Genomic DNA, 144,179 nt, shown 5'->3' on the forward strand with positions numbered 1-144,179 from the left:
GAGAAAAAGAAACTAAAGTGACAATTACCCTGCTATTTAATGGACTATTGTCCATTAAATGTTATTGAAATGTTTTCTTTAAAACTGTCATTTTTGGTCACTATTTAACTCAGAGACAAAACGTCTCCTTCTTACCCTCAATTTTATTGTTTCTTGCAATATGAGTCATTGACAAAACATTTTGGTGCTGTCCAAATAAATGCAGTATCAGTATTTTGACTATATAATCTAAGGATATATTTTCATATCATCAGTATAACTCTTCTTGCCACAAAACAATTGAGATTTAATGTATCTTCTCCTACCCACTTTGCACACATTTGCTCACATACAGAGCTTTGGGAAAATCCTTTAAAGCTGACTGCCTCAGCGGGAAGTAGTCCTTCTGTCTTTGCCCTCTGCTCCCAGCTAAAATGTGGACAAGACGGCTGGAACTTTAGCAGCCATCTGATAAATGAGACTAGAGTAAGGATAAAAACCATGATGATGAAAAGTGAAAACAGAAATTGATTAGGCCCTAGTTTTGTTAAGGTACTTCCTTACTAATATTGGATTGTCTAAGTGAACCTCTTACAAGAGAAACAATCTTATATAAACAAGTTACTGGAATTGTCAATTACCCACAGCCATACAGTTCTGTGATACATTAAAATTAACCATTAGCTTTCTAGATCATATATTTGTTTCCACCCTTTTTTTTCTCTCATTTAAATCATATCCAGTGGGATATTCTTATGTCTAAGTACTATATAGTGTCTTTCTTTTTCATTAAATGTTGGATTATAAACATCATTCTATGTTATTATATATTATTCTCCACAACATTTTTTCAGTTTCACACATTTACTGTAATTTATTAAACAACCACTGTAGAATAATTATTTTCCTTTTTTTTTTTTTTAACTGTTGTAAAAAACAATACATAAATGTATCAGGTTTTCAAATCCTACTCAGCATTATGTACTATTTAAAAAAAAAAAATAATGAATTTATCAAAAGCAATTCAACCAAATAGAGATTTATGCTAGGCAACTTTGTCTAAACAAGAATGCCATATTTGGAGGTGGGGTCTCTAAAACCAAGACCAACACAACTAGGGACAGTAATAGTATTAGGCACTAGTAACTGACAATCATAACTTGTGATATGAAGGCTCAGTCATGATTATAACAGTACAGAGGCTCATTTTGCTCTTGTGGGACTCCACCAAACATTGAAGAAACAGAAATGCATATTTAGGTGAGACTGTTGAGATAAAGAAATTTGTTATTTTGTGTGTCGTTACTTATCATATTAAGTGTGTTTTGAAACTAAAATAGCCTTATTTTGCATAGGACATATAATATCTTTTGTCTGTTTTGATAGTTTGAATGTGATGAATAAATAACTTTGCCTGTTGTTTTGCTTTCAGATTTTTCCATCACCACATTTGTTGTCTCATACACATAATGTGATGCTGCAAAATGAGGAAACTGACAAGCAAGCAGAACAGATATAATTGTTTGAAAATTTAACTTTGGAAAGTGGGAAAAATCCCCAAATTTTCCAAAAATGTCAGTTTCTTTTACTACATTATTTATTTGTTATTTTTATATTTGGTTTTGTCTTTTAAAAGCAATGCAACTTGTAAGTGTCAAGATCTCTCTCTAAAAAGATAGAAATTGCTCTAAAAAGATAAAAGAAACAGTAACTCTTTATAACAAATGGATATCTGGAAACATCTATAGCTTCCAACATTTTCTCTCAAAGTTGATGACTTCCTATTCATATGTACTTGGTAGTATGTTTTAGTCACAAGTACTAGGTTGTATTACATTATTTATAACTGCCATCTAGGTATCCTTCAGCTCCATGTTATATAATAATGGGAACATGCAAACTCACAAAACTCTGAGTTTCTCTTCAATAAATACTTGGGTGGTCTTTGGAAACCAAATCTGTGTGTGATCTTGAACTAACAAGCAGGAGATCGTAATCCAAAAGAGTAAAGGATCCGACCATCACTTTACATTATTACTTCAGTTTTTCCAATGCATTACAGTAGATAGACCTTGTTAACTGGCAGCAATGAACTTCCTATGGAAATAATTGGCTATTAGAAAAGGAAACACTGACTTATATTCTTAGGAAGCTATTTGTGATCTTCTCTTGAAGTTTGGCAAATCCTCAAAATAATAAAAGTAAATAATTTGTTGTCAAGTCTCTATGTATTGATATGCTAATGGAGTAAAATACACTAGCAGAAATAAAAGTTATTACTTATAGTTTTGTGATTCAACTTTGCCATATGAACCAAAAATAATAATGGTAATGAAATGCATAAAGACCTCACTACTAGAGAAACAATGAAAAAAGGAGCTGACATAAAATCACTCTAACTCTTAAGATCTGTAGCAACAGTTTAAAACAGTATTATTTTACACATGATAAAATAAGAGCATACATTCATCAAATTTCACATACCAAATTTTGAGCAAAATATGTATCCAAATGTCTCAAAAATGAAGATGGAATTTAGGACTTATGGGTGAATTGGAGTAGAGGAGCAAAATCGCTCAGATGGGTACAAAATTTTGGTTTTGAGAAAATTTTACTTGAAGTTGACCCTATTCTATAAAAAAACAAAAACAAACACTAAATAACCTTCCTGAAGTACGAAAATAAAGAGACGTATACATTTCTTAGAAATGTAACGGAAATATGAGCCACAAATTGTGGCTCAGAGGCAACCTTCACTTGAACTGGCATTAGTGGTTTCAAATCAGTATGGAGCTTAGCAGTCTGGACACTGGATTCAACTAACTGTTTCTGTTGCAAATGGCAGAATCGTCTCCAACTATTTTAAGTCTCAGTTTCTTTTTCTGTAATGGGGGAAATGATTTTAAAATAAACAATAACAAAAGAAACTACCTTTCGATTTTCTAGTCATTAAACAAACATTTATTAAGCACCCATATAGTGTCAGATACTGTTTAATTTACTGAGTTGCAAACAAGATGCCCACCTACTTGTAACTTACATGGACTGTGTGATTACTAAGAGTTGATGGAAGTAATGTACTTAACCCTGCATCAATAATCTACTAACTGTAAAAGGGATGTCCTATAATAAATAGTGTGATGATTACTATTGTTATTACTTCAGTGACTTGTAAGCTAACATGAAATCCTTTGTCATCTGATTAGTATAATATGATGTAATGTGGTAGAAGTAGAAGTGATCACCACTTAATGGCTTATAATAAGCACATTTATCATACCTCCTTAAATGATATATATGACTTTCATGGTGAATGAAATGTGCTCTTAGTTTGTACCTGTTGATAATTGCCCACAATCTGGAAATCTACATAAACATATTTAATCATTTTATTTATACAGGTTTGCAAGTAAGTATATTTTCTGGGAGTGAGCTTTTTTAATTATCAAAAGCTTTCAGAATCATAAAGTTTAATTAATTTTTTAAATTGGGTGAACATAGAGTATTTTTGTAGCTCTTTACATATTTATTACTCTAATAGATAATGCACTTTTATAGTAAACAACAATATATTTTATTCATTGAATCTCTGGGAAGTTAACTCCATTTTAAATAAAGAGTGATTTACACATTCTTGGAAGTATATTTGGGGGACAAAATTTAAATGCAGTGAAAAACTAAACAACTCTATCTCAGTGACAAAGAGAACTAAAAATAGCAGTTATTTATTAGTAGAACTAAATTCTCGCTCAGTTGATTCTATTAACCTTCATTTCTCTTTTAGTTCATTTATCATTTATTCTTCTCAATTTTTAAGTTCCTGTATAAATAAATATGACATTGCATATGAGTATATTACTTCTCTATGGCTGCTGTAACAAATTACTGCATGCTTGGAGAACTCAAACCATAATTTATTATCCTACAATTCTGTAGGTTAGAAATCTGACTTGGGCCACACTGAGCTAGAATCAAGGTGTTGGCAGGCCTGCATACCTTCTGGAGCGTCCCAGGAAAAGTCAGCTCCTTGCCTTTTCCTATTTGTGGAAACCGCACTCATTTCCTGGTTTTGGCTTCTTACTCCATCTTCAAAGCCAAAAACAGTGGGTAGAGTCCTTCTTATGATGCCATCTCTCTGGTTCTTTGCAGCCAGGATGGGTATCTGCTTTTTAGAACACGTGGGATTAGATTGGAGTCACTTGTCTAATCCAGGGCATTTTCTCCATCTCAAGGTTCTTAATCATATCAACAAAGTCCCTTTTGCCACGTGAAATAACATGTTCACTGATTCTGAAGATTAGAATGGGGATATCTTAGGGAATCATTCAGTATACTCCCTGCCATGGTCTGTGACATAAATATGCACAATAATAAATCATAAAATAAATAGGTGAGATGTATGTAAAAATTACTTAGATGGAAATATTTTGTATTAATTGTTCATAAAGCATACCAAAGAATTCCAAAAAGAATATATTACTTGCTAAAAATGTAATGCAATGTGCTTAGAATTTTTAAGTATCTTTATCTTTTTCTTAATAAAGGTCACATTTTCCCTTATCATTATTATTTACATTTATTCCTTTTTTTAATTGAGGGATAATTGACATACAACATTGTATTAGTTTCAGGTATATGACATAAGTATTTGATATTTGTATATATTACAAAATGATCACTGCATAAGTCTGGTTAACATCCATCACCATATATGGGTTACAAAATTTGTGTGCGCTGACCTTTAAGATTTACTCCCTTGGCAACTTTCAAACATGCAATACAGTATTATCAACTATAGTTACCATATTGTATATTACATACCCATGATTTATTTTACAACTGTAAGTTTGTACTATTTGATCCCCTTCACTCATTTCATACCCCCCCACCCACCACTCCACTGCCTCTGATAACCACCAATCTGTTAATCTGTTCTCTGTATCTATAAGCATATTTTTGTTTTGTTTTGTTTTATTTAGGTTCACCATTTAAGTGAGATCATATAGTGTTTGTCTTTCTCTGTCTGACTTATTTCATTTAAATGGTCCATCCATGTTGTTGCAAATGGCAACAGTTCATAATTTTTTATGGCTGAATAATATTCTGTGTGTGTGTGCGTGTGTGTGTATGCACATGTGCACATAATTTTCTTATTTGTATAATCTCCATCTCTCCTGTTTATGGCCAGGGTTATTTGGAATAAGAAAATTTTAGTTTTAGTGTGTCATCCATGGAGATATTAAAACGGAGACCATATCACAATCTTACACATGCATTTTTACACTACCGACATAAAATCATTGTAATATATTTAATGGATAGAACACCTTCAAGAATGCACATTAACCTAGGGACTGCTGTAAGAAGTAGGTAAACAAGTTCTCTCTTTTTTCTCCCCATGCCTTGAGCATCTCTGTCCTCGAAAGTGTCTCCAATTTTGGTGTCTGTCTTAATAAGGAGTTAATTCTACTCAGGTTTATTTAACCACCTTAGCACCACTCTGGGCTGATTGATGGTCCAAAGCCTGGTTGTTAACTGGATTTAAAGAATATTTTCATATTCCCTATAAGAAAAATAATTTACTTTTACTTATTTTTTCCCCCTGAATTATGTTTTTAGTTTTTCCACCAAACCCTAATTTATCTTTAGTTCTCTTATATCTCCTCCCCATAGTGTTCTGACACCTGTTTTCATTATGCACCCTGCTAGTACAGACACAGAGCAATCATTGCACACTTTATATTAATTGAAATGTCTTCACATTAAGAATAAATTCTTATTCATGTAAAAATATCCATGGCTTCTTACCTTTTATTTTATTTATTTATTTATTTTTTGGGTAGCAGTACGGTTTATTAAGCTGTGCCTTAGTACAGGCACTGGGGCTTTCCCATGGTGCTCTTGATATATGAAACCCGGATAGTCTGCCAGTTCTTTTTGAGCAATGACACTAGGAAATTGACAGCTAAATGGATATTATACACAAGCTCATTGTCTGTCATTTTCACATGTCCAACAGCGACTGCCAGACACAGCACCTTCTTCACCTGGAACTTGATGGTGGATTTCACTTCATCGACTTTGGCTGTCATGTTCTCATTGTGAATCAGCAAAGAAGGGAACACCCTGGCCTTATTCAGGCCTGGGCCCAGGATTCCTGGATCTGCTTGATCAGAGACTCTGAACCCAAAAAGGTATACTTTTGGCTAGCTTTTTGACCAGTTTCTGACTCTTGTTGAGTTTTCTCAGTGCCTCAGCCTTGGCCTGGTCATAGTGCTGCTGGCCCCCCGGAACACACAACGAGAACTTGGAGCAGGGAGTGGATTTAAGCCCAGAATGTCCACACTCACTAACAGCTAGTCTGGCTCCTCAAACTAGCCGGTGGGCTTGGCCAAGGCCTCCCTACGTGTCCCCTCTTATTTTAAGACCCAGGGTGACGTTTTATTTTACCATCCGCTACTCTATGGATTTACCTTTGTCTTCAGTAAGATCAACTTTTTAGGCTTCAGGTATTCTTCTTTTCCTTAATTAGGTTGATCTTTAGTAAATCCTAGTTGAATAGGTCATGTGATTCCTCATACATTCCACTTTGCTGCTGGTCTATTTATAGAAATTATTAATTCCCCTCTTTTCTCTAATGCCATCTTTTCACTGAGTCCAGTTCCAGTTATGGGGTCTCCATCTGATTCCTACCTAAATCCATAGCTTTGTCTCTGCTACTCTTTCCTAAATCTCTCAAACATGGACAGACTGCTGCTTTCTAACATCTTTCCTCTTTAACTTGCTCCCTCCTTTTGGAATTTTGCAGTGTCTGGGATGACCATTACTGCATGTTACTGTCCTCATGCTTGTGTTTCTCCTATCACCTGCCCTCTAGCCTGACTCAGGGATAGGTCCATTTTTAAAATTTATCATCTGGAAACAAGCAAATTGTCAATTTGTATCAGCTAATAAAATAGTATCACATATATTTAGGATAATTTCATAGAAATATAAAGTTATTGACCCCCACCTGTAATGTATCAGATATTTTGCAGATTCACAATAAGCAGAAAATAGAATCTTGTCCTCGAGGAGTTTACAGTCTGATAATGGAGACAGATGTTAGTGGAATAACCACTATAATGGCTATATAATGACAAATCAAGATAAATGTTCTGGAGTAAAAAATCACCAGACTCAATGAATGCATTATAAAAAAAGCCCAAGCTAGACAAGAGGGTCAGAGAAAGATTTCTGAGGAAGTAACACCTCAGCAAAAGTGTAAGGCTGAATAGTAGCTGAATATTAAAATGGAAGCATTGCTGGGGTATGAAGGTCTTTCTGGGAAAGGAGGTGGAAGAGAACATGGTTAAGTCTGAGGTACCAAAATGCCACTGTGCTAGAGTTTATAAAATCAGGGAGTGATACATTATGAAGCTCAAGACGATAGCAGGGACCAGATTACACAGAGCTTTACTGGTCATGCCAAGCAGTATCAGAATTTAAGCAGGATAAGTGCCATCATGATATTTGTAAAGATTACTTTGGCTGCAATGTTAGGAATGGGTTGGAAAAGGCTCAGAGTGGATGATGCAGATAATTTAGTTGGTTATGACATAATTCAACTGAGGGATCATGGAAGATTGGAGCATTCTATACAGAGTCTTAGAAAAGATGTGCTAATTACATGCAAATATGCCAGAATCAAATGTACAAAACAAAACAAAACAAAACAAAACAAAACAAAAAAAACCAGAGTTCCCATTTGAAATCTCTTGCAAATATTACTCTTGCATCTATGTGTTCTTATTTTAACTATCAGAACTATCTTGTGAGGAAAGCAGGTAGCTATTTTCCCATTTTACCATCAATGTAGCTTTAGAAAAGGCAAATGTCTTGTCCGAAGTAAACAGTAAATAGCAGGCAGAACCAAGCCCTTTTGAACCCTCAATTTCACTTATTTCTCCTTTTACTGCCTTGCATTCACCAAATTAAATACTTTCACTTTCTGTATCAAAAAACTATACTTACTCTAGGTATAACATTTTTCTACATAGTTTCATGCTAAACTGCAATTGCCAATTCTTCTGTTTCCTTAGGATCCAACTCTGCTGAGTACTTAACAGCAATGATGATGACAAACCCAGAATGCTATGTTGGGCCATCCCAGTGGTTCCATTTATCCTCTTTGACAAATGATATGTTCACTAATAATTTGAATTCTACATAACCAACAACTCACAAACATGCTTGTAGCTCAAGAAATTTTGAAGTGGATTTCAGAATTCATAAACACATTTTGGACAGACACCATCTTGCGCTCATCCCAGGGAAAGGACAAGAGGCAAACAGCACTCAGCAACAAATAAAAGTTGTTTTCTTCACTATTTTTTTTTTTTTTCAAAAAATGGTCAGTAATCCTAATTCATTAAATGTTGCAGAAAGGCTCAAGGCTCCTAACAGTTACAGCATTATACAATCTGAAAATTAAAATTGTGAAATAGTTACGTGGAGAAGAGAACAAGTTCTGTGCAATAAGCTAAAATTGCAGACACAGCACTTATATTAGGTTCTTTCCCAGAGATTTTACTGTTGTTATGTAAGAAATCATTTACTTATGAACTTCAAAGAAACTTTCTGAATAGATGTTACATTTTGAGAGACAGCACGCAAGTATGAAATACGTCTTACAATAATTTAATCAATGAACATTTGGGCAAATACAAACTCTGAAATAACTGGCATTTTCTTATTCACTCAAAATTCAAAACCTTTAAAGCTTCATATGATAAAAATCATTTAAAATTTTGTGGGGGGAAAAATTCTATCACTGCTGGAAACAGAAGCCTAAGCCCTATTTCTTATCATTGCAGTTACACTTTTCTTTTCTTTTTTGACTTTTTAATGGAAGTATACAGAAAATATTCTTCAATGTAATTGCTTTGTAATGCTTGGGATTTGGGGGAAAATTAAATTTTACAGGTTTCTTTATGCTTCTATCATATTCATCTACCTTCTTTATAATTAATTCAGACTTGCCAGTAAACGCTGTTATTTTGCCTCTCTTGAGAGGTTTCTGTAATGAAAAAATGGAAATTTTCTCCAGGTAAGCATATATAATTCAAAAGAAAATCTCTTGTAAAATTTGCATTATATCATGTATTATTTTAAGAGTTTTCTTAGGAATGACCTTTATTCTACAAAAAAGAAAACACATTTTAAAGAATTATTATAAAAAATTTAGTTTTGGCAGAGAGAGAGGAAAGTGAAAAAAAAAATCTAAATATAGACATAGAGCCTGGATTTACTGAGTGTGGCAAATCCAGTTACTTCAATGTTAGCTATTTATATTTTACACAATTTATGAGTGTATATACTTTACAGAAACAAATCTGCTTTATGAAATAAAACAAAATAATTGAAATGAAAAAAATAGAAAATAATTTCACTAAAGAAATAATTTTAAATTAAATAATTAAATGTGATATTACAGGGAAAGTGTCATTTAATATCTAATTGTGAATCACAAAATGTTCACTTATCCAAAATTATCATATCTAAAAACAAACAAGCAAAAAAAACTACAAAATATTTGATTATTTTCTGTCCTTTAAAAAAAAATGGTAGTTTAATTTCTGAAACCTCCTTTTGTCCCCAAAGGAGAGGAGTTCTCGTGATTTTAAATGTTTTAGGTTTCACTCATATGGCACAGAATAAGACTTGATTTTGTTGTTGTTGTTGTTTCAAGGAGCTATATACAAAGTTTGGCCAAGAGATAAGGGAAAAGATTGTGCCGAATTGTCATATTTCAAAATAAAACTTTAGAAGGTCTTTCATTCTAATTTAGGTGAAAGTTTTTGTGCTTTGATATATCCACGGAAAATTCTACACATGATTTATAAGACTAAGTTGTATTAAACATTTGTCCTGCATAAATCCAGGTCACAATTTGTAAGTTGCCTTATTGTATAATGGTGTCACCTGGGAACCAAGAAGTTTAAAATTGAAATCAATGGCATTGAAACCTGAAACTAGGTCTTGTATGAACATCATCATTTAGAAGTAAATTGCAACATCTCACCTTGTCATAACAAATGGAGAATATTGGAGAATATTGGTCCATCAAATTGTTTCTAGATTCCAATTATATTTTAAGTAATTCTACAATTCCACTGAAATGAATGTGCTTTATATTCTTTGTGTACAAAATTATATAAATCATCACCATGGCAACATGATTCTCGGGAAAAGGTATTTCAGAGCTTATAAAGTCTGAGGAGTAAATGTCAGAGACCAGTAATTCTGGGATTCTTGCTCTTTGAAAAGTTATATATATTTACATGAGTATTTAAATATATTAAATCATAGGTTACAAATATTAGTAAAAGTACATTTAGTTATGAGTAAAATTACTTGCCTCATTCCAACAGTACATGTAAAATAGTTCATCATTGTTGAGGGCTTCTGAAATAAAAATAAATATATCTTAAAATATCATCACATTTGTGTTTACAAATATATTCAATGTTCAATATCACCTTTTATTTGTATAGTGACTTTCAATTTTCAAATAACTTTTACATACATTGCAAATATTTTTTTAAGATGGTTTATTTTACATAAAGAACACTTGATACTATATAATTGTGCTACCTTTGATCATATAACTTTTATGTGCTAAGGAGACACAAAAGTAGTTTCAAAGTAGAATATTAGTCTTTGGACTTATACTAGCTGGTTTCATTTTAAAGCAAAACAGAAAGAGTTATCTCCTATTCAAATGCTAACCCCATGAAATTCTTGAGTTTTCAAAAAAGAATTATGGTTGTAGTCCCACATGCACAAACTGATAATGTGTAATAGTCTACTTCAATAAACTGACTGCCTGCAATAAAACTCAAAGTATCTCTGGAAGTACACATGCATATTCATAACCTCTCAGCAGACCTGTATTAATGCTTTTTTAAAACTGTATTTGTTTTGTGTTAGTGGAGAATTTTATATTAAAATATTCAGAGAACTGTATTAATACAAAAATCTAAAGCACAGATGAATTCATTTGAACACACCTAAAGTGTAGAATCACACAATATTTACATACCAGTGTAGGGAGGATATTTTCTAATATTGTTTGTAACAATCTAACAGAATGATTTGCCAAATTTCTTTTAAAGTGTTAATAAGAACATAAGCAAAGGACCTATATTTCGTAAAATGTATTTATTTAGAATTTTAGTACTTTTAGAAAGTGTTCAATAAAGTTCTACTAAAATGCTTGTTTGTAACATCAATACCATTGAACTGAGCATTATACTTTTTTGTTGATAACAGCAACATATAAAAACTATTATGCCAAGGGACATACTTGCAAACACATCAGTTAACATGTACAAAAAGTTTCTGAAAGTTCTTTAGGTTTTGATATATTATGCTTTCCTTGGGTATGCAAGGGGAACTCTCTTAAGATAAAATGAAAAAAAAATCTCTAATAGTCTTCTAAATACACAGGATTCTTAATTTACTTCATAGCTGTAAGACAGTCAGGAAAATAATCAAATTACATTTGTGGGAGGAGATAATCTTATAAATTATACTACTAGACAAGAGCCAGGAGTAATTATCAGCTATTTGAAGACATCAACCTCCTATAATTCTGTAGCTAAAACAACATAATTAATGATTGGCATATGCTATAAACTTATGTGCAATAGATTTGCCATAGAATTCTAATTATTTAATGTAGAAATTACTCTGTTAAGTATCTTTTTTTCTTATTGAAAATTAGCACAAGAGTAAGACAGTATAAATAATCAAAGCAAAAACAGTTATATGAGAAATGCTATTATTATATATTAGAACATTCAGTCTAGGATGACACAGAGAAGAACTGAAAATATAGTTACATGCAAAAATAACATAACAAGTAAAGCAACAGAATGAACTTGGATTTTGTGTATCAAATCTGTAACCTCAAGAACTAAAATAATACCTTAAATCAAAAAGATTTTACAAAAGAAAAAACGAAACAAACCTGACATTGTTTTGTATGTGGAAAAGTGATTTTTTTGAGGAACATGATTTTTATGCCTGGGAGAATAATTTGAAACACCATTTGTTTTGTAAAACTCAGGATACAAATTGTTTTTATTGAAACTGCTGATTTTTCAAAATATACTTAATTTGCTTTATTTTTTACTGCACAAATCTCCCACAAAACATTCATTAAAAAAAAAATGAAGTGAGATTAAAGCAAATGACCTTACGTATAACACACAAATTGCCGTGATTTACTGATTTAGAAAATTAAATACAAAACAATGAATACTTATTACATCCTTATCTGTTTCTTATTTATAAAAAAGAAGAGTACCATAAAAGAGTAAACAAAGACATGTAAAAGTCAAATAATATGAATACTTTATATAGTTATTCAAATCATCCACTTACTCAACATGTGTTTATTGAGAGCCTACTATGTTTTTCATACTGCAATTCACTAAGAAATAAATCATAAATCAGTCCCCTCAAGGAATTCTTAATGAGAAATTCTGTTTTCCTCAATTACTAAACATTTTTCTTCTGCTCAGAATGATTTGGAACAGTGCCTTAAGTCTTGACTTTACATTGCTTATGTAGATTCAGTTTCCATGGCCTTTATTTTTACAAGTGTCTAAATTCCTCCCTGGTATATGTAGGCTTCTAAGGCAGCAAACATCTTCAGTCCACAGGGGAACCACTTGGAGTGTTATTGCTGCAGTTCATTAAGTGGTGCCCTATTGGTTTAGAGTTAATAGGCTTTCTAAGCACCTAAGTCACTATCAGTGAGGAACTATGCCCATAGAAATGTTTACACATGGATAATGAGGTTGACTGCTAAAAGGTCAATTTGTTTTCTGCTTGCAGGTAAAGAAAGAACTACAAAGCATAGGTTCAAACTAACAAATTGTGGGTTTTATCTGTCATCCAAACAACGGAGTCCTCTTGACTCAATCATGACTCTCAGAATTCCTAAAAAGTATTGATATAAGTAGCACCTATTTGCAAATTTATTATTCACATTGGTGATCATAGTGTATTGTGTTAAAAATCCTTGTTATTTAAATAAAGTATATGTTAATTGCTTAAAAGTCCCACATTATTACAATCCCTCTTATGTTTATCTTAACAATATTGGATTATATACTAAAGAAAAGTTAAGCCAAAGGAGGAATTAACACTACGTGGACATGGTTCTCTAACGTAGATTTTGAGAGAGAGAGAGAGAGAGAGAGAGAGAGAGAGAGAGAGAGAGAGAATATTGCTTTGTGGAGAAAATAACACGCAGAGAAAATATTAGTTAAATTAAAGCTTATTTTATATCTTATACTTTTAATCTATAATTGATCTTTTATTTTTAATCAACTTTAAAGATATGAAAGAAGATATATATATATATATATATATATATATATATATATATATATATACACACACATATATCTTCTTTCACATAATTTTGGTATATAGATATGGAGCCTGTTTCTTTTTGACTTATTAAATATTTCATCAATTTTTTCAATCTACATTAATTTTTTAGTTGACAAACAAAATGCTCCATTTGGTTTTTTGCAGAATAATATTGCATATGATTTCTTATAGAATTTGCTTCAAAATATTCATTTTAGAGAATGGAGTTTAAAAAGTTTGCTTCTAAATAATTAAGACTTATAATTATTGTCATTCATCTACTCATTCATTTGCTCAACCAAAGTGTCCTTCAATAGATGATTGGATAAAGAAATTGCGGTATATATACACAATGGAATATTATTCTGCCATAAGAAAAGATGAAATAGGGCCATTTGCAAAAACATGGATGGATCTTGAGATTATAATGCTAAGGGAAATAAGACAGAAAAAGTATAAAACCATATGATTTCACTGATATGTGGCATACAAAACTGAAAACAACAAAAGAACAAGAAAAACAAATGAAGAAAAAAACTCATAGACACAGACAATAGTTTAGAGGTTACCAGAGGGTAAGGGGAAAGAGGGATGATAGATGAGGGTAAAGGAGGTCAAATATATGGTGATAGAAAGAGAACTGACTCTGAGCGGTGAGCACACAATGTGATATACAGATGATGTATCACAGAATTGTACACCTGAAATCTATGTAACATTGCTAACAATTGTCACCCCCAATAAACTTTAATTAAAAAAAAAAAAAAAAAAAAAAAAAATATATATATATATATATATATATATATATATATATATATATTTTTATTTATTTATTTATTAAGTACCTATTATGGACCAGAAAGTATTTTTGGCTTCAGTGGTGTAGTTGTGAACTTAAAAGACAGTTTCCCACTTTTTTGGCACCTATACCCTAATGGAGAACCTGATAAATAAAATTAATGACTGAGTGAGTGAATGTATTAAAGAACAAACAGGTAGGAAGACAATAAATAGAGTAACATGATGCAGAAGTTAATGTTGAGTGAGCAGAGAAGGGCTCTCTGAGAAGGTGACATTTAAATTGGAATTAATGACAGTAGAATTTTACTCTGCTAAGATTTAAGGCAAGGGCATGATAGCCTTGAGACGCAGTAAGTCCAAAGGCCTTAAATTTGAACAAGTTTGGGGTTTTACAAGAAAAAAATGAAGTGAAATATATAAGTATTGACCATAGGAAAGGATCAGGACCAGTGTTATAAGAATGGAAATTATTAATCAATGGGCATACATTTGCAGTTAAGCAAGGTGAATAAGCTCTAGATATCTGTTGTGCAACATTGTACGCATAGTCAAAATAATGTATTTTATATTTAAAATTGGGTCAAGAGGATGGATCATATACTAAGTGCTCTTACCACAATAAAATCAAATTTAGAAAAATAAAATAAACTATTGAGGTCCTTACCACCACCATCACCACCCCTCCCCAAAAGAAAATGGAGTTAGAAAGGGAGGGAAATTGGGTAGGGTCTTGAAAGTCAAGGTAAAGAGTTTGGCTGCTATTTAAATGCAACAAGAGTTACTTGAGAATTTTTACTTGGAAGTAACACAGTTGGGTTGGAGTTTTTAAAAGATCAGTCTAACTTCTAGAGAAGAGATAATAAGGGACAGAAAAATAGAAGCAAGACGATTAAAGATAGGAGTCAAGGAGAAAATTTAGGATTTTTAGCTCAAGCATCTGTGTACATTTCTTGAGAGGAGCAATATTTATATGGCTGCCTTGATTGAATTTGAATGTTAACATTATTAAATTTGAGTAATTATTTTGAAAAAGAGTATAAAACTATAAACACATTTTTTGAAAATTTCTATCTTTTAAAAAATTAATTTATTGTGGATATAAAATAAAAATTCAGAACATCCTTGTCTAATATATCTTTAACTTCTCAGATGGAAGTTATTCATGAATAAAGTTTTGGCTTCAAATAAAATTTGGCTTCCATAAAATATAATGGCTCCCAATATCTAATGATATATCATGCAACTTTCTAAGGATTTCACACTGCTAAATATTTTACAGGAAAATCACCACTGATAATGAATGTCCTTCAAAGGATATATGTATTCTGATCATTAAAGGGCATTCAAGTTTTGTAAAATATGCTGAACCAAGATTTTTAAAAATATTATCTTCCTAAGAAGATGTCCTAAGCAGATTTGGAAATAAAAAGCACAGAGTCAACTTATCTAGGTTAGCATTCAAAATACTCAACTTTAGAGAAGTATTGTTCTGTATGATGTTGAGTTTAAGAAAAAGGTTATTCAATTTTTTGAGCAAACTGTGAAGGCTCTTTTAACAATATTGTTCTTGTGATGCTCCATTTCACTTGAATTTTTATAATACAATATTTGCCAACCCCTTTTCTCTCTTAAAAAGAGTTTATTTTGCTTTAAAGTTAAAAGTTGAAAATTTGAATAAATTTGCATTTTGGCAATGGGAAATTTTTCTAATCTCCCTCTAATTTTAAAAGAACTAGTCCAGTAATTCTTAATGATATAACTCTTTGTGCCAAAGGGGAAGCTTTTATTCAACTGTGATTCAAAGTAAAAACAAGAGGTCCTCTGTTAATGAATTTTACTGAAGTTATTATTTTCAGATAGTTAATTGTGCTAAGTGATATAAGTCAGAAAAGGAAAGACAAATACCACATGGTTTCACTTACATGTTGAATCAAAAAAAGAAATGAACAAACAAACAAAAAACAAAAACAAATTCATAGACCAAAGGGATGGCTATCAGAGGGAAGGGGGTGGGAGTTAGGTGAAAAGGTGAAGGGGAATTTAGTCAGTAATATTTTGATAGGTTTGCACAATGACAGATAAGTAGAATAATTAGTGGGGTGATCACATTGTAGGGTATAAAAATGCTAAATCACTGTATTGTACACCCAAAACTAATATAATTAATATGATATTATATACCAACTATACTTTAAAAAAGTAAAAAAGATAGTTAATTAAGAATATTAGATGTTTAAAATAAGGCTATTTGTTTTAATTTGAAGTCATTAACATTTTGTTATTGTTATTTATTTTAGGGAAACACTATGATAATTAAGGCACAAACCAAGTATAGCACAGCTAGTCCACAATAATAAGACGAGTCTTAACCTAAAAGTAATGCTTGAGAGGCAGACTGTACACAACATCCTCTGCTTGAGGTGTTAGGGACCATGTCTGGGCTGACTTTCCTTCTGCTTATGGCTGAAGGATAACTAGACAGAGGTTGATAGAGAAGAGGGAGAGATGAAGGAAACATGATGCAAGAGATAACAATATGAACCCAAGTTGCAAGAAGTATTATCCCCAGGGGGGAAAGGATATCAAAGAAAAATCAAGTCCATTGCACTAGATTTAATCTTTACCTAACATGATGTTAAAGTTGGGATAATATTTGATATTTGGATAGTATTCCTACTGGCAAACTTCCTTTCAACTGCCTGGATTAATTTTCTATTCTTGGCCTTTTATTCTTTTAATTCAAGATCTTATGCATTGTTAAAATGAAAAGCCCACAGGAGAGGGTAATGTATTAGGCAGGGCTGTAAATATATATATATGTATGTATATATATATATGTATATATATATATGTGTATATATATATATATATATATATATATATATATAATTACATTATATATATATATATATATATATATGACTTACTTGTTAAATGGTTACTTTTGAACTGATGCTTGAGTAAGTAGTTCTATCTTAGAATGGTAAACAAGAAGACATAAATTTGAATCCTTGGTTTTCTTCTTACTAAATATAGCATCCTGCATAAGATCCATATTTATCTGAACTTAAATTTTGTGATATACACTAGAGACAGAACATTTCATTTTTGGAATGAATGAAACAATTAAATGCTATCACACAAAAGAAGTATAAGAACTTGTTAAAGACAATAGATTGTCATAATATATCAGTTGAATCTATTTGACAAATACCAGAGATAAAGCTTTGTATGTTGGTTGGATAAAGCTTTTCACGTTCAGAACTTGGAGCTCTGGAAAAAGCTGAAAGGGGCTTATGAAATGAGGATGATGGAGCAGGGTGGTTTGTGGGTCACATAATATAAATATAAAGTTGTTGACATATGAAATATTAGAATGGAGAAATAAAAAGTACTAAATAAACTCAATTCATATTTTGTCTTGGGGAAGTGTTGAAATAAATGTTACTTGATGAATTCAGAAGTGTGAAAGATAACATTTCTATATTTTATTTAAACTCAAGCCCAGCTCTTATTGAAGTCTTCTCTGATTCTTAAGGTTGCACAATAATTTTAGAGGCTTAAATTGTTCTCCAAAAATAGGAAATTAAATTCCAGGTGTCATTCTATTGTGATCACTGATGATGTACTCTTTAGTCCAAGATCCCTTGTACCTGAGAAGCAGTAACTTTACCTCTATGCCACCTTTGAAACACATTTGCTTTCTATTACAGTCGTAACAAGGGATTACATAATTAGGTCTAAACAACACATATGCGTTGTCTCATAATTCTGTAGGTCAATAGTCCAGATTGGTTTGGCTGGTTTTCCTGGTTCAGGCTTCACAAGACCAAAATCAAGGTGTCAGCTGGCTAGAATCTTTTGGGGATGCTCAATAATAGTATGCACATTCATATTATTGGCAGAATCTAGTATTTAGTGGTTATAATACTGAGGTCCAGTTTCCTTGCTGGCTGTTAGCTGATGGTTGTCCTTAACTCCTAGGTGTGCCTCTCAGGTACTTGAACTGCATAATGTACAGTGGCACTGAAATAACATATTAAGTCTAGCTTCACGTATATATAGTACAGACACTCACAAATCTTCAATGCTACCATAATCATTAGTGTTAATATTCATTTTAATGCAAATCACTGATTTAGCCATTAAAACTACTTGAATGATGTCATAACAAGAATGATGAATGGATGTGTTGGCCATGGCTTTAGTGTGATCACTGCAAATGTTGAACGTAAGCCCTGTATCTCAGAGCCAGCAAGGGTATGTCAATCCTTCTCACACATGGATTGCCTTTTTCACTTTTTCTTCTGCCTCTCTCTTCTGATACATTTCTACAACTCCAGCTAGATAAATTATTATTATTATTATTATTATTATTATTATTATTATTATTATTTTTATTCATTTGAAGGCCTCTTGTAATTCAATGGGACTTATCCAGTTAACCTAGGATAATCTCCCTATTTTAAGGTGGATACCTTAATTACACCTTCACAGCAGTACCTAGATTAATGTTTGTTGAAGTAACCAGGGAACAAGAATTTTCCTGGACACCTTTAGAATTCTGCCGACCATGCACGGACATCTTGAATGAGATTGAGAACCTCCATGTTTAGACTTTACTCAACCCACTCACCTGCACAACTGTTTCATAATGAGGTTTTGCCTGACTCAAGGACTCTTCAGGGAGATTAAAGTCCCTGGTTATCTGTAAACCATAGACTTCTTTATTATCCCCAGCCTGTGGGAAATCTATCCCCTCACTTTCTCTTCTCCTTACTCTTTGTTTTACTGAACATAATATTCTCAATGAGATGAGGCCACCACAAAATTATTAGATATATAGCTTTAGTTGGTTTATGTTTTTTAAGTACTAAAATCTAATACCATCTATTCCCTTGGGACAAAAAATACAAGATTTCTGGCTACCTTCCTATAATAGGAAGGTAGAAGTAGAACAAATACAAGTTAGCATCTCAAGAAATTATATTGTCATACTGGAAAACTAATTTTGTGGCATTATTAATTTTTATTGGAATTGATTTGAAACAATCAGTTAGTACATTGACAGCAGATTAATGATTAAAGAAATATATGGGATAACTAGAATCAGTGAAACAGGTACATTCAAAACAATTTACAATAAGATTAATGAAGAAGTAGGTGCTTGCTATAGCCACCATAACAAAGTGTCACAAACTGAGCACCTTAAACAACAAAAATTTATCCTCTCCCAGTTCAAGAGACCAGGCTGAGATCAATATGTCAACAGGTCCATGTTCTCTGAGTTTTTTTAAGACTTTCTCCTAACTTTGGTAGTTCCTTGTCTTGTGCCAGCATAATTCCAATCTTCAGATGGTGTTCTCCCTTTATCAATGTCAGTATCTGTGTCCAAATTGTCCCTTTTTATAATGACATCAGTCATATTAGATTAAGGCTCACCCTAATGATTTCATTTGAACTTGCTTGCTTCTGTAATAGTTTATAGTCTAAAGTACTGAATGGTTAGAATGTCATCATATTTTTTTTGGAGGATGAAGATACAATTCAACTCATAACAGTGGCTTTCTTTACATTTAAAACAATATGTCATACTTGCATATTGACTTTTATGCTACCCTAGGTATTTCACAGAAAGAGCAGGTGTGTGGAGTTGAAAAAATTAGTGCTTGATTTTAAGTTCTGCTACTTATCTGTGGTATTCAAGCTATTGTGTGATTGGTAGAAATGTGGAAATGGAGAGACAGATTGAACATAGAGTAGCTTCATTACAAACTCCTGGCTTACTCTCCATGACAACACTCTTCTGGGATGATAAGACAACTAAATAACATCGCCCTACTATTGGAGTCTGGAGGGAAGTCCAGAGATAGCCTGGAGCCAAAATAAAGTTGCAAACCCATGTTCCCTAGAATAAGATATAATAATGGTACCTCCTTGCCTGTGGGTGTTATAGGCTTAGAATAAGTAAAACCTTCATAACTTAGAATAATGATTTCCTGTTCAAAGCAAAGTGAAATATGTTTTTAAAATCTGTGTGAGAGACATTTTTGAGAGGCAGTGAATAGGACTTGTTTTCAAGAGATCCTCATAAATCCACTAAGAGTAGAAAAGTTGACTGCTCAGGGCTGCTTGCTGCATGCTAACTGGAAGATGTTAGTTGTCCCAGTTTTTTGAATCAAAATGTTTTGAATCCAACAACTCCACAAAACAGTGCTTCTGTTTTGTTTTCTCCATACGGCATATTACATGTGGCTATAAGTAGAAGAAAGTCAGTTTTGCATTGCAGGGTAGCACAAAGCTCCTTCAAGTGACCTTTATCCCTCATCAGCATGCTCTGGTGCTTACAATTTCCTGTACTGGATTTTCTTTGGTAAAAAATCCAAAAAAATCCTGCTGAAAAACATACACTTTATCTAAAAATTTCAACATCTTTAGTTTCTCTATCACCTTCCCTCCATTCTACCAGACACTATTGATGCTAAAGCTTTATTCATATCCTGTTGGTCTCCAGTATTTTCATCAACCTGATTAAATGCCCAAAATATCATCAGTTATTATTTAAAAACTCTTGTGAACATGTTAATCCTAAACTTGAGAAATCACAGGTCTCCCAGTTGCCTACTGAGTAAAACACAAATCCTGTTTTCAGACCTACACTGCAGCCATCGCAAGTAGTTACTTTTTTTAAGACTTGCTCTGTATTTCTCAAAGGATGGTTCAGAATTATCTGGAATGCATGATTATTAGTCAAATTACTAGTCTCCACTCCCAGAGTTTTTTATTCAATAGGTCTGGGATGACCAAAGAATTTTCATTTCTAACAAATTTCAATGTGACGCTGAAGCTTCTGATACTGGGAATACAATTTGAGAAGGTTTTTTTTTCTAAACATGCATGCCTCCATGCTTTTTCTTTGCTGTTTTCTTTGTGTGGCTTTACTTTTTTTTCCATTCTTTTTTTCTTTTCTTTTTTTTTGTCAAATGGAACTTTCCTAAAAAAAAAAAAAAAGATCCTATTGTTTCTAGACAGATTTTGTGTTTCTTCTCTGTGTTTCTGTAACGAATGTTTTTTTTTTCTAAAACATTTTGATGCATACCTTTATCATAATAATCGTTATTTCATATTCCAATTATTTCATTTATGTAAGTGTCACATCTTTCTAGATTTGAACTTCTGTTTTAGTCAATTGAATCACTAGAGGCCGTCCTGTGTCTAGCCCAAGCTGGTATTTTCATTAATGTACATTCATTAAATGTATGAATGAATGATTGGATGATAGAATAAATGAGAGAGAGAAAGAAAGAGATCACATCAACTCTGTACTATCCGTTAGGATGGTTTAATTTATCAAACCTGCTAATAGAGAATATAAAAATTGAAAAAAATACATTTGATTTTGGGACAAGATACAAGAATAATCCTGAAACAAACAAACAAACAAACAAACAAACAAAATAAGGTTTGTTGGGCAGAAATAGCCTGAGTATGACCTCTGAGACTATTGGAAGTCAGAAAGATAGTGGTAAGATCTGAGCCCACTAGGACAATTAAAAAGAGGGTAGGGGAAGGAATAAAGATACACCTTGAACCACTTCTAAATAATGCCTACTTGTAACAATTTAGGCAATCAGTCACAGCATGCAAATATTGTTAAAAGGAGAGTAAGATTCTTCCCAGACCTGTCTTATTCTGAGTTGAGATATTCCAAATGTAAAACATTAAGTATTTACCCCCACCATCTACTCCATTGCTCCAGAATCACTGGAGTCTTTAAATAAAGTATAACTGGAATGATTCAGACATGGAAGAGCTCCCCACTTTAAATATTTTTTAGTCTCATCATTTATGGTGAATGAGTAAATTTGCAGAACTTGAGAAATGATTATTTAGGGGAAAGTATCTTAGAAAATAAGAATAGATGCATATTTGTCTTAAAATTAAACTTGGAAAACTTGATTGCTTATACTTTATATTTAGAATGTTTATCAACAAATCATTGAGTAATGTTATCCTTGCAACATATCATTTTGTTAAATTCAAATGATGGGTTACAAAAATAATCATTGCATTTTCTTCAATCACTATTGTCAGTTATTCTAATGTTTCTCCTCAATTATTCTGTAATGTCTTTCTTAGGCTGGTGATACAACACAAATTAGGAGACTATATTCCCCCTCCAGCAGCATCTTCTACTGTGATCATTGGACTTAGATAATCTCTTAAAAATCAACCAAAGTATCCTTCCACAGATGATTGGATAAAGATCTGATATTTTTATATATATATATGGTCCTATTTCATCTTTTCTTACAGCAGAATAGTATTCCGTATTCCGTTTTATATATATATATATACGGAATACGGAATACTATTCTGCTGTAAGAAAAGATGAAATAGGACCATTTGTGACAACATGGATGGATTTTGAGATTATCATGCTAAGTGAAATAAGACAGACAGAAAAAGTTGAGAACCATATGATTTCACTGATATGTGGGATATAAACTGAAAGCAATGAAGGAACAAGACAAACAAATAAAGAAACAAAACTCATAGACATAGACAATAGTTTAGTGGTTACCAGAGGGTAAAGGCGGAGGGGGTGGTAGATGAGGGTAAACGGAATCAAATATATGGTGATGGAAGGAAAACTGATTCTGGGTAGTGAACACACAATGTGATGTATAGATGATCTATTACAGAATTGTATACCTGAAACTTATGTAACTTCACTAACCATTGTCACCCCAATAAACTTTAATTTAAAAACAATTTTAAAAAACATTGTTTAAATATAATTTTGGATCTATTTCACACTCATTGATTCTAAAATGGGTCTGCTCAGAAATAGGCAGTCACTTAAAATTACCTAGTAGATCACAACCAAAATCTAGGTCATTTTCTGAGCATAAATTTTAAAAATAGAGAAATGAAAAGACCAAAATCAGAAGAAAACTCTGTCCCAAAACATCTTTATATATATATATATATATATATATATATATATATATATATTATATTATATATATATATAAATATATATATAAAAGGTCTAAAAGGTCTACTCTGTCTTGTTTAAACAGAACTATTTCTTGATCGTTCTCTCTCTGTTATTATCTTTTTCTCTTTAACTATATATATGTATACACGTATATATATACATATATATGTATATATATGTATATATGTATAGATATACATATATATATATATATATATATATATATATATATATATATACACACACACACACACACACACACACATACCTTCTCATTCACCATAAATAATATATGTATTATTGCTAGGGTATAGAAATATAATTGGGTTTTTAATTGATCACGTATCCTGCAACATTGCTAAATCTGCTTATGAGTTTCAGTAACTTTGTAGATTCCCATGGATTATTCTATATTAATGATAAAGTCATGTATGAATGGGGAGTTTTATTTCTTTCTCTCCAACATAGATGCCTTGTATTTATGTTTCTTTCCTTGTTGCCCTGGATAGATTGTTGAGTATGATTGCTTTGTTCATGACCTTAGGGGGAAAGTATTCAATTTTTCACCAAGACATCTGATGTTTTGTAGTTTCTTTTTATCAGATTCAGTAAGCTCCCTTCTATTCTGAGTTTGCTGAGAGATTTTATTATAAATGAATTTTACTTTACTCACAGGCTTTTCCTGAATCTTTTGATATCCTCATCTGCTTTTTCTTGTTTTGTCTGGTAATGTGGGAAATTTCATTAATCAGTTTTCAATTGTGAGACTGCACTTAGTCACACTGCATTATTTGTATATATTGTGATAACTGAGAAGTGAGTTACCATGATGTAATAGACGAAACATCGAAAGGTATTAAATTGAATTAAAATCTTACACTTGTGCCAAATTCAAAATTAATTATATGTAACTTAGGAAATAAGTAAATCATGTTTAAAATACCATATTATTTATTATTCACAAGGTATTTGAAAGTGCTAGTATGAACTCTTCCACAAATAAAATATAGTGCTATAAGTAGAGGCTAGAGCACAAGTCAGTTGTGTCCTATAGGGTACAAAGGCACGTGATCCAGCATGACACCTTACTGTTACTACAGGTACGATAGATTCCATATTATTGTATAGCTATGTTTTTGGTGTGAAGTGGTATTTGGTGGCCAGATGCCCTGGTAAAATAATTATTTAAATTATTTCACATCCAAATATTTATATATAGTCCATTTCAAAGAAGCCTAATCGACATAATGTAACAGAATAGAAAAGAAATAAAAACAGTTTAGAAATAACTTACTAAAAATGTCTGAAGCAATAATTAAAGTGAAAAATAAAATATATTTGATCATCATACACATCTTCTAGTGATCTAGAGAGAGAGAAAAAAAATTTGTTTCTCTCTGTAATCAATTTCAATAATGAATGGATGGATTTTTTTGTCAGTAAAAGTGTTTTGTTTTGTTTTTAACTCCATCATGTTATTTGACTTCAGTTACACATCTCTAAACATTTTATTGAATACCCTGCCTCTAATCATCCCCTTTATATTTCTGAGTAACCGAGCACCTATATTTTGGAAACTTAAACTTTATTCTTACCACTTGATTAGCTTCTCCACTGGAGCCAACATGCATACAGTCTCCCCGCAGATCCTGTGGTTATTGTTATGTCATCTGCAGACAGCCTCTCCGCAGGAGCTGCCATATCCCTGCCAGTCCCCCGCCTCTACCGTTTACTTGTACTGATTTTACTGCCAAGTCAGTGCTCTGAAAAGAGAATAACCAGCTATGAGCAACATGTTCTTTTTCTGCAGACCGACAGGGCGCACTTTAATCTCCTCTTGTGTCTCATAACAGAAGCTTTTATAACAGTTTTTGTTGACTGTCAAGACTATTCTAGCCCACTGCTTATGATCCAGTGAGGAGGAGAAGAATTTCACATTATTTACATTTAGTTGACAAGAAGGATGATGAAAATGAAATGTACATATAAGATGCTAGGGTATTCTTTAGAGTTGGTATTCTAATGGATTTCTTGCCTTAAAACATTGGGCACATGTAGATGTCTGTTCAGTATTTAAAGAACATAAATATGATACAGTAGCCCACCCCCTTATCTGAGAGAAATACATTTCAAGACCACCAGTGCTTGCCCCAAACCACAAATAGTATCAAACCCTATGTATACGGTATTTTTTTTTCCTATACATACATACAACTATGATGAAGGATAATTTATAAATTAGGCATAGTAAGAAATTAACAATAATAACTAATAATAAAATAGGACAATCATAACAATATGCTGTAATAAAAGTTATGTGAATGGTTTGGGGGCCGTTATTAAGTAAAATAGGGTTTACTTGAACATAAGCACTGGGACACCATGGCAGTTGATCTGATAACACCTACTAAGTAACAAATAGGCGGGGAGCATATACATGGCAGATAAACTGGACAAAGAGATGATTCTCTCCCAGGCAGGACAGAGCAGGACAGTATGAGATTTCAACATGCTACATAGAATAGCAGATAATTTATATCTCACAAATTGTTTATTTATGGAATTTTGCATTTAACACTTTTGAACCATGGTTGACTGAAACCATGGTTAACTGAAATTACAGACACCAAAATTGTGGATAAGGGGAGATTACTGTATACCTCATGAAGTGGAAGAGATGGATTCTAACTTAAATAATTCATGAATATATTTTTGAAAAATCTATCAATTTAAATAAATCATATTTCTACTCTAGGCCTGACTCCAGCATTCTACCAGCCATCTCTCCACTCCTTATTGTATAGCAAGATGAGGAAACCATTTTCCTGAATATGTAGAACTGGATAGTGGGAAGGACACTAAAATATTTTTAGTATGGTATATAGTATTATAGTGTAAATAATTGTTTGTTTGCATAGTTTGAAACATCACCAGAGCTTTTTGGAAGACAAATCTGTAACTGACTTGTGAATCCATCTATTCTAAATATAGCATCTAACGTCTGCTAAGCATTCACATATTTGTTCAGATTAATATGTTAGCCTACCTCTAATTTTGAGATCTTACCACTTGACCTTCTGGACATCAGTTTCTTTGGTAAAATGGGAAATTTGAAATATATTAGAGGTTACAAATTCTATATTTATCCTGCTTATCATCCATATTATGAGAATAAAGTATTTTTTAATTAAAGTTTATCATGGTGACAATTATTAGTAAAGTTACATAAGTTTTGGTGTATAATTCTCTAATATATAATCTATATATCACATTGTGTCATCACCACCCAGAGTCAGTTCTTCTTCCATCACCATATGTTTTATCCCTTTAACCCTCATCTACTAAACCCCTCCGCTCTTTACCTTCTGGTAACCACTAAAGTATTGTCCATGTCTATGAGTATTTGTTTCTTCATTTGCTTTTCTTGTTCCTTTGTTGTTTTCAGTTTTATATCCCACATATCAGTGAAATCATATGGTTCTCAACGTTTTCTGTCTGACTTCTTTCACTTAGCATAATAATCTCAAGATCCATCCATGTTGTTGCAAATGGCATTATTTCATCTTTTCTTATGGCAGAATAGTATTGCATTGTGTATATACGCCACATCTTTTTTATCCAATCACTCAAAATGGATCAAAGACCTAAACATAAGACCTGAAACAATAAACTCCATAGAAGAAAATATAGGTACTAAACTTATTGTCCTTGGGTTCAAAGAGGATTTTACGAATTTGACTTCAAAGGCAAGGGAAGTAAAATCTAAAATAAATGAATGGGACTACTTATATCAAACTGAAAGGCTTCTGCACAGCAAAAGGACCATCGACAAAATGAAGAGGCAACCAACCAAGTGGGAAAAGACTTTAGCAAAGAATGCCTCTGTTAAGGGGCTAACATCCAAAATATATAAGGAACTCATACAACTCAACAACAAAAACACAAACAATCCAATTAAAAAAATGGGCAGAGGACCTGAAAAGACATTTCTCCAAAGAAGACATACAAATGGCCAGTAGACATAAGAAAAAATGTTCAACATCACTAATTATCAGAGAAATGCAAATAAAAACCACAATGAGATATCACTTCATACCAGTTTGAATGATTATCATCAATAAGACAAAAATAACAAGTGTTGGAGAGGCTGTGGAGAAAAGGGAACCTTCATACAGTGTTGGTGGGAATTCAGATTGGTGCAGCAACTATGGAAGGCAGTGTGGAGGGTCTTCAAACAATTAAGAATAGAACTACCATATGACCCAGCAATTCCTCTCCTGGGTATCTACCCAAAATATCCGAAAACATTTATCCGTAAAGATATATGTGCTCCTATAGTCATTGCAGCTTTATTTGCGATGGCCTAGACATGGAAACAACCAAAGTGTCCTTCGAGAACATAAAGTATTTTTTTAAATTAAGATACAGATAAAATCTATAGTGTCTCAATGATCTCTTTCTATGTAATAAAACACCCCAAACTTCAGTGAATTAGAACAATTTATTACATCTTATAACTTTGTAGTTGAATGGGTGGTTATTTTTGCACATGGTGTAAGGTAAGGCCAGACATAGCCTAGAGATAAGATTGAGAGCTCAGCTGGGGCTATTTACTGGGCGTATTGTTTTTCCTATGTGTGAGCCTCCCCACTGGCTGTTTGGGCCACTTCATATTATGATGGAAATATTGTAAGATAACTGTTCCTAAGTGCAAGCACTTAGCACTTATCAATGCTCTACCTACATCACACTTAGAAATATTCTATTGAACAAAGCTACTCATATGGTAAATTCCAGAGTTATTGCGGAAGGTTGATTTCACCATTGGAGGCCCTCAAAGCAACAGAAAGACTTTGGGAAAACTGGAATCTGTGCTTAACTTACATAGAAGTTGATCCTTTTAAATGAACTGTGCGTTCTCTAAAATCCCTTTGTCATCACTCAGCCAACTTCATTGGTATGTACATACTTACTCAATCCCATAGGCTTCTGAGTTGTCTGTCCCTCCATTAAATGATTTCAACATTTTTTTTTATATGGCCTGGAATATGTGCTGTTAAAATTACCTTTTAAAAATTTGACATGTAATTTATTCAGTCAGATACTTTATAGGCACTTAATGCGTATCTTTATCAAACATTTGTAATACTAATATGAGATAATTATAGCCTTAAAAAAATCTCAATTGCTTTGATATTTTGCCAGTGAATTACTTGTGCATGACCTAAAACAACCTATTTTTTTTTTTTTGCAGTCACAATATACAGTGATTTATTTCTTTAAATCTGATGTTTTCATATACCTATGCCAATAGGACAAAATCAAAATGTGAAGCTCCATTGAAAATGTATTTTTCCAATGTGTACAATTTGCAAGTATAATTTGATATTTAATTTAGTCACTCTTTACTTTTGGCATGTGGTCAACTACACAAACCTCCATACTTTGTGGGAAAGAATAAATAAAAATTAGAAAGATATTAATTTTATATGTGTAAGTGACTTCATTTTTAAGTAAGCAAAAACCACGAATCAAGAGGTTTAAAAATATAGTAATCTACAATATCACTTAAGTGCAGGGATATAGCTATGATCCAAAGCTAGCTCAATCGATGAACCAATGATGTCATCAAAGGTACAGACTCCATTTCTCAACTCTGCCATCTGGAATGTTTGGTTTTACTGTTAATTAAGTTTACTCTTCTTTCAACAGTTGATCAGGTATAAGCATCACATATGGTTTAATAATTTTCAAGTGGAAAAAGAGCATAGGCTCTCTCTTTCTTAAGTCTCCAATTTTGGGTCAAAGAATAATTTTCCAGAAGTCAAACTGTGTACTATGTCTTAATTTTGATTAACAAGAAATTACTCACATTGCTATTGCATAACCAGCCATTAGCAAAAATAAAGAGAAATAGTTTACCATGAATGATTCAGATTAATTATTTGGGATAGAATGAGTCCTGTAGAATCAAGTGCTATGGCTATTACAATAGAATAGCTACTTTTTTAAATTACCCATGTATAACTTTTAATTATATAATTGGATGCATTTTTGGCTACAATATAGCTTATTGCAACAGAAAAGATGGGGAACTAAAAATCAGAAATAACTGGATTCTAGTCATTCTACCTCAATAAACTCACAACTCTCTTTTTAAAACCTTTAGTGTGGGATGTGTTCTTAATTCATGTCTTTTTTTTTCTAATCTTAGATAATAATACATGCATATAGCCTAACATCCCCAAAGGAATGAAGCAACTCCCCATAATCAAACACATTAACATTTCAACAGCAAAACATATGAATAATCATATTATGTGAGATTAAAATAAATATTACAAATTGCCTCATATCAGTTCTAGACAAGAATTGTCACCTGAGAGGTTATAAAAAACACACTTTAGAGCTTTTTTTGATTGTTTGACTTTGGAATTGTAGATAATAAGTTCCTTCCAGATAAAATTATGTGTACAAATTAAATAATTTTTAAGATTCCAATGCATACTCTATGAAGCTGTCATCTAAATTAAAACATAGGTACATTTTTGGTTTTTTGTTTGTTTGTTTGTTTTTGTTGTTGTTGCTGTTTTTTCAATTTGCTTTCTAATAGATACAAAATACACCAGTGACATTTCCAGAAATAAGGTACCCAAATTTCTCATGCGGAAGACAATTCTTAGGGCCTGGTTTACATCTTCCTCTTAATGTCACCCTTTGATCTAGGCAGAATAAGTGTGAGTGAGGGGGGTTTCTGATTTACTTAAATTAGCTTTATTTTTGAGAAAAGATTAAAACAGCACAACTAGAAATTAGAAAATCTTAAGTAGGTAAAACTTGTATTTCATCCTTTTATATCTTCCTTTATCTACTGTCAATCTCCACGTGCCCTCTCCTCTGTGTTCCTTATAATCTTGATACTTCAAGTCCTTTACCAAAGAGCTTTATGCTCTAAAGGTAATATTTACTCCTTCCACTACTCTCTATGGAATGTACATTTTTTTCAGTATGTCATGTGAATATTGTGAAATTGTAGGCAATTGGGAGAAAAAGTTAACATAGCAGAACAGAAATATTTTTAGACTCCTTTGAAAACTCCTGAGTCCAGAATCCAATGTCCTGCAGGACAGCTCTGGATTGGTGAGAAGAAGAGTTTGTGATCCTTCTATTTCCCTTTATGGAAGGTTGTCACCTTTTCATGGTCATTCTCCATTATGAATTTTTGAAGTGAAAGACACAATACAGATTTACACATTATTCTTTGTTTTCCCTCAATGAACAAACATGAGAAGAATAGAAGATGTGCTTGGATGTAGAACTAAATTGTCAACACTAGAGCAAATGTGCTTCTCAATTTCCCAAAGCTTTCAATACTAAACCTTTGAAAACATCAAAAGCTAGAGGTGGCTCAGAAGAAACATTTCCGTTTGTATTCCCTGAATTAAGAGAACAGCTGGCTTTAGAAACAGGACACCACAAAATGGAATTTATTTTTTTGGACTCACCAAATTTTAATGTCTGGTCCTCACTCAGCCTTGCAAGCTCAGATTCTGACATTTTGAAACAAAGGAAATTAATATATCTGTCTACTACCCTCACCATCGCAATACTAAGTACACAGTGATACATGTTTATAAACCAGGACAACAGTTTATTCACTTTCTTTTAGTGTGAAATCAATTACAACCAGAATATCAATCTAAGCTACAATAATGAAGAAAAGCAATTCTTTGCATAGAGTTTGTCTCCAAGGTGCGGTGGTTTAAAACACTCCCAACAACCAAGGAAACAATAATATTCAGCTAAGGCTCCTCCTATTCTAGTTAGAGCTCAACGTTACCATCAAAATTGACCACTGAATCACTTTCTTTATGCTTCCATGATAAACAATCATTCTTTCATTTTAAAATAATACCACTGAATTTATATTATTTTGGTTACGAGAAGCAGTCTGTCTCTTAGGATACACGTCTTTTCTCTTATTCATGTGTTAATTTTAATGTCATGCAATAAGAATAATACTTATTAACTGAGATTGCCTAGATTCTCACCTCCCATTGTGCCTGATAATTTTATACAGAAACACAAATATTTTATACAGTTTTGAAAGTTGAGTGAAGTAAAATTCTGTCAGTTTTCATTTTCACATACGATTGAGAAATACTGATTGACACAGTTGCTGCTTGATTCCTCCTAGTTCTTTTTTAAAAAGCTTCAATCTCCTTTTTAAACCTTAGGTAAAGTCTAAAACACTTTCGAAATTCGCTGTGAATACCCAGGAGTTAAATTATCGAGGTAACTTTAGCCTTCTACATCCTGATTCTATTGATTTCTTGTTCTCCATTTTCCATCTACATTTTATACTAACCATAACATTAACCTAAATATGAATCCCAACATCATTATCTCACTGTCCTTCATAAATAAATGAAATAAAAACCGGATGGAAGAAAAGGACAAAAAGAAAGAAGGAAAAGAAAGAGAGGGAAGGAAGGAGGAAGAAACACCAACCATTTTTGACAACTAAATATGTTGTGAAAAGAATTGGTATTTTAACATTAACACTTCTAAACATCTTAAATATCTTATTAAAAACTTCTGTTTTTGTTCTGTTTCTGAGGGATTTTTATTAAAATACTAAATAATACATGCTTCTAGTTTTATAAGAATAATAATATTGGCTTATCAAGAAAAAACAAAACAAAACAAAACAAAAAAACAGCAATCCTTTGTAGCAAATTTCTCATTCCTGATTACTATTCTCCAAAACTACATACTTTAAATTCTTAGCCATTTGCTCTGGGATTTTTTTCCATACTTTAAAGTAATTTTCCATGCATCTCTTCCTTAATTTTCAGTTTTATAACTATCATTTGGATATGAAAGTTACTACAGAAGATAAAGATTTAATGTCTTATACCTACTCCACTTATCCCCAACATCACATATAGAAAACTCACAGGACTCCTCCTGTTTTCCTAGTCTATTCATATAATAATTGTGTTAAATTGACATTCAATGATGTTGTTGATTATTTTTATTTAAATAGAATCCACTATATACTATAATATTTATAATACTTATATAATAAACATTTATATTTATTCTTTAAATATTACTCATACCTAAGCTACCTGGTTTACTAAGATTATATTTTATTGGAAAACTTTTAGTTTTACCTGGAAAAAATTAATAATTATATCCCTTTTCTATTTTCTCACTTTTCTATATATCGCTCCCTAACTCATTCCCAGTGTTCCCAACAAAACTGAAAGTAGATATCAATGGTTTTAAATATATATGAGATATACCCTTAGAGTATTTCTCATTACCTTCCACAAAAACTTGGAAACATCTTTCCTGGATAATCAGTCTTCTTGTTTCTAATATGTATCAGTTGTTTTCATGGCCAGCTGTCCAACTCTTATTATAAAACTTCCTTCCTAAGAATTACCTCTGAATTCTTCCTTGTTTGAATCATGTGTTCCTTGTATCTATACCTTTCTCCTTTTGGTGTACTCCTGTGGATAATGAAGGGGCTCTATAATAAATCTGACAAGTCCAGTGACTGAAAGTAACTCACAGTGTGATCTGATGATAAATTCCTAAGTCACAGTGGGTTGCCATGCCAAGGTATATAACTTCTGTAGTAAAAGGTTTATCTTTGCCTTAAGCAAGCCCTGTCTATTGTTCTTGTGCATCTATGTTAACACACATTTGAAATGCCAGATTAATCCTCTTTTTCAGACACTTGTTCAGTGTGATCACTCTCCAGGTACCTCATAATCGTGTTAACGATCCTGTAATTCAATCTTCTCTATCTTGATTTCTCCCACCTTCATGTAATCTTCCTTATGTTCCCTCCTTAATTCAAAATGTATTAAAAACCAAAACAAAACAAACAAACAAACAAAAAAACTCCAAAACTTTTATTCTCCAGAGTATTTGAGACCTTGCTTTCCAGCAATGTTGTCAGTTTGGCTCAAACAAACTCTTAAACATTCTCTACAAGTTTTGATGTTTCTTATGTTGACAATCCCTTGACCACATCCTTTGGTAGTTTTTTTGAGAAAGCATAAATGGAGAATACATTATTTGAGAAAGCATCATACATGTCTGAAAATATCTTCAGTCTATTTTCACACTTTGTTAATTTTGATGGCTATACATAAGGAGGAAGATCCTTTTGTTGCAGAATTCAAATGCATTGCCAGTTTCCAGTTTTGCTACCTTAAAGCCCAGTGCCATCTTGACCCCTGATCTTATGTATGTAACTGGATTTCTCTCTTCAGAAGGCTTTTTTTCTTTGTCACCAATGTTCTGAAATTTCATAAACTTGCTTTAGTGTCTTTTGAAAAGCATTGTATTGAGTACTCAGTGAACCTAAATAATCTAGAAGCACATCCTTCAGTTTGGGGAAAATTTTATTATTTCTTTGATAATTTTTTCTTCTCATTTTTTCTTGTTTTCTTTTTTGTCTAGAACTTTCATTAGATGTATGTTGGATCTTATACATTAATTCTTAAAACAAACAAAAAAAACTTTTCATTTTCTCTTTCTCTTACATGTTTTATCTCTGTCTTTGATGTTGGAGGGTTTTCTCAAATGTCTGGTGATTCTGAGATGTCCATTAAATAATGAAACAGTAAAATGCTTATCAGAGTTCTCCAAATATAAGCTATCTTTAAAGTAAAACTTTCACACAAAATTAACTTTCCCTCAATCTTTTCTTCCTGGAGATATAATTCTAATGCTAGCATCTGGGATCCAAGGGGAAGGGGGAAAGGGATTCTCACTATTAACTATTCTGGTTTTCACATTATCTCCCTCTTTCCAGTATGCTACTTCATCCCTTCCTCTCAAGTTCTGCCTGATATCCCAAGATAAGAAGGTAAGGCTCCAGTTTTCCACCCATGTGGAAAAGTGCCTAGAAATATATATTAGGTAGGGTTCTCTAGAGGAACAGAATCAAGATGATATATGTAGCCATTTATCAGAGGAGATTCATTAATAAGAAGTGGTTCATGCAAGTATGGGAGCTGAAAAGTTTCATGATCTGCCATCTGCAAGCTGGAAAAACCAGGAAAGCTGTTGGTGTAATTCAGTTTGAGTCCGAAGGCTCAAGAATTGGGGGTCAATGGTGCAAGTCCAAGTCTGAAGACTTGAGAACTAAGAGTGCTGATGTTCCAGAGCTGGAGAACTTGTATGTTCCAGCTCAAAGAGAGAAAATTCACCCTTCCTCTGTCTTTTTATTCCATTCAGATTCCTAAAAAATTGGATGATGCCCATCTTATTGGTGAAGGTGGTCTTCTTTACTCAGTCTGCTGATTCAAATGCTAATCTCTTCCAAAAACACCCTCACAAACACACCCAGAAAAAAAAAAAAATTAGCAGCTATAACCCAGTCAAGTTGACACATGAAGTTAACCATCACAAGTGCACCCCTTGTCAGTCTGGCTCTCACTCTCATCTCCTTAAATCGTACTTAATTTCCAAATAAAGACAATAGCAAGGTCATAGTTCTGCCAAACATGATACAACTATTCTGTGTACAACTGAAATCTCACTACTAACTTTTGCAGAAAAGGTGGTAAAGTCCTTGAATAATGTTTATTCTTCTGATATCCTGTGACTTAAGTACTACGATGTAAAATTAACAATATTTTAATACTATGAAAAAAGTCAATATATCTCATGTTACATTTTAAGAAAATAAGAGAGGAAAGAAAACATATATATTTATTTAATATATCTACATAGACAAAGAAATGTATTCATAACTGTTAATCTAAAAATAAAGGCCAAAGTGACTAACAAAAAGTATTTATTTGAGATCCAAAGAATAGCTATTCAGGAAGCAATGATTCAGGCAGAAACTCAACTAGTGTTCCAATTAGAAGTGGGAGGAAGGGGGTATTTATGAGAAAGGAAAGGGGAACACTTACACTAATAAAAGGAAGGCATTTTTATAGGTACAGATAAGCTAACATAGTGATTTCATGCTAATGCTAAAAAATGCTCTTAATCTTCAGTCCAGTAGTCATTATTTATCTGTTTTTCTATTACTTTTGCAAATACCTGTTTGGGATACAATGCTGCTTTAGGCCCTGTCCAAAAGTTATTTTGTCCAGTTTTAACATTCCAAAGTTTTGAGGAGTAAGATCTGCAAGGCAGTTCCTCTTGTATACCAGCTCCAACTCCCTTTTAAAGTGTCTTTGTTTATAACATTTTTACAATAACAAAATAAGGAGGGAATACTCATGACAATTACAGAACAAAGTATTGTAACTGATCACGTGGTCACAGCTGGTATTTATCACTTCCTTCGTCTAATGCCCATTCTGTATTCCCTTTGCTTTCCACAGGCAACCCAGCTGGTTGTGGTTCTTTGTCTTGCATGGTGACTTAAACCTTCATTCTTGAGGGGTCTGGATCATTATTAACTCATCCTGGATTGGCTGTTGTAGTTTTCCATTGACTTTAATCATAGGTCATGGTAATACTAAGAGACAAACTCCTTAAGGTATCTCCTATATTCCAGACTCTTCCGTGCCTCCACTGTGGAGTAGTAGTCCAATTTCTCTTTGGAAGTCAGTATCAAGCATCATGGCCAAGACTGTAGCTACCTTTTTTGCATGTGGAGTCATAGGTGTGAGAAGCTCAAAGTGGCTGGTGTGGGGAATAATCTTAACTTCCAATTCAATGGAATCATTGTTGTGTCTCCTGGTGGAAGCATTCCTTCCTCTGGAACTAAGACCTTTAGGCCAACAGAGCATAAGGTTGTGGAAACAGGAAGCAAAACTTTTTTCTAGTGTGTTATTTGGAATAATATTGAGTAGTAGCACTCCAATTTCCACTCCTTGATTTTGACATCCATGAATCCTGGATATCAGAGAAACAGCACCACATATTAAGTAATGATTCATAACATATAGGCCTTTGGGTGAACTTGCCCCAGTCCTGCAAGACATTGCCACTTAGCTGGTGCTGTAACTGAGTCTTCAAAAGGCCATTTCAGTATTTTATCAAACCAGATGCTTCAGAATAGTGGGGAACTTGGTGAGATCATGTGAAGTCAGTGAATTCAGTTATGAAGGCTGATAGTCCTGTGATCTGCTATTTGCAAGCAAGAGAACAAAGAAAGTCAGTGGTGTAATTCAGTCCAAGTCTGAATGTCTGAGAACCCAAGGAGCTGATGCTATAACTCCTAGTCCAAGTCCAAAGACCAGACTAGTGGTATCCCAGAGCAGGAGAAAATGAATGTCCCAGCTCAAGCAAAGAGAATAAATTAGTCCTTCTTCTGCCTTTTTGTTCTATTCACGCTCTCAAGGTATTGGATGATGCCCATTCACACTGGTGAGAATGACTTTTACTCAGTCTGCTGATTCAAATGTTAAACTTTTGCAGGAACACACTCACAGACACACCCAGAAACAATGTTTTACCAGCTATCTGGGCATCCCTTAGCTCATTTAAGGTGACACATAAAATTCACTATTACAGAATCATATGCTTTTAAAGACGTTAAACCACCCCTCCTATTTTTAGCCCCTTGCTGCTGCCGTTGGAGAAGTAGGATGATGTGTGGTACAAACATGGCGTGCTTCTTGTTTGTTCTACAACTACAGACCCATCTATCATCTTTCATTTGTTTGTCAGTTACCACTTATCTCTCTGTTTCTATAGCTTCTAGATATTAACATCTCTACTATAATATAACTCTATTCTCATTATTTTTGTTGTTCACTGTTAATATCTTTTTTTTTCATTTGACTGTCATTTTAGTGAGGTGTTCTGGAGAAAACAAAGATAAATAACTGTTCATCATATTTAACCATGAATCTCTCACTGTTTTTCATACATTTTTCTAATCCTTAGAGTGATAATTTAGGATATATTTTTGCCTGTGCAGGTGAAGTTCACAAGATTTCATAATTTTCATTTCAGTGTCCTTTTCTTTCTTTTCCTTTTTTCTTTTTCTCCTTCTCCTTCTTCTTCTTATTTTTCTTCTGCATGGGCTGTTCCCAAAAACAAGCATGAGCAGGCATAGACCCTTCCCTCAGAATGATCACATCTCCCCTCACCTCCCAGTGCACTCTGTCTCTCCTTACACTGAGAAAGCAGAGCCAGGTGGGTGGACCTGACAGTGGGCTAGTCCTAGGACACAACCTTATGTTGGTGGGAAGGTTGGAAGGAGACACAGGTTGGGTGCTGGCATCCACTGGGCAACCTGAAGACTGCCATGTCACCTGGGCCACAGAAGCCAAGGTCCCCAGACTGCCTGTACCTGCACATGGCCCTGCTGGCCAGGCAAAGTCTCCAGAACCCTGGCACTGTTCAGCTCTTTTAGACAATCTTGTTCTTAAATGTTCTTTTGTTATACTGCCATGTTGCTTAAGCATTCTCTTTTGTTTTCTCTTATCTGATGAACCTATACCAAAACTCCTGTTTCATTTCATGCAGAGGAGTTTAGCTATATTATATATTGTCTTTTATTTCTCACTGGTTCATTAAGACACATTTTATATAATCTATATTTAATCTAAATTGCCATCAATTTTAGAAGAATTATTATATCATTCCCCACCAAGTAAAAAGGCCAACAATTGTAACTTCAAGGCACTTTAAATAATAAAACATCTCTTGATTTTAAAATAGTAAAAATACTAATATTAGCATTAATAAAATATTGTAAAGGGTTTATCCTGTTATTTTTTCAAATTAAATATTTTCACTTAGAGAGATTCTGATATCGACTAAAGAAAGTGTTCGGCATAACAATCTCACTGAGGAATAGCAATTTAAGTGTTCTTGTATTGAATTTGGTTCATACCTAGAGTTTATTGAAGCCTGTAAGTCAGGAAGAAAACCAAAGCATTAAAACTCCCACTTCACAGATGCAGAAAATTTGAAGCTATATAGTTTTCATGAAGGGTATTTTGCTTTCTTTTCAGAGTATTAACTGTGTGGTGTTTAATTAGTTGTACTTTTTAAAATCTACAATTAAAAAATAAACAAGTGCTAATTTAGCATTGTTATTAGTTACCAAATTTAATGTTGGTTATTTATTTAAAATAAAATGTGTGGAGTAGCAAATATTTTTCTTTCATATATCCATACAAATCAGATGTAGCCATATAGTCCCAAAAGTTGGTTACAGAGTGGCATTTCATTTTTGACATAATAATATTAGTTAAATAACATGACACATTCTATCCAAATAAATTTTCAAATAATGAATTATTAATGTTTATGGGACATTTAATTAAATATTCTATAAATCTAATATGCTTTTCATATAAAATGCTAAAGAACTACATAAGTTGCTAGCAACATTTTTTGCTAAAGTTTTTTATTATTTTTCTGTAAAATTATTTATTTGTCATTATGTTTTCACCTAGAAAATGGAAACACATAAAAAAGGAGTAAAATTTGGGGTTTCTTACACTGCTTAAGTGCCACTTCTTTGAGAATAGTTATAAGTGAGAAAATGTAATACTTAAGTCACTATGTCTTGTCATTTAGAAATACATCAACTTAATTTTTTCTTCTTATCATGTTGTCACCTACTCGTAGACATTTTTATGTTGGATATATATTCATATTATGCACTAGCCAAGAGTAAGTATTTATTTAAATGATATATTTTATATGAAGTTAACATAAATTTGTTAGAGACTGAGATTTGATAACTGTTGTAAATAAACAGCTCACATAATTAATGGATAACAGTGTTACTCCAAATAGATCATTTAAAGTGATATGGGATCTGAAACAATTTTCTGTAATGTGTTATTAATATTAAATTACACAATATAGTTTATATGAACTGTATAATTAAGTCCTATTGGATGTCCTTTATTTTTATATGCTTCAGAAAAGTTTTATTAGTTCTAGAAAATAATTTTCAGTGTTCAGCACAACACATTCTGAAGATAAAATATCTTTTTAATCCCTGAAGAGGAGTCACTTGAAAGAGCAGTGGTCCTCAGAACAGTGGTCTCCAATTCAAATATTGGAGAAGTGCCATTAAGACAGTGTGAAGAAGCTGGTTAGTCCTTCACACACACACACACACACACACACACACACGCACACACACACACACACACACACACAGTATAAAACTGGATAAGATTATCAAAAAACATCCTTTCAGGCTTTTAAAATTGCCAAAGGCAGATAGCCAATTGAAAAGAGTATATTCTTAGAAAACCATTAGAGCTTTGGGTAAGAACAACACTATGCTGCCAACTCGCCTGAAGTTCCTGCCATCAACACCTTCAGTTCAGATGACAAGTGAAGTAGCCTTACAAAGACGAAGACTTCAGGGGAGGGGAAAGAAAGGGGGAACAGGCCAGAAACTTTGCTTCCAGAGGAAGCAAAGTGTTATCAGTTAAAAGTGACAAACATTATAGAAAATGAGAATTAGAAAGAAACAACATCTTTGCTAGCCTAAGGCAGCAGTCCCAATTGAGGTAAGCAGGAGACTGACCGAAAAATTATGAAGAAGATCCTAGGAATGAGAGCCCCAGATGCTTGAGTAAAAGATGTACACAAATTATTGTCCAGTAATCTATGCAACCACTAGTAATCCAGGTAAAAGAAAATAATAATAATAATACAAAGAAAAAGAAGAAGGAGGAGGAGGAAGAGGAGAAACATTTGATCAGTGACATCAACAATTATATACCATGGGGGAAAGATTCTGCAGTTTGAGCCTAGATAAGTTATTATAAAAATAAGAAAAATTAAACAGAATACAGATATACTATATGTATTATGTTATCTCACATTTCTACTTTTCAATTAAAAATTATAAGACATGCAAGGAAAGAGGAAAATGTGACCCATAATCAGGAATAAATGCAACCAATAGAAACTGACTCTGTATAGGGATGGGCATTAGATTTAGGAGTCAAAGACTTCAAAGAAGTTGTAAATATTTTCAAAGACTTAGAGTAAATTATAATGATAACTCAACAAATAGGGGATTTCAACAGAGGGGTAGGGGGGAATACAAAAGAAAACCAAGTGGAAATTTTAGAGTTGAAAATAAAATGAACAGGAAAAATTCACTAGATTGAATCAACAGTAGATTTGCTGCTGCCGAAGAAAAAATAGTGTCCTTGCAGACTGATCAATAGAAATTAGTTCATAAAACAGAGAGAAATAAGATTGAAGGAAAATAATGATTAAGCTTCAGTGACTGTGAAACAATTTTAAGGATTACAGCATAGTGTAGTGGGAGTCCTATAAGACAAGAGAAAGGGCTGAAGAAACTTTGAATAAATAATGGCTAAAAATGTCCTGAATTTCTGATGAAAAGCACATTATTCCAAATAAGGTATGTAGACTTTCCAACCCTTAAGGAGGTGAAACGTAATTCCTCATTCTTTAAGTGTAGACTATCTATAGTGACCTTCTTCCAAAGAAAGTATGGGATGGGTAGGGGAAAAAAAGTAAGTTTATAGACAAGAAACTTTGCAAATGCTACGTACAGCCAAACATACAGCCAAGTGATCAAGGTTAACATTTATGCCGGATAATCATATTAACAGTTCACAACGTAAATATGATGTGATGATAATGGCAATTTATCTTTGTGATCTTTCTCCCCAAGACACATCATCCACTTTCATCATGGGAAAACATTGGAAACATCTCAACTGAGGCACATTTTATAAAATATCTGATCAGTAATCCTTGAAAATCTCAAAGTCATCAAAAACAAGAAAAGCTTAAGAAACTGACAACATCAAGAGATCCTAAGGAGATATGACTACTAAATGTAATGTGGTGTTCTGGATAGGATCTTGAGAAAGCTAAAGCACATTGGAGAAAAACTGAGGCAACTTGAATAAAGTCTGGACTTTAGTTAATAATGTCTCAATATTTGTTCATTAATTATGACAAATGTAGCATACTTATGCAAGATGTTAATAATAAGGCAAATTGTGGGTGATTTGAGAACTCTCTATAGTCCTTTCCCAATACTTAATTTCATTCTAAAGCTAGTCTAAAATTAAAAGTTCATTTAAAATGAGTGGAAAAAAATCATCTACAGATCAAAGCATCTCAAAACTTCCCAGGTAGTACAATAAAACACACAGTGAACCACATATAACAATCATATCAAACTGCTAAATGACAAAAATAAAATTTTGATAGCAGCAAAAGAAAAAATACCATTATGTATAAGGGAACAAGAAATGATTAACATCTGTTTAAGATATTGTATCCAATAAAACTATATATCTTCATAAATGGTTTTCTTAAATTTAGATTATACTAGTAAAATAGGTTAACTGAAAACACTCATGTTATTTGTACCAAAAAGGAAAGAACCATAGGTTCTTAACTATGAGTCTTAGCCCCAAAGAAGTTTACAAAGTTAAATTTTCTCTTCATAAGCCTTTCAAACCTTAGGTTTATTTTTTTTTCTTCACATGTTCTGCCCTCTTCACCATATGTCTTCAACTAGTTTGACATAAGTAAATGTATTTAAGGACAAATAATCATTCTCTTAAGATATTACTACACTAAATGACCTCAAGTTCAATATTGTGCAGTTTTTGGGGTTTTTTTGTTCAAATGTACATAAACGCAAAGAAAAAGCAGGAATTAATGAATCCTTCTTCTCTTATGCAGAGAATGAAGACTCATTAAGGATTTCTAGAGTAGAAAACGATAAGATAAAAGAAAGATATACTTTGGGAAGATTAATCTTGCAGTCTCTGTGTATGGAATAAATTAATGATTGAGGAAATGAAAATCAGTTAATAGAAATCTGTTAAGAAGAAATTTTCTGACAATACTGAATGATGCGATCTATACAAAGAGATTGAATCAGAAGGAATAATAGATGCTTTATAAAAAAAAAAATGAGGTAGGGAATGCTTAGACCAAAGTTAAAAAGAATGGGTCATTAAAAAATGAGAAGCTATGAACAGATATTACTATGCAAAATTCTCTATATGATGTGATACCATATAATCTCTTCTGCTATGTCCTTTTTCTCTTTTACTCAAACCTGATGCTCCTTCCAACAGAATTATGAACTGTTTTCTAGTTATATCATGAACTTATTATCTCTGAGGACATTTACTTGAGCGACACATTCCCTACACTTTGCAGTACAAAGAATTTCTACATTCAGCTGGATCATTCATTCTTTGAGTAACACTAAACAGGTATTTATGGACTCACTACTTAATGAGATAGAACTATATTCTGTAGCTTGCAGCTTACTGTGGAAGTGAACTAGTAAATGATTCTAGTAGAGCATGGCCAGTGATATAAAGGTATGTAAACACAGTGCAAAAGCACCATTGGTGTTAGGTGGGCAAGGACCAGAGGGGCTGAAAAGAAAGAACAGGGAGAACTTGCTTCAATGAAAACAATTTAAATTTTATCCTTCAAGGTCTATTTTTCTACATTAGTCTGAATACAAAAATGTAAGGCTACTTAAGAAGATTAGGCATATCTTGGTGATTCTGTGTTAATGAGACTTTAGAGAAGTTTAAACAAGGAAAACTACCATCAAGTTTTGGATGTTAGTAAATGATTTTGGCAGATATGTAGGAAGCATTTAGGAGGGTTGATTTTAGCAGCATATCGAACAGATGGAAGAGCGATTTAGGCATCTAGTGTTTCAGGGCTGAAGATAAAGGGGACAATATTAGGTAGGTGCAAAAGTAATTGCAGTTTAAAATTTTAAAAATTTGCAAAAACTGCAATTACTTTTGCACCAACCTAGCATTTATAATACTATATACTTGAGAGGTAGTATAAATTGTACCTGCTCATTGAGACTTTCGTTGATCATTTTTAGGTAGAAGGGATCTCTCTCTTGAATCACAGCATCTTGCCCATGTAGCTTAAAACATATTGCTATCAATTATCATTATTGGTATATTTTGCATTTCTGTCATCATTCAGACACACACACACACAAACACACATTTCCGTTGTGTGTACAGATGTGTGTGTGTATTAGTTTATAATTTACTTGTGCATGTAAGATCAAATTTATCCAGAAATTAATTGTTGTAGCGAGTTGTTACTCAACTGAACTAACTAAATATTTGAATTAGGTAAACCTACATGATTATACGGGTGGCTATTAAAGAGAAATTTGGTTAACATAGGTCTGTGTAATAAGCTAGAATTCACCTTCAGGGTTCTGGCTGAGTCATTAACTTTTTTTTTTTTTAACCATTTTCCCCTTTTGCCAAGTGTAAAGTGAGAATAATAATGGTTACCTGCCTCAAAGGGGTGTTGTGAAGACTAGTTAGTTGACAATTTTAAACTATTTCGAAGATGGAATGTACTATAAGTGCTCCAAGGAAAGTTTTTAAAAGCACAATGGAATAAAACCCTTGAAACTTAGCATTAGGAAATTTAGTATGTCTTTTAGGCTGGCAATCTTCAACTGTTACAGAATTCTATGGGAAATTAACTCCACAACATTCTTTATTTTTTTGCCTGTTTTCTACTTTTTTCTTCTGTAGCTAATATCTGCCTAGTGACACAATTCAACAGGAAAGATCCAGTTATGCCATCTTTTGAAATAGATGTTACTCATAAAGAAATAAATGCAAAAAAGATTATGAAATGGTCATTAATCACACTGAAAAATTTACTCTCTTCAATACAGCACCCTATTCAGAATTTACCAGAACTATTTAAAATTCACTTCATCATTGAAAATTTAAGTATATAGTTGTAGTTGCCTAGGAGCAAATGCTCATTTCTGTGAAGAAATGAACTTTAATATTTTTTTCTAAATATCAGAACTAAGTCAGAACTTCATTTTTTCAAAATAATTGCTTGTGTTTTCTTCCAAATGCCAAATGAAATATTCAAAACTCTGAAAAAGATATCATTCCCTCTAGTCATTTTGATTGAGAATATTTATACATTTTACATATTTACATACTTTATTTTTAAAATAGAATCCATATGTATAAAGGATAAAACAGAAGAACTGCATGCTTGGCAATTTTTGTGAGAAGCACCTGCTTATAAATGGAACATAATAATCAACTGTGTATGTGCTTTAACAAAGAAATACATCTTCACTAACCCATGTTTGGTAATTTAGAATATGGGGACATGAATCAAATTTTTCAATATTTCCTAGAAACAAGCAAAAACATTGAGAATAGAAAGAAAAAAAATACCTGGGTAGAAACAAGCATTTAATGCTACAATTAATCAGTTCTTGTCACTAAGAGCATGTCAGACAAAAACTATTAGATTTTCCACCCCAGTACAATAAAAAAGGGCATATGATATTTATTTATTAAACATATTATAGTACATGATTAAAACAGCAAAGCAGAAAGCCCCAAAATCTAAAATATATTTACTTATTTTTAACAAGTAAATTTATTTACATTTAGAAAGGTGTTTTAATTTCAAATCTGTATTAACATTGTTCATAGAACATATCTTCTGTTTTTAAAGATCAATTAGATGTTTATTAGAAACTTTAAAATACCTAGAAATTAGGTAGGCACCACAGTGAGTACATCACAATGATATGATCATATCTCTGGCAGCCAATAATTTAGTTAGAAAGAGAATATTAACAGATGTGGACATATTAAGAAATAATTAACTGATTAACTAAGCACTGGTGATTTTAGCACAAGTGTAGGGTGTGGGAAAACTAGAAATGAGTTTTGTGGAGAAAATGGACTTTAGAACAATGACAATAAGTTTGATGCATGGAAGAAAAAATCATACATTTCAGGTAACAGTTAAGAGCAAGCTGACTTCCTTGGTTGATTTATTCCTATTTTACACTCTTGTTGATGCAATTGTAAAAGGGGTTGATTTCTTAATTTCACTTTCTCATGGTTCATGTTACTGTATAGGAATGAAACTGATTGCTGCATATTGATTTTGTAACCTGCACCTTTCCTGAACACACTAATTACTTTTAACAGTTTTTGGTGGAGTCTGAGAGAAAAATATTTGCAAATAATATATCTTATAAGGGTTGAATATTCAAAATAAAGAACTCACACAACTCAATAGCAAAAAAAAAAAAAATCAGACAAACAATGCAATTTTAAAATAGAGGAATTGAGTAGATTTTTTTTCCAAAGAAGACACACAAATGATCAACAGGTACACGCAGAGGCAATCAACGTCACTAATCATGAGAAAAACGCAAATAAAACCACAATGAGATGTTGCCACATACCTGTTAAGATGGCTAGCATCAAAAAGACAAGCGATACGTTTTGGAAAGAATGTGGAGAAAAGGGAATTCTTGTGCACTGTGAGCAATGATATAAATTGGTGTAGCCACTACGCAAACCAGTATGGGGAGTCCTCACAAAATTAAAAATATAACTACCATAAAACCCAGAAATGAAAACAGGATATCAAAGAGATATCTGCACTCCTATGTACCTTGCAGCATTATGTATATAGTCAAGATATCGAAACAACCCAAGTTTCTATGAAAGGATAAATGGATAAAGAAAATAAAATATATGTCAATATATAATGGAATATTATTCAGTCTTGTGGAAAACAAAAAAACAAAAAAAACTTTCTGCTGTTTGTAATAACATAGACGGAACTTGAGGGCATTGAACTAAGTGAAAGAAGCCAAACAGAGAAAGATAAATACTTCATGGCAACTTTTATATGTGAAATATATGTGTGTGTGTGTGTGTGTGTGTGTGTGTGTGTGTGTGTGTGTGTGTGTATATATATATATATATATATATATATATATATATATATATATATGAAACTCATAACAGAGAGTAGAAAAGTGGTTGCCAGGGTCTGGAGGGAGGGGAAATTAAGGAGAGGTTGGTAAAAGTGCAAAGTTTCAGCTTTAAGATGACAAAGGTCTGAGGATTTAATGTAAACATGGTGACCATAGTTGACAACACTGTACTGTAGAATTAAAATTTGCTAAGAGTACAACTTAAATGAGCTTAAATAAATAAACTGAGGTGATGGATGTGTTAGTAACTAAATGGGGTAATCTTTTCATAATGAATATGTATATAAAATACTCTTGATGTATACCTTAAATGTCTTACAATTTTGTCAGTTATACCTCAATAAAGCGGAAAAAAAGAATAAGTCGTAAATTAGAGATATAAAAGAAATCTACATTTTATAGCTGGAGAGAAGACAGGATAGACACAGTATCAAATGGAAGAACTATAATAGACTTGAGTTAGGTATGCTAAATATAGATTCTTAAGAATTAGGTAAATAGAACACAAGGCTGTTAAACATTTCTGTGTTAACACCACTGTATTTTCAGCCCCTACAATGGTTTTACCCTATGGTAAGAGCTTAATAAATATGTGTTGACTCAGTAAATAAATGAAAGATGGATTTGTAACTTGAAGTGGTAAGCAGTATGGATCAACTGTAGCTCTGCGAGCAGCAGAGTGGCAGGATGAAATGTGTTTAGAAAGCTTATTTTGGAAGTGGTTATGTGAGATGACACTAGAGAAATAATTATATGGCACTGTTGATGGAACCATTTCTATTGGAGGTTGCTGCTTGATGCAGCCGTATTTTGAATATCTCATCACTTATGCTTTCAGATGCAAAAAAAAATCCAACATTACAAATACTATCAATTGAATCAATCTGACATTTATGCCTTATGATACCTTGCTGAGCTATGACAGCATTTGCATTATACATAAGCAGCGAACCAAGAAGGAAAGGCTTTGCATCCACTACATTTGGCAACAAAACCATACAAAACAAATCCATTCTCCATTTATATTAAAGTTGACATCAGTGTTCCTGTGCCTGTAGAAAATGGAGGACAAAAGAGGAAAAAAATCTCTGCTCTTGAGTTTTATGCTTAAAATAAAATGAACAAAAATAAACCTAAGACACAGTGACAAACATAATAAACAATAAATAATCTGCCCTTTCATTAAAAATATGCTTGTCAACTTAGACCCTAATTTTGAAAGCATCAAGAAGCAAGAGACTTGCCCAGTCAAAACGGTGGAGTAGGTAAATGCTGTGCTTACCTCCTCTCACAATCACATCTAAATTACAACTAAACTACAGAATCACCATCATTGAGACCTGCCTGAAGTCTAGCTGAACCAAAGCCATACAACTAAGAACATACAGAAGAAACCATCTCACGACTGGTAGGAAGGGCAGAAACATGAAATGGGCTGGCCCCACACCTGCATGTGACCATTAAAAATCTGGAGGGATATCTCAGCTATGGATCTCCCTTCCCCTTCCCTGGAAGACAGAGGGGTCCCACCCCTATACCAGGCTCCACAGCCCAGGGTTCCACTGCCAGGGAGACAAGTCCCCATAACTTCTGGATGTGAAAACCAGCAGAGATTATGGTTGAGTATGACAGAAGGCAGCTGAAGTCCCAAGTGTTCCTCTTAAAGGATCCATGCACAGACTCACTGACAGACTCACTCGTTCTGAATCCCAGCACTAGGGCAGGACCCTCAAAGGCACCAGGGACATACAGGGAGGAGCCGAGTTGTCTGGCTACAGGGCAAGGGCTGGAGGGACAACTTACTCCCAGATTGAGGAACAGGCAGAAGTCATTGTTTCTTTGTTGAGCCTTCTACCTTCCCTCCCCCCACCCCCAGCGTGCAGACACAGGTGGCCACCATATCTGAGTCTCCATCAATCTGGCTATCACCTTTCATTTACCTCACATTGGTGATTATCTGAGAAACTGCCCCACCAAAATTGCAGGCATCCCAAACTGCTTCCAGTGGTTATTTCGTATAAAGGGCCTGTTGTGGCTCATGATGCAGTCTTTCTTAAAATCTCTCAAAGGTTCACAAAATCCAAACAAGCAGAATCTGGCTTTCGCAAGTCCCATACCTTTGGCTGAGCAGCCCTAAGTCTGGAACTAGTGGCAGATAGCCTTGGTTACACCTTGGCCTTTCGAAGCACATTCAAGCACAGCCTGGACAGTGGCCATCTATGGATTGCTTTGTGGCTCATGCCAGGTGTCCCTAGGCAGGGCACAAGTTGTGGATGAACTTGGCCAGCAGTAGGCCTCCTTCCAGGAAGCTCTGAGGCTGGAATTCCTACTAGCCAGCTTCAGACTGAGTTGGAGTTTCATCCCATGCTTCCAAGGATGACACACCAAAAGGGTTGACTGGGCAGACACCAGAGCCCTGTTAAAGCAAATCCTAATATGTAGGGTCAGCCCCTGCACCAAAGCTTCTCCACTGTAGTCATAGCCAGTCCTCACAACAAATCAGCCTGAGGGGTCAATCCCTCCCAATGATGTGATTTGCAAACAGCAACCAAGCCTCAACTACAACAGAAGGGCACACACAATCCACCTTGAGCACCCAGCTCTGGTGCTCATGGAGACTATACCCCTGGGCCCTATAGGTCACCTACTACATAAAGCCAGCCTATTAAGACAGGAAGGCATAACAGCCCTATGAACACATAGAAATAAACACAGGGAGGGAGCCAAAATGAGGAGATAAAGAAACATGTTCCAAATAAAAGAACACCACAAAGCTCCAGAAAAAAGAACTAAACAAAATGGAGACAAGCAATCTACCATACACAAAGTTCAAAACATTGGTTATAAGCATGCTCAATGATATCAGGGAGAACATCAACAGAGATGGAAAACATAAAAATGGAGATAGAAAACATTAAAAAAAAGAAAGAACCAGTCAGAAATAAAGAACATAATATCTAAATGAAGAATACACTAGAGGGGATCAACAGTAGATTAAATGAAGCAGAAGATTGAAGCAGCAATTTGGGAGATAACATAGCAGAAAACACCCAAGCAGAACAGCAAAAAGAAAAAAAAAAAAAAAAAAGAATCCAGAAAGATGAGGATAATTTAAGAGGCCCCTGGGAAAACATCAAGCATAACAACACTCACATCATAGGGGTACTAAAAGGAGAAGAGAGAGAGCAAGGAAATGAAAACCTATTTGAAGAAATAATGACTGAAAGCTTCCCTAATCTGGTAAAGGAATAGATATATAAGTACAGGAAGCACAGAGAGTCCCAAACAGGATGAACCCAAAGAAGCCCACACCAAGACACACCATAACTAAACTGCTAAAGGTTAAAGACGAAGAGAGACTCTTAAAAAGAACAAGAGAAAAGCAGTTAGTTACCTACAAGGGAGCTCCCTTAATACATCAGCTGATTTTTCAACAGAAACATTGCTGGCCAGAGGGATTGGCAGGAAATATTCAAAGTAATGAAAAGCTAAGATCTACAACCAAGTTTACTCTACCCAGCCGGGCTATCATTTAGACTTGAAAGACAGATAATGAACTTCACAGACAAGAAAAAGCTAAAGAAGTTCATCGCCACCAAACCACCAGTATTACAAGGAATCTTAGAGAGACTTCTTTAATATATATATATATGTATATATATACATATATACACACACATACACACAGAGGGTACCAAAAAAAGTATACACATTTTAAGAAAGGAAAATACTGTATTAAAATTGTAATATTCAATGTATACTGATAACAAAAGATGAATACAAGTCACGTTTGACTTCTGCAATTACAAGAGGTGCTCAAAGTGGTTACCATCAATATAATTTTAATACAGTTTTTTTTTTTTTTTCCTTTCTTAAAGTGTGTATACATCTTTTTGGCACCCTCTATGCATGCGTGTGTGTGTGTGTGTGTGTGTAATATAAATACAATATATTTATATATAATATATGTTATATATATATATATATATTAAATACATATGCAATAGAATGGCAGTGACTACATATCTATCAATAATTACTTGAAACTTAAATGCATTAAGTTCTCCAATCAAAGACAGAGTGGCTAAATAGACAAGAAACCAAGACCCTTACATACGCTGCCTACAAGAGACTCACTTGAGACTGAAGGACACACATAGACTAGAAGTAAAGGGATGGGAAAAATCTATTTCATGAAAATGGAAATAAAAAACAGACAAGCAAACAAACAAAAAACCCAACCACTAGGGTAGCAATACTTATACCAGACAAAACAGACTTTAAAACAAAAACTATAACAAGAGACAAAAAGGACCCAGTAATACCATTTCTGGGTATTTATCTGAAGAAATCCAAACACTACTTTGAAGGGATGTGTGCACCCATATATTCATTGCAGCACTGTTTACAATGGCAAAGATGTGGAGGCAGCCTGGGTGTTTGTCAATGGATGGATAGATAAAGAGGGGGTGGTACATATATACAATAGCATACTGTACAGCCAGGGAAGGGAATAGGTTCTTTCCATCTGAGGTGACATGGATGGATCTGGAGGGTATTGTGTTGAGTAGAGTGTCAGACAGGGAAAGACAGGTGCAATGTGGTTTCACTTATATGTGGAATCTAAAGACAAAGTTAAAGAATCAGAACAGAAACAAACTCATAGATACAGAGTACATTTTGATGGTGGCCATATGGGAGGGAGATTGAGGGAGTGGGTGAAAAAAGTGAAGGGATTAAGAAGTACAAATTGGTACTAACAAGATTGTCATGGGGATATAAAGTAAAGCATAGGGAATATAGTCAATAATATAGTAATAATTATGTATAGTTCCTGGTGGATACTAGACTAGTCAGGGAGATCAATTCTTAAATTATATAAAAGTCTAACTACTATGCTGTACACCTAAAACTAATATAAAATAATACAGAATGTCAACTGTAATTGAAAAATTTAAAAAGTAGGGGAAAAGGTGAATGGGGAAAAGAGGTTCAAATTTCCAGGTATAAAACATATAAGCCATGGGTATATAATGTACAGCATAGGAAATATAGTAAATAATATTGTGATAGAATGGTACAGTGTCAGATGGTTGCTGGACTTATCATGTTGATCACTTCTTTAGGACTATAAATGTTGAATAACTATGGTGTACACCTGAAACTAATATAATACTGTATGTTTGCTGTATTTTAATAAAAAAATCTTAAAAAAAAGAATCAAGATGCTTAACATTCAAATATTTGTTTTGATGATTTTTAAAAAAGTGATAAAGAATTAATTTCCGTTCCTCAGTTTCATCTTATTTTCCTTGCACTAGAAATATTCAGAGCTATGATAACCTAGATGTCTTGATTTTATCAGTAGTAAAATTTTTGAATGCTAATATTAGTAATTATTTTTGTTAATAATAAAAGTACTTTACATTAACATTTGTATACAGTTTTATTTTTACATATATTATTTTTCAATTAGCCTTAATAAGCAAAGCTTCGATGGGGCACTTTTTACTATCTTTATTTTACAAATGGGGAATGTACTAATCAGAGATACTAGATAATTCTATGTCACCCAATCATTATAGAACCAGAACCTTCTAAGTCCTCATTTATGTCTCCCCACCACACTGCTATTCTCCCTAGAGTCTTCTTTTCCTCCTTTAATTTCTGGCTAAAATTAAAACTTATTACTGGAATATTGAACTTGTCGAAATTCATTATTGACCTAATTGAGAATAAAACATTTTGTCTAAGCTTACATGGATGAAATTCTACTGTATTTTCAACTTGGGAACAGAAGAATTGTATTAGATAATTTAATACCTTGCATAAACATATGCACTGTGATATAGACTGATCATTTTTTCTCACTCTTATGATATAGGAAATTTAAAACAAAGAAGATCAACTGGGCAATTACCAAAAGTTTTTCTGGAAGCCATATTTTTAACTTATATCTCTAAGCCCTGGCATAGGTAGTTCTGTGCTTTCTTAATTAGTAACAAATTCAGATTAAAATTTAATAAATATTGTGCTACTCTATAGAGAAGTTCTTTTCTTTACTCTTCATCTATTTGAGTACTTAATATTGTTACTCAATATTAGCTCCTAATTTAAGAATATAAAAGGTATTGTTTGCTATACAATCAGAATGTCACTCTAAAGTGTTAGAGTTTAATTATTACAAAGGTGGTAAATACTGGCAAAAATTCACTTCTATGGAAATAATAAGCTCCTCTTCCGTCACATACCAGAAGCAACATAAATATCTTGAAATTAATTATAAAATTATTATAAATAGTCATGTTAGAGTTTAGGAGAAAAATAATTCTAAAGGCATAAAATTACTGCAGTAAGAACTGACTAGAACCTCATTAAAATAATTAACATAATTAAGGAAGGCTCTGCTTGGCTCTGAAAACATCAGGAAAGCATATTTTGCACATGTACATTCAAGCACCAAAATATTTGTTGTCTGCTCTTAAAAGCAAAAATAAATTTAAAAAAATCCATGTATGGATATGAATGAATCAGGTTGTCTTAGTAGAATTATACTTTTACACATTCAGATCACAGTGACTTTCTTTATTTTGATTCTGTGCTTATCAAACACATTTCTGATTGTAAATTGACTTTCAGTCTAGCATCTGTACAGATAACATCTTAGTCATTATTCGGGTCTTTATGGTAGCTTGCTAAAGTATAGAAAATGTGCTGATCCACCTTGAGTTCAGGCATTAAACATCTATCTCTGGGGACCTGGTTAATGGGAGCCTACTCCTGTGAGACAAATCTATTCTTAGTGTGTGGGTACATCCAGTGTTTGAGCTTACCAAGGCTAAAGAACCGGCTGAAGGCAGCTGCCTTGAACACTGAAGAATAATGAGGTCATCATGGAGTGAGCCAACACCTTTCTTGCAAGCCATGTGCTCAAGGCTACTTTTATTTCAACTTCAATATTGAGCATTTACTATGTTTTCAGATTCTTGGTAATAGTTACTGAAGAATTCAGATTTAGAAGATTTTATGTTCTTTTTCCAAGGAACATAAAATCTTAAAACCGTGCAATAATTTTATTCTTATTCTAAGAAAGGCAATAATTGAGAATTTTAAATATGAAAGTCAAAATAGTGTTAAGATTAGAATATCATCGTAAGAAGAAAAGCATGCCAATTTCTTTATTTTTACATCAATATGTAGGAAGAAAGCTTTCCCATTCAGTTTCCATATGGTGACCAGAGTGATCATTTTAAATCATACTTGGTAACTCCTCTGTTAAAAACCCTTCAAAATAAACCTCTATTGCGATTAGAACCAAATGCATTATCTTTAACATGAACCTGCGTCTATTTTGTGCCTAACTGTCCATGCTCATCTCACACTACTGTACCCCTTTCTAATCACCTTTCAGCCACAATGACCTTTTTACTGTCTTGGTTCAGGTTCCCTAGACACAGATTCTGAAAAAGAGACATGTGCTTAGGCAGTTTACTGTGGAGTTCTATTGGAGCTGAAAGGAAGTTAAAGAACCAGCTGTTTAGGTAAAACAAGATAAACAGGAATGAGGTGAAAACCAAAACCTTAGTTGGTTCCACAGAGAACTCTAGAGCTTGAATGACCTTTCAGATTTGTCCCAAGTTGAGGCAAGCGGCCCAGGCAATGTCTCCATTCTGAAGGGAAAATCTAGACAGTGCCTTATACCATCCACTATTGTCTGGTTTCTCTGAATGGATGAATACCTCCGTAACTCAGGGCCTTTTCACATGTTTTTCTGCTCCTTTTTCAGGAAGGCTTCCTTTCTCCACCTCCCTATCACCACTGCATGAAAGATTTATTTAATTTTTCGGATTATTATTATTATTTTTTAATTTTATTAAATTTATTGGGGTGACAATTGTTAGACACAGACAATAGTTTAGTGGTTGCCAGAGGGTAACGGGGGGTGGGGGATTATTTTAAAAGTTATAAATAACTCAGAATGTGTTTCTCTGATCCCTGAGTCTAAATTACATTTACCTTTCACACTCATTCATGGCAAACTGTACTTCATTTTTATATCAAATTAATAAAATGTGTAATTATATGTTTTGTGTGTGGATTTATGTTTAGTATTGTTCTTCTCTGTTTGTATTATATTGTAATTTTGAAAAGTGTAGGTTTTTCACATCTATATAGTTAGCACATAGCCCCAGTGACTTAAACATCACAAATGCTTAATAAATATCTTTAAATAAATGAACAAGTCATAATTTTTCTTTCCTTCAGGCTCTAGTCATTGCTGACATTTCCCATTCACTATAATGATTAAATTTAACTCTGTTGAATTTTTTTATGAATTGTATGCTTTTTGTATTAGAAGTGTCTCCTGAAATTCTAACACAGAAGGTCTCAAATTTGGCCTACATTAGAATCACCTAGATGGTGATATTACATATAGATGTAATTACATATATATGTGTAATTACATATATATATATATATATATATATATATATATATATATATATATATATATATATATATATGTATGTCACCATCCAGGTGATTCTAATGTCCACCATCCGGGTGATTCAATTCCTCATAAGAAAATTTAAGATAACCCTCTGTAGTTATCTTAAATTTTCTTATGAGGAATTGACTCACATAATTATGGATGCTGAGAAAGTACCACAATCTGTGGTTTGAAATCTGGAGACATAAGAAAGCTGATACTGTACTTCAGTTTGAGTCTAAATGCCTAAGAATTAGTGGAGCTGACAGTGTAAATTCTACTCTTCAGGTAAGAGAAAATGAGATGAGATGTCTCCATTCAAGCAACGAACCAGGAAAAACAAAGGAACAAATTACTCCTTCCTCTACCTTTTGTTTTATTTACACCCTCCATGGATTGGATGCCCACCTGCATTAGAGAAGGCGATCTACTTTACTGAGTCCACCCTCACAGATACACTCAGAAATAATGTTTTATCTGCACACTCCATGGCCTGTCAAGTTGACACATGAAATTAACCATCACATCTATGTAGCAATAAAATTTATTTATTGAGTATAGAAAGATCCTAGCTTTACCTGATATACATATCTTCATTTAGTTATTCGGAAATGTAAGCTAAATCTAAGTTATGTCTTTCCTTATAAATGTTTGCAAGCCTCATATAATTCTGAACATTAGTCTTTTTGACACTATCCTTACACAGATTTATCATTCCTATTTAGATTAGGTACTGGCAATGTGCTTAATCCAGAGGTTATTTTTGTTTGTTTGTTTTTAATTCATCACAGAATACCCTGACTGCCACACTTGACTCTAAGGTTATTTTAAACATTTTCTTCATCCTGATGATATGTGATTAGTCAAAAGCTACCTATCTTAGATCCAAGATGGCAGAGTAGATAAACACTGTGCCTGCTTCCTTCTGTAAACACATTAAAATTACAACTAAATTATAGAACAATCAACCTGGAGAATTATCTGAAGTCTAGCTGAACAGAAGCTTTATAACTAAAGATATAGAGAAGAAGCCATGTTGAGACTGGTAGAAGGGGAAGATATGTGAAAATGGGCTGCCAGGCCACAAACCTCCATGTGGTAGTAGAGAATCATGAGGTATATGTTGGCTGCAAAGGTTCCCCCCAGAGGAGCCAGGGACCCCGGCCCAGAGTACTGGTGCCAGGAATTGAACCCCCCCACAACATCTTGATGTGAAAATCAGTGGAGAGTCTGACGAACCAGGTGTGATGGAAAGTTATGAAAAACCCAGACATCTTTTTAAGGGGCCCTCACACAGACTCACTCACTCACTCTCAGGCACTCACTCTGGGCTCTGGCAAAGGGTCAGTGAATTGGGGGTATTTAGAGACATATAGGGGTCAGACTGAGATATGTGGCTTCGGGGAAAAATTAGAGAACAGTGGGCATTTTCTCTGTGTGAGTCATGCTCCCGCTCAGCCAGCAGGCAAGAGCCATGTTTTCTATGTTGAGCTCTTCCCCACCAAGGCTAAATCTTAACCTAATTGATCTGGTGAGCTCCATCGCTACACCCTGAGGACTCACTGGGAACCCACCCTACCCAACTCCCCCAACGAGGGAGCTACATTCTCCACAAGCAGCCAGCCCTGCCCACACTTCACTGTTTCTTGAAAAACTGTCAGTGTCCACAGGTACTAGGTGTGTGGCAACTGGCTTCAATGTGCTCTGAGACTTTTGCTGAGTAGCTCCAGGTTCAGCACTGGCACAAAAACAGAATCTACATTAACCTGATGACCACAACTCTTTCCACTCTAGTAACTCTCTGAGACCATGCCTCACCCAACATGAGTACCACACAAAGCTTTATCGATAAGTGAACTTTAAGGGAGATGGCAGGTGGGAGCAGGTCTCAGAGTGTCCTGGCTTTTTGTGGAGCTACCCCAAGTCTGGTACTGGTGGCAGACATCCTCAGTTCATAGTGTGGCCTTTCCCACACACCTCCAGGTTTAGCACAGATAGCAAACAACCACAGATCACTTTGTAGATCCTAACATGTATGCTCTAGCCATTCACAGGCAGTGGGTGACCTAGGCCTGCACCAGAACCCCTACAAAGAGGCCCCGGGACCAACATATTCGGAGTTTGGCTTCAGACCACAGCAGAGCATTACCAAATTAGCCCCACTCGTGGCACCCACAAAGGGCAGTCTCAACAGTCACCAGAGCCTGCTGGGGTGAATCCCACTCAGTGGGGTAAGGTCCCTGCACAGCAGCCTGTAAGCTGTGGATGTTGCCAGATCCCACAGCCAATCAGCCTGAGGGTCACTCCCACCCATTGATGTCCCAAAAGCACTCAAGTCTCAACTAAAACAGGAGGGCAGGCACACACAATCCATACAAGTGAAACTCCTAGAGCATCTTGAGCAGGTGACAAGGGAGATATGCCAGGGCCCACAGGGCACCTACTATATAAGGCCACCTGGCCAAGGCTGGGAGACATAGCAGACTTACCTAATACATAGAAACAAACACAGAGAGGCAGCCCACATGAGGAAAGAATTGTGTCCCAAATGAAAGAACCGGAGAAAAATCCAGTAAAAGAACTAAATGAAATGGAAGCAAAAAAGTTACCAGATACAGAATTCAAACCAATGGTTATACAGATGCTCAAGGAACTTAGTGAGAATTTCAACACAGAGACAACAAGCATAAAAAAGGACATAGAAACCATAAAAAAGAGCCAGTCAGAAGTGAAGAATAAAATAACTGAAATGAGGAATGCACTAGAAAGTATCAACAAAAGACTAGATGAAGCAGAGGATTGAATCAGTGATTTGGAAGACAACATAGTAGAAAACACCCAATTGGAACAGCAAAAAGAAACAAAGAATCAAATAAAATGAGAATTGTTTAAGATCTCTAGGACAACCTCAAGCATAACAATATTCACATCATAGGGGTATAGGAAGGAGATGAGAGAAAGCAAGGGATTGAGAACCTATTTGAATATATAATGACTGAAAACTTTCCTAACCTGATGAGGGAAATAGACATACAAGTCCAGAAAGTGCAGAAAGTCCCAAACAAGATGAACCCAAACAGGCCCACACCAAGACATATTATAATTAAAATGGCAAAGTGTAAAAACAAAGAGAGGGGTGGCCGGTTAGCTCAGTTGGTTAGAGCATGGTGCTAACAACATCAAGGTTGCCGATTTGATCCCCGCATGGGCCACTGTGAGCTGCGCCCTCCTTAAAAATAATAAAATAAAATAAAAGTAAAGAAGTAAAGGAAAGTAAATAAAAACAAAGAGAACATCCTAAAAGCAGCAAGAGAAAGGTAGCTGGTAACTTGTAAGGATCTCCCATAAGATTGTCAGCGAATTTCTCAACAAAAACTTTTCAAGCAAGAATGAATTGGTACAAAATATTCAATATGATGAAGAGCAAGGACCTACAACCAAGGGTACTCTACCCAGCAAGACTGGCATTTAAAATCAAAGGACAGATAAAGAGTTTTCCAGACAAGAAAGTTTTTGTCAACTCATCTCTACCTTGTTTGTCTTAACCTTGTATTTCTTCTAAGATATCTATATATTCCATTTAACCAAGTCCTTCCTTATAAAGAAAGAAATAGCCCTTCCTCTTATTATTCCCTCTCTTTTCTAACAGGGCAGTAAATCCCTCTTTTATGTGCAGAATGAAGGTTTTAACTATGTGGGAAGATACTTGATAAAGTTAGGGATGAAATCAAATGACTCTAACTGTACAGATAAAGTAAGTAGTAGAGCAGTTATACATTTATTATTTGAATAAATAATTTCAATAAATCATCATTAAATTAATAATGTGTTAGTATAATATATCAATACAAAATATTAATATCATTTAATTGATAGAAAAAATAATTTTTATTACATTCTATGTTCGGGACAATTTCTATTTGTTTTCATTTTTATTTGTTTTATTTAAAATATCTTAATGTCAATTTGAGATACTTATGAACTGTTATTCTAATTGTATAATCCATTTTAATAAAATTTCAGTGGTAGGTATTTTGGAAGAAAGGAATTTTTATGTTTGCAAAGTAAACATATGTTTAGAGAGACATAATATGGTAATAGAAAAAATATCTAACTTAGTTCAAATGGCTTGTATGTTCTATAATAATTTTGAAATACTGATTTGTAAAATTATAACAAGCAGAAACATATTCTTTACTAAAGTGCTAACAACTAAACTTAACCTATGTTTAACTTATTTAACTTAAGTAAGTGCTGCAATTAGAAAGCATGTATTTGATGGTAGCACATTATTTTAAAATTGTGAGAAACTAGAAAAATAACATGATAGTCTTATATTTTGGTATATGCTGAACATGGTTAAGAGTGGCATATTAAAATTACAGCTATATTTTTAAACTCCATTTTTATGCATTATTTGGCAATATATGAAATGTTAACTAGAGATAAATATTTCATCCTTCTATATTTCCATTTATATACTGTAATATTATCTACTACACACAGCTAAATGTTTCTCCTAAATATCAATGATGCATTGCTATTAATACAAATTAATACAAATCTCATGATGTGTTGAAGATTATAGTGTGGTGAAATGTGATAGAACATAAATAAATGAATGAATGGATGAATAAATGAATGAATAAACAAGAATATGCATTTAAATTAATTAATGTGTGAAAATTAAAAAAGTAAGGTTCAGGCCAACTTAGATTATGTTTTCATTAAAACACCTTTCTAAGTTGCTAATATTTCTTTTCTTTTTCTCTAACTTGCTAATATTTAAACTGAGAATTAAATGATGGAAAAGACACAGAGTTGGAGGAGATTATAGAAGGCAGAAGGAATTACAACATTGGACTGATGTAGGGAAACAAGCATTGTGTGCCCATACCCCATAAGCAAGGTGAGCAAGGGATTGACCATTGTAACTGCAGGTTGCTCAGGGAAGATGGCACTGTCATTAGAGGCAGTGGTGAGGTTTTTTTTGTTTGTTTGTTTGTTTTGTTTTGTTTTGTTTTATTCTAAGAGTAATGGGAAGCCATTGAAGTGTAAGAAGCAGAAACATGAAAATGTTCAACTCATATTTTATTGGTTACAGAAGAAGAGATCACTCACTTCAAGGGAACTATAGTTGAAAGATTCCCAGACAAAAGGAGGTATAAGACAAAACTCTCAAAGGCACCTCAGGAAATAAATAATAAACATTTAGAACTTTTGAGTATATTTTATCCACAGGGTACCAAAAGCAGATGACAGCTGTTTCAGTTAACTAGAAATTTTCTCTTGCCCCTCTCCTCCCTACTACCTGTTCAAACTCTAGAGCTGCCATATACAGCCTGTGAATGGAGGGAAAGAAGTAAAAGAACAAGGTCGGGAAGCAAGCCTCAATTATAGGAGAAAAGCTTTGAATTAGAATAGTTTTTAAAACTAATGCATTGTACACTTGAAATCTATGTAACTTTTACTAACAATTGTCACCCCAATAAATTTTAAATAAAAAATAAAAACTACTAGAGTGGACATGATTTTTCTCACCTATAAGTGACAATAAAGCTTTGTGACCTACAATGGACTTTATCCTGTGAAGTGCAAAGCTAGATACCAGAGATACAAGTAAAGTCATTCTTACATACACTTTATTGAGCCTATCTCTTTAAATACTACACTTGCATGCTGAAAGTGCAGGAGTTGGTCATTTCATGAATTGGAATTTAAATTATGTTTTATATCATTTAAGCACAAGCCAATTTTCTTTGAACCCTAGGCTTGAAATGTTTGTAGAATGAGTTCCACATGAACATTAGGACAGAAACTTCCTGAAGACAATAGGCTTTGCCATTCTTGCAATCTTGCTGCACCCCCAGTGCTTTGAAGAGAACCTTGAACATAGTATGTTACTTAATACCGAATCACCTTGAAGGGACTAGGTAGGACTGCCTGACTCCTATCATCCTCAGAGATTTTTGAAGTAAAATCCTCTTATTGTGTCTGTACTTGATTCTGATGACTGAAAATATAGCCTAAATCCTTTAAAGAAGAAATCTATACAAATCCCCTTCTAAAATATTTTAAAACAACACAATTGTAATAGAAAAACAGAGCAAAACTCTTTTATCAGGAATTTATCCAGAACTCCTCTGCAAAAAGTGCTATTTACGATTCTATAGACAACATAAACCTACAAAGCCACAGTCCTCACTTTAATGATCTAAGAATTCAATTGTTTAATGGGAGCATTATGACTGTCTTTAACTCATTTCTTAGGAATTCACGTTAGCCCAGTTGGGAAAAATACTTTGTATGATACCATGAAACATGTACAAGTAAGTCATACCCTTAGAAGTCTAAAGTTTTAACAGTAAAATTGGAGAATTTTGAGCATCTCTGACAAATTGGTAAGGCAAGTCTATTTGATTGAGGGTCCTAGGTGAGAATTCGTCTTTAAGGCAGAGACAGACACCCAAGCAGACAAGGGATTAAATAACATTGCCTAATATTAAAGGCTGTAACTGTCATTCAAAATTATGTCACAACCTAGGCCAAGATTTGGGGAGAGTGGAGTTAGACAACTAAAATGGAAAAAGGCTTTTCACTAAACCTCTGTAAGTCATTGGTGCTTAATCAATATTCCTTTGGTGCTCACATAGAAAAATAAAGTTCTCATGGAAAAAAACTCTTCCTTTCAACTTCTGCACCAAATAGAACATAACTTGTGTACAAAAATACTGCTTCTATCAATACCAAAGAAGTCCAGAACATTGGCAGTAACTGCAGTGCTCAGTAGAATTTGTCAATAGCTGAAAGATTCAGCACAGTGCAGAGGAAATGAGAGGGATAATTGGAGAAAAAGTTACTTATGCCAGGAAACAATAGTATCTGTATCTGGTGAGATATCATTGTATCCCAAAATGGAAACTAAATTTGACATTTATGGAATATTCAATGGAAGTCAAAGGGGAAGATTTGAGGGGGAAAGTGGCTGAAAACATGTGCTATCTAATGGGAAAATGTTTGAGAAATGACAAATACTTTTAGATGGGGACTTCACAGGGACTGCTATGCTGGTGGTTAAAAGAATCATTGCAACACAAGTTTCAGTTAAGTTGATAGGTTCATCACTGGGAATATGCAATTTATTAATTCTTTATGTTTCCTTTCTTTCTGGTACTCTTATCTCAATAAATGATACCATCAGCCCTGTATTATCCAAGTCAGAAAACTGGTAATTGTGTTAAAACAAGCTCTTCTCACTCCACACATGGTATTGGCACCAAATACTGTACATTTCTACCTGCTACTAACATGTCTTGGCAAATGCTCTAATTTAAACTTTTGTTATTTATCACGTGAATTGCAACAAAACCCTGAGTAGCTCTTCTGCCTCCAATAATTTTCCCTATTATGCACCAGCGAAATCATTGTAAAAATCCAATTTTTATCATTTCAGTCCCCTCTTTAAACCCTTTAAAATCTTTCCAATAATTTCAATATAAATTCTAAATCCTCAACATATTATCAAATTATTTCAAAAACTAGACCTTGCTTACCACTCTTTTCTGGAACGTCTCAGCATTCGTAATTTATTGAATATAGCTTATTCTTTCTTATTTAATAATTTGTACATTTGTGTTCAGTTATAAAGCATATCCATGCTCACTGAACCACCAAATAGTCATTCTTCAATTTTTAGCTTACATATCTTCGCCTCTAGGAAGGTTCCATAGTTTTATCCCCATTCATAGTAGTAACAAGACATTTTCAATTACAAGTAGAAACATAAACTAGCTTTAAACAACAGATTGGGGGTGAAATCAGAGGCTCAAATTTTAAGAAACATGCCTCTCTAGCTTTTTGGCAAAGTTTGCTTCTGTTTGGTTTCATTCATGACTTAGTTTAGGGGCTTAAAAATGTCATCAGAAGGCTGTTGGTCTGGACCTCTTACCTTTGCTGATCTTTGTTTGGTTTCCTTCTTCTGCAAGTGTGGTCAATATGACTGAGGGCAAACACACATTCATGCGATCTCAGCTTTCCCAATGTCTGTGTCTCGATAACAAGGCCAGAGAAGACTTGAATCGGCCTGACAATCCCAGATCCGAACACAATGTCTTTGGATTTGAAGAATGCACTCTTGGGTCACAGGCTCGCTCATACGTGGTAGAGGATACAACAACTGACAGTCTTATAAGAACAATGTGGAGTGGAGATGGAGATATCTAAATAAACCAGAAGATTAGACTTAAAACACACACACACACTCACATACACATACACACACACACACACACAAAGTTACGATAGTACAATAACCCCTTTTTCTCCCAAACATGGGCTAGTCATATCCCCTGTATTCTCTGTGGTAATTTACATACACCTTTATCATGAGGCATATCTCACTGTAACATGTTTTAAAATTTCTCAGACTCTCTAATAGTAAATTCCCCGATGATAGAATATTTGTTTATTTTTTTAATTTATGTTTCATTAATACTTTGTATGGCCTGGCAAAAAAGAAAATAGGCATTGCCCAAATGTTTGATAAATATAATAAATATGTCAGAAACTCATAGACACAGACAATGGTTTGGTGGTTGCCAGAGGGTAAGGGGGGTGGGGGGTGGGGGGTGGGAGATGAGGGTAAGGGGGATCGAATATATGGTGATGGAAGGAGAACTGACTCTGGGTGATGAACACACAATGGGATTTATAGATGATGTAATACAGAATTGTACACCTGAAATCTATGTCATTTTACTAACAATTGTCACCCCAATAAATTTAATAATAAAAAAAAATTGGAAAAAAAAAAGAAAATCATAACATCTGCACTGTTTTTTTTCTTCAATTACACTTAAGGTCTGACTCTGCATTTGCCTTTTGTATTTACTTAACAATGAAAAAGACTAATTTTGTGCTTGTTAAAGTCCTAATTGTATGAATTATATATTACATTAAATATAATAAGTTTCATCACATTTAACAGTGGCTTTCCCAGAGACAAACATCCTTAGAGACCCAAATATTAAACATTTTCTTTTTATAAATCTCAGGATATCAGGTTTGGAAAATGTGAGTATTGCCATTTAACTTACATGATGCATTGTATATTAGAATAGCTGTTTTTCTATTTGTGTCTTTGTCAGTATCTATGTTGAATAACTTTTAAAAAGAGCATGAATCTAGCCAAAACCACATCATTTTTTTTCTGATTATATGGCAGAGGAAAATGCTAGTGAATTAACAATTAGTAAGAGTACATTTAAATCATTATTCATTTATGGAATTGCATTAATTTCCAAATAATGTGGTATCAAAGGTGGATGATTCAAGGCAAACCAGCATATCTTGGAGTCATTCAGTCCCTCATACCAATCTCTCATTCATTGTCACCACGCAGAGACATTTCTCAATCTGAAGAAAACTCATTATCAATCAGATAACTGGATGACACATATAAAACAAATAAAACAATACTATTAGTTTAAAGTATTAAATTATCAGAAGACCAAAAATATCGACTTATAACTATTTTTGAGTCTATTCGCTATGGAAATTCCAAAACGCCTTTATATTAATTTTGTTTAAGCAATAGATAATTTTCAGTTATTTGTCTCATTCAGAACAAATTTTATTTTTCACTTTTTGATGGCTCATTTACTTTAATGCAGACAAGCTTAACAACAACAAAAAGCTTTTTCTCAAAATATCAAGTTTATTATCTAGTAAATGAAAAATGTAAAATTGTTTAATATATTTGCTGCCTTATATTGTAATCACTGATTCATCTATTCATGTAATGTACAGTTTTTAGATACAAGCAAGAACTAAACTGTACTGTTACACATCGGGCTATTTAGTTGGTAAGAAATATAATATCTTTGGTGTATATGTAATAGTTACTTGTACATTGTTCATCTAATTTCTTCATGTTTATAAAAAAATATGTATTCATTAATATATATGAGTCAGTACAATATAATTGGTTAACAAAACAAAGATTCTGCAGTCAAAACCTAAAGTTCTCTTACTGTTATCTATGTATTAAAACATTCTGAACCTCAGTTTATTCATCTGTCAAAATGAAATGGTAATAATGATATGTAACTCTAGGATTATTGTGAAAGTTAAGTTTTAATTTATACTGTTTTTTTTTTTTTTTTTCTATCAGTGGACATGATGAAAATAGATGAGGTATACATTCTCTACTAGTATCAAAAGAGAAAAATGTGGACATTCTTTTCTTCTAAATAACTATACATTTACAGTCTAATACAAGAAGCAATTAACTTAATCAATATGTAATTATTTTGCAAAGTAGATAGTTGCCATGCTCTCATTTTAGTAAATAACTAGGATACAGAGTAAAAGAATTTGAAACTAAAAATCTGTCACATTAGGTTTTAAAATCGTCCAGTCAAAATAAAAACCTTAATTTTAAAATGAAATTAAAATATTTCCAACATTAATTTTAAGTGTTCAGGATCAAAGTGCATACTTTTTATTTAATCTGAATTGTTTTTGTCTTTATTGTATCTACAGACTTAAATATTCCCTTAAGAGTCACTGATATAGAACCCACTGGTACGTTAGTCTCCTCGGGAATGCTGCTTTGGGATAAAGATGATATTAAGCCATATCACTGACTACCTAGTGTTCATGTACTCTGAGGAAAAAATATGACTGAGGAAAAAACAAGGCAAGCTATACACATAATTGTAGATTTAGGTAAGATTATATGGAAAACTGCTTTTACCTCGCCTGGGAAACCAAGGTATTATGTAAAAGCTATGAGTAGATTGTGTATGTGAGCTACTCAGTTGAAAAAGTGGCTAAAAATAAACATATATGGCTTTGGTTGCATGGCTTTGTATTGGATGGTGAAGAAATCGTTACTGGAGGCTGGAGTGGCAGTGATTTATTTTATTTGGTGGTAAAATATTTTGTAAAAAAAATCACTTGTCATAACTTGGAAGCCAGGCCACATTCCTTAAATAAGCTTTTAACTTTATTCAAAAAAATTGGAAAACAAGATGTAAGGAGTGTTTCTAAATTGCTATGGGCAGCTTTTAACAAGCTACTACAATAAAAAAAAAAAAAAAACCTCAGAAAATAATGCAAAAAAGAATAAAAGGAAATAGGGGTAAAAGGAAATTAGAATTCTAGAAATCACAGAATTTTGGAAAGTTGGAATACAGAACTGATTTTTCTTTCCATCTAGTAATAGATAAATCTGAGATATTTGAGCAAGAAAGGCCAATTTCATTCACTCATGTTTGAATCAATTAAGATTGTGCCCAACAGATCTTTTCAATTGTACAAAATGGTTCAAGGAAAAAACAAACAAACAAAAAAACTAAAGACATGGCTCTTTCATACTGGGTCACAGGTTGTTTCCCTATCCACAGCTGAGACCAAGGTCAGCAGGCATGTTACTCAAAACATGATTCTTTCTGGGGTTCTTGGTGGATAGTGCTGGTAATAGGACCAAGATCAAATGGGACTGTAGACAAGTTTATAGGGGGAAAGGATTGTTTCCAGGTCTGTAGCTAGAACGATTGGTGAGCTTGTCACCTGAGCATGGGCCTGCCTTCTCAAAATAGCACTCTTCAATCATGGGCTCCATCAGGGTTTCATAGTCTCCTACCTGAATCTCAAAGTTCCCACAAGGCATTTTTATCTGTGAATAGCTGTCAATTTATTGTTGCTGTGGGGGCATAAGAGCATCAGACCTCCCATTTTGGCATCTTGCTGCTGTCCTGACTATATTAATGTTTAAAATTATTTTCTTATCTATCTATCTATCTATCTATCTATCTATCTATCTATCTATCTATCATCTATCTATCTATATCTATCTCCACACTTTAATATCAGGCTAGGCATGTAATTTGTTTTAGTTAAGAAAGGTGAGTAAGAATGACCTACATTACTTCAATGCAGAAATGTTAAAGGTGAACACACAGTTTGCCATGCTTTCCTTTCTTTTTCCAAGATTGGCATTGTCTAAGAGACAGTTCCTATTTTAGCCTGGGTACTAGAGTACACATAAATGACAAAAGCCAGGGCAGATATATTTTTTTTTTTCCAAGATAACAAAATGTAGCCTTAGTTAACAGATACTCAAGGGAAAAAGCCTACATTGCCCATTTCTATTACAAGCCTGAATCTTACATAGTTTCACTCTCATATTAAGAGACAAATCCATATCACACTAACCAAAGAGAAGAACCAAAAGAAAATAACTTAAACTAAACTTTTGCACAATGCAGGCATGTGAAATATATGCTTAAGAAAATGTGGCCAAATCTGTGAAATTTTACTTGATCAGTCAATACAACCCCTTAAAGTAAAATATGCGTTCACTTGTGTAACAGCAATGCCATAGAGGCCATTATGAATCAATAATAACCTAGAGTACAGCCTCCCCATTTGGTTACCAACACAATGTCTTCAAACAAATTCAATTTGAAATGTTTTCTACATTTTAAATAATTTTCAAAAGTACTTATAATCATGCTTTGTAATTTCAGTGCAATTTTAATTATGAAAAGCATTTTCTCTTGGTTATTTGATCAAAGTCAATGCATGTTCTCAACAATAAAAACAAAACAAAACAAAAAAAAAACCTTAGTGCTAGCTAACAGCAGCATTTTATTAAATGCCTTATAAATACATAGATGCTCCTTACCAAGGCCCCATGAGCTCTGTTTTCTTCATCTGTTCTACATTTCATTTTGCAGACATTTCTTATGCCTGCATACATTGCCACCATCACTCAAGATCTTCATATTTTTACACTGAGACTTAACACGCTATGAAGTCTGAATGGATTTTTTTTTTTTTTTTGACTTGTTAGCTCTGACAGGCTGACCTGCCACAGACAAATCCGAAATATATTTCCTCTACTCTACCAGTAATAGTGGAAGATATGGGTAGCACAATTCATAAATATTGATTTTTACTGTTACCCAGTTAAGCTAAGCAATCCAGAAGAATATGCAAAGTTGATCTTATTTTCAGATTGGATTTAAACATTTAAGCTCTTCTATAGTCCACAGCTGGTAAAAGTTGGGCATGGGGCTCTACCACATTCAAATGAATGGACATAGGACATTGGTTCTAACAGGAAAAATAATAGTTTACATTTATAAACCACAGATAATGTGTGTGGCAAAGCCTGAAACTGAGCATCAATATTGTGGTCTCTTTTTTCTTCAGGACTCACAGCAAGATGTGGTATTTCTGCCTCCCTATAAGTTAATAGTGGCCATTCTCCTGGGTTCTGGCAAATGGAATCTCGCTGGAATTCAAGAGGCCAGCTCCAGATAACCTGTAAAAAATGTCCCATGTGATGCTCTGTCTCTTTCCTCATCTGTTTGTGGATTTTTATGACATAGATATGGACAGAGCAATGCAATGGAAGAACTCTGAGTCAGTTCTTGTGTTGTAAGGATATTGTAAGGTACAGTGTATTTTTTGGAAATCAGTGATCAACCCCTGTAAGTCCCTTAAGCGGGACTGAAAAATAAATTTCAATTACTAAGTCACCGATGGCTACTGGAATTTTGCATTTGTTATAGAAGTTAACCTTCTCTGACTAATAGAATATGTTAGGATCTGTTTCTAAAGTATTTTATATTTTATCATAATTATTACTCATAACAACCACATGAAGTTGAAATCCCCATTAGCAGATAAAGAAACTGAAGCAAAAATAAGTTAAGTTGTCCTATATGTCAGAGATGACAAACTGGCAAAATTGGAACTTGAACCCAAAAGATATGTTTCAAAAGCCAGCTTTCTTAAACATTTTGCCGTCTCTTGGGACATCCCCAAAAGGCCAACTCTGTCTTGCTTGGCAAGGGAATTTCCATTTAGACCTTTTTCTCCCTTTACTCTCCCTTGTAGTTTCTCATCACTTTACCCACTCAGTTTCCTCTGCTGTACACCACCTAATTTTCTGCTTGGTCATAGTCATTCTGCTCTATCAGGTTCTAATGTCAGATGAAACTGGGGCAAGACAGAGAGGACTCAAAATGTTTTAGATTCAGAAAAGTGGTCTCAACATCACATTTCCTCTCCAGGTCAAGAATTTATAACACCTATTTGGCATTATCAGAATTAGTCTCATCTTCTAATGTCTCCTATGAGTGGTGATACTCAGAATCTATTTTGAGTTACTTTCCCATTAGCCTTCTTCATCCTTCCAGCTTCCAGCAAGATAAATTGAGCAGAGAGGAAGGAAAAAGAAATTCAGGCAAAACACTTAAGGTCATCAAAATAACATTACCCCAAAACAGATGTTTTGTTTGTTTGTTTGTTTGTTTGTTTCTTTTCTCAATTTTCCTGACACAGTTTTGGAAGAATCATCATTTTAAAATATCTAGTCATACCACTCAGTAAGTATTTGTCATTTCATACATTTACTAATATATCATGAGATTTGCTCTATGTAAAAGAAGTAGGTGATTTGGGAGATGAAAAGATGGATAAACAGCATTATCCCAATCTCAGGGATGTGAAGGGGTAAAAAACACAGGTACAACAATAATTATAGCATAAGATAGTGTGCTGAGCTCTATGGACAGGATATTTTGGTATCTTATAGACCCAATCTAAGTAAATATATGTAAACAATATGCTTGCAATTACTATCAAACTCCAGAATTTTTTTCTCTGTATCTTTCTCCATGTAAAGATGAGATTGACCAAACGATCTCACCTTCATTAAGAGAATATATACAAACATGTTTAATAAATGTTCAGTTGAGAATCCTTCCCTCAGTATCATTGCAGACCAAAATGCAATCAGTTGCCCCTGTCTGGTTAATTATTACTCTGACTCTCAGCCGTAATAATTGGTTCACTGATGGACACATGAAATAGGATGAAGCAATCAGTATTTCCTGAAACTTTTACCAAACTACTATTTTTCAGAAAAAAACTACTATTTTTCAGAAAAGGAGCTGTAACGGCACTCAAAGCATACTCTTATAATTTAACTATCAGCAGCAGTCTTGCTGGGCCACATGGAGAGAGGTTTCCTGAAAACAACACTAACAAGAGGAATCGAGAAACAGAGATTGATGACCTTGGATAAAGTTATGTCTGAAGCTGATCACACTTCCTTAGAACTCTAATAGATTAATATCTGCTTGGAAATTTGTAGTAGGTATTGACTAATATCCATAGCTTGATAGTGAAGTAGAGGCCTTGATTCCTTGAACCTGCTGCTGGGAGAATGTAATCTTAGACATTGATCATAGTTTTCTCTCTTTGTAGGAACTTCCAATTCCATTTTTCTCTCCACCTTTCAAACTTTATTCATGATGGTTTATTCCCAAAAGTTCTGATTCAAAAATACATGTAAAAAGGATATTTCCTACATAATAACAACAATGAAGCTAGAGAACTATTGATCCTTTGTGTTTGAATCTTGCAGGAATTAGGAAATCTACCCACGTTTTGAAAATATTAGATAGACAACTCCTGGGTTTAGAATGACAAGACAGATATGTTTTTCTTGGGCTAATGACAGAAAAATATGGAAAGACATTTTTTTTTTTGCTTTTGCTTTATAATTTTCTTTTAGTTTGTTTGTGTTTTTCTTGCTTTTAACCCCAGCTACGTCTCACTCCCTTACTCTTTGCTCTAGGTTGTAAACAAGAACCCATCTCTTGCACTTTTTTTCCCTTGTAAATCAAACATCTTCAAAAAAAAATAATTAAAATGAAGCAATGCAGAAAGTTGAAATGATTTTTTTCAAGTGGATTTTGTTTTTAAAGTGATGGAAACATATATGTTAAACCAGGTGTTATAAATTCTCAGCTGGTTTGCAAACCCAAATTAATAATCATGATAAATTATCAATTATCATCAATAGTATATACAGACTTTACTTTCAAGGACTCAATTGCCCAGTCCAAGTGATTGTCAGCGCCCCTTCTCATTCCTGGTTTTTACATTTTCATTGGAGACAGTCCTTATCAATTTTCTTCTCATTGCAAGGAGAAGGGCTTGAGATCACAATAAGCTAGCAATGAATGGGGGCATCACAGTGCAAGTAGGCCAGTGGATGTCCCTTTGCCCACAGTCTGCCATCTTTATAGAAGTGGGCACTGTAAAGCAGTGGCACCATAAAGGATGGATTTCTTCCACTCCTCCTCAGGCCAAGCACACTCAGGATGCTACATTGTCCTCTGCATACGTTTTTCTAGTGTTCCGTGATTTAACAATTCTCACCACTGATTGAAGACCTCTTTGGATCAGTGTGGTGAACTCAAGGAAAGACTGAATGACAATGGGCGCTACGGACGTTGACTTGCATGCTTCAGTGCCTGCTGATTCCTCAGGGACCTCCTTATCTCTGGCTTACTTGTCATTTGGCCTCACTTATTTTTCTATCACACTGAACATTTTATTATATATTATCTTGTATTTTTTGCTTTTTTATATAAAATATTTAACTTTTTAAATTAAAATTCTAGAGTTTTGAGTGTACAAATCATGTCTGATTTCTCCAATGTATTCCTTGCAGTGCCTAAAACAGTTAAAATTAAGAATGCTATTAACTTGAAGTTGACTCAAATATGGGGAGGAAGGAGTAATGGGCACTTGTATTAGTTACATTATATTACTGATGGACTCTTAAAAAAGGAAGGTAATATTTAGTTGCATTTTGTTGGGTTTTTTTAGTTCATTTAATTTCCATTCTCGAGGCAATTATATATCATTTCTTGAGCACAGAAAGACACAAAGTTGATATGAATATTTCTAAACCAAGTTAAAAAAAAAACTGTATTGCATAATTCAAAATCCAAAATGTCTCCAAAATTGAAACTAGGAATTTTCTATAGCAACAGCGTTTTGTTTTGTTTTGTTTTGTTTCAATCTGTTTTATAAAAGGAAAGAGGGATGAAAAACTATTAGCACAATGGTGTATTAACAAAGTCAATTCTTATGTTTAGCATCAACAACTATAGTGAAATAAGATTTGGTAAAGGGATAATTGGGACTAAAGGGGACCATCTGGACCCATCTTTTCTAGCACTGCTCTCATTCTCTTCTGCAGTATTTTTGGAATCAGCTTGAGATATTTCAGAGAACAGAAGTGTTCCAAAAACTAATTTCCTTTGCAAGGGTGGAAAAATAATTCTGTTCTCACCTTCTAAATTCTTCTAGCTGGGCCAATAATCAAATTAATATAAGACAGATTAACAGGAGAAAATGTCCAAAAGTTATTATGAATGTACATTTGGGGATGTCATAAGATCTGAGACCTAAAGATGCATTGGGAAATTAAAGTTTATATGCCATTCTGGAGCTAAAGGGAAGAGGGGAGGAGGTGGGGTACAGTATGGGACTTCAAAGGGCAGGCAGTCAATTCTCATGGTAATGAAAAAACAAATGCTTGATAAATAAATGTTTGCTGACCCATCTTTAACAATGGAACACAGACAGGACTTTGAACAAATGGGCCTTGCTAAGTTACTCTCTATTGCACATTAGTTTATATTAAACTATAGTTATCTGTGATGACCTTCTTGGAGCTGGTTCTTTATCTAAATTCCTTTAGGCAGGTAAAGGGGGAGGGTCAAAAGTTATTTCTGTATCTTTTGTTCCTTAATAACTAGCTTAAAATAATTAATATCCCCAAAAGCATATTTTGGGATCAAAAACTGCTTCCCTTCAACTTTCTACCAGCTCTTTCCTCCAACCAGTTTCATCAGCTTGATTAGACATTTGGAGTACTATATCTGTGCTGCAATTAATGGAGTGAGCGTTATTGAAATTTCTGATTTTGATGTACTCATCTAATAGTAAAAATTTTAAAGTCATTCTACTTGAAGGTTATTTTATAATTGCTAACTAGCCCTAAAAGGGTTTTTGAAGAATAATATACTTTTTGTGGTATAATCGATAACTTCTATGATGATTGTCAAGGAACACTCAGATTTATACAAATTGTTTTGATTAGATAATCACTACATAAATGAAAACAAGTAGAGGAAGTAAATTTGTGCAAATATAGTTATACTGAAACAAATGGATCCTTTATCTGATGAGCACATCATCAAGATTGCTCAACTGCAGGCCAGGGGTGGGAATAAGGGAAGTACAATATCCATATTATGTTTATTTTGAGAGTAAATTTCTTTCTTCCTCCCATTTTTATTTTAAGCTGTACTAAGGATTTGAATATTAATTTATTTGATTCTTTTATATAATAATACCCTGCTGTTGAAGTATGTCCTTCATTATTGTTCAAGATTATGATTTTTTTATCTTCAACTTCTAGTTTGCAACACAACCAAAGATAACCATAAAATTAAAGATTAAAAAATTAAATATCCTCTTAAAATTTCCTTTATACCAACAATACCAATTTATTTTGAATGTCTTGATTTTCTGTTGAAATGTATTAACCATATTCTAAGTATCCTGAAAAATTTAGTCAGCAAAGAATAATTATTGTCTATGATAAGTCCTAACAATGATCTGCTTTTTCTTTTAATTGATAGAAGAGTGCATTTGTCTCTTTGTGTAATATTTTAGCATAGATTCCCCTAATACTAATGAAATTGTATTTCTTCAATTCTAAGTCACTCATACCCATAATTTGAAATAATCAATGACCTTTTACTATTATAATTGGCATACTGTTTTTCTATCTCAGTAAAACATAAAATAACATTGACCTGTCGTTGACAACATCATAATTTCAATAAAATAAGGTAATACAAATATTCAAACAAAACATAAAAAATTTACTTTGAGGTATCTCATCTTCCCCAGATTTAGCTACATAAACTCTGAATTCTAAGACTCAAATTATTTATTTATGAAATGATCATTTCAGTGCTTCTGTTTTTCTCTCAGTAAAATAACTTTGATTAAGAAAAAAAGGATAAAACTAAAACTTACTTTTTAGATCACTATTTTTAAGAGCAATGGGTTATATTCTCCCAAATAAATCTCTTATTAATTTGGTTCTTAAAGGAATCCATTATTTAGGAAAAGTAGAATTGTTTGTGAAAGATTTAATTTGTGAGCCTATTAGTGTAACCAAGCAAAACCTTTACTTCATTAAAATGACTTTTTTCTTTCTTTTTTATTTGAACTGTTTTTGTCTAGTCTAATAGCACCATGACTCACTTGCTTCTTTTCTTTCCTTATCTTCCACCTTTGCACAAGTCACATCATCACTCATTCCCTCAATCACTAAGCCCTTAGAACCCTTTCAAAAAGTCTTAGAAACAAAGGCATAGGTCTGTTGACCACAGAAACAGTTTCAGTCAAACTAAGGAAAACATCTTAATCTCAGTTGTGTTTTAGCTCCAGACACATGAAGGTGGAAGGACTCTACAAGCATTCCCTCCAAACCAGACAGAACTCAACAAGACTGATATCAGGAACTGATGCAATAAACAACTGCCCCCTACCCTAGCCCTGACCAATCAGTAGAGCCCACAACCCCAACTTCCTTAGCTATCATGACTAACGAGTTTTCCTCCACACAACCTACCATGTTTTCCCCAAAATAAGACATAACTAGAAAATAAGCCCTAGCATGATTTTTCAGGATGACATCCCCTGAACATAAGCCCTAATGCATCTTTTGGAGCAAACCTTAATATAAGACCTGGTCTTATTTTCAGGGAAACATGGTATCTCCTATAAGCCATCAGTGAAGCCAGCTCTTGGAACACTGGCTGGGTCTCTGGGCTTCATGTCATTCCCTTAAATAAACCTTTACTTTCTTTGCTGCAAACCCCCTGTTCATATTTCCTTTGGCTTTGATGTACGCGGGCAAAATAAACCTCCTTTACTTTGGTTACATTAGGAAGACGTCAAACTTAGTTTTCTGGTCTGAGCAATATATATCATTGTTTTGTATACTTTTTTTATTTTTCTACATATATTTTAAGTAAGAATATTTGATGCATACACATACATAAAGATAAATGTGTTATGAATATAAAAGTGAAGGGCTCCTTGTATAAAGAAAATATATGTTTTCTGTCATATTAATCTCTGGACTAGGTTTGCTATTCTTGCCAAGTGCTTTGGGAAAACGTACCCCCAAATGCTCTGCAAAAGCTGATGTTAATCACTCTCTTAGTTAAAGTATATTTCCTCAGACTGGTGACAGTTATTGGTTCTGACCTAAGATAGTGCAGTCTCAGTGGAATCATGAACATTTAATTTATTAATCATTGATAAATAGTTGGAGAAAGGAAGAATCCCTTCCCAATGAAACTCACCGTAAAGGAATATAGAATCCAGAGTTTCTAGCAACCCTCATGTGACCAGGATAGAAGACCCTATTACTTTGGTAGAATATATTTACTTTTATGGAAAAATTTCCTCATTAAAAATTTTAATTTTGCAAAATGAAAGCAAAAAACCTGTTTGGAGACAAAATAATGCACAACGCACTCATCTGCTCTGTAAAGTAATAGACATGGTTTTCCTAATTGTAGATAATGATGCCTGTTTTATTTCAGACATTCTTGTATCTTTAGTATTATATTATCCTTGAAAAATAAAGCTATTTTTCTTGATGTGCATATGCATTGATAAAATTCTTTACCAATAGCAGAATGATCCTAAATAGCAAAGCCCATCCTTATTTTAACTCTGAAGACTCATTGTATATCGTTCATTTTTCTTGATTTTTATTACTACTATGATGGGGGAAGGGCCTTCCATGGTTCTATATACTAAATGCACAGACATATACAAACATATAAATTTACATGGTAAACTTTTGGTATACATTTTTTTTTTGAATCTTTCAATATTTGTGCAAAGGCCTAACTACTATAAATTACTGTAATTTCATATAGTGATATATTTGTATGTATTAATTAAACAGAATTATCACCAATCTTCAAAATCTCAGCATAACAATCCGTTCAGCCAAAGGGAAATATTAAGTTTTATGACTAATAGGATTTAGATATCTGTTACTTCTGAAATTATATTTATCTATCTAATATATTTATATTACATATATAATCTAAAATCATTCATATATGTATATAATTAACACTAAATTTTAAAATATTTTTTAAAAAGATACAACAAAACAAACATAATACCTATTTTTTTATGATTTTTAAACAAAAAAGTCTTAGGTTTTAATACACACGTTGTGATAATAACTACACTAAAACAATTTCCCAGATTGTTGTATGCTTATTTAAATAAGTCTAAAATATATTCATTATCCTTAGGCAACATATTCCTTAAGGCTAAATCTTTCACAATTTAAATATAATTAGAATAGGTTACACTAAGAAAGCCCTAGGCAGAAAAGTAATCCATAAGTATACAAGTGTGATCAAACAATACTGTGGATGTTTAAATAATAATAATAATAAGACATTATTACAGTGAAAGACACATTGCTATTAGTCTCCTTCAAAATACTCCCCTGCGTTTCAAACACAAATATCCCCTCGCTCTTCCCACTTTCTAAACCAGTTCTAGAAGTCCTCTCTCACAAGTGTCTTTAGTTGCACTGTCATGGCTGCCTTGATGTCCTGAATTGATTCAAACGTTTACCTTTCATGGTCATTTGACTTTGGGGAAGAGCCAGAAGTCGCACGGTGCCAGTCAGATGAATAAGGTGGATGAGGACACACCATAATGTTTTATATTTGAAAGAAATCGCCATGCCAGAAGCAATGTGTGACATGGAGCCTTTCCATTGTGATCACAAAATATGGTGAATGCTGCTGCTGAGTGCCATCCAATTGAAAGTCAGGGATCTTTAATATAGGAAGTGGTGCATCGTACCTTACTAACAGTGTGTGACAAGTTTCAACTTGATGCAGTCAGTGGGGTATGAGCTACAGTTGAGAGAAGGTGTGTTCTAAAGTATGTCATAAATCATCCTCCATCATGACAACACTCCGTGTCACACAGTGTTTCTGGTATATGGCAATTTCTGTCAAATATAAAACATTACAGTGTTCTCATCTACTTTATTCACTGGATCTGGAACCGTGTGAATTCTGGCTCTTCCCCAAACTCAAAATGACCATGAAAGGTAAACATTTTGAATTGATTCAGGACATTGAGGCAGCCATGACAGCAAACTAAAGATACTCACGATAGGAATTCCAGAACTGCTTCAGAAAATGGCAAGAACAATGGGTAAGAGAGGTTGAACTGAGGGGAAGTATTTTGAGGGGGATTAATGGCAATATGTCTTCTACTACAATATTTTGTTTTTTAAATTTAAACATACATTGTATTGTTCACACCTCATAGTTCACTGATGGAACTAATGTTGAGATAAGCAGAGATAAAATTGAAATATAAATTGTCATCTCCATTCCAATGTCTCTTCAATTCTAATTTTCAATATGCCCTTATCATTCATTATCTGTCTAACACTCAAAGGTACAATTCATTTATTTAAATTATATTTTCTGAGTGCTAACTGTGTGCAAGGCACAATTCTAGGCACTGGTAAAACCTGAGTGAGTAAAATGGATGCATCTCCTGCCCTCATGAACTTTCCACTCTATTAGGGGGGAAAATCAGATAGGTATTTGTTTGTGATAAGTATTATTGCAAGACATAAAACAGAGTTCGAACATTGCACTATTTTAGTGAGGGTGGTGAGAAAAGACCCCTTTGAGAAAATGACACTGAACAAAGACCTGAATAAAGTGTGAAGAAGTACCATGCTACTATCTAGGTAAAAAGAATTATTTGTATAGGGAAAACCAAAAAAATGTTAGGCATGTTTGATTTTTAGCAAGTCCTAATGACTCATAGCACTAAAACATATTGCCTTTTGAATCTTTACACACCTAATCATCATTATCTGAATTTTGTCTGACATAGATACCACTCTTTCAGATCATATTTAGCTGTCACATAATGTTGTCACACAGCTTCCTGCCCTTCTGTTCCCTCACGCCTACCCCTAAAAAGAAAGTAGAGTCTGTGAGACTAATTCTTTCAGGGACTTTGCTTCACCTTTGTGCTTACACCTTATGTCTCCTTGTTTGGCCCCAAAGAATGGCTGGCTAGCCAATGACAGGTAAGATTCCTCAAGAGAGGAACAACCTAAGATGGATACAGTCATGTGGGGACAACCAGGAGAACTCACAGGGTTGATAGAGGTGGGCATAGACCCCACACCTTCCCCAGTCTAAGGAGAGCTTCTGCCTCTGTAGCAGTATTCCTTCCCACAACCTGCTTAGGAAGTGATTCTAGGTGTGATAACAACAGTTCTCCATCTCAACAAGTTTCAGCATAAAGGGTTGTCCCCTGGGGAGGTACAAACGACAATTACTAATACACCATGGAACTTTCAGCAGGCACGGGTGATTGGTTTGAACCAGTTTTCTGGTATGGTGTATGAGACTCACAGACCGTAGAAAAAACCATGCTACTTCCTTGTGTGTACATCAATAAAAGCCACAATGTGGCCCAATTCGGGGCTCTCAGTCCTTTGAGGCTGTGAAATCCTTTGTCCCTGTTTCAAAACTTCCTTGACTTCTGTTTCTTTCTTAACCCTTCACCCCCCCCTTCTCGTTCTCTCACTGCCCGTGTTGCGCTAAAAAGAAAGACGCAAAAACACAATATAGTTGTTTTTTTATCATGGGAAATTAAACAAAATGTTTAACTTTTTAAAGTATTTTAGACTTTAAAAAAAAAATCTTGATGGTAATTTTGAATGATATTTGTGTATACACACACAGACACACACACAGACACACACAAAGTCTGACAGTTAAGTTCTAGAACTTGTTGCAACAATGTTGCTAAACTTTTTTGATATCAGAGAGATTATTCATTATAAATTTGTACCAACTGGACAAACAGTTAATCAAGTTTACTATTTGGAAGTGCTGAAAAGGCTGCGTGAAAAATTAGATGACCTGACATTTTCATCAACAATGCATGGCTCTTGCATCACGACAATGTACCAGCTCACACAGCCCTCTCTGTGAGGGAGTTTTTAGCCAGAAAACAAAGAACTGTGTTGGAACACCCTCCCTACTCACCTGATCTGGACCCCAATGACTCCTTTCTTTACCCGAGGATAAAGGAAACATTGAAAGGAAGCCATCTTGATGACATTCAGGACATTAAAGGTAATATGACAACAGCTCTGATCGCCATTCCAGAAAAAGAGTTTGAAAATTGCTTTCAAGAGTGCACTGGGCTCTGGCATCGGTGCATAGCTTCCCAAAGGGAGTACTTCAAAGGTGACCATAGCGATATTCAGCAATGAAGTATGTAGCACCTTTTCTAGGATGAGTTCGCAAAATTAATTGGCTGACCTCGTGTGTGAGTGTATGTGTGTGTGTGTGTGTGTGTGTGTGTGTGTGTCAATACGTTTAAAAATACATTTTCAGCTTTTAAGAAACTATACAACACTCTCAGATACCTTTTTCTACAATTTATACATTCTGGAACATCAGCTTTTAGGCACACTAATTATTACATATGCTGTGCATTTCAGCTTGACTCTTTGGGCTCCTTCCATCCATTTGAGAAGAACATGGCCCAGGTAGCCAGTGAGACTTCAGGTTGGAACCTGGCACCAGAAACAAATTTGAAGTTTACTTGTAGCCTGTAGCTAAAATGGCCTGAACCAGTACACCAAGAATGAGAGGTAATTGATCATTGATTTAAGGTTTTTCTATTACAGCAAAAGGAAATAGTGTGTGTGTGTGTGTGTCTGTGTGTGTGTATCTGTGTGTGTGTGTGTACACATATGTAATATACAAAGGCATTTCAACACACCACAGTTGAGCCTTGTGGAAACCAGAAACAAGTAGATATAGGAGAAATCCTAGTGATCCAATAGCATCTGGTGACTTGGTTTTTTGTTTTCCTCTAACAAATGGGAATCTTACTTGCTACTCCTTTGATATCCCCATTTCCATGGCTTTGTTTGTCTCTATTCTGAGTTTCTCTTACTTTGTCCTTATTTGTATCACTCCCGTTCTGAGTATCTCACATTCAATTTTCCCAAGAGACTAAGATTTGATTGAGCTAATCAGTTATTATGGAATATTAAGCATTTATCTCTCTTATGTTGAGCACATAGATGGTTATCTTTGCCTGAGATGTTGATTCCTAATTTAATTCATTGTGCTCCATAATAAGAATGTCATATCAAACAAAAGAGGGCATGCTACACAGAAATAATGGCCTATATTTTATCCCTTTTACCCTCAAATATAGGCAGTTATTTATATGTAGCATGCCCTGTTTTTTGTTTTGTTTTGTTTTGTTTTTTTGATATTACACTCTTATTATGCAGCACAATGAATCAGATAAGGATTCAACATTCTAGGCAAAAATAACCAGCTAAAGGTCAGCATATGGTGATGGAAGGAGAACTGGCTCGGTGGTGAACACACAATGTGATATATAGATGATCTATTACAGAACTGTACACCTGAAACCCGTGTAACTTTACTAACAATTGTCACCCCAATAAACTTTAATTTAAAAAATAAAATAACTGCCTATAATACAATTTGAAAGTATCGATGGAAAGAGAAAGTATAGGCTCCATGTAAGACAGACATCTGACCCAGACGAAGAGAAAGGGAGGGCTCCACAGAAAATAACCAAGTGGTATCCTGCAGTTCCTTGAATATAAGTCACTCTTTCATACTTAGATCTGTAGAGATCATTCTCTTTAAGGGAAATGCCTTTCTTTTCTTCTCTAGCTATTGTCTGGGATTCCACAACCACTGATTCTTGTAAGAATCACAAGAATGTGATTTAAAAAACAAAACAAAACAAAACAAAAAAACTGTCTCTGCAAACTCCAAATTAGTGAATACTGAACTACTGCTCCCAGGGGAAATGCAGGGTTAGTTTCCTGTGAGTCTCTGATCACATTTTTCAACTGATAAATACATAACTTTGTTCTATGTTTGTTTATGTTTAAAGATACATTAATATACTTAGAGCCATATAACTCAAGCCTCAGTGTTGCTTATTTAATTTGCATATTTCCCCAAAAAAGTACATCAAGACTTCTCATGCTTAGGTACACTAGAAAGTACTTCAGCACTGTGTTTGGGGGCCACTTTAAACAATGAAATAACGACAACTACAGCATCAACAACAACAAAAAGGTTGAAAATATGGCTCTAAATAGACTGGGGAAGGGAAACTTGTTACAGTATGAGAGCTGAAATAAGAAGGTAGAGTATCACCTTGTTTGACATTAGCTTGGATGTATGCTATGCATCTCAAATTTTGTTATCTGCGCATGTTTTTAAATGACCAAGAAATCATCACTGAGTATTAATTTGGGGAATAAATTTTAGTGAGTAGGTAAATTTGCAAATGTGGAATCAGCAAATAATGAGAATCAACTTACCATCTATTCATGACATCTATTCACTCTTCTATTCTCTGCTTCTTGCTCTTCTTTCAAGTCCTTGTAGAGTTAGTCAGTCCTTCCTAAATGCTTCCCCAGCACTTCATTTATACCTTCTAGTATAACACTTGATTTACTTGAATATAAATCATTCTTTTTCCAAAACTACACTGTGATCACTTTGAAAGTGTAGATCATGGGTTAACGCTTTGATGTTCCCAGAGCCTAAGTGTCTGACACATAGTAGGCATTCATCTAACATCTGTGGATGGAAGGGAGGAAAAAAGAGACAAGGAAGGAGGCAGGATTGAAAAATTAGCAATCCATTCTTAATAAACCATTAACACATAACTCTCTTAACAAATCTCTATTTTTATTCTAATTCTATGTTTCCAGGAATTTATTCTAATTCTATGTTTCCTTTTTCCATCATTGAAATAAGAATAACCATAATAATTTTTACTTATTTTTCAGGAATATCTGAAAATATTCAAGGGAAACAATGTATTATTTTGAGTTCATGGAATGTCTCATCAAAATTTGAGCCCAGTGATATTATTAGGGTGTTATAATTATTTTTACCAGGGGACAAAAAGACCATAAACCTTCTGAATTTGTTCATTTGCTTGAGGTGGAATAAATGTAATGACTTTTTTTAAAAATTGTATATTCTTGGATTGGAAAGGAAAAAATAACATACCTTTGATATTATACCATGACCCATAAGTAGCCCCATCCCATCACCATCACCATGCTGTACCCTCTTCTGAGAGCAGAAGCAAGTTTTCTATTAGTTCTCTTGCTTGAGTTGGATTGTGCCCTTTTGACGCTCCCTGCCTGAGAAATATTAACTTTGCACCAGATTTAATACACATATGCAAGGTACCAGACTGATTGTCTCTCTTCATTCCTCATTTCAAAAGGCTAGAATAAGATTAGTAAAAGCCCCTGCTGTTCAACTGTATCCAATTAAGATCATACAAAAAAGGAAATGAACCAAAAAGTGGTGACAAAAAAAGTGATCACTTATGGATAAATGGGTAAAGGGAGAAGGTTTATCTCCATTTATTTAGGACACACTTTCTACACCATCTATAGATATTTCTCTCAATTTTATGTTAAGGGATTCATCATGATTATATAAAACAATCAAGGTTATCTTCTTTAATAAAATACATGATTCTTTTTATTTGACTATAAATGTTTTTTTTTTTTTTAAATTTGAAGAAAAGTTGTCATATTCTATATATAACATAACTTTAGGGATCACATGATTCATGTAAAATAGATGAGACATTAAACTGTTTGAAATTATTTCTGCCATAGGGCTACTTTGTAATTTAGAATAATCCTATGATTATTATGAAGAATAGAAAACAATGCATTTTACATTCTCAAGAACACAAAGAAATTAGGTGTTTTACATCTTTCAAAACAAGTTATTAAAATAAAGCAGCCTTCAAGTTAACACAAAGGAATAAAGACTTGTTACACCATTTTAGGTATTTATAGATATTATGATTATGCTAAATTTGTTTTAAAATACTGGTTACCTAATAATTATCAATATGTGACTATCTTCAATTACTTGTGTATAAGTTGTTTGTTTACATGGGGCTTTGTAGACTTAATACTGGTTATGCTCAAATGTGCAAAAAGGTCATGACCAGAAGTCAGCAAACACAATCATAATTTGTAGTATTTCCATCCTGGCTACATTTTCTTTACTACTTGAACAACGCACAAGACTAGTCGTGTCTGAAAACATTTTTATCTCAAATTTAGTGTCCCTAATATCTGTTACTAGCTTTTTAATAATCCAAAATTTAGTTACTTAAAACAATGGTAACATTTATTTTGCTCAAGGATGTGCAGTTTGGACAGGCTTCAGTGGGGAAAACTCATTTCTGTTCTCTCAGAGGCACACAAACCGAGGGCTGGAATCATCAGAGGCTTACTCACTCACATGCTTGGTACTTGAAGCTATTAATCAGATGGAGCTGCCACCAGAAAGCCCAATATGGCTTCTTCACATTATGACAACAAAGATACAAAAGTATCTCAGAAAAGAAAGATAACAATGTGGAAGTTGTATTGTCTTTTATGGCCTATCCTCACCTGTCATAAAGTGATATTTCTGCAGTATTCTATTTAACTTAAGCAAGTTACTAAGGCAGGTCCATAGTCAATAGGACGGGAATTAGACTTTACATTACAACAGCAAGATAGGAGAAATATATGTGTGCATCCATGTTTGAAAAATATAATTTGCCACAATCTCTTTACCTTAAGTAATACGCATCTATCCAGTTCTACTCCTCTATCTCATGTTGTTGTGGGTATTGTTCACCTTATTGTTTGAATACTCAGCAGGTAGGACAATTGATCGTGTTCCAATTATTTTGAGTGAGAAAAAAGTATTTCCTACAAAAGTGACAAAACTATGTCTTGTCTATCAAGTGCTAAAGCTACAATTTTTAAGTGGTTATACTCAGCTGGATAAACCTATTATTACATTTTTGGAAATTCCGATACTTCTTTCCTTCATTTCTGATGTCTGAATTATATAACATTTACTGCAAAAAATAAATAAATAAGAGGATTGTAAGAATTAAATTCAATAATAATAAAACAACATTCCCAAAATTGCAAGTAAATAAGCCATTGTTCTCTGTAAATCGATCTTCAGTTTATACTTTTTAACTGCCTTTTGTGGTTGATGATGAAATTATTTTGATGCTAAAGTTATTTTCTAAGGAATATTTCAAACTAGTAATCGCTGTTGTTTCTTGTCACCTGTAGCTGTGGCAAAAGACTGCTTCCATATAAATGAATGAGAGAATGCATCATAAAAGATTTATTTCTGCTGCCCCGTTTTTCTTATTTATTTCTAACATTCTGCCCATTTACCATGAGCTTCCTCACATTTCAGAAACAGCTAGTCGTCTTTGAGAACAAATTGTGCTATTTACTTCTGTCCTCGGAGAAAACGAATGGTTTAGTGGGTGAGATGTCCAGAACAATAAGAAAAACTTGTGCTGTGTATTCCCAACAGAAGAAATAGATCTTCTGTAAATAACTCCCAGCACAATCATGGCAGGTTTCAGCACTGCACAGCCACATATATATTTTTTTTTCTTTACATAACTTCAAAGCTTTTCAAAAGAAAAATCAACTGACTGTTATTATGCAGATACATAGACTCACCACAAAGTCATGGAAATAAAATATCTTAACCAAACTGTTTTAGTTATATTTCTGTATAATTTAGTACATACACACATACTAACTTTCAACTTCAACGACAGAAAACAATTTAGGTGAAATGAATACAACTAAATCATATTAAAAAAACAAAAATAATTTTATTTTCTGTACAAATTACAGTAAATTGATTATGTTCAATAAATTATTGTGATATATATTATTTCAATCAAAAAGAAGAGCTAGATTCTAGCATTCACTGTGTCTATACCACATGCCAGACTTATTTGATAGGACATTTACATATTTATAAAATCTTAATTGTCACAGATATTTTATGTGATAGACCTTTTTATTTTCATTACACAGATGAGAAAATGGAGATTCATAGAAGTTAAGCTTACTCCTTCCCCCATCCAGTCTCCCCTAAAAGAGGTAAAAAAATAACTCTTCCCAGGAAATGCATTTAATTCATGATATTGTGTGGTTAAGAAGTAATGTGACCTCTGATGATACAAAGTTTGGGAATCTCAAGACCACCCTCATTTCTGACATCGATTGCAAGTTTCCCCAAGGGTCCCCAAGACCATTCTTAGGTTCAATAATTTGTTTGAAAAACTGACAGAACTCAGAAAATCTGTTTTATTCATTGTTAGGGCTTATTATAGTGAAAGAATACAGATTAAAATGAACCAAGGAAAGAGTCTACAGGGCAGAGTCCAGGAGAGATCAAGTTGCAGAGTTTCCACTCTTCTTTCCCAGTGAAGTAATGCAGACACTTATTTCTCCCAGCACTGATGAGTGATGATATACGGGGAGTCACACCAATCAGGAAAACTCATCTGAGCCTTGGTGTACAGCATTTTCATTATGGCTCAATCATATAGACATGGTTGGCCACCCACATGGCTGACTTTAGTCTCTAACCCTTGCAGATGTTGAGCTGACACTGAGGGGCACAAGGTCGCCTCCCATAAACCACATTGTTAGCATAGATTACTAGGCATGGCCAAAGACTACCAGGTAAACAGACATTCTTATCAAGGAAGACAATCCAAGGGCTTAGAAATTACCTCCTATAAACCAAGGGCAAAGGCTTAACTTCTTTGGTCAAGGTTGATCTTTTTTGCTACAGAGTATTCCTCACTCAGTAAATAATGAGTGGCAGCATACTCAGTGATACGTACCTTAATGATTAACCAATAACAGCAACATGCTTTTATAAAATCTCCTAATGGGCAGTTGGGTTGTATTTTCATTTTGAATAATAAGGTGATTTATTGCACAATACCCTTTCTAAATTTACCAAGGATTGTTTCTTAAATTATTTTTTCTTCTAAATTGTATAGCAGGGGAAAGGATTTACGTAAGTCCCACAATGAAACTCTTTGACAGACTAATACAGTTTCCAACTTTACCAAAAAGTATAGAACCACATAATTTGAGTTAGAAAAGACCTTATTATCATGGACGCCTCCTGTTTTCTACATGCTCTGAAACACCAGTTTGTCATTGTGGTTTTTTCCAACCATGATTATCCTGTATGGGAGACTCTACTCCGGAGATCTGTGCAAAGAGGAATGAAAAGATTAGGAGGCTTACCTTCAGGAAGCGATCTGAATGGAGACTCTTGTATTCTTACATGTCTATAAGATAGACTTTCCCAAGGAAATATGCTCTTTTATTTGATTCGAGTTTATATTTTAGTTGAGTTCATTATTATTGAAGAACAATTTCTAGTAGAACAGATCACTATAAAAACCTCTCTGTGACATTCTAAAATGAGGTTTTCAGATGCATTTTTAGTTACAAGATAAAATTTAGAATACAGTCCTGACCGACTCATTTGTTTTATCCTACAAAAATATCATGTCAGCAAAAATTTCATCTTCATCATTATATACTGACCTATTACTGTGAATGCACATGTGTATTTCAAATAAAGTGAACACTTGGGTATAATGGATCTGATTATATAGAGCAGGTTTTGGTTTAAGAATAATACTATCCCACAGAAATAGAGACTTCAAAGAGAATAAAGTTTTCATAGGTAAGCAGCACCTAAAAAATTCTACTCTCAAGTGTCTTGGTAAAAAAATCAAAGCCCAATGACATTAAAGATGTTCTTTTACTTATTTTTTAAATGCTGTTATCTCTTCTTATTAAGTGACTATGGTTAAATCACTGTTCAATAAAAAAATATGAAATGAAGTTATAAAACTATGACTATACATAGGAAGTATACTCTGACTACCTGTACGATTATTTCTGACACAAGATTTATTTCATGATGGAGTTATTAGTTTTAAAATTCAAGACTCATTTCTTTCATGCCTATGTCCTATTTAATTACTCAGTAATAGAAACTATTGTATTCCTATTTGGTTGAATTGCAAAGAAAGCAATTATTTGGGGAATAGAAGTTTTAGGTATATTTCTGGACAGAATGGAGGTAAAGCTTGCTGTCTCCAGTGTCAGATTACATCAAATTATTTGGAATCATACAGTTTAAAAGAATAATGAATTGTGATTCATTTTGACATATATGTCTGGTCTGAATATAATCTGTGATGTGTAACATGCTACGTTTCAAATTTAAGAGAACAACTTGCTTCCATGGGCGTGGTACAGTATGCTGCATGAGTTTCCCAGATACGTTATATTTTTCATTGTGAAATTAGAGCAGAGACACTGGGTTTACCATAATAAGTGAAAATTGATTAGGCAATATTTAGAATATTATGGTTTTATATTATTATAATATTTTCAATAACCTTAATGTAATGGATAGTTATTGCTCCATCATAATTATTTAAAACCCTTTCTATTATTGGTCAAAATCATTTTATATTTATATTTTCTAAGAAATATAGTAATATTTCTCAGATGGTCTTTTAAATCATAAATCAAAGCTGAAAACCATTACTTAAAGGAGTAGTGAGTATAACTATTCCAGACATTTAGGTTTAAAAAAATATATAAAACCATCAAGTGTAGTGAAATATTTAACAATGTTGCCCTCAGATTAACATTAGATTATTTCACATGTTTCTTGGCTCCAGTATTATATTTTTGTTTGCTGTTGGCAATAGTATTATATTTTCTTATTATGTGCCTAGTGTTTTGATTTACTAAGTCTTGGAATTACTTAAAAAGGTGATACCAATTGGAATTCAGCAGTGTTGTAAATGATATAATTGGTAAGGGACTTAGATGACTTAAAATTTATAATTATTATTATTATTAATATTTGAACAAAGTTTCAGAAGCTATAGTCACTATATCAATAATGTTAGAATATATCAGGAAGTGAATATTTCCAAAATCAGCAGAGTATACTTGTTTTTATTATCAGAGTATTACCTTCAGAATCATTAGGTAGGTATAGGGATAATAAATCCTCTAAGACAATGGTATTTTCTAAAAATGGACTGTTAACATGGCTTCCGGTATATCCAAATAAGTGTCTGCCATATTGAACCTCAGATAATAACTACAAAATCTGATTTAAAAAATTTATATATATACATGTAAATATAAAATGATTTTGATCAATATATGTAAATATAATTAAACAGAAAGAAGCATGTTCTATTGGAATTCCAACCTTTGGAAGAATGACATAACTGGATGAGTTATACATTTGAAGGGAAAGTCACAATTGGTACAGCCGAGAGTAGCTAAACTTCCCATCAAAAAAAAAAAGAGGGACGAATTCAATACGAGAGAGAGACAGAAAGAGAACTTCAGGTTTTCTGAATTTCTGGTCAAGTCTCTGGTTGACAAGTAGAATAAACGAATCTGGACAACTCAAAACAGCCTAGCTAAAACTGAACTGTAATTTGAACTGCTGCCCAAAATACAAGCAAGATTTTCAATTTGAATCCAACCATGCTAATTGCTTGCTAAAGCAAACAAAAACAAAACAAACAAACAAACAAAAAACACATCAACATTTTTTGAAGGAATATAATAGAATCCTGAATCTCTGTAACATTATATTTACAATGTCCAGAATTCAATTAAAAAATTTTCTCAACATTATGAAGAGCCAGGAAGATATATCCTTCAGAGAAAAGACACTCAACAGAGACGAATACCAAGATATCACAGATATCAAACTTAGCAGACATGAATTTTAAAGCCTGTATTATAACTGTGCTCAAAAATAAAAGGAATGTATGGTAACAATAAATATAAGGACTGAATCATAGCAGATAATTGGAAAATATAAAAACAACAAAATATGTTTTTTAGAACAGAAAATTACATTATCTAAAATAAAAAATATATTATCTATGGGCTAAAAAGCAGGATGGAGATGGCAGGTAAAGAGTAAACTTCAAAAGATTATTAAGAGAAATTAAGCAATCTGGAGTATAGTGAACAAAAATATTGTATTGATATTTAAAAAGAATTAAACTCATACATACTGTTCAAGACAAAAAAAAGTGTTTCAGTGAAATTTTCCTAATTGATACTAAACTTTAAAACATATGTGCTATTTAAAAAATAATAATAAACAAGCAGTTAGACAATGTTTGTTTTCTATGACCCATTTCTTTAATCATTATTCAGCAAAACTAGAGTTACTTTTACTTTATCTGTCCTCATATGTAAATGTTATAAAAAAAAAGTAGGAAAATATTGTTAAAATACTCCAAATAGTTCTACTATTGTAACATTATACTGAAGTTAAAATAGTTCTGACTGGATCCCAAGAATATACATGGAAAGTACCTCTGAGTGACAACTACGTTTTTTCAGATGTTTGGAAAATTATAATGAACTCTAAATTTAACACAAAATTGTCATTTAATTAAATGCTTATTTAATATGACATGCCTCTTTTATTTTCTTGTAGCTAATTCTTTCCTTCATTTTAACTATTTATTTCAATTGGTACATTATTGTTTTATAATGTTATTATTTAATATCTACTATGATCTAATATATAATTGACATGTAACAGATTTGTAGGGAAAGCTTTAATATTCTCGAAATCTTCTTGTTGCCCTTCGCTATGAAGAAATGATTAGTTGTGCTTTTACTTTTGGCTCAAGCCTTCAAAGATGCTCTAATGTGGCACTTATGTAAACAGATTTATATCTTGGAGCTTTGGCTTTATGTTTGTGAAATTTAAAGGATTTCTGGGCAACAGTCTAATGATAAAGAGAAGCTGTTGAATGAGAGACTGCCAATGTTCCCAAGGTATTTTTTTTTTTTTTGGGGGGGGGAGGGTTCAGGGTAATGGGAGAAAAGGGAAGAAAGGAAATATTTTTTCCTGTGGATCACATGAAGAGTACTCAGGAACTCAAGACAGAGCTGGCAGGAGTTACAAGGAGCTCTCAGTAAAGAAAAGCTGGATGCCAGAAGAAGCAATTGTGAGTGATCAGGTAGAGAAATTGTGTCTTTCACATTAAAAACCAAAATTTCAGGTGAAAAATGACCAGTGATAGGTGTTTTCAAAAACAAATATACGGTGATGAAAGGAGAACTGACTCTGGGTGGTGATCACACAGTGCAATATACAGAAGATGTTTTATAGAATTATACTCTTGAAACCTATATAATTTTACTTACCAATGTCACCCCAATAAATTTAATATATTTTTTAAAGCAGTAGACATGAGAGAAAAGATTTAGCTTTTAAACATTAGCCAAGCCAAAGAAGCACAGAAAACAGCTTGATAGTGGCACTCAATAAATACATTTTCTACCCCTTACTTTTACACTGCCTCATTGCTCCAAACTTAAAGCAGACAAAAGTAGCATATTGAGTGAGGGAGTGGGAGCAAAAACTCTTAATTTTATTGTCTATGTTTTTGAAAATGCTATTGGATCAGAATTATGAGTATGTGATAAAAAACCACCAACAACAAAAACACTCCCATAAATACTCTAGTTATGTGCTTTCTCAGTATTTTTAAACCCTCTGAACAAAATAGTCCATTGGCTAACTGTCTGTCCAAGAATGATGAAGCAAATTACGGATTCTGTGGCTGCTGTTTTCTGAGTATGTGGATCACACACTCTGTGATTGTTTATTCACCACTGCTAAATCTTCCCTTTTATAAGATCTTAGCTTTTACTGTACATTACTGCAAATCCCATTAACCCGCCATGCTTTCCTGCTTAGATCACACTCCCATTTTATAGGCACTTTTAAGTTTCATTTTAATACATTAGAGTTGCTGCGCTACAATGCCCCCTTAAAAAGATTTCTGTACTTTACAAAGTCAGTTTTCTTGACTTTTTTTTTACCTTTTGCTTAACACTACAGTAATGTAGCATTCAGCCGTATAAGAAATGTTCTGAGGTGATTTCTTTTCATTAAGAAAGTTGTAGGTCTTTTGTACCATTCTTCAAAAATTGATCTAGGGTGACCTTGGCCTTATCTTATTAAATTACTACATCAAGCTCTCACCTATACTATTAAAATCATGAGACTTTAAGTATTGCTCTATCACCATCTCTGATACACTAAAGATTGAACAGAGATAGTGTACGATATTTCTAACCTGGCATTCAGTATTCAGGTCTGTATATATTTCAAAGTATAGTTGTGACTGTCTTGAGGTAATCTAGTGAATGTAAGTTGAATATGTTGATATTAATACTGATTCTGATCAATGTTCATGAACTTGTAAACTGGATATAGATTGCAGTTGAGAGTCAAGGACGAACTAAAAAACATTAATACTAAAATGTGTTGAAATAAAACAAAAATCACCAATGCTTAATGTACAGCTCAGTCAATTCTGCCTTGATGTCAGGTGGATTATCTATTATGTTTTCCAGAACTTATTAAACTCATTTTCCACTTTTCCAAAAGCCTAACACTTTGCTCTATGCAGATGACAACCCTCTTATTATATTGAGAGAATAAGGGAATTAATGTGAGTTCTCTAAATTTTACCCTGTCCACTTCAAAATTTCTTTGCATTTTTCTTCTCACAGGAAGGATTTTCCCTCACTCTGAAAAAGTGTACATTTTATTTATTCTGATTTTATTAATAATTTTCTTCTTCTTTTGCATGTTTTTCTATACAGCTACCAAAATAGTTTTCAACTTATAGGTTGTTTTTTGTTTTGTTCTGTTATTTTTAGTTTTGCTATCAAAAATGGGTCATTGAGGTTTGTCAGCTGGACTTATCCTTTATGCATCTACTTTGAAACTATTGCTTCTTGGCTTTGGACTTCACCACTTCATTAAATTACTCTTTTAAAGGTGACCAATGTCTCTTATTCTCTGTCCACATTCCTTTTGACTACCAGGAACCATTGACACTACTGGTCATTTCCTTACAGTTAAGTTGAGCTCTGCAAATAGCAATTATCTACCAATTATGTCCCCGGAACTGATTTATCCATATAACCACTGATTTTTATTTTCCTTACATACATCCTCAGGCTGCTTTGGTAACTTAGAGTTTCAGGGCAATTGAGTATCAAATGAGACCTTAACTACCCATGTTTAATTGTCAGAGAGAAGGCTTCATCTTGTACCTTCAAGGCTACTATCTATAAGAATACTCTCTATACAATGATAGAAAGGAAATTCACTTCTGGTGGGCAACTATAATTCACACATCAGCTTTTCAATGAGGAGAGATTAAGAGAGGAAATATTTCTGTTTACACTTGTATTATAATATTTATGAATTCCCTGAGAATATAAAAAAAAAATTATGATGCTGTTTTTCAATATCCTGATTTATATACTTTTAATTTGACTATTACTTCTAGCCTAATCCCCAACTCTTTGCAGTTTCCTGTTTTTCTGAAATACCTCAAAGAAAAAAAAATCTTTAAACCAATTTACTCACCTGCCTCTTGAAGAGATAATGCATTTTAGAAATTCTGTTTATCGTGAAATTTATATAATATCACTTAACATGAACTTAAGATTTCTAAAGGTTATTTACAGCAGTCTCCAGATACATGAATCAGATGATGTTAGCACATATTATCTAAAAGATCAATACTTAACAATCAGACCCCTTCTTTCTTTTTATGCTCCGAAGATCTATAAGATAACATACCCAAGAGTAGAATTTTGCAAGTACTATCTATTAATTGTATAAACTTAATGAGCTCTATATCCATTTTAAGTATGATATTTCAAATTTCACAATTATGAACCACCAAGGGCATTTGCTATCAAAAGACAATTTGTGTATAGTCTATTCTGTGCCTATCTTCTTTCCTTTTGCAGATTTAAATAAATGAGGTTATTCAGAACTCCAGTACACCACAGTATTTATCTAAACTTATGCTGACTATGCAGGTGTCATGTAGAATTTTTTAAATGCTCATGTTAAAACCAGAAACCTACATAATCAATTTACAAATCATCCTTCATTATTCCAAGTTTAAATTAAGAAAATGATGCCTAAAGGAAATTCAGACTAACAATCTGCTTCTTGGTCACACTGTTTCCACAGGGAATTTATATTTTATCAATTTCTTTAGGGCATCATTGCCTTACTTTAAACTTGAAGAAATAAAGAATGAATTCTTAAAACTATACTGTGTATTTGCATAATTGGGCATTTATAATTTTTTCTTCGTGGAATATAAGTAAAGCTTCCCCAAAACTGATTTTTTTAAATCATATTTTTTTCCTGTAACTTAAGGATGAGAAACCAAACAAAGCTAACAAAAATAACTTTCTTTTGACCCATTTTAACATCATTTTATCCATTTGTGAGACTTCTTCAATAAGTTTGTTATTAGGCATATGCTACCCCTTGTGACATGAGATGACAAACATCAATGACATTGGTCAGGTTAGACGTCTCTGGAATGCCACATCTCCTGTGGATAATATGTTGAGAAACTGAATCATCTTTTGTGACTGAAAGTCAAACATAAAGCAATATCTAAAATGGATAATGCTAGAAAATGTGTGAATGTCCAGACAGTATGAATAAGGCTGCCATCAGGACATAAAAAAATACTTAAGAGAAAGGCTAATGGAGTCCAGCAACATGAAGTCTAGGAACAGACAAGAAGAAAAACCTCAATAGACAGCAAGGAAGAAGGCATGAAACAGGTCTGGTCCGAGCTCAGACACTTGGTAGAAAGAGTATATATGTATATGTAATATGTATGTATTAAAATTTTTTTTAATTATCTCTTGGTATCTCACAGTGATTTTAATTTGCATTTCCATAATCACTAATAACTTTGAAACTATTTGCTTGCCCATAATCTCCATCGTTGTTCAAATATTTTGCTCATGGTTTAATTGGATGTTTTCAGGTGACCTTTACCAGATTTGTCTTTCAAAAATATATTTGTTTTATTGAAGTTTAATTTATTTATATAGGTTGTTTATATTATTCCCTCATTCTCATCTCCGTGTCTGTTGAATCTGAAGTGATTTTACTACTCTCATTCCATATATAATAATATGTGTCTTCTGTTTTCTTGATCATTCTTGATAGATTTCTCATTTTACTGATCTTTTCTAATGACTTGTATTTTTTGTTTTATTGATGTTATTTATTTTTCTTCTGAAACCTTTTTCAATTACTTCTGATTTACCTTTATTGATCCCTGTATTCTGTTTATTTTGAATATAAGCTGATCCTCTTTTTCTAGTTTCTTACAGACATACTTGTTTAAAAGCCTAATATAGACAATGCTTACCAAGTATTTAGCAAATACTAAATTTCTAAATACTAAATTAGCACGTTAAAAATACCATGCCTTTTTAACTTTTATAGTCTTTATAGTGTAGAGATGAGAGATTTGCACATAGTATGTGCTTAATATAAATTCTCTCAGTATAATTAAATTGAAATTTACCATCAGTTTGTGTCAAAGGATAAGGAATTTCAAACATGCTTTTGACTTATTAATGACTTTCTAAAGTAGTGTGAATTTTAATATCTGCAGGTTGTGAAAGATACTTCAATTGACTCAAGCTGTCTTCTGATGCTTTGAATACTAATAAGTCCCCTATAGGCTCATATTGGAAAGGTCATGAACCTCAGTCTTATTAGATGATAACAATTAAGATCAGATTTGATTCAATATGTCAACAAAGGTGTACTGAGCACTTATTTTGTGCAGGCATCATTCAAGGAGGTGTGAAACTAATTTCAACAATGATTACAGACGCACACATACCATCACTATAATGGGTACTCTAGCTGTAAGGCCCAGGACAAAATGAAAGATATTTGAACTAATATAGTTGAACTAATATATGCAGTTTATTTTTTCTTTTACTTCTTGACAAATAAGAAAATAAATTACATAACGACTTGATTTTTTTGCATGATATTTGCATGACTCTATCATTTTTACTTCATCTCTAAGCACTTCTGTGCCCTTTTAAAGTATAACACACCCACTTTGAATATGTATCATGGAAATGTGAGTTAGTATATGAGTAATGCTTTTCAAACTGTGTTTCAAAGTTCCTACCGTGTTTCCCAAAAAATTAGACCTAACTAGAAAATAAGCTGTAGCATGATTTTTCAGGATGCCATCCCCTGAACATAATCCCTAATGTGTCTGTTGAAGCAAACCTTAATATAAGACCTGACCTTATTTTCGGGGAAACACGGTAGTTCCTCCAGAAATAAGTTCTATATATTTCCTCCCCTAAGGTGTAAGTTTGTGTTTTTCTTATCCTTGCAGAAACTTTTAATATCTTAACTTGCCTATGTTTTATTTTGCCTACGACATCCAGTGTTTTTCAAATTTATTTAACGATATACATATGTCTGGTTTGTTTGTTTCATCCTTGAGCACTGGAGTATTTCATTGGAGGAATGATATTCAATGAAACACTGTTTTGAAAACATGGATATTGAGTTATCTCAAAATTGTGAAAAAAAAGAGAAAAAAAAAAATTAACTATGCTAATATTCCTGTCGAAGATTTAATGAAATCCCAAGCAAAATCTAATGAGTTTTTGGTTGGTGGAAATTAATAAAGTGAATCTGAAATTTAATTGGAAATCCAAACAATCAGGAACAGTCATGGTACATTAGTTATCAATTGCTACATATATATATATATATATATTGCCCCCAAACTTAGAAGCTTAAAACAACATTAATTTATTAACTTACTCTTTTATGGATCAGCAACTTGGAGTGCATTTCTTTGTTGGTCCCACCTGAACTCATTCATGATTTGAGAGTAAGCTCATGGCTTTACAAAGGCTACACGGTCCAAGTATCAGTCACTTTTTAGTGGTTGGCACTGGTAAAGAGATAGGGTTCTCTCTCTCTCTCTCTGTCTCTCTCTCTCTATCTCTCTCTCATCTCATCCTCTAGGAAACTAGCTCAGATCTCCTTATCCAGCTGTGTAAAGACAACAAGAAAGAATGAGTGAAAGCTTCATGATATCTAAGTTTATGAGCTACACTGTAATGACTTCTTCCATATTATTTATAAAAAACAAAACAAAAAGAACAACACACAAAAAAAAAACCATGAGTCCAAACGAAGATTCAAACATAAGGGCAATGGACTTCATCCATTATGGGAAAAGCTAGAAAGAATTGGTGGCCATTTTTAATGCACCACAAAAATTTCAAAAGAGATGAAAAAGTTCAATACTAGCAGGTATCAAAATTTATTATAAAGCCACTGTAAATAAGATCGTAGATTTGTGCAATGACAAACAAATAGACCAAAAGAACAAAGTAAGAATGTACAGAAACAGATCCACACTGATTTATTACAAAGATGAGCCTGGAGTACAGTGGGAGAAAGGTGGGGTGTATCTGGATTTAGTTTTATGATTGCTTCACTTTTATAGGATATATTTATTAGATATAAAATTCTGTGTTGGAAGGATCCCATTCTTAAGATCTCATTTAACCTCTTTAAAGGCATTGTCTCTAAATGCAGTCATACTGGGGGTTAGGACTGCAACATATGAATATTGGGGAACACAGTTCAGTCCATTAAAAGGAGGAGGAGGAGGAGAGAGAGAGAGAGAGGCACTTAGAGAGCGTAGTTTACAATCATCATAGTAAAACAGTAAATTTGGGAAAAAATAATCAGTGGGTGTTAAATCTCAGAGGGCTAAGATTCCCATTGATAGCAGGGTGGTTTTTTTTTATGGTCTCATAGTGTATACCTCCAGATTGCCTATTGGTTGCAAGGAGAAAAATAGTAACTATACAATGGAGAAAAAAAGACAATAACTCGACTTGATATGAATTAACATCACTAATGCAGAGCAGAGGGACATCACATGCTTCCAGATGTGACACCCTGAGAAAGACGCATTGCTTTTATAATATTCTGGCTGAGGAGGCATAAATGCATAACCTGAATCTATTAAGCCTGAGGAAGAATGAGACAATCTCAACTTCAAGGACATTCTATAACATAACTGCATTCTTCAGAAATGTCAGTGTCGTGAAAGACAAAGAAAGGCTGTTACTATTCCAGAAGAAAGGAAAATAAAGATGACAGCCAAATGCAACATATGATTCTGAGCTTGATCCTGTAGTCAAGTGGAAAATTATTTTTAAAAAAGGCATCATTGGGCCAATAGAATAAATTGAAATATAGAGTGTAGATTAAACTACTGTATTAATTTAAAATTTTTTGAATTTGTTAAGTGTACTGTGGTCATATAAGAAATATCCTTGTTTTTAGGAAATATATACTGAAAAATTTAACGATCAAGGGGCATGATATGTGTAACCTGAGATTCTTCTTAGATTCAAGTAGTCATTCAGATTCACAAGATCCTCACAGGCCACACTTGGTACTATTCTATTCAGAAGCAACAGGGTGGGAATTGCAGCTTCCCAGAAGTTGGGTATCAAGAATCATTCTTCTCCAGAAGTCTGTGCTGCAGTCCAACATCTCAAAGGCTATAAGACATGACCTATATCAGGAGGTTGAAAGAGCTGATCAAGCTTAAAAGTTTCAGGCTCCACAGGAACCAATATCTCTAATAAAAACTCCACAGTGCTTCAAGGGTCCCTACACAGGATATTCCAGTTATGAGTCATCACATTCAGGGAAACTCAAAATATGGCTTACTATCAAGCATTCATGCAGTTTACCAATCACAATCATGTTTTACCATAAGCATTTTGTAACACTGTTGACATTCTAACACTTATCAGGTAACCCAGAGGAACAGAGCTAGAGAGTTCATCAAAGGTCAAATTTTCACACAAAGGATAATGTTTTTGCTAAATCTTTGATCATAGCAACCAATTCTCAGGTGGTGCATAATAAATGATAATAGTAGTAGTTGTGTGTGTGATTCTGTGTATGTATGTATACAGGACAATGAGAAAACAAATGTAGCAAAATAATAACAATTGGTGAATCTGGATAAAGAGTCTGTAGGAGTTATCTGTACTATTTTTTAATCTTTTCTGCAAGTTTGATAAATTTTCAAAATAAAAAGTTGTTTTCCAAAGTGGAACATAATATTTTTAAAAAGGGAGTGAATGCATTTGTTTGAAACAGTGCAACTTTCTTTTTAAAAGTGATTTTTGACTGCTTTATTTCCAAACAACCCAGATACAATATATAAATTCAGAGGAAAACAACAGTGTCTTTTAACTTCCATAGTACGTATGCAATGTGCAATAATTTCTCTGGGCTTATAGAAAGTCTTTGCCTTTTTAAAAATCACCGATAAAAGACAAAATATTATCTCCTACTTAGACTACCTAGAATAATAGCATTCAAAAAATGCTAACATACGCTTGAAAAAATCTGTTCTCTTTTTCTCTACAGTGGTTTGCACATTGTAAATAAGTCAAATTTAATTATGCAGATGATAGAAAGCAAGGCATATTCTGTCTTTCCTAATTGGTGCAGAAAGTTGCCCTTCAAGCTTTGCTGCCTACAATCTACAAATAATCTGCAATTCTAGACACTTTCACAGAGTTCAAAAGTGCAGTCCACTTCATTTTTCATCTATGAATACTTGGACTGCTCTTATAGCTGTTAAAGGAAATAAGAATAAAAGCCTGTATTCAAGCAATGAGGCCAGTTAGCATGGGGTAGTAATGAAATGGGATGAATCCCTTTTACAAATATTATTTCTGTATATTCTTTATGATCAAATATAATGACAATATGGTATGTCGGAGGAATAAATGTGGAAGTAAAAAACTGTAATGTTTGAATTAATTTATATTGTCAAATTATTTAATAATCCCACTGAAAGATTTTTGATCATGGACAATGCATTAAAGACATATTTTAAAAGATAATTATACTTTATGATTTCTTAATAATTTACAATCTTTAAAGATTTCATTAGAAACTTTTTTTTTGAATTTTTAGGGGTGACACTTGTTAGTAAAATTACATAGATTTCAGGTGTACATTCTGTATTACATGATCTATAAATCTCATTGTTTGTTCACCACCCAGAGTCACTTCTCCTTCCATCACCATATATTTGATCCCCCTTACCCTCATCTCCCACCGCCCTCCCCCCTTACCCTCTGGTAACCACTAAACTATTGTCTGTGTCTATGAGTTTTTGTTTCTCATCTGTTTGTCTTGTTTTTTGTTGTTGTTGTTTTTGGTTTATATACCACATATCAGTGAAATCATATGGTTCTCTGCTTTTTCTGTCTGACTTATTTCGCTTAGCATTATACTCTCAAGATCCATCCATGCTGTCACAAATGTTCCTATATCATCTTTTCTTACCGCTGAATAGTATTCCACGTGTATATAACCACAACTTCTTTATCCATTCATCTATTGAAGGACATTTTGGTTGTTTCCATGTCTTGGCCACTGTAAACAATGCTGCAATGAACATTGGAGCACACGTGCCTTTATGTATAAATGTTTTCAGATTTTTTGGGTAGATACCCAGGAGGGGGATTGCTGGGTCATATGGTAATTCTATTCTTAATTTTTTGAGGAACCTCCACACAGCCTTCCATAACAGCTGCACCAGTCTGCATTCCCACCAACAGTGTATAAGGGTTCCTTTTTCTCCACAGCCTCTCCAACACTTGTTACTATTTGTCTTGTTGATGATAGCCATTCTAACTGGAGTGAATCTCACTGTGGTTTTTATTTGCATTTCTCTGATGATTATTGATGTTGAGCATTTTTTCATATGTCTATTTGCCATTTGTATGTCCTCTTTGGAGAAACGTCTCTTCAGGTCGTCTACCCATTTTTCAATTGGGTTGTTTGTTTCCTTGTTGTTGAGTTGCATGAGTTCCTTGTATATTTTGGGTGTTAGCCGCTTATCGGAGGCACTGTTTACAAAAATCTTCTCTCATTCAGTTGGTTGCCTCTTTATTTTGTCGATGGTTTCTTTTGCTTTGCAGAAGCTTTTAAGTTTCATATAGTCCCATTAGTTTATTTTAGCTTTTACTTCCCTTGCCTTTGGAGTCAAATTCATAAAATGCTCTTTGAACCCAAGGTCCATAAGATTAGTACCTATGCAGTTTATTGTGTTAAGGTCTTATGCTTAAGTCTTTGATCCATTTTGAATTAAGTTTGGTATATGGTGACAGATAGCAGTCCAGTTTCATTCTTTTGCACGTGGCTTTCCAATTCTCCCAGCACCATTTATTGAAGAGGCTGTTTTTTTCTCCATTGTATGTTTTTTGCTTCTTTGTCAAAAAGTATCTGTCCATATTTATGTGGTTTTATTTCTGGGTTCTTAATTCTATTCCATTGGTCTATGTGTATGTTTTTCTGCCAATACTGTGCTGTTTTGATTATTGTAGCCCTGTAGTACAAGCTAAAGTCAGGGAGTGTGATACCTGCAGTATTATTCTTTTTTCTTAAGATTGCTTTGGCTATTCGGGGTCTTCTGTGGTTCCAAACAAATCTGATGATTTTTGTTCTATTTCTTTAAAAAATGTCATTGGGATTTTGATGGGGGTTGCATTAAATCTGTATATTGCTTTGGGTAATATGGCCATTTTAACTATGTTGATTCTTAGAAATTTCTTCAGTAAACATGCCTTAAACATTTATTACATTTCTAAATGTGAGGAATCATTGGAAAAAAAAAAAAATCAACTCTCTATGGGAGGTATTTTTTATTTTCAGTTCATAAATAAATAAAGTTAAGGGTAAATATTACAGTCTAACCAGATAGGAAAAGAATGATTTTCAATATAGAGAATATTTCTAGTTTTTATATTTATGTGCATATATTCTTTTTATTTTGATGTATAGGACTGCATGTCAATACTATGTGGCACAATGCATGTTGGTACTTAGATGACCTTCATAAGAATAGAAAAATCAAACTTAACTGTCAGCAGTGCGTCCTTCTTCTGACCCTGGTGCAATGGGATTTGGATGCACATATTTGTTCATTTTAAATGAGTCTGAGATAGACTCTCTTATTATGTTATATTAAAGATGGAAGGAGCACTGACTCTGGGTGGTGAACACACAGTGCAATATGTAGATGTATTATAGAAATTGTGCAGTTGAAACCTATGCAATTTTATTAATCAGTGTCACCTAAATAAATAAAAAAAGTACATTTCAACAGATAGTGTTTCTTTTTTGAAAAAAAGTTTGGATATAGCCAACACTACAACATGAAAGTTATGTAACCTAATAATGGAAAATTCCTACATTTCTGTAAATTTTCAACAAATTGTGACCACAAATAGTATTGCTTATTATCTATCCTCACAGTAATTTTGTATTGTAGATATTATCTCTAAATTAAAGATGAAGAAACTAAGGCTCAGACCTGCTCAAAGACATACAGTAAGTAAGAAATAGATATAAAAGTCAATATCATATCTGAATTCCAAGTCTAGTACTCTTTTCACCTCACCAAAAATAAATAAATATTGCTTTCCTCCAAACTTCTGTAAAGTAAGAAAGGTGGGAAATTAGCTGTCTTACTTTATCACATAAAGTTCTTTAGGGAAGAATGCAAGTGGCCAAGCCTTTAAGTCTGAGAAAATTTGACTTTTATTATCCCAAGAGAGATTAAAGAGTCCTTAACATTTTTAAAGTCTATGCTCAATGCAATTATGCTGCATTATCCTTGAGTGCCGCCAAGAATTGAAGAGCAAGTAGCCAGAGCTCAGAGAAAGTTGAATTCCTGTAGACAACAACACAGAAGCAATGAGTGGCTGGACCTGCATCTTATTACTGCCCAGCACACAGTGGTCTCAAAATTAAGGTAGAGGCTGTGAATGCTGGTCAATGAGATTCCTGAAAAGTGTAAAGAAAACGCTGTTTCTAAGCCTGGCATGCGCAGTAAGTGGATTCCTTAAGCTGTCCAACTACCTACACCCAAATACACTACATAGACTAAGGCAATGAGCACCCCGGCACTGTCTTTCATGGCCCAAAGAACAAAGCATAAGCTCAAAAAATACTCACAATGAGTGTGCCCTGGAGTCAATGGGAGTCTGAGTTTCCCAGAGAGCAGAGTTTGACAGGACTTCACTATAAAATGTGACCATGGAGCAAGAGTAAGGAAGATGTGTGAAGCCAGAAAGGAGGGAGAACCTATACAAGGACGTGTACTGCAGTCATCAAACAACCGCTTGTTCATCCAAACAGGATCCCATGAAGAGTCAAATAAAATGCATCTCAGGATTGACATTGAGGGAAATGAAAGGAAACAATTATACACCATTGGTCAAAGGTTGTCCTCGTAGGGGTATAGTCACCAATTTAGGAAATGCATAAGCTGTTCTCATTGTCTCTACTTCAACAGCCACAGCAAAGCCCCAGGTTAGAAACAGGAGGAGTTTGCTACTTGGGCTGCAGGACTGGTTATAGCAGCGGCCACTATGTTCATATCCTTTATTAATTCTCATCCATTACAGAATTGACACAAAGGGGAAGGTCCAGGTCTGTCTTTGAAAAGACTTAAGGGAAGAGGATGATGGGCTCAACTCTGCATTGCTATACTGGTTTGTGAGGATACTCGTCTCTTTTCCTCACCTCCCATTTTCATTGGTGTCTACCCTCATCTGGCATTTCTACTGGCCTGTGTTTCTGCTGATATCACCAAGAGATCTGAGTCCTCACTTTCTTTAACCTTGTCAAGCGGTGACTGCTTTAATTGCACATTTGCTACTTAGTGTCTGGGCTAGAACATAATTTTCCACGTTCCTGTTGTCTATCAAAAATCCTGGCTCCTGATGGAAATCAGAGTTCAATTATTCCTGCCAATATAGTAAGCTTTTTTCTGTGCCTACTGGATTACTGGCATTAAGAACCTCAATATGACCAGGTGTTAATTTTGGCTTCAAGTTCAGTGAAACTTTTGTTTCATTCTCTTGAAAAGGGAGCTCTAATTTTAGATCTCATGTTCTCTATTAGATCAATTGCATTTGACTGTTGAACTATATTAAAAAGTTAATGGGTCCTACAGTTAGGCATCCATTGGATCACCTCCTTGCCATAGAAATACATCACCTCTTGGGAGACAACGTTGCGTATGAGATTGTGTCGAGAGACTCCTGTAAGACCTAAGAGAGCAGGACAGTAACTCTGGCAGAAATAGCACAGTCAGGGAATGCAAACTCATATCCAGAGTAGATGTTAACTGAGAAGAGAGGGAGAGAGGGACAGGCAGAGTCCTGGATCTGAGATGAAGTATGTTCAGACTGTACCTGAATGAAGCTAGTTAAAACCTACACAGAACAGTTTGCAGTAGCAGTGGCTCAACGTGTGTAAAACAGTGCATACGATATGTTTAATGCAGGATTCTAGGTATTGAGGGAGAGGAAGAAGTTTCTTAACAGTACTGAGATTTGATTTTCAAAGATTTTTTTTTATTTCAAGGAACAAGGCAGAAGATTGCTAAAATGTGTATCCTAAAAAATCCCAAAAGCAACTATAAAGATTCAATGGAGCTTTTCTGTGGCTGTTTGTTTATCAGATCCTTGACCCATTTGGTGACATTTGGACAACTATGACAGGTGCTCATTCAAGACTAAGTTATACAAATTTCTGAGTCAAGGACTGTGCTCTGAAACACAGCACTCGCTGATTTTGTTCTCCAGGAAGCTGCCTTCTCAATCAGCAGCCTCTCCTAAAAGTTAAGAGACAGGGTTTCATTAATCTTAAGGTAGCCTGCCCTTCCCTTATGAAACCCTTGATCACTCACTGGTTTAACCATGGTTCTCTCTCCTTGTTTATCATAAAAATCACAACAACATGACATTTCAGCAGCTGACATTTGTTTTTCTATAGGGAGACTCCAGCTCACAGTAAAAAATAGAAACCAAATGCTTCCTTCAAATTTCTCAAATTTCTTTCTTTGGCTGACTTGCTGATAAGAATATTGTGGAACACATGCTTATTTATGGTTGATGGCTACCAAGATGCTTATAAAGGTGAATTCTCAACGGGAATGAATGAACCAAAGGAAAGTGCATATGTAATTTCAAACACCTGGAATTTTCCTCTATATTCGTAGGAACTGTGCATATATACAAAAGGTGGTAAAATTGGAAATAAAATTTTAGCATGTCTCTTCTTTGAGTGCCAAATCAATTTTGGGGGGATTTGAAGAAGGGATCTCAAGAAGAATAGTTTAGATGATTTAATACAAACACCTTAGTGTTAGAAAATGGAAGGAAAATGATATACTGTGATAGTAATACAATCTACAATACTGTGCAAGAACTAATGCACACAAGACATATACAAAGAATGTTATTAAATAACATAAAACAAAACATGACCAAGAGGAAAATATAGCATGAGGCTGGATAGAAATTTTTAAAAGTAAAGATTTTTATTATTCTGTATTTATTACATAAGATACAGTTATGATCAGAATCTTTATAGCATACTTTTGTTATTTTTAACTTGGTGGATTTATAATTAGATTAATATGTAGTAATAGACGTTTGAAACAGCCAAAGATGTTGAAAAGAAAGAATGCATGTATACCATGTGTTAAAGTTATTTTAAAATTTCAGTAGTTAAAAAATTGATTTGAGAGTGACAGTGCAAGAATAGATAAAAAAAAGAGACTGTTTCTTCCAAAAGCAAGATATTGAGACAGGAGCCATTGTGAATGTATTTTATACGAGAGTTGGCATTCATATATCATTCATCTGAGATTATAAACCTCACTCCTAAGAGCTGCTTTATCAACTTCCAAATTATGTATATGCCGTTTTGACATTCTTCTAAAACAAAACTAAAGAGAAGTGATATTACACCACATGAGTCCATTGATGTCAATATTTGTTGCAGGGATGGAGAGTAGGCATGGGAAAGATAAGTTATTAACATTTAAATGCATGTACTATGGGTTATACAATATTTTTAGGTTTGTGCAATAAATTGTGTAATACAATCTTGACTGAATTCAATAAATAAAATCTCACAGTGTTAGGTTGGATTTCTAGAGAAGCTCATGATTATTTGAGGGCATGCAATTGATTTGGGAAGTAACTCCTAGAGACACTGATGAGATAGTGGAAAAGTGAGACAGAGAGAAAGGAAGGAAGCCAGTGCAGGTGGTTAATGAGCAGATTTCTGCTGTGGAAACCAAGGCTCAATTCTACTGGGGATTTCTGAAAAAGTGAATATAATCTGACTGAGTTGTCCTACTCTAGAGCAAGGAATTTGAAGTATTTATCCACAAACTCCCATATGTGATTTTTGAGGATGATCCCCTCAAGGTCCTTAACTCCCTGGGACCTTTGGATTACTATATACAAAGGCTGAAAACGGTTTTGTAGTCAGCAAAGTGTCTTAGGCAAAGAGGAGTTGGTGTTTTCCATAGAAGCCATTGACATTTAAGGAACATGATTTTACATAACCTGTAAAAGACTACATGTAATGGATCAGTGCCTGCTAGAGAAAATGGGTAGGACATGGACAGCATCTGTTATCCATACCATATAAGGTTGCTTGGTTTATATTTACAATTCAAATAATGCAATCATATACAGTCATTATCACAGTGCCCAACAGAATCAACAATATTCCTACCCAGGAGAGAAGCTTCTATTAGTTTGGGGGGAAAAATCCAACACATAGAAATTTAGCCTCTGTGCTAAATGTTATTTCAAATCAGTGTTAGAAATGATTCATTACATTTTAAAAGGGTGATGGGATCATTAATTCCTAATAGTGGATAATTGTTTTTCTTGCTGTTCAAATCCATTTCCCCTGCTCTTGTAAAATTACTCAAATTTTCTCCTGATTTTACTCTCATGCTGCTCCAGGGGTGGTGCATGCAGTTTTAGGGGGGAGGAGAAGCCCACTCAGCAGCATTTGATGACCTGACCATGTTTGCTTTGGGAATGAGCTTTAGACTAAATACAAAAAAATGAGAATTAATCCCAGGACTTCTATTCAAATTATGAAAATAATTATCTCTTTTCCTTTGGATTGGAAAGTGGGAGCTGTAAACTTAAGAATCATTAGTCAAGTTGACATGAGTCTGAAAATAAAGGCAAAACAAAACTAAGAGATAAAAAAGTTTTAAAAGACCAGGTACTGATGTAATTGAAACCTGAGGATGAAGGTCATTTGAACTTTGAGGTACAGGTCAGACTGAGATTAGACCTACCACTGGCTGGTTACATGACATAAACCAATAATGTTCTTTACGTTGCTAAACAGTTTAAATTGAGCTTTAAATTGGTTAGATATATAATATTACTAGATTGGAGAAAGGAAAATTAGATCTATTCCTTGTACCATTATTTCTATTTCTTCAACTTCTAAAATGAAGATTAAATGGTGATTTAAATTTAGACATACACTAACAATCAAAACAGCTAACAACAACAACAACAAAAACCCACTGCAAAATGAACAAAGTATTCTAGAAAAAATATGGAAGACTAGTTCTATAATCAGAATTGTGGACTTTCTTGGCCTAACTCTGAAGATAGTAACATAAGGGTAAATATTATATTTAAAATTTTAACTTCAAAAGATGCTATGAATAAATCTGAAAGACAGCATACTTAGGAAAATATTTTTAGAGGACAAAGTACTAATTTTGATAGAAAAAAAGAGCTTCGACAAATCAAGAAAAACTAACTGACTACATATAAAAGTGGGCCATTTATGTTAAAAGAAACAATGGTAGATAAAGATATAAATAGATGCAAATCTAAGTGAACTAATTAATTAAAAATAATTAGAAGATATTATTTTAACTATCAGATTTTTGAACATTAACAAAAAATTAGCACTTTATTTCAGAGTTTAGTAAAAAAAGCAATATAATTTTTAGAGGATATGCAGTATGCTATAACCATTTGAAACAATTCAGCAATATACCATATATTAAAATATAAAATATTCATAATCTAATAAGTACTTTTACATTTAAAAAGTATCATATATAGAAGTACTTGTGATAATTATACAACGTTCATTTCAATATTATTGTTGATAATAGCACAAATATTTAAAGGAAGCAAATGTTCACCCATTTTGTCATGAATTACAGTGTTTTACAGTTGTAAAAAATCAGGAGTATGCTATAACTGATAATTTTGCAAGTCATGAAATTATAGCATACTTTTACCTTGCATGTATGCATTATAATTTTAAAAATTGTAATTAGCATGCATCATTTTTAATAATCAGAAATAAATTCCCTTAGTTAACTAAAAAGGGTAGTAAGAAGATTTGAGCCCATTAGTCTATGCCAAATGCTACAACAAATAAATAATTTCTTTGTTTTTATTAAATTTATTGGGGTGACATTGGTTAATTAAATTATATAGGTCTCAAGTGTACAATTTTTCCTTCCTTTTTTTCTTCCATTCTTAAATTTCCTGAGGGCTGGAGAATAGGTGGGTACTTAAAATATAGCAATTCATTCTTTCATTAATTCTGGAAATTTTAAAAATGATTTCTGTGTGCATATTTTCCCTTTTATTCACTCTTTCCCCAAAGTGATTCTGTAGTTAGATTGCTGGATGGAGTCCACAGAGCAGAGTTTAGAAGGGCTTCCTCAGACATTGGCTTTACAACATATTATGGTGAATTCAAAGTGAAGTATTGACAAGGGTTCAAAGCCTGATGATTGCCTACACTCGGAGCTCAGATGGATTTCTTTTGGCAGCAGCCACCTCTAGTCTCCATAAAGCTGACTCATGTTGGTTCTTTATACTCTCCACAGGCCCCAAAACTTCCAGTCCTCCCACCAGCCTGAACTTGATCTCAGGACGATCTCTGATTTAGGCTGCCGAAGGACCCACACGCCAATTACTTTCCTTTTTCTTTTCTATTCTACATCTACAGAACTTACATCTCATCTCATTCTTTATGCCCAAGAGTACAAAAGACTCATGTTGCTCCTATTCTTCCACAATAGAGGTTGATTTCTCATCAGAAAAAGAGGCCCAGACCTTACAAGGATAAAAGCCTCTTTCACCTCCTCCACCTCCAACTTAGCAGAGGAGCGCTTTGCTTTCACGATAAAATAAAAGTTTAACATGTCAGTTTTCTGTCTACTTCAATCTGAGGAAACAAGCCAGGCAGCACTGCTGAGTCTTTTTTCTTTCTTTTTTTTTTTTTTTTCCAAATGTTTGTTTCAGGTAACAAGAGCATGTAGGCTTGACAGGAAAACCATGAAGCAGGAAACCGGGGAATAGGATGTACCGAAATACTGATACAGAAAAACAATACAGAAATCAAAGTCATTAGTACTAATATAGAAAAAAAGGTATTAAGCTATGGAAGAATTTACAGTAAACACAAAGCAATTCACAAAATGCTGCAAATATTTGAAATTACTCCATGATTTGGAAATATTATTTTTATCTGGTAATATGCCACTTAAAATACACAGATAGATGATAGATAGATAGATAGATAGATAGATAGATAGATAGATAGATGATAGATAGATAGATGATAGATAGATAGAGAGAGAGAGAGAGAGAGAGATGATATAGATACAGATATATAGATATATAGATAAAGATATATCTATCCATATGTGGAGATAGATAGATAGATAGATAGATAGATAGATAGATAGATAGATGCCCATATATCGATCCATATATGGATAGATATATATATCCATATATGGTTATTGGTATATACATATATACATAACCACAAAAACAGCAAGAGTTTCTTTATTAAATATCAGTATATTGAAATTAATATATTCAACAGCATGTCTAAAAATGTGTATATTATGCAGATAGATCTTATAATCAATTTTGAATTGACAGCTCAAAGAACTTTAAACTGTCAACTTAAAGATACGACCAGTTGTCAGTTTTGAAGTGAAGTTATATCTGTAGTCATAGCTCCACTGTCAAATAAGTAAGGTTGGTGCTAAAAACAGGAAAAATAACCATTTATTCACAAACCCATTCATTTGCTAAATATTCATTAAGCATTTGTGTTAACCAAATAAATATCTGCTCTTATAGAAGTTTGTTTCAGTGTAGAAACTTATGAATTATAATTAAATATAATTAAGATTTAAATTATATATAATTTATGTGCACATACACATAAACACTACCATATATATATGGCACACACACACACACACACACACACACACACACACACAAACACACATATATAAGAATTTAACTGTAATGCTGGAAAAAAAGATACATTATTCTACATCTATAAAACGGGATGCAAATTGGTGACATTTGTGTTGCAATCTGAATTGTAAGTTGACACTACTTAGGGTCGGAATCTATAAACATTTTATAATTCCTGGATGACAGTAGAAATAAAGTAACTTTCCATGTCTGATTCAAATATTCTGGTGTTCAAAAGTGAAAATTATTAAAAGACTCATTACCATGATCTGAGTACCAGCTTTTAAAGAACTCAGATGATCCAGACATCATATATATCAAAACTAGACCATGTCTCTTAACTTTACAAGAATTAGTTCCATGAAATCCATCTCCTACTAAGTTCCTGGTAAAGTTCATCAGGGAGAACTTCTTGTGCTTACCTTGGCAGGGGTTTATAAAAATTCTGTTAACAAATCACAAGTCTCTAATGTATTTTAAATATATTTTTTTTCTGTTTTGGTAGGCATAGTAAGAAACAAGAACTCATAGACACAAACAACAGTTTGGTGGTCACCAGAGGGTAAGGGGTGGGAGTGATAGAAGTCGGAAAAGGGGATCAAATATATGGTGATGGAAGAAGAACTGACTCTGGGTGGTGAGTGCACAATATGATATATAGATGATGTATTACAGAATTGTACACTTGAAACTTATGTGATTTTGCTAACTGTTGTCTCCCCAATAAATTTTAGTTTTAGAAAATGGCAAAAAAATAAATAAATTTAGTGTCCTCATAACCCTTATTTTATTCAGATGGTTCTTTTTAGGTTACCATAACACTAACCAAGCAAATAAAGATTGTAGTACAGGAATTATTTTGTAGGGTAATCCCCATAGTCTTGTCAAATTTCTTTTAGTCCCTTTTATAGTCCATTTGTCTATTTTCTTTCATGAAACAAATATTTTTGAAAATGAACAAAAGTTTCTCATTGTATTAAAAGTGAAGTTTCTAAGTTTGAAAATTGCCACATTTTAATAGCAGCTTTTATAGTTCTATCAGCAAAATTATTAGCTTTAGTCACTTCATCTTTCGGCCTGTGTGTGAGCTTCATAATGAATTACTGATATCTGAAAAGGCAATTGTAAGTTTCTAATGGAGCAGCTATAAATTCTTCATCGGATATTTAGTTCTTGTTTTTAGTAGAAAATCCTCTATTTTAAATTTTTTTCTATGTTATGTGACAGGCACCAAAGGTACAATATTTGTAATGCACTTTTCGTATTAAATCCAGAATCAAGAATTGCAATTGTAGTAACTACTATTAACTCTTCTGCTTACACAGACTTAATTCCAGACAAAACACAAGCTTCTAAGTTTTTATAATAAGTCACAACATAGAAAGCCTTGCCACTGTTATCCCAAGTTCATGACCCATCAGTAAACATTATCAAATATGCACTATGAAAAGGAATATCACATAAATTAGGCAAGATTTTTCAAAATTAGAGATACCTCAAAGCTAAAGAAGAGACTATAGCCAATTTTAGTTTTTCAAAACATTCTTCAGATTATAGGGCCCAAACCAGAAGATCCAGAGAATTATTTAATTGCCCAGTCAGAAATTTTGTTTGTTATACAAAAGCTGTAATCCACTATCTACAACACCAGACTAGTCTCCAAAATTGTCTGTTTTATTTTTAAATAACTAGAGAAAAGAATAGGAGAGTCCCAAAACCTTGAGGTGTACTCTGCCATAAATACTGGCCTTCTTCATAAGCAAAAGCAAAAGCAAACAAGAATTCAGACTGGTCCAATGGAGGAACAGAAGAGAAAGAAGGAGGGAAGAAAGGAATGGAAGGAGGGAGAGAGGGAGGGAGGGAGGGAAGGAAGGAGGAAAAGAGGAAGGAAGGGAGAGAAGAAGGGAGGGAGGGAAGACTCACAGAGCAAAGATTATTTACAGAGATGCACTTGTAGATAATAGCAGCAGAGTTAGAAGTCAGAATAGTTCAGAAGAGTTACAGGGTTAAGAACTACAGAGATTAATGGCTAAAACCTTTCACAAATCTATATAGGGTTGACAATCTTTACTAAATTTTCCATCCTTCTTTACTGGAAGCAAAGGAGTATTATAGGGTTAGTGCCCCTTTTAAAATTACCCTTGTTTTTCTAATTATTTTATAACCAGTTTTATTTCATTTAATTGAGCACTCAAGAAATAACACTCTTTTACGTACAGGTATGACCTATCTTTTTGGTAAGGTATTTTATTGGTTCTATATCTCAAATTAAACCCCAATATCTATTCCCTAAGACTTTGATGCTTCCATTTGTTTCAGATCAGGGTGCTTTTGCAGCAGATATGAGAAAGTAAGAATATGTGTTTCTCAGTAAGAGGACATACCTGTACGGGAACAGTAGTGAAAAAGGAGAAAAGAAGAAAGCTGACCCAAAATACTAACAACCTATATTGGTCTTTACCAAATGAAAAGGAAGACATATCTGAGGAAATTGCAGGATAAGTAACACCAGTATCTATCAGAAGATGGAGGATAGATTGCCCTGGGGGAAAGTTATGGCATAAATGGTTAATAAGTTTCCACTTCCAAGATTCCCTCAGTCTGTTAATTTTGAGCCATTTGGCAATTATCTCCTAGCTGAGGATTTTGTCCTTTTGGCTTTCCTATTTCTCTTGTTTCTGTAATTTCTGTATCCTACAGCATTTGTTTTTTGTTTTCTTCCACAATCCTTTTCCTAACATCCCAGCTCCTTGCAACAGTGACATACAGTCTTCCTTCTTCTTTCCTTGCCTTTATAAATTGGCCATAATAGGGATTATTCCCTTTAGTAAAGAGTTCTATCTGAGCAGCCATTTTTGCAGTCTTTATTTTTTTTTTCCTTTGCCTTTCTCTAGATTGTCCTAAAGCTGAGTACCTGATGTCAAGATTGAAGTAATTATCTGTCCTGGCCATCCTACAACCTTAATTTGGGGTTGGATAGTCAGCAAGAGAACGCAGACAAAAAAATGCTAAGACATGAGCATGATTTTAATCTCTCCTAAGGTCCATGCCAGTGAATTTTGAGCTACAACAAACCACTAATGGAAATCAATGGGACTCACCCATATTCTCAGTATACCACTGCGTCTTATCCCAGCTCACCGTTAGCAGAAAGACTTCAAGTGCTCCCCTTCGCAGTTCGTCTTGATGGGTTTTTAACATCCTTAGTTCTTCCATAGTTGTGGGAGGTGGACAGTCAGAATTTCTTGGCTACAATATCTTAGATGTGATCATTTCATGGACCCCAATGTGCTTGCTTCATCAAAAGAGAAGAGTAGGCTGGTAGCTGAATTCCATGCAGTAGCCAGGGCTCTTTTCCAAGCGTGGGGCTGTAAACTGAAAACATTCTCCGGAGTACTTCTGCAGAGGGTAAAAGAAGCTTTTCAGTGAGTAATTCCCATCAATGAGGAATGCATGTGGGTAACATGGAAATCCTGGGCAGCTAGCTTTTCAATGGCATCAGCTTTGCAGATGATTCAGATGGGAAGGGCTGGCATTCCAGGCGCTGAGACAAGGAAAATGTAAATTAATGGCATCTGGTTTTCTTTCCCTTGTTGATAGTCATCAGTTAAAACCTTGTTTATTTGCCTTTTTTCAAGCAACTAGTTTATCTACTCTGGATCCTGTCACATCCATATGAGGGCACAGTCTTTTATTTAAATTCTCAATGATTCCCTGATCAGGGCCCTTTGTCATCTCTGTTTTCCTACATACAAAATGTATGAATAATAAGAGGGTCTTGGAGATGAAATAAGAGCTAAAACATTAAGTGGACTCAGGACTAAACCACCAGGCACTCAAACCTTTGTCCTCAAACAAAGCAGATAATACATTACTAGCTAAAGATATTGTGCTCTCATCCATTTTACAGGGGTATTAATGCTAATTTATCCAAGTTAAAAGAACTGTGTTTAGACCATTCTAAGATTGTCATATACCCATTCCAATGGTGATGGAAAGATAATAGCTCTTTAAGAGGAACACCTGCAGGCAAGATTTCTGCCTTCCCATGTTTTCCAACCATAGACGATCCTAATGGAATTCCACAGCCCTTATTACCCATGCTTTTTCACCAGTAAAATCTTGAATTTGGAGAGGGTGGTTCATCTGTCTAGTATTCACAAGAGTGGAAAGATAAAATGGAGACCTTTTTTTGTAATTCAGTGTTTTACCTGACTGTTGTGTGGGCACTGACCAACAGCCAGGCCATTTAATTCAGGAGACAGCGTAAAACCTCTTCGACAAGGTAGAAGAGAAAGAAAACAAATTATTATTGAGTAAGTGTTAAACCAGAATGTAATGCTCATCACAATCAATTGTAAAGAGATTGCCAAATAGAAAGAAATGTCACCTTTTCATAAAGCCAAGCATATACAACCCATTATATACATGTTTTAAGACAAACAATAACTAGTCCTTCAAGTAATAGGACTTGACGGCACCATTTGTCACACTTACATCCTAAATGCACTTGGTAATTGGCATGACCATTGACATTAACTAATTGACTTTATGTTTTTATATAATGCCGACGTGTTGTATCGGGCCATAGAGAATGAGGTAGATGATTTTAGTGTGGCATTTGTGTTCATCTAGTCAGGAGCTAAATGAGGATTGAGATTTATTGTTGCTATAGTTACCCTCAGTGCTCTACAGCCATCCAATTCCTGCCGTGGCATAGTATGTTTAAGCTGGGGGTTACTCAGCTGGAAGTTCCTTCCTCAATGTCTGCTCTACCCTTGGCATTTAGTCTTTTTTTTGCACTGTGCCTCATAGGGAATATCTGTCTCCTGCGGTTCTCCCAGCTGTATTTGATTATTATTTTTACACATAGCATGTTAGCCTGCTGGGGAGGCTGATATTTGGATTAAGCTTGGGTTTTAAAAATATACCGTGTCCCTGAGCATAGGATACGTGGTCCTTACAATTATCTTGCTCTTCTTCAGCTTTAATGCTGGGATTAGTGCACGTTCTGCCCTCCCATGGATAGAGAGCTTTTTTTCAATCTTTCTCCAACAGCCATGGGTTTTTATTAGTGCCCTATGGTTAGTGCACTAATAGCTTTTTGTCGCCCTTGCAGCACTAATGAAAGGTGAAAAACTCTTGCCCTTCTCCCTTAATATTATGGCTTTTTTAAAAATTAAAGTTTATTGGGGTGACAATTGTTAGTAAAGTTACATAGGTCTCAGGTGTACGATTCTGTAATTCATCATCTATATATCACCTTGTGTGTTCACCACCCACGTCAGTTTTTCAACAATAGAAATAAGGAAGATAGGTCCAGAAGCTGCCCTGTTTCTCTCCAGGCTAGTACCAGGAGGAAAACTTTCTCAGGATTCTCCTATTAAAAATTTTTATAGCAGATTTTTTGTTATTATCATTTCTCTTTTATTTAAAAATGTTCATATTTTTTATTTGAGAAAAATCAGAATACATATAATGATCACAGTTTGAGGGTTTTATCACAGCCTATTGACATTTTTTTATGAGAAAATGACATTCCATGGTACTATAGTCCACTTGTATGATAGAAGATGTGCCCAAACGTTTGTGAAATCTGTGTGCTGCTCAGCAACAAATCCACTCAATCGTTGTGTCCCATTTCTATAACTACTTATGTACCTGGGTTCTTCTTCAGAGTCTAGAAGTGAACCATTGTTTGCATCATCACTGGAATTTCTCTGCGTCATTTTAATCTAGACCTTATTTGTTGCCCAAAAGTGCCTTCCTGATTTTTAACTTAATTTATTTCCTTTGGTGCTTATTGTAAAATATCCTTTCATATTTTTTCCTCTCATGAAACGGCTTTCATTAACTACAAGTATATACTTACAGAAATTATGTTTTATTCATTTCCTTGAGAAACTCAAGTTAAATATCATTATAATTTGTAATTATATTTCTTCCTCTGTGTGATTATTATATACCCTCAGGGCTTGTTGATCTGCCCTAGTCCATCTGGCATTATTGGTTGCCTCATCATATATTAAATAATACTAATCTCATCAAATATATTAGCATGATGTGCAATATCTGATATTATGAATTATAAGACATTTCTTAGTGGTTATTTGTAATAGTAGACATGAGTTAATTTAATTATGTGAATGTGCATCGCTAACAGAAATCTAACTTGACAAAATATTATGCAAAATCCATTCTGTAATATTAAATGTTGTTAGACTTTGCCACAATATGATGTGTTCACCATCCTGGGTAAATACACATTTAAGAGAACTGAGTTTCAGAAAGAAATATAATTATTAATAAACTAAATTAGTGGAAGATATTGCACCAATTCAAAATAACTTGTTAAAATATGCAAAACTACACATTTCAACTGTTGTTTTTACTTTTGATTCCTAATGAATATATGTTGCAGTTATAGGAAATCCCAATGTGTAGCACCACAGACTTATTTACAGACAATCATTTTCCTTTACTGTTGCAAATTTGACCAGCTTCAATAAAGAATCTGAAAATATCAGAAGTGGTGCCATCTGTTCTTATGTGAAAAGGTATTTCCTTTTGTTGTCACTAGATCACCCTTGCTTTTACTCTACACTTTGTTCATGTGCTTATGTGATAAACAGTAAAAATACTTCTGAGAAAGTATCACTATATACACATACACACACAGCAATAAAAGACAAAATATGATTGATGAATACTATTTTCAGAACTATATAAATAGTCTAGGTTATTTATTCAGTGCGTATTTTTTTGTTGCTACCAGGTATGACATGCCATGATGGACAGTGAGATACAAAGATGATTACTGATAGGATCTTTCAAGCATCTTAGAGTTTAATGGGGCTATAAGTAATTTTTCTAGGAGGAAACTATGAAATTCAACTCAATAAAAAAAGGTTATGTTTGTTGTTGTTCTTATTTTTGTCACAATTTGGGACGTACTATATGTCTGTCTTCCTTTCTACTAATTTTTAAAAAAAAGGAAAAATAAAATAAAATTGTTTTGTATAAATTAGGTGTAAAGAACTCTATCAAAGAAATGCAAAATTACCTGAGGGAATCTAAATCTCTTCCAAGGTAACCGCAACGTCACTGAATTTTTCATTCATCTTTCGGAAGAACAGACTTATAAAAGGAGAGAGGGGGTAGCCTACCTTAAAACCAGAAGTGAAAAGTTGACATAAATAGCAGCTATCCCAGCATTGTCAGGGAAGAGGACATCTTAGTCAAGTAACAAAATACCCCAGTTCCATTGAAATGACTGACATTCTTTGTGTGTAATTTGATATTTCAGGCAATTTTTGACTGATTCCATTAAAATTTTTTTAATTAAAATTTATTGGGGTGACAATGGTTACATTTAATCTACCTAATTTGTTCTGATTCCAAGATTACCAATCTGAGCAGATTTCTCACAAAATAAAATCCTAAGTAATCAGTGCAAAGTTTCCTAAGACTGTGGCTTTCACCTACATGAGATTAAATATCAGTATTGGCTATCACTGTATCAAATATTTGGGTGAAGCAGAAAGACTCTGAACTCTCAGCAATAAACCCAACGATTTAAAGCTGAGTGATGATTTCATTTGCGTTTACATATTGTCTCACCCCTGATTTTGGAGAGTTATGTGAGTATATGAACCAGAAGATTACATATGAAACTTTGGACAATGTGAGACATCAACAACATAATGGCATACATAAAAATGTAAGAAGATAACTGGGACTGACCTGGGGGAAGACAAACACCTTAACCACATTACATGTGCAAAGTTCTTACTGTTACATTTATGACATATCATGTGAAGAAGGGAAAAAAAAAAAGAAGAAAAAAAAAGCTTTTCTAGGCGAACGAGACATCAATTCTGAAATAAATCAAAGTTCCTAGCTTTGGCCATGACTCTGAATATAGCTATCACTTTGCTAAATACATGGTAGTAATCCACAAAACTGAGAATCCTCCAACAGCATTTCAGGGTAGGGAGGGGTGGTTGTTAACTTTGTTTCCTAGAAATGAATTTTCATTATCCACATGCATTATTGCTATTATGTATCATGTAGGTCACCCACTCAGCAATGGTGACTAGATCCAGTTGAGTCATCTTTATTGTTGTCTAAACTTTCATCAGTGTAACTCATGAATCTACAATCCCACCATTGTTTCATTTGTACTTGCCATGTGTATATTCTGACCTAATTTTATCTCCTCACACTTTCTGAGTTCCATGCTTGAAATTTCTCCTGACCGCTACCAGCCTTCAGAAAGTATATGTCACAGAAAAAAAATAGCTGAACCATTTATCCAGACTACTCATGTGGAAAATACACTGGGTGTAAGATCAAAGTATTTTATCCCAACCACTGAGTTTGTTCTTTAGCAGCTGTAGCAACTGACACGAAGTAAACTCCCAAATTTCAGTTCCTTATTAAAATGAGATAAATAATGCATTGTTTTTCCCCAAATAACCTGCCACATTAATGTGTCGCCATAAATATAACTCTATTCTTTGCAAATATAAAAAGGCTTGCTCAATCACAGGAACCAAATCAGTCAATGGTAAATTGACACCAAAGCACTTAAAAAACTAATAAAAAATTCCATCATCAGGAAGTTTTCCTCTACTTTTGGTTGTTTGTCATAATGTAGGAAATGCTTCTACATAATTGACTTAATTTTTTATAAATCAAGGTAATATATAAATCAAGATAATTTTTTTTTATAAATCAAGGTATGTGCTTATTTATAGTCCATCTACTTCCATTAAAGCAAATGAGTGTATGCATCATAAAAATGTAATACAGTAAGATCAGAAACTATTAATAAATTATAAAGACAATTTGTAAAGAAGGAAAAAGGCAAATATAGGACATTTTGATGGCAGAATTATGCAACAAGCAAGCACAAATTATCTTTTGGTTGTATAACAATAGGGTATAACCATGAAGTCTTGGGCTCTAGTTTTTAAATTACATATGAATAGCTATGTAGTCAAAATAAAATAAAATAAAAAATAAATCCAATCTGTGTGGGAAGCATTTGTATTTAATTCCCTGGGATTTCAGTTCCACATAGTAAGACGCTCAATGCCAGGACAAGGTCACTTGTTTGGGAGACCAGCATGTAGTGAGTAGGCCTGGGCTTTGCAGCCAGACTGCCAGGTTGGACAGCTGACTCTGCCCCTCATTATTTCTACAACCTTGGGAACTTATTCATATCTCTATGCCTCTGCTTTATTACATGCAAAGACCCTCAGAAAGTTTACCTCATAGCATTGTTTTGAAGAATAAATGGGTCAATACATGTCAAGTACTTAGAGCAGCTCCTGCCCACAGTCACTGATCAATTTCAGTGTTTGTTAGTTGTTGTTATTGTTGTTGTTGTTTTAATTAAATGATAACATCATGAAACTTTCCCTTTAGAAAAACTCCTCAATACAGGAACCTCTGTACAAGAAACGTATATTGATTACCCGCACACTGTTCTGAGAAAAACCTGTGAGTTTAATTTAAATCTGGATGCAGGTGCAGCAGGCTAGATATGAGTTTCAGTGATATAAGATGCATGTACCATCTTGATTAAATGTAAAAAAAAGGGGAGACAATTTGCTTGCTATAAAGAGACCAATCAGTGTGACAGGGTGTGTGTGTGTGTGGAGAGAGTGGCGAGGAGGTGGAGTGTACAGTGCCCCTCCACTCCCCACCACTTCCTGCTTCTACACATGCAGTTTTTAAAAAATACTGAATGATTACATGTATCTTGCTTAAGTTTTGTTCATTAATTTATACACACCCAATTGAATAAAGCAAATCTGAAGGGGAACAATATAAAAAATGAATGATTGAGGCCACAGTCACAGGAAAATGTGCTATGGATGAAAAGGATTCCTTTTCTGAATCATAATGTCTGTTATTAGATGTTATCCCAGGAAACCAAAATATTGGAGCTAATATAAGACAGAGTATCTTGAGAGGACTTGAGCCATTTCTCCAGGGAGCTGCCATAGTTGTAGTAAGCAGTATATATTGCTCTGGACCAGTAGGTCTAAATTATAGATGCAAATTTGAATTACCTGGTAGTGAGATTTTTAAAATAAGAAGCTTAACCACATCCCCAAATATTTGAATTTAATTGGTCTAAGATTTGCATAAGGATATTGCTCTTATCAAAAGCTGGGATACATACAGTTTGATTACTGTACCTCCCTGGGTGATTCACACTGATGAAGGTAATGGCAGCAAAAACTGAATCAAGAATGTTTTTGTTTGTTTGTTTTTACTTTTCTCTTTTAGTAACTGAAATCTACACTTGTTCTTTTGGACTGAGTAAGTAAATACCAGAGATCATTCAGGATCTCTGGTTAAAATAATCCCAAAGGGACAGTTCTCAAAATAGGGTCAATGTCATGGTAACTTTATTTAGTATTTCAAAGTTTTTGAGTAGGAAGTATCAGACACATACATCTATATTATTTTGTATGCAATCCCAGACTTATATTATTGCCTGAGTTAGGAAATAACAGTGCACATTTTTGTGTATATGTTAAAAAATCACAAATACTTACTACAATAGCTTGATTTCTCCCAGGAAGTTTTTATATTGATTTGAAAATAGAAATACATTTCCACTTACCCTATAATTCTTACCTTGATAGACAATACAAAAAATGAAATAATGTTCCTTTGGCTGATAATAGTAAATCCCTAATGGTAAAGATAGAATATTTTGTAGAACTGGATAATGACATCAAATTCATCTTTATGTCATTGAAGGGCTTAGACATATATCCAAATTCAAAGGGCTTTTGGAATAGAAAGGATGCATTGACTGGATTTTTTTTTCTCTTATAAAGGAAGTAGGCGTAAGCAGGAACCCAATGTCAAACCTCTGTTACACAGGTTTTACCAAATGAAAAGGAACAATTGATACAAATGGCAAAGGAAGAATTCTCTCAGAGGTAGACTTTGCAGAATATCTGCATACATAAAAATTCTAATACTAATAATGAAATTTCAGAAAAAGAAATACAAAAAACAATGCCTTTTGCAATTGCAGCAAAAAGAATAAAATACCTAGGAATAAACTTAACCAAGGATGTGAAAGACCTATATGCTGAAAACTATAAGACATTTTTAAAAGAAATTGAAGAAGACACAAAGAAATGGAAAGACATTCCGTGCTCATGGATTGGAAGAATCAACATAGTTAAAATGGCCATATTACCCAAAGCAATACACAGATTTAATGCAATCCCCATCAAAATCCCAATGGCATTGTTTAAAGAAATAAAACAAAAAATCATCAGATTTGTTTGGAACCACAAATGACCCTGAATAGCCAAAACAATCTTAAGAAAAAAGAATAATACTGGAGGTATCACACTTCCAGACTTAACTTGTACTACAGGACTACAATAATCAAAAAAGCATGATATTGGCAGAAAAACAGACACATAGACCAATGGAATAGAATTGAGAACCCAGAAATAAAACCACATAAATATGGACAGATACTTTTTGACAAAGAAGCAAAAAACATACAATGGAGAAAAGACAGCCTCTTCAATAAATGGTGCTGGGAGAATTGGATAGCCACATGCAAAAGAATGAAACTGGACTGCTATCGGTCACCATGTACCAAACTTAATTCAAAATGGATCAAAGACTTAAGCATAAGACCTGACACAATAAACTGCATAGAAGAAAACATAGGTACTAAACTTATGGACCTTGGGTTCAAAGAGCATTTTATGAATTTGACTCCAAATGCAAGGGAAGTAAAAGCTAAAATAAACAAATGGGACTATATGAAACTTAAAAGCTTCTGCACAGCAAAAGAAACCATCGACAAAATAAAGAGGCAACCAACTGAATGAGAGAAGATTTTTGCAAACAGTGCCTCCGATAAGGGGCTAATATCCATAATATACAAGAACTCATGCAAGTCAACAACAAAAATCAAACAACCCAATTGAAAAATGGACAGATGACCTGGAGATATTTCTCCAAAGAGGACATACAAATGGCAAATAGACATATGAAAAAATGTTCAATATCACTAATCAGAGAAATGCAAATAAAAGCTACAATAAGATATCACCTCACCCCAGTCAGAATGGCTCTCATCAACAAGACAAATAGTAACAAGTGTTGGAGAGGCTGTGGAGAAAAAGGAACCCTCATACATTGTTGGTGGGAATGCAGACTGGTGCAGCCGTTATGGAAGGCAGTTTGGAGTTTCCTCAAAAAATTACGAATAGCATTACCATATGACCCAGCAATCCCTCTCCTGGATATCTACCAAAAAAACCTGAAAACATTTATACATAAAGATATGTGTGCTCCAATGTTCATTGCAGCGTTGTTTACGGTGGCCAAGACATGGAAACAACCAAAATGTCCTTCGATAGATGAATGGATAAAGAAGTTGTGGTATATATACACAATGGAATACTATTCGACGGTAAGAAAAGATGATATAGGAACATTTGTGACAACATGGATGGATCTTGAGAGTATAATGCTAAGCGAAATAAGTCAGACAGAAAAAGCAGAGAACCATATGATTTCACTGATATGTGGTATATAAACCAAAAACAACAAAAGAATAAGACAAACAGATGAGAAAGAAAAACTCATAAACACAGACAATAAGGGTAAGGGAGAGGGGTGTGGGAGATGAGGGTAAGGGGGATCAAATATATGGTGAAGGAAGGAGAACTGATTCTGGATGGTGAACACACAATGGGATTTATAGATGATGTAATACAGAATGTACACCTGAAACCTATGTAATTTTACTAACAACTGTCACCCCAATAAATTTTTTTAAAAATCTAACCACCAGAAAAAATTAATTTTATGTGGAAAATATAACTTAGGTTCTATATGGATTGTCAAAAAAAGAACTACAAAACATGCACACATTGTGTGTAAATCAGCCCTTTTATGTCTGTTAATATTGTGTTTACCATTTAGTCAATTAAGTCTTCTTCAGAGAACATCCAATAAATGTGAAATAAACAAAAAGACAAGTTGTTTAATTTACTCAAATTTTATCTAGTCAGTTCTTGTAGGCATTGCCAACTATCAGTTCTGTAATTCTTATAAAACATGGTTTCTTTTTAGTAACTGATTGGAAACAATTATGAGATGTATTGAACTTTATTTAAATTTGATCCAACCAAATGTATATTGGGTTGGTGTAAAGTAATTGTGGTTTAAAAGGTTAAAAATAATTGCAATATATTTTAGTCTTCTCTCATTAAGTTCCTCAATGGTGTTTTCACATTTCAAGTATTCAAGTAACAACTTGAATAATATCACTTCTTTGAATGTCAAGAAGCAGACATTCAAAATCATGTGGCTTTGGGTAGAGGTCTTCTTCAGGCTCCTAGGCTGAGACCTCTTGTTGGGAGAGGGAGAAATCCTGAAGACACTGTTCCCGACTCTCATTCAGTACCCATTACATTTTTATCCCTTGCTCTTTCCTCTAGCCCTCCCACAACCCCAGAGCCTTTTGTGTCCCTCAACAGTGAGATAACCACTAATTAACCTGCCCCTTGCCAGATGCTCTGTTCCCTGGAGGAAGATGGAACAGGAGAAGTTGATGTGTTCTCCAGTTTTAGACTCTTGTTTATACCATCATACTATTATAGTACATGATGAAAGGTTTAACTCATTTTGGCTTGCTGGCCTGACATCTGACCGTGCAGTTCTCTCTCTCTCTCTCTCTCTCTCTCTCTCTCTCTCTCTCTCTCTTTCTCCCCCCCGCCCCCCGCGCCAGCTCAGCTGAAATCCTGACACATCCTTAAGAAAGATATGAATCTTGTACCAAAATATGAAAGAAATGGCAAAGTCGTACCCATTTTCATCATTTCTTGATTATTTTAATTTAAAGGATTTAGGCGCAAGTTAATTAGTAATTGCTTTTTAAAGTTGGTGAGAAAACTGTGAGAGGTTGTTAGCAGTGACTCAGATGGAATAATATCAGAGTAATAGGAAAGTGGAATTTTTAAATGAAGAATGACAGTTATAATTATCATTATTTTACTTTAAATCTGTAGAAATTCATGATTAATTTATATTTAATATAGTACTACCTACATAATTTATTTCTCCATTTCAGTATTATTACTTCCTAATTTAATTCTGTTTTTAATTAATTTTGCAAATACTACATGTTGCATCTTGTTTACCAAAAGTCTTCAATCCAAGAAAATAATCACTTTATGCCCTGAGTCTGCAATGCTCCTAGGGTTCTTAGTAATGGATGTACATCAGAATCACCAAAGGGATTGGTTTGAATTGCTAATAACTAAATTTTACACTCAGAGATTTTAATTAGGTGAAAGTGAGAAGTTCTCTAGGAATGTACAGTTAGAGAGAGAGAGAAAATCCAGCTAATGCTAAAGCGAAGAGCAGTTAAGAAACAATCCACTACTCCAAAACTCCAAATTAGGAGCTACATTAGGAACTCTTTCCAAGTGTCCCTCTTCACCATCAGTAATGTACTCAGCTTTGCCCCGAACTCAGAATAGTCCTTATTCTAGGTAGGAATTAGACAGTGACTGTTCCTAAATCACTGAATTATCTCTATTTCGAAACCTTATAACTCAAACCAAGCCTTCAGCCTCCCAAGACTGGATTTTTTGCCCTAAGTCACATCTTCCCAGACAGACAAGACTCTCCTTCCCATAATGGACTGTCTATCTCTTTCACCACATTGCCCTGCTTCTTGGATTCCCACTGATTACATACTTTTCACCTTGCTACGATGATCACCATGGTTTTCACATTTAGCCTGAGTTTTAGCTAATTACCTTCTATGCTCTATTCATTTTATACCATGCTCTATTTTTTTTTATATTTAAAACTTATCTCTGGTCTTTCTCTCAAGGAAAGACAATCAACCTACATTCTCCAATAACAGGCTCTTCGAAACTGCTGCTTACTCCTTTGAGTATTTATACACACATCACAATCTGGCCACTAAACCTCAGCTTTGAAACAGGTAAGAGGCATTCCCAGAGACAGCAGGCAATGTGTCACATTTACACTTCATAAACTGACTCTAAGGAATATGACAAAAATAATTTTTCTATGCATCCCCTTTGAAGATGATATTACTTTTCCAGAAGAGGGGATAATACCCACAAATAATTCAATCAATGGTAGTTCATAGACTAATTCATTAACCCTCAGCTGATTTCACTTTGTTTTCTTTTTGAATTTACCATTACCTCTTCAGTATCAGTTGGTTGACCTTGGAAAATGTATTACTTCTTTGAGCCTCAATTTATTACCTTTTCTTTTGGAATAATAATAAGTAATATGAAGGCATCTTATGAGGGCCAATCATAGTTTCCACAGTTTTACGTTTCATAAAACCATAGCACTTCTCCAAACTTCCAGGGACTCATGTAGGGTTTTTACTTTCTTCCAAATAAAAACAAAAGCAAACCCCACGACTATCACATACTATTAGGTAATAAAATAAAAGTATTCTAACAACAACAAATGATATAAATTCAGAATAAAATTTGAATTTTATAAAATTAAAACATATTCATTTAGCTTTTAAAAAACTTTAATTGATATAATGTTTTTCTATTTTACTTTGGACTTTTGAACATTTTGTCATATACTGAGCAGTATGCATGCAGTAGTACAATATAAGCCATAGAGCAGGTGTTCAAGGCTGATTATTTCTCCTTTCTAATGGTGCAATTAGCTAGAAAATTTCAGGAGAAAAATTGTTTTACTTAGTAAAAGATCAAAATTTCCCTCCTCACTCTTTAGACAAGTATAGATATAAGTACTTATTTTTATTGTTATTACATTTCCTGTATCACATAATGAGTCTCATGGGTGACTCCTTTATTAATGTTAACACAGTCTTCTGAGATAATTTTTATTTCAGAAAATGCAAGCTATTTTTGAATCTCTATTACATTTATTTCAAGGAAACACAGTAAGGGTGGGAATCATGATACTCATGGTATTTCTATAAAACTTTGAAATTTGGTGATTATTATACTCGAATGAAAACATTAACCATAAAATTGTATAATGATATTTTACTATAATTTTAATATCTCTTTGAATATAATGCATAGAATTCTGCTAAGTATTTAAACAGAAACATTTTAAATACTTCAAGGAAGGACTTTCTTGATCTTATTATTACTGTCTATTAGCTTTTCAATAAGATAACCATTATTTTTTCAGATAGTGTTTTCTTTACAAGACATAACCAACTGTTCAATGTTGTAATTCAAAAACAGTCTTATTTTCAGAAAATAAACATTGTACATTTACTAACAGACTGTGTTCCCTAAAATATATTTAAAATAATGTAAAAATAAATATATTACTTTTATTTATTTTTGTCCCTGTTAGTCAATTAGCTGAGTAAGAACTGTTATTCATTGCATCATCTTAAATTTTCTACTATGCCATCTGGAAAAATGTCAACAAGTGTCAACAAGAACAGATAGCATTAAAAAAAAACTTTGAGAATATTTTCCAGAAATACAATTTTGTTATCTTGTATAGTTTAATCAGTTTCTCCTAAAGTAATTTGTTAAGACATGTAAACATCAAAAGTTCATATAAAGATGCACAAAATAAATTTTCAGAAAATGCATTTTTTTGCTACCTTAGAAAAGAATTTTTATTTAAAAAAATCAAAAAATAAATCTATAGAAGAGCACAAATAAATGGAAAGTTATCCCGTGTTCAAGGACTGGAAGAATTAATATTTTTAAAATACCCATTTTACCTAAAGTGATCTATCAAAAGTCCAATTGCATTTTTCACAGAAATAGTAAAAAAATAAAATAGAAAATAAAAAAACAACAATTTTAAAATTAATATGGAACCACAAAAGACCCCGGAGAGCTAAAGTAATCCTGAGAGAAAAAACAGAGCTGGAGACCTCATGCTTTCTGACCTCAAACTGTATTACAAAGCTATAGCAATCAAAAAGTATGGTATTTATATAAAACAGACACATAGACCAGTGGAACAGAATACAGAGTCCAGAAATAGTCCATGCATGTATGGTCGACTAATATTTGACAAAGGTGCAAGGAATACACAATAGGGGAAATGGTGTCTTTAATAAGTAGTGTTGTTAAAACTGGATATTCATATGCAACAGAATAAAATGTGACTCTTATTTTGCACCATAATGAAAAACAACTCAAAATTGATTAACAATTTAAACATAAGAGCTACTACTATACAACTCTTAGACGAAAACACAGGGGAAAAGCTCATTGACATTGGTCTTGGCAATGATTTTTTAGAATTGATATTAAAAGCATAGGAAACAAAAGCAAATTTCTTTTTTTTTTTCTACACAGCAAAGGAAATAACCAGCAAAATTAAAATACAACCTATGAAATGGAGAAAGTATTTGAGAACCATATATCTGGTGAGGGATTAATATCGAAATGATAGAGAGAAAGCATAAAACTCAATAGCAAAAAAAATTTATACCCCATTTAAAAAACCGACAATGAACCTGAATACACATTTTCTAAAGAAGATATACAAATTACCAAGAGGTATATAACAAGATGCTCAACATCATTAATCTTCAGGGAAATGCAAATCAAATCCATAGTGAAATAATCATCTCACTCTATTAGAATGGTTATTATTCAAATTTAAAAGATAACATTGATGAGGTTGTTGACAAAATGAACATTGTTGGAGGAATGTAAATTGGTACAGCCATTATGGAAGACAGCATGGAAGTTCCTGAAAAAAAATTAGAAATACAACTACTATATGATCTAGCAATACCACTCTGGGTATGTATTTTAAAAATAAAAGTTGGTATCTCAAAGAGATATCTGCCCTCCATGTTCAACACATCATTATTCACAATAGCCAAGACATGAAAACAACCTAAGTTCCATCAATGGATAAATGGGTAAAGAAAATGTGATATATATTAGGATTTATATTATATATAAATATAATGTATATATTTTTCATTTAAGCCTTAAAAAGAAAGAAAGAAAGAAAATCCTGCCGTTTATTACACATAGATGTACCTGAAGGACATTATTAGAATAAAAGGACATTAGTAGAAATCAGTGGCATCATTCAGAAAAGCTCTTGTAAAATTTTACAGCCTAAAATCACCTCCATATTTTTTCTCTTTATCTTTCTACTATTAATGCACACTTCTCCTTAGATTTCAGAGTTCAAGAAGCATATTAAAACATTCAGTTGTAGTTCATTTATATAGCCAGGTAATGATCTCTAAGTGAAATAACCCAGACACAGAAAGACAAACATGGCATGACCTCTCTTATATGTGGAATTTAAGCTTTAAAAAAGTAATCAAACTCATAGTAACAGTAGAATGGTGGCTATAAGAGGATTGCAGGGTGGGGGTGGTAGTGGAGGGGAAAGATACTGAACAAAGGGTACAAATTTTCAGTTATAAAATGAATAAATTCTGGAGACCGAATGTGCAGGCTGAGGATAATTAATAGTAATATATACTTGAAATGTGCTAAGAGAGTAGATCATAATTCTTCTCACCACACACAAAATAAATAAATAAATAAATAATAATGTAACTGTGAGGTGATAGAAATGCTAATTAGTTTGATTGTTCTAATCATTTCACAATGTATACATATATCAAAACATCACATTGTACACCATAAATATTTACAAATTTTTTGTCAAAATAAATTAAAGTAGGTCAATAAATAAATAAACAAAATGCAAATATTTTTATACAAAGAGAACTTTGCAGCTGGAGTAGTGTCATATAAAATGATTATGTCTTTTTAATAAAAAAAAATTAATAAAACAAAATTATGGAAAGTGCTCAAATTACAAATGGCTACTTTACATGGATGATTTCTCAAAATTCTTTAGGTTATTTTCTGGCATTTGACACACCTCTTCCCATAGCAACAATGTTTCAAATGGTAGGCCAAATTGCAGAATCTGATGCAATTCCGAATGGGCATAAAGTATGATATATTTTCACAATTTATGTTTTCATCAGGATTTTAATAGAACCTACTAGTATAAAACATATATAAATATATAACATAAGATATACAGACATCATTAAATGATTATATAAATTAAACGGAACTCAATATTTTAAAACGATTCTTGAATTCTGGAATCTAAGGAGAAGTATGTATTAATAGGGACAAGATAAAGAAATAAAAGTATGGAGAGGTGATTTAGGCTGCAAAATTTTACAAGACCTTTTCTGCCTGATGTCACTGATTCTTACTGATTTTTTTTAATTCTGATACAAGTATTGTACAAGCACTCATTTGTGAAACATTGTGATTGCTATTTATTTGTGACTATTGTCCAGAAACTCGTAAACAAAATTTCAAAAGAGGCGAATAGAAAGGTCCCCCACACACACCTGTGAAAATATTTGAATAAAGAAAAAAGGAGAGGGTAGGGAGAAAAAAGGTTAGAACAGATTTGTTTATGCAGATGTGTACAAGTACATAGTTTTCTAAAATTATAATAAATTGTGAAACTGTGCAGAAAATGTTAGAAGGGAAAGCTGGACTTGATGCCTGGGTCTAAACACTATTGGTCTAAAAAACTTTGGTGAGCTGATATGGTATGTGTTTTTGTGGAATGAAAATAAGAAAGAATCAAGGATAACTAGTAGATTTTTTTGTTTAAAAAACTGAGTGGGAGTTGATGCCTTTCATTGAGAGCAGAAATATCAAAGAAGGATCTGGCTTGAGGGAGAAAGCTCAAGATTTCTGTGTTGGACACATTAAACTTAGAAGTTTAAAATGTCTACTAGACATTCCTATTAACACCAGGGATATATGAGCAAATAAAGATTTGCACACCATCACGAGGTAACTGGAAAACTGTGGAATTGGACAAAAACGCCAAGGCATAAATTAAAAATAAATTTCCCTGGGTCACTCCAGGTCAACGAGAAGAAGAGAAGTAAAAAATTCTGAGGAATAGTCAGTTTGGAGCGAAGCAAAGAGAAATACCACAGAAGTCACATGGTGGAAAAATTCAGGTGTCATAGAGTAGCTAACTCTTTCCAATACTATTAAGAGGTATAGAAAGTAATAACAAAGAAGTTAACATTAGACTTAAAACTATCAAGATTACAAGTCATTTTAACATAAAAAAAAACTCAGTGAAATTGAGGGGCATAAGACAAATTAATAAATGCTTAGAAAAAGCAGAAGGTTACTCTGCACTTGGTAGATAATTTGAGACTCTGAGAAGTAGATAGATATAGCTGATCTCTCAAAATATCCATACTGGATTATAGTGGTACTCAATGGTTTTATTTCATGGGATAGTATAATGGGTGTCCCAGTTTGCAAAAAGTTGGGATTCAAACATACTTTTACATGTCTGATAAATGTTGATCTGGGCTTTGAGAAAGGTGATTTTCCAGAACTTCCTGGACATTTAATTTTTGGTCTTTATTTTGGTTAGAAAGAGCAATAAGCTGAACTGAGGGTGTACGTAAATGAGGAAGAAGTTTGATGCAGCCCACATTTAAAATAAGTCATTTTGTAAATAATCTAATATAACACCTTTTTTAAACTAAGTACTATATATAATGAAATAGAAGTTTCTTATTGGGAATTATTTTTTAATTCAAATGTGTTGAACCTTCATAACCGATCTAACTTTATTACATTATCCACAGATCACTCAAAATCAACATGTGCAACATGAATTCAGCAGGTGTTTACTTACAAATCTACTTATTCATCTTCTCTCCTGTTATCTACCCAGCTAGCCAAACTGGGAACAAAGACATCATCAACCTTAAGTCATCCCTGCATCCATCACTAAGTCATGTCTATTTTATTTTCTAAAAATTTCTCTAATTTATGCACTTTGCCTTAACATACAGTCATCATTTTATGACAGGCCCTCTGTATCTTCCATTCAGTTTCCTAACCAGACTCTCTCCCTCCAATCTTGTTCTGCTATACGAGCAATTTACTATCCTCTCTGCAACCAGAGTACTCCAAAATAAAAATCTGATTAGTATACACCCTTACAAAGCCGTTCAAGGGGTCTTCATTGCACTATGGATATTATTTTTTTATTATAGAAGAATATTTAGAAATAAAAATTAGAATTGAACATATTAGATTGTGCTCAAAATAAGCATTAGAGTTAAATAAGACATTATTTACATAATTTATAACTAAAATTTAAACCGAATGAATAGACATCAATTTTGCTACTCCTTCCTTTTAACGTTATGGTATAACCATATACAGTGAAAATCTGTTTTCATTTCTTTGAATTCCTTGTATTTTCTCACTCTAGAGTCCAAATTATAGGTAAACCTTGCCAAGTGTGGAGAGGAAGAGGGCGTTAGGTCAGCTATGGGCACGGTCAAAGCGGCCAGGAGCCAAAAATACCCCTCTGCCAAGTCAGACCCCTCCTCGCATGATAGAAACTGGGGCCCCTGGCATTTCCCAGAAAAGGCAGCGGACCTTTGGTGCGATGAAGAGCTCCGGATGCAGCCGCTCACGCCCGATCTGCGCTGGGGGGGGGCGGGGGGGGGGCTTGCTCATCTGCCACCTCACTCAGCCAACCCCCATCCCAAAAATCGCATATATGCCTCCCTCCCTCTACCCTGGGTGCGACTTCGCTGGCCCCGTCTGCTGACCAGTGAACCTCGCCCGGAAGCGCAGAATAAAGCACTCACTTTTCCCAACCCGCCTGACTCTCACCCTCATTATCTCGCAGCCACAAGCCTTACAGAGGGAAACACAAGGACAAGTATCAGAGTAATTGAAAGACCAAGGACACAAACAGCTAGTTTATATGTTTGCTCCAACTTGCTGCCCGCTCACTCACATGAAGCAATTGGCAGGAGAAAGTCAAGTTTCTCAAGGACATCTCAGCATCTTATGTGTATTTCTGCTTTAAAGGAAGCAGAATATAGAATGTGGTAATTGCAAACCATCAAAAAGTTCATGGGGAATTAGGATTAGAGGAATGGCGGCAGCGAGGCAGACTTCTTGACTTCTCCTCCGGATATTATCTCAAACGGAACATCTACAAGCCATCAAAGGACTCTTTGCTCATCACACAGAACAGCTAAAGACTCAGACGAGGATTACTTGAAGGTGGGCAAATTGGGTGAGCAGGGGAAGAAGGAAGGGAGCAAAGTAGAAACGCGGCCTGCATCCCTGGTTGCAGAGATGCAGGGGATCCCAGGATGGAACAGAGACTACAGAAGCCAGGAGGTGGGCTCTTTCCCAGCATCCCACAGCTGATCTCTCCCTCAGAGAGGGCAGCATATGCAGCATTTGAGGCAGTAACCTCAGCTGAGACCTCCAGCTGGGCCCTAGGTCAGACAAAGGACATAAACACCATTCCTGGGCCCCTCCCCCCACTCTCCAATCCTACCCCTGCCCTTCCAGAGACTTAAACTGGCTCCTGAACTGAGGAGTATTGTCAGATTACAGAGGAGCCCTAATGCTCAGGTTCTGGGAAGACCAGCATGCTGCTCTGACCCAGGGAAGAGGCTGGGAAGAGTGTGATTTTGCTGGGGGTGGGAAAACTCCCCCACCCCCAGCCAGCACCTTTTCTGGCCTGCAAGAAGAGTGTGACACTGCTGGGCTGGGAGAGAGAAGACCCTTCCATCCCCAGCCCCCACCCTTTCTGGGCAATTACAACTGTGAAGACATTCCCAGGGATCAGCAGTAGGTGGCAGACGCAGCTCTGGGCTTTCAGCAGCTCAGAAATCTCCCGCCAGCCACACACACACACACACACACACACACGGAAAAAGTGCCCTAAGTCTCAGGAGAACTGGGCACAGGGCTGGTGGTGCTACTCTCAGTGTGCATATGTAAACTGCACTGACTTTGTAGAAACTACTATCCAGACCCCTTAGCTCCACTCATCTAAATCTGCGGTCCCAAGGTCACTCTGGGTACAAGGTGACTGATTCTGCCTGCACAATACGCAGAGGACACTTTGGTACAGCAGAGGACAACCTGGAGATTACTTGGTGGGCTTAAGCCAAGACTGGCACTACTTTTTTTGTTTTATTTTGTTTTTATGTCTTTGACATCTTTGCTTGCGTTGAGTGTGGGGTATCGGTTGTTTTTACATGTGAATGTATTTGGTTTTTTCTTTGTTGTTGTTGTTGTGGTGGTGGTGGTGATGCTTGGTGATTTGCTTTGTTCTGAAATTGCGTACATCAAGGCCCAGCTTAAGAGGCACAAGATTCAATACACCTAGAGGCCAACTCCAGACCAAACCAGAGTACTACCGGCTTTGACTTAGAAGTGACACACCCAGAGGGAATACTCTACAGGCACAAGAGCCCATAGAGGCCAAACCTCATTTAAGTGGTCAACCCTCATGCAACAGAACATCCTGCTGTGGGCAGAGCCAAGTCTCACAACTAGTCAGCCTAGGAGTCAATCCTATCTACTCACAAGTGAAAAGCAGTTAAAGATCGACTTAACAGGACTATATACACAGCACAAGAGTCATCTTTGGAGCACATGCAGAGGAGAAGAAGGAAGTAGTGCAAGTCAAATATAAAGGACACATACTACATAAGATAACCCAGCAAGAACTAAGAACCCTAGGGGATCTACCTAATACATCGAAGCAAACACAGAGTCAGCCAGAATGGGGAAACAAAGAAATATGTCCCAAATAAAAGAACAGAAGAAATCTCCAGAATTGGAACCAAATAAAATAGAGATAACCAACCTAACATAGACAGAGTTCAGAACACTGCTGATAAGAATGTTTAAGGAGCTTAGCAATGACATAAAGAAGGATAGAGAAATCATCATGAACAACCAGTTAGAACTAAAGAATACAATAACTGAAATAAAGAACACACTTGAAAGAATTACCAGGTTAGATGAAGCAGAGGATCGAATCAGTGGCTTAGAAGATAAGTTAGCAGAGATCACCGAAACAGAACAACAGAAAGAAAACAGAATAAAAAACAATGAAGATGGTTTAGTAGACCTCTGGGATAACATCAAGCACAACAACATGCGCATCATAGGAATATGAGAAGGTGAAGGGAGGGAGCAAGGGATCGAGAACATGTTTGAAGTAATAATGTCCGAAAACTTCCCTAACCTGGTGAAGGAAACTGACATGCAAGCCCAGGAAGTGCAGAGTTCCAACCAGGATAAACCCAAACAGGTCCACACCAAGACACATTATAGTTAAAATGGCAAAGTTTAAAGACAAAGAGAGAATCCAAAAAGCAGCAAGAGAAAGACAGAGGATTGCATGCAAGGGATCTCCCATAACACTATCAAATTACTTTTCTACAGAAACATTGCAGGCCAGAAGGGAGTGGCAGGAGATACTCAAAGTGATGGAAAACAAAGGCCGACAACCTAGATTGTTTTATCCTGCAAGGCTATCATTTAAAATTGAAGGAGAGATAAAGAGCTCCCCAGAAAAGAATAAGCTAAAGGAATTTATTACCACCAACCCAGCATTGCAGGAAATATTAAAAGGACTTCTATAAACAGAAGAAAGATGAAAACAATCTAACTACAAATTTTTAAAAAGGCAATAACTATGTACCTATCAATAATCACTTTAAATGTAAATGGATTAAATGCTCCAATCAAAAGACATAGGCTGGATGAGTGGATAAGAAAGCAAGACCCTTGTATATGCTGTATACGAGAGACTCACGTCAGATCAAAAGACACACACTGGCTGAAAGTGAAGTGTTGGAGTAAGATATTTCATGCAAATGGAAATGAGAAAAACGCTGGAGTTGCAATACTTATATCTGACAAAATAGACTTTAAAATGAAGAATATATTAAAAGACAAAGATGGACACTATATAACAATGAAGGGATTGATCCAACAAGAGGACATAACCCTACTAAACATCTACACACCCAACATAGGAGCACCTAAATATATAAAATAGATATTGAGTGACCTAAAGACAGAGATCAACAGTAAAACTATCATAGTAGGGGACTTCAACACACCTCTTGACAACAAGGGACAGACAACAAGGGACAGACAGAAAATCAATATGGAAACAATGGCCTTAAATGACGCATTGGACAACTTGGATTTAATCGATATTTTCAGAGCATTTCACCCCAATGCTACAGAATACACATTCTTTTCAAGCACACATGGAACATTTTCCAAGATAGACCATATGTTAGGCCACAAAACAAGTTTTGATAAATTTAAGAAAATTGAAATCATACCAATTGTCTTCTCTGACCACAGTGCTATAAAATTATAAATGAACTACAGGAAAAAAAAACCAAAACTGGAAGACACACCAATTCATGGAGGCTGAATAACATGTTACTAAATAATGAATGGGTCAACCAGGAGCTCAAAGAAGAAATTGAAAGATATCTTGAGACAAAGGAAAATGAAAACATGATGCCCCCAAATCTACGGGATGCAGTGAAAGCAGTCCTAAGAGGGAAATTCATAGCATTGCAGGCCTACCTAAAGAAACAAGAAAAATCACTAATCAACAGTTTACCTTCACACTTAAGAGATCTGGAAAGCAAAATAAGCCCAAAGGGAGTACAAGTAAGGAGATAATAAAGATCAGAGTGGAAATAAATGAAATAGAAACCAGAAAAACAATACAAAAGATCAGTGAATCCAAGAGTTAGTTTTTAGAGAAGTTAAACAAAATCGACAAACCTTTAGCCAGACTCATTAAAAAAAAAGAGAGAGAGGACCCAAATTAATAAAATCAGAAATGAAAGAGAAATGACAATAGATACCACAGAAATAGAGAAAAATTTAAGAAATTAGTAGAGCAACTATATGCCAATAAATTTGACAATCTGGAAGAAACGGACAATTTTCTAGAAAGATACAACCGCCCAAGGCTAACTCAAGAAGAAACAGAAAACCTGAATAGACTGATTACCACCAGGGAAATTGAATGAGTAATCAACAATCTCCCAACAAACAAAAGCCCTGGACCAGATGGCTTTACAGGTGAATTTTACAAAACGTTCAAAAAAGAATCATCACCTATTCTCCTCAAGCTCTTCCAAAAAATCCAGAAGGAGGAAAGGCTCCCAAACACTTTTTATGAGGCCACTATCACCCTGATCCCAAAATCAGGCAAAGACACCACAAAAAAAGAAAACTACAGGCCGATATATCTAATAAACATAGATGTAAAAATCCTCAACAAAATATTAGTGAACATAATTCAGCAATACATTAAAAAGATCATATACCATGATCAAGTGGGATTTATCCCTGGTATGCAAGGGTGGTTCAACATCCGCAAATCAATTAATGTGATACACCACATTAACAAAATGACAAATAAAAACCATATGATCATATCAATAGATGCAGAAAAAGCATTTGAGAAAATCCAGCAGCCATTTATGTATGATAAAAACCCTTAAGATAGTGGGAATGGAAGGATCATATCTCAACACAATAAAGTCCATATATGATAAACCCACAGCTAACATCATACTCAATGGGGAAAAACTAAAACAATTCCCCCTTAAGATCAGGAACAAGACAAGGTTGCCCATTTTCTCCACTTCTATTCAACATAGTGCTGGAAGTTCTAGCCACAGCAATCAGACAAGAAAAAGAAATAAAAGACATTCAAATTGTTAAGGAGGAAGTAAATTTGTCATTATATGCAGAAGACATGATACTATATAGAGAGAACCCTAAAGACTCCACCAAGAAACTATTAGAGATGATAAATGAATTTAGTAAAGTAGCAGGATACAAAATTAATATTCAGAAATCAGTTGCATTTGCATACACCAATAATAAAGCATCAGAAGGAGAAATTAAGAAAATAATCCCATTTACAATTGCTTCAAAGACTATAAAACACCTGCGAATAAATTTAACCAAAGAAGTAAAAGACCTGTACTCAGAAAATTATAAGACACTGAAGAAAGAAATGAAAGAAGATAGAAATAGATGGAAACACATACCATGCTCATGGATAGGAAGAATTAATATAGTTAAAATGTCCACATTGCCTAAGGTAATATACATATTCAACACAATTCCTATCAAACTACCAACGACGTTTTTCACAGAAATAGAACATATAATCCTAAAGTTTATATGGCACCATAAAAGACCCCGGATAGCCTCAGCAATCTTGAGAAATAATAACAAAGTGAGAGGTATAACGATACCTGACATCAAATTATACTACAAGGCTACAGTAATCCAAACAACATGGTACTGGCATAAAAACAGACACATAGATCAATGAAACAGAAGAGAGAGCCCAGAAATAAATCCATGCCTATATGGTCATTTAATCTACGATAATGGAAGCAAGAATCTACAGTGGGATAAAGACAGTCTATTCAATAAATGGTTCTGGGAAACCTGGACAGACACATGCAAAAAAATGAAGCTGGACCACCCCCTTACACCATATACAAAAATAAATTCAAAATGGCTTAAAGACTTCAATGTAAGATCTGAAACCATAAAATTCCTAGAAGAAAATATAGGAAGAAACTTTACAGACATTACCTGGAGTAAGATTTTTACTGCTATATCTCCTTGGGAAGCAAGAGAAAAACTAAACATGTGAGATTACATCAAACTAAAAAGTTTTTTTACAGCAAAGGAAACCATCAATAAAACAAAAAGGGATCCTACTGAATCGGAAAAGATATTTGCCAATGATATATCCGATAAGGGGTTAATATCACAAATTTATAAAAAAACTCACTCAATTCGACTCAAAAAAAAGAAAAGAAAAGAAAAAAAAAAACCCAATTGAAAAATGCGCAGAGGACATGAAGAGACATTTTTCTAAAAAGGACATACAGATGGCAAACAGACATATGAAAAAATGCTCAACCTCACTAACCATCAGAGGAATGCAAAGAAAAACCACAATGAGATACCACCTCACCCCAGTCAAAATGGCTATCATCAATAAATCAACAACAAGTGCTGGCAAGGATGTGGAGAAAAGGGAACCCTTGTGCACTGTTGGTGGGATTGCAGATTGGTGCAGCCACTATGGAAAACAGTATGGAGGTATCTCAAAAATATGAAAATGGAACTACCTTATGATCCAGCAATTCCACTCCTAGGTATCTATCCGGAGAAATCCAAAACTCTAATTCAAAAAAATTTATGCACCCCTATGTTTATTGCAGCACTATACACAATAGCCAAGACATGGAAACAACCGAAATGCCCATTGATAGACAAATGGATTAAGAAACTGTGGTACACTTATACAATGGAGTATTACGCAGCCATAAAGAAGAAAGAAATCTTACCATTTGTAACAACGTGGATGGACCTAGAGAACATTATGGTAAGTGAAATAAGTCAGACAGAGAAAGACAAATACCATATGATCTCACTTATATGTGTAATCTAAAGAAAAGAATAAATGAATGAACTAATCAGAAACAGTCTCAGAAACATAGAGGAAAAACTGAGGGTTGCTAGATGGCGGGGGGTCAGGGGTAAGGGGGAAGGTGAGGGGATTAGAAAGCACAGTCAGTAACCACAAAATTGCCACGGGGTTATGAAAGTTAATTTGGGGAATGTAATCAATAATGTTGTAAAGATTTTATAGGGTATCTGATGGACACTTGTCTCGTTAGGGAGAACACCTCAGGGAAGATGTAGATATCTGATCACTGCACTGTACACCTGAAGTTGAAGCTGAACAATAACGAATGTCAACTACAAGTTTACATATATATATATATATATATATATATATATATATATATATATATATATATATATATGAATGTATATGGTTACAAGAAGCAGAGTACAGCATTAGGAATAGAGACAGTGGAAATGTAATGGCTCTGTGCGATGTCAGAGGGATAGTGGATGGGGGGAGGGGGGTTGACACAGTGTGAGGGATATTAATGATAAATGTCTAACTATTACTTTGTTTTGTACACCTGAAACTGATAAATAAATAAAAAAAAGAAAGAAAAGAAAAAAAGAGGAAAAAAAATAAAAAACCTCATCCAACTGAGGAAACAAAAACAAAAAAAGTTCATGGGGTGGAGGATGCAGCGGTTGAAATGCAGGAAAGGAATATGACCCACTAGAGAGCTCTCCTCCTAAAGAAAGTGTATAATTTGCAATAACCTCAGAGGTAAGATGGAAATGAGAGTCAACCTTTCTATGTCAGAGATAAGCCTGTTTGAAAAAGGGAATTATGAACCTACAGAAAAAATATACTCTAACAATGTATATTATTCAATATCATCATTATAATAATTGAAAAATCATGGAATCTGCCATTGAAGAAAACCAACAGTTTGTAAAAATTTGATATGAGCCACGGAAGGCCATGGGCTGAGGAAGTGGACTGAAAACGCAAGTAGAGTCCAAAGCATAGCAAGAAAGTAATGTGAATGTTTGATCTAAGTGATATAAACTGATGCTTTCCAAGCCCAAAGGGAACTGACTGGCAGACACCTAACCTCTCACAACTTGCTGAATCCACCATACATTAGATGGCAAGATGCTGCCCAACTGACAGAACTGTGCTTGTTTTTCAGAACACTCACTTGGAATCTTATAGAAGTTGGATTCCATTGGTATTTGGTTTAATTTTCCTACCCTTACCCCTTAAAGAAGCAGAGACTGATAGCAATAAAGGTAGAGAGTGTCATAATTATTCCATTGCAACAATTTTGATATACATTTTTTTTTTTTTTTTTTTTTTAACTAGGGTTAACCTATTTCTGTTTCCCAAGCAATGGCCTCAAAAGTACTTTACTCTTTTTTTTTTTTTTTCCAGGACTTTTCAGATGTCTCATTTTAGCCATGAACCTTCAATTCAGAGCAAATTACTTTAACTCTACTCTTAATTATTTTTCCTTTCCTATGTCTTTTTCATTTACTGGTCACTTCACCTCCACCTCAAGCAGCTGAGTTTTGGCCCTTATTTCCCCTTATACCAGAGCACATTTGGTTTCCCTGACTCTTGTTTTTTTTCATGTGAGGCTGCTTAGACATCATTTTCTTCTTTCATCACTTTAATTTTCTCTGCAGAAAACATGTAATTTCAACTTCCAAGCAATCAAAATTATCAAAATTGTCCTCGCCTTTAGCTTATGTACCAGCCAAACCTTCACAGTCTTTTTCGTTTTTCCCTTATAGGGTACTAACATCTTTTAGGCAAGTATATTGCTATTACCATCCATTTTTATAGGTTGGTCCTGGGGATTGGGGTGACTAAATATTAGTATGATTTATAGATGAGAAATGCTCTCATTTATACCAATACTTTCATCAGAGGGGTCACCCTATTCATCAATCATAAAACTTCTTAGACAAGTGTTTGGACCTGTTGGCCCATGTATGTATATTCTGAAAGAATATGCAATCTTTTTTACTGTATTCTGGTGGATGTGTTTATTCTTGGAGAAAGAGTCCAAAAAATTCTATCAGAGATTTTTAAAAATTGGCACCATTTAAAACAGGCCTATGATCCAAGTTATATCTTAGATGTGAATTTTGAGTGTCCTAATCTTTTTATTTCTGCTACCCTGAAACAAAATTAATCATTATAAAAATGATAGCAAGTTGTTAGAAAGGGATTGGACAAAAACAATAAAAATAAAACAAATATTTTACCATCTCAAAACAGTATTTAAATTAAAATTCATCAGTATTTCCTAGTGTACTCACTGGTGTAAATTATCAAATAAAATAAAATTCAGGAAAACATTTACTCTCTGGAACAATTTTCCACTTACTTGTATTTTGAGTTGAATATTTAAATTTAGATTTTTGTGGTACAATGTTTAATTCTAAAAAATCTAATAAAAATTGGTAATTAAAAAAATATGTTTAATACATAGAAATAAGGGTCCAGAATGGATACAAATTATTTTAACACAATGCTTATGTTTTCTCATAAACTAAAACAGAATATTCCTGCCTGACATTCCACCCACCTCGTTCCGTTCTTCCTATGGCTGCCCTGTTGTCCTCTTTCACTTTAACTGTGGAACTATCTCAGAAAGTCCATTCTCTGATCTTATTGTCTAAATTAGGTCACTTTTAAAAATCATCTTTCACATTTGTTTGTTTCTCTCCCTAAGCAGCATATCTCATTTTCTTATTTGATTATTTGTTTATTGCTTAATCTTCCTTACTAGACTAAATTCTGTAAGATCACGTTTTTTTGGTCACTACCATATCCCCAGCATCTATCAGAGTGCATGACATATCTTAAGTATTCATGTTTTTTAAATATATTAATAAATGGTTTATTTCTAGGTCTCACTATTTTGGTGGCCACTGAGTATCTTGGTTCTGGTATTCTGTGATCTGTTTTCTTTTACAGAAAATGTTCAGGCCATTTCCTATTGGTATTGTTTTTTATAGGTCTTTTATACTTGGCATACTTATCAGTCAACCACAGGCTCCTGTTTCCTAGGTTTGAGGTTTTTCCCAAAGTATTATTACCTTCACAAAAGTTTAGTATGCTGCAAGTAAATGTCAGGCCATTTGTGTTTAGGCACTCTCCAAATGTTGGTTACTTTGCTAATTCATTGCCTATTGTGACATTTGAATTTGCTTGATTGATTAGAAAGCTCTTCCCATCTTCGTGTTTTCTGTCTTAAACTCTGGGTCATAGTACGTAGTGGCTTGGGATCTTGCATCTTTAAGCTGTCTGAGTTTGTCACATCTGTGTTTATCTCTTAGGAGCCTATATTAGGAGGTACTGTAGAGGATTTTAGGAAACCAGAATTCTGAAACTCTTCTGTTTTTTCTCAGATATTTCAGTCCCCAATACCATAATTCCAGTTTGCGAAAATATTTGCTAATTTTACTTTCAGAATGTGATAAGGAGTGAATTTAGTCACTGAAGTTCATCAAGATTTGTGTGTAATGCATTATTATGAACCATTCCAAATGCAATTAGCCTTGTTTCTCAATGTCTATGCCCCGTTTGCTACCCTGAATTATAGCATCTTTCAACTGCACTCAAACAGTATCAAGAACTAACTTTATAGCCATGGGGATAGGAAATACAGTTGCGGATATAATCTATAATGTTGTAAATATTATATAGGGTGCCAGATCAGCACTGGGCTTATTAGGGAGACGACTTCATAGACTGTGTAGATGCCTGACCACTGCACTGTACACCTGAAGCTGAAGTTGAATAATATGGAATGTCAAATATAAATTTTATATATATATATATATATATATATATATATATATATATATATATATATATATATATTTAAATATTCTATGAGAGATACATACATATGGTCATGGGATGTGCAGTACAGCATAAGTAACGTAGTCAATGGAATTGTGATAGATATAGGATGTCAGAGGGGTAGTAGATTGGGGGCAGTTATCACTTTGTGTGAGGTGTAAATGTATAACTATTACATTGTTTTTTTACACCTGGAACTTAAAAAAAAAAAAAAAACTTAAAAAAAAACTAACCTTAAACTCTACTTTCTTGGTCTTTTTGCTACCAAGTCATGTAAACCCCCTAGATATAAACATAGCTGAAATCCCAAGGAGAAAAAACAGTGAATAGTTTGACCAATTGCATCAATCACCACCCCACATGTGGCCATGAGTGAATACTTATTTTTCCCCACATACGACTTCCATGCATCAAAAAATATCACTTAACCCATCTGTCAGAACTCTACTATATTATTGAAATTATACACAAATAAAGTTTTTCACTTGATTAAATTGTGGGGGACAGGGAGGGGTGGAGAGAATCCCAAAGCTTCAGACAAATATTTCCAATAAGTCAACTACCTGTAAAGGTTGTACTTCAAATGATCCAGTTGACCTAGTTTATTTACACACTATGCATCGCTATCAAAAGTGCAAATTCAAATACATAAATAACAATTTGTGTGCTAATCATACATGTTGCAACACCAAGTATCCCATAGGGCCACTGATCATTTAGAGGAGAACACAAGCTAAATGGAATTTTTAACCTGATATTTCATTATATATTATTTCCATATTTATTCCAATGGGTTCACTTATTTTTCTAGTTATATTATCCATACCCCACTCTCATTAAAAATATATATTCCTTTGCATAATGAAGTCTAACTAATTTATATATGGTGATAATTAATCAAACTAGATTTCTTGAAAATTATTTTTGTTCTAGTTTCAATATTGGATCTATAAAAGTTTTTCCTTAAAACTGGACTATACTAAATAAATGTCCATTTTTAATAATACATATTCCAAACAAATATGCTTCGCATACGAATGTCCAGAAATCAAATTACTACTACATCTGGTCATTTACTTATTCTTTCTCTTGAGAAAACAGTTCATGTCACAATAAGTTGATGCATGGTTAATTCCAAGAATCAATGAAGATCTGTTCCAGCCATCTGTGATGTTGTAATAAGAATTCATCCATAAAGACAATGGCCACTGAGTTGTAATAATCAGATAGGTTGTCTGAACCTGGCTATAACTACAACACCTAAGGTGACAGATTTAGGTACTGAGATCAAAAGTGCAGCTTCTCCATATGAATGGTGTCTGTGAATACACTAAGCAACCAGTTTGTCTACCATCTTGAAAAACAAGCAAATGTGTGGTACAAATAATATTTAAATTAAGTGATCCCAGTATAATTTTTAAAAAATGGGAAAACACTTCTAAAAGTGTTGCAAAGGACATTTTAATAAGAAAGACAAAATATGGTATAAAACTAATTATAGATAAAACATTGCCATTTTCTTAAATTTAAAGAGGCCTATAGCAGTTTATATACTATATATTCCCATAGGGAATGAGATGTTTAGTAATGACCATCTCATTATTATTCTAATGATTAGGAAATCAATGCTTTCTTATAAAGGTAATAACATATTATATCCAATATGGATTGTTGTGAAGACTATCAAATTTACATGCTTGTTATAATACAGGCAACTGAATCACAAAAGACAAAAAAGAAAATGCGTGAGAAACACTAGAATAATTTCAGACAACATCAGTTTAGAGTGTTCTTTTACTAGGCCAGAACCATGTTTCATCCATTTCCTGTCTCTGAGAGTTGGCAGCAAGTACATTTATTTGAAGAATTCACAAAAGACATCAAAATTGGAGTGCACATACTGAAATTCTTTAACTTATTAAATATGTAGCATAGAATCAATATTATGAGCAGATCAAAATGCTTGGAACAAGTAAATTAGTATTTTCAGGAGTAAATGCTCAGATTACTTAGACCTTAAAGAGAAGGGCAAAACACAAAGGCAAAACAGACCAAAATGTGGACTGGTTTGCTCTCTTTATCCGCAGTACTGAAGACAGCTAAATGTCTCATGATATGTGGCCTTCTCCTAGTTTCTCCAGAAATAGGACCTCTGTTTAGTAAAGTGATTATATTAGGAAAGCATTACTTGTGACATAAACGTTAATTAGTTTAAGGTTCACATGTGATTTAATTAGTGCCATTTCAGGGGAAAGTTTGTGTTGGAAATTCAAAGGTGAGGGCCCCACAGAGAAAAGTGTCAATAAAGAGAAAAACATGAGAGGTAGAAAGAGTTAACTCAATCCTGCAAACCAAAGAGAAATTCTGTGATTCACTGAATCAGTAGTTGTGTCCTCATTGTTTTGTGTGGCTTACTCCAGCATCACTGCTTTGAAAATACAGGTCCACAACTCTGCTGGTACTCTAAAGAGGTAGTCCAGTAGACCCTATTTCTAATCACACATCATAGGCCTTTCCAGGGAAAAGTAACTATGTTCAGAAAATCACTTCCAGTTTTCTGGGGAATCCAATCAGGAAAATTCCCTACTTTATTCCTTGAGGGGTTTTTCATTTTTTTTTCTTCAATTGATGAAGATAATAGTTGCCAACTACCCTTACCTAAGTGAATCATTTTGCTTTCTGACAAAAATTATGAATGTGGGTAGATGAAAATATATGACACTGATTTTTTTATTTATTTAAATATGTAGCATATGCCCTTGTTGAGAATTTAGAAACTGGAAACTAGACAGAGCTTGCCATATGTTAAGTCCTGATAATACCTTGCTATAGCTTCCTCCCCACTGTGTGTGTGTGTGTGTGTGTGTGTGTGTGTGTGTGTTTTCTGGGTGTTAGTAATATAAATACATACATTTTGTAGAATACCTTTTTTGAAAGCACAGTACAGTATTCTTTCACATATTAAAGGTGTTGAGTTGTGTTATAATAAAGTAACCTACTTAATCTTATTTTAACGGGTGTTTAACATATTTGAGAACATTAAAAAAAAAATTTAAGAGTGTTTCACAGATCACCAGTTGGCTATACATTCTTGATGTGTGATATACTTTGCTTGTACTTCTTCTTCAACTGAAAAAAGGACAGCTCCAATTTGGTAGGGTGTTGGTCATTATAACCTGCATGGAAGCCTGCATGAAATGTATAGGGCAGTGCCTGCTAGAATTAGAGGTGAGGCTAAGAGGATGTAAGGTGAGTCATAAGAAGCATTCATTGAAAGGAGTGTCCCTAAGGATATTTTAGCTAATCTCTGAAACATGGATTTCAATATTTTCATAAGAAAATGGCGACATTTATTTTTGTAATTAGCAAAATTAATTAGCAAATTGCA

At 33.9% G+C, this 144,179-nt stretch overlaps 1 pseudogene; it reads right to left on the minus strand.

Annotated features, from left to right (window-relative positions):
• Positions 1–5,846: 5,846 nt before the first annotated feature.
• LOC109459962 (large ribosomal subunit protein uL1 pseudogene) lies at positions 5,847–114,255 on the minus strand (annotated as a pseudogene).
• Between the last annotated feature and the right edge of the window lie 29,924 nt (positions 114,256–144,179).

This window comes from Rhinolophus sinicus, chromosome 17 (genome assembly GCF_057876585.1).
Source record: "Rhinolophus sinicus isolate RSI-liver-muscle chromosome 17, RSI-T2T, whole genome shotgun sequence".
In the NCBI taxonomy this organism is placed as follows: domain Eukaryota; kingdom Metazoa; phylum Chordata; class Mammalia; order Chiroptera; family Rhinolophidae; genus Rhinolophus; species Rhinolophus sinicus.